Genomic DNA, 144179 nt, shown 5'->3' on the forward strand with positions numbered 1-144179 from the left:
TTTGTCAGATATAAGTATTGCTACCCCAGCTTTTTTATTATTTCCATTTGCCTGAAAGATATTTTTCTGTCCCTCACTTTCAGTCTGTGAGAATCCCTTGTTCTGAGGGGGGTCTCCTGTAGACAGTATATATATGTTTCCTTATCCATGTTTCCTTATCCATTCAGTCACTCAATGTCTTTTGATTGGAGCATTTAATCCATTTATGTTTAATGTTATTATTGATAGGTACTTGTTTGTAGTCATTTATATTCTTTATGCTCGTGTTCCTACTTTCCTTTCTATTTCTCCTTTTACAGCATTCCCTTTAGCATTTCTAGCTTGGTAGTGATAAACTCCCCTAGCATTTTTTTTTGTCTGTGAAGCTCTGGATTTCCCCTTCAATTTTGAGTGGTAGTATTGCTGGGTAGAGTATTATTGTATTCAGTCCTTTGCATCACTTTGTATACTTCATTACATTCCCTTCTGCTTGATATGTTTCTGTTGAGAAATCATTTGATAATCTGATGGGGAATCCTTTGTAGGTAACTCTCTGTCTCTCTCTTGTAGCCTTTAAGATTCTCTCTTTGTTGTTAACATTTGCCATTGTAATTATGATGTGTCCTGGTGTGGTTCTTTTTGGAATCATGTTGCTTGGAACTCTCTGTACCTGTGTGACTTTTTTCTCCTCCCTATCAGGGAAGTTTTCTGTCATTATTTCTTCAAATAGATTTTCTAATCCTTGCTGCTTTTCTTGTCCTTCTGACACCCCCATTATATGTATGTTACTTCATTTCATGTTGTCTCAAAGCTCCCTTAGGCTCTCCTGCTTTTTAATTTTTTTCTCCAGTTGGTGTTCAGATTGGGCTTGTTTCTCTGCCTTATCTTCTAATCACTAATTCGGTCCTCTGCTTCTTCTAGTCTACTTTTGAAACCTTCCATAGCGTTTTCAATAGTTGCTAATCACTTTTGATTTCTCCCTGATTTTTGCATAGGTTGTTGATTTTCTTGTCCATCCAGTTTATAAACTGTATGACCATTCCTCAGAATTCTTCTTCTGTCATATTGCATGCCTCTGTTTCACTTATTTCCTTTCTTGGCGATTCCTCTTTTTCTTTCCTCTGGGAATTGTTTCATTGTGTCCCAGAAGGTTCAAACACCGAGTTGCGGGGGCCTGAGCCATGTGCAGTGGGAGCGTTGGGCCACCCGAGTATCACTGAAGAGCTCCGACACTGAGACGTGTGGCTGCCATGGGTTGGAGGGAGCCACGTGCGCCTGAGAATAAGAGACACTGGTGTTCAGTGCGGCCTTGTGTGCATACCTAGAATCAGGCTCCCCGCATGTGCCATGCTGAGAAAGAGTCCCTGCAGGTGTGCGCTGAAAATCAGAGTCTCCTAGCACTTGCTAGGAGTGAGAGTTCCCATGTGCACTTGCTGAGAATTGAATATTGGAGTCTCTGTCACTCAGTGCAGTCTCGTGCCAAGAATCAGGGTTCTGATGTGCACAAGTGCCTAGAATTGGAGTCACTGGTGCTCAGTGTGTGCACAATGAGAATCAGGGTTCCTGTGCACATTTGATGAGAAACAGAGTCTCCTCATGTGTGTGCTGAGAGTCAAGTCACTGGTGCTCAGTGCGGCCTCTCACATGGAGAATCACGGTCCTCGGTCAGCTTGGGTGGCCTGGTTGCACAGCTGCCTTGTGTCTGTGGGAGGCCCCTCCTGTTCCACAGGAAACAGACTCTCGTGCGTGCATGCCCAGAGTCAAAGTGAGGTAGCACAGCCATCCTGTGTTTGGGGGAGGCCCGCTCCTATGCACGCACCCAGAATCAAAGTGAGGTAGCACAGCCACCCCGTGTCAGTGGGAGGCCTGGTCATGCTTTGTGGGAAACAGACTCCCAGTGTGTGCGCACCTAGAATCAAAGTCAGGTAGTACAGCTGTCCTGTGTCAGTGGGAGGCCTGGTTGCATGTGAGCTGCAGGGAACAGACTCCCCGTGTGTGCACACCCAGAGTCAAAGTCAGGTAGCACAGCTGCCCTGTGTCGGCAGGAGACCTGCTCATACGGAGTGGGTCTAGCAGGTCCTATGCTGCTGCAGCAGTCTGGTGGGGAGGGGGATGGGCTCTGTGACTCACAGAAATCTGTGACTGGGATGTCTGGAGTGTTTGTGTCTGTGGGTCTGCAGCTGTGGTAGCAGGTCTTTATCCTGAGTGGCTGTAGGGTCCCAGTTTGTGTCTGAGACCAGATTGAGTGTTGATGAGGCTAGGTTCCTAGTCGTAAGCAGTTCTGCTCTTTAAGATGGTCTGATTCATAAATCGACACTCAACCACTGGGCAACACCAGCTGTGCAACTGCTGACAGTCTTATGGGAGATTTTTTTGTTGGTAACTAACATTTTTTTCTCTTGCTGCTTTTAAGATTCTCTGTTTGTTTTTAATCTTGGCATTCTACTTATGATTTGTGTTGGTATGGGCCTGTTTGAGTTCATCTTGTTTGATACTCTCTGCACTTCCTGGACTTGTATGTCAATTTTCTTCACTGGGTTAAAGAAGTTTTCTGTCATTAGTTTTTCAAATAGGATTTCAATTTCTTGCTCTCTTTCTTCTCCTTCTGGCACCCCATGAGGTGAATGTTGGTATGCTTGAAGTTGTTCTTTAAACAATCCTCATGTTTTGCATTATTTTTTCTTTTTGCTCTTCTGATTGGGTGTTTTCTGCTTTCTTATATTCCAAATTGCTGATCTGATTCTTTGCTTCAACTACTCTACTGTTGATTCCCTGTAATTCTTCATTTCAGTTAGTGTATCCTTCATTTCTGACTGGTTCTTTTTTATGGTTTCCATGTCCTTTTTTATGCTGTGTATGTTCTCACCAAGTTCCCTGAGCATCCTTATAACCATTATTTTGAACTGTGTATTTCTTAGTTTGCTTGCCTCCATTTCATTGAGTTCTTTTTCTGGATATTTTTTTCTGTACTTTTATTTGGGACCTGTTTCTTTATCTCCTTATTTTGGTTGCTTCCCTGTGTTTGTTTTTATGTATTAGGTCAAGCTGATACGTTTTTTGGACTTGGTAGAGTAGCCTTATGTAGTAGGTTTCCAGTCCAGTATGCATCTCTGCCTCTCCTACCACTCTCCTGTGGTTTCTTCTTTATATCCTTAGGTACAGGACTTCTGTTAGCTAAATTTCAGGTATTGTGAATGATGGTTGTTCTGTAGTTTAGTTGTAATTTTAATGTGGTTGTGGGAGGTTCTGAATACTGCATTTACATACAGTACCATCTTGACTCTCAAACATATTTTTAAAAGAAATATTAATTAAATATTGACAATGTGTCCTGCACTGTGCACCACTGATTGCTAGACTATATTGATTAGGTTATGACAAAATATGGTGGTGGTATTGGAGCCAATTGATTGTGATTCTTTTTAAGAGTTAATATGATGCAATAATACCTAAGGAATGATGATAATAATAGAAACAGAGAAAAAATAGGATTATGAGAGAGAATTATAAGAACCCCTTTTATTAAATGTGGTCAAGGGAGGCTTTTCTGGAAAATGTTAATTTGTTTTCAAACTTTCTGACAACATTTCCTCTTATACCACACTAATTTACACTTTGTTACTTGACAACACTCCAATGAAATATTTCTGAAGTCTAAGGTCACGAGTTTTGAATCTTGTGGACTGAAAAGCATCTTGAAAGCCAAAATTGTTAAAGTAAGAGATAGTTTTATGTTCTGTGGTTTCTTACTTGCTGTTACCTCCTTGTTCTCATTAAAGAGAATGCTTTTGCCATGAAATCTTGCTAGTACTAGAGTAGAGCAATACTCTTTCCCCTACTTTTTAAGCAGTCTAAAGTGTTGGATTTTCAGTCAGTTACTGCTATTGACTCATTTTAAAGCAAAAATCTTTATGTACATCTATCTAAGGCACCATTAAATCTGGTACCCAGAAGACACTTTTCTTTCTTCTGTTCTTTTTGTCCTTTTTTTCCCTGGGTAAAAATCAACATTGACTCTGAGGTATAATTCCCAGGAAAATCCAATCAAGAAAAGGTGACTATTCCCAAGGCTCAGACCAATCATTTGGTCACCAATATTCAAATTGCTAATGAGTTTCTTTTTTACTTGAGAAAAACAATATTAAGCACTTTGTTTTGGACATGGTTACAATCTCAGAAGGTGAAGCTATCTTTCCTGGAACCTAGAAAAATGTTCCTACTTCAATTGCTATCATGGAAAACATATGTAAAACAAATGTTTTACTATTTAGACTGAGCATTAATTCAACTTATTCAATAGTATCTCTCTAATGATTGCTCAGTTATTATTTACTTTCTTAACTTAATCTACAATTTAATTGTTATTCAACATATTTTTACATATGTATCCTGACAAAGCACCAAGGGGAGTATGAAGATGAGTAAGTTATAGCTCTTTTTAAGCGTATTAGGAATATGTTTTTGGAAAGGATGACACTAGCTGGGTTGTGAATGAAGGGTGGGTTTTGGCTTAAAACATTGTCTTCCAGGAGGGGGAAATAGCATAATAATTTCATTGTTTCTATTTAATATTCCCTTCTATTCCCCTATTCTGTATTTCTTTTTAGTTTTTAATGCTAAATAAATTCCGAAGTAATGTTTTAAGTTTCTATGTTTTAAAACTCCAAGTTTCTGTCATTTGGTTCTCAGCATTCATCAAACTAATCCTTATTTTTCTCTTTTAGAAATTATAACTCTTATATAATGGCACCTTTGTATCATCTCACAAAATTTGGAGAAAATTGATCACCGTTTGAGAAGAGTAGATTCTTTTTGGTCGAACTCAGGTAAGACAAGAGTTCTCATTCCCACTGCCTTCATTTGCAAATAGGATTAGTAACATTTCCATTCTGGAGTGTGAGTCATTTCTAGGGCTCAGAGAAGACTCATCTATGCTGTTTTTGATCCAATTCAGGTGAAGTTGTCAGTGGAATGCAGTGAACTACAATTGTCATGTAAAAACTTCACCCCAGGGTGCTAAGATCAGGGATATAGGCAAAATTTCAGAGGTTGAGAGTCAGTTTATTGATGTCTCTTTCTGGTGTGCAAGGAGGGCTGGTTGAGAGTAGGAGAGTTGTGGTAGCCTGGAATAGTTCGGAAGCATGGCATAGTTATGGACATATATAGCTAAAATAAAAAATATTATTAGAGTTTAATATTCTTAAACCCAGGCAGCTGCATTAATTTTTCCCTAACACCTCATGTACAAGTGGCTCAACATGTAAATGGTTTTAACTAAAAACGCTCTGGAAAAAATAATTCTGGAGACTAGAAACTTAGAACAGACTATATCTGGGTAAGAATGACATAGTGGAGGACTTTGGCTAGTCAGCAGTCAGTGTGAGGGCAGTAGACAACTAAGCAGTAGTAGAAGTCAGCATGACAAAAGACTGTATAGAAGCTAGAGATGAGGTTGTCCATACCAAAGACCCACTTTGTCTTCTATGAAATTCTATTAAGTACCTTGGTAGTAAAAGCTACTTCCTCATACCCTTGAAGTTATTTTTGACAGAGTAGTGTAGTGAAGAAAGGCTGCACTCTTGACATCAACTTGTTTTTTATTTATTTTATTTTTAAAAATATGTTTTTATTGACTTTGGAGAGAGAGGAAGAGATAGGGAGAGAGAGATGGAAACACCAATGAAAGAGAAACATCTATCTGATAGGCTGCCTCCTGCATGCCCCTACTGGGGATTAAGCTGGTAACCTGGACATGTGCCCTGACTAGGAATGGAACCAGTGACCTCTTGTGCATGGGTCAATGCTCAATTGGTTTTTAAATTAATAGTTTTGTTAAAGAGAAAGACATGTGCAAAATAAAAAATGTATAGAAGTATAGAGAAGAGAAAGAAATCACCCATAGACTTTATAGAAAGATAGCAACTGTTAAATGTTTTTTATTTTTCAATTATAGTTGACATACAATATTATATTAGTTTCAGATGTAGAACATAGTAAGTAGACACTGACATACCTTATGAAATCATCACCCTGATAAGTCTAGTACCTATCTGACACCATATATACTTACTACAATATTATTGGCTATACTTTGCTTCTTTGTGACTATTTTTTATAACTGGAAATTTGTACATCTTAATTGGATTTTTATTTTAGATTCTAGTTCTTTGTGATATTGTAGAGAAAATTTTATTTGTCTTCAAGATCAGTCTTCATTGTACCAGAAGGTACTTGGGAAGAGATTAATTCTAAGTTTGGAGCCTTAAAGAAATCGAACTCTCAAGTCAGCTTTTCTTTAATCATTTTTTTCACAAAGCAATAAATAAGAATATTGTTTTTGAGAATTACAATTTACTTTAAACCTCAATGTCATGGTTAAGAAGGATCCTAACAGTGTGTATTATGTGGCATTTGCATCCCTGGAGAAATTAGAGAGTAAAAAATGTACTAGACTAGACTGGATATATTACATGAATCTTGGAATCAGATGGTTAATATAGATTATTTCTGAAGGTTCATCTCAAATAATTTATATCCATAAAGAACATTATACATGATATTAGACTGATATTGGATATAGGTCTGCTGGAAGAAGCAGATGCTATTTTCAATACAAAACAATAATAGCATGTAAAGGGATTCATGAGCAATATAAACAAGATCCTTTGGAAGTGAACTGAATTTAAGTAGAGGATGATTATTCTTGAAATCCAAATTTCAAACTGGAAGATGGAAATCATGAAGGAAAAGAAAATAGGGAGGGTAAATTTCAGGAGGCATAATATGATAAATAGAAGTTCCAGAAAGAAAATGAACTAATTTAATTAAAATGGAAAGAGGAGGTGAAATGAAGAGGGAGAAAAATATTTTGAAGGTCTAATCTTACCTGGTGTAAGGGAAAGCAGGAAAGAAATAAAACTTATTGGTAGGGAAAATAGTTGGCATCTTATTTTAAAATAGGAGTAGAGACATTTGCCACTGGAAAAGGGACAATTAACAACAAAAAGAAAAGAAAAGTATAACAGGACTTCTGTGTTAATAATTGGGCTGATTAAATGAATACCATCTTAACCAAACCAACAAAAATTAAACATGAAAAAGTTATTTTTTTCTTGTTGACATTATTGCAAGCCCAGAAAACCCAGCACATTTTCATGAAAAACTATTTTACACAATAGCAGAATGTAGTAACAGACAAAAAAACAACCCCACCCTCTTTTTAGCAAGAATAATCTGGAAATGGAGATGAGGAAAGGAATTCCATTCATAATGTCAAAGAAACTATATAAAATACATAAGAATAATTTAAACAAAGAGGCATAGAACATGTATGAACAAAGGGGAAAATCTTACCGAAGGACATGAAATGAGGTTTGAACAAATGGATGAATGTACTATTCTTGAATGGGAAGACATCGTCATAATAATGCTACTTCATTCAAAGCTAATATATACATTTAATGCAATTCAAATCAGAACCCAATGGAATTTTTTTGGAGGATTGGATAAACTGATCTTAAAATATATATGTAATAATATATGCTCAAGACCAGCCAAAAGGTATGAAACAAGGTATAAGAACAGTGAAAAAGGGAATTGCTTTATCAGATATAGTGATAAAGCCACTATTGTGAAACACCCAAGTATTTATACAGAAATAGATAAATATATCATTGGAAGTAGAATAAAGAATCCAGAAACAGATCCCAAAATATCTAAGAATTTAGCATATGAAAAAATGGTAGTTAAATTCAGTGGGGAAAGAACAGGCCATTTAACACACAGTACCATTACAATTCTATTCACCCCAAAGAAATGAAAAGTGGACTTATATTCTAAAACATTCAAGAAATAATATTTAAAGAAAAGAAAAAAAGAAATAATAGAGCACAGTTCTAAATAAAAAGCAAAAAATAATAAAATATTGAAAGAAAATCTAAGGGTATACATGTATGGTCCAGGAGCAAGGGTAATCTTAACTAAGACTAAACTCAGTAGCTATAAAACAAGTAATAGCTGGATTTAATCACATAACAATGAAAAACTTGAGTATAGCAAAGAAACCATAAACAAAATTAATAGATAATTGATTTAGAGAAAACATATAACAAATGACAAAAGCTTAAAATCTATAATATAAAAAGAACTCCTACAATTTGATAAGAAAAAACAGAATAGGAGGTAAGAAAAGATATGAATAGGAAATTCACAGAGCAAACCCAAACTGCAAAAACAAAAACAAAAAAACCAACTTGTTCAAATGTATTGGTTGTCAGGGAAATGAAAATTAGAGCAACAATGAACTATCACTTTACACCCAATATACTGGCAACAATTTAAAAAAGTGTTAGCATTTATTCTTGTGGAAATATGTGTGGTTACAGACTTTTTTGAAGTCAATCAGGCAGAACTACTAAAATTAAAAATATATGTACTTTTGCCTGGCTGGTGTGGCTCAGCAGTTGAGCATCGACCCAGGAACCAAGAAGTCACCAGTTTGATTCCCAGTTAGGGCACATGCCCGGGTTGCAGGCTTGATCCCCAGTAGGGGGCAGGCAGGAGGCAACCAATTGATGATGTTCCTCTCTCATAGATGTTTCTATCACTACTAGAGGCCCGAATTCGTGCACAGGCGGGGTCCAGCCCTGGGGAGGGGACGCAGGAGGTTGACCAACCAGCCCTGCCCTCTGGTTGAACTCCTGGTCAAGGGGACAATTGGCATATTACCCTTTTATTATATAGGATATCCCTCTCCCTTTCTCTCTCTCTAAAAGATCAATGAAAACATATACAAATATGTATGTACTTTAATCCAGCGATACTACTCCTGGGAATCCATGACACAGAAACAAAAGCATTAATTGTTTGCAGCATTGTCTGTAGGGGCCAAAAAATACCAAAAACAAAAAAAACAAAACAAAACAAAGAAACAAACAAACAAAAAAACAGCCAAAAACCAAAAAAAAAAAAAAAAAAAAAGCCAAACATACCACCAACAAAAAACCAAACAAACAAAAACAAAACCAGAAACAAGGTGAACATTTACACTGCGAATATTAGGCAGTCATTAAAGAATAAAATAGAGCACCTCCTCTGATAGTTCTCTGTGCCTTTTTGTACATATTTCCATTCTGTGGTATATCTGAGTGTAGAAATAAGTATAAGTCTCTGTATTTCCTGATGTACCTCTCCTTAAATTCTTAGGTGCCTTTGTCTACATTTTCCTGTCTTCTTTATCCACTAAAGCCCAAGCTAAATTTGAGGCACATGATTAAATGATACCAAAGATCTAGACATGGAAAAATGTCTGGTGCTGGCTCTCTACATAAACTCGAAGTAGCTGTGTACAATGACAAGGTGATCTTTAGTTTTTTGACATTTGTGTAACTCCATAACCAGGACTTCCTTTCCAACTTAAAAAAATTATGTTACCTCTTTCTTATGCTTTCCAGGTAACTTCAGGATCAGCCTAGCACACCAAGTTGATGGATGGAGGAAATTACTCAGTGGTGTCTGAATTTTGGTTGCTGGGACTCACCAGTTCCTGGGAGATTCAGATTCTTCTTTTTCTGTTTTTCACAATATTTTATATAGCAAGTATGCTAGGAAACCTTCTCATTGTGCTGACAATTATCTCAGACCATCACTTACATTCCCCCATGTACTTTTTGCTGGCAAATCTCTCCCTTATTGACACAGGTGTTTCTAGCATTGCAACCCCAAAAATGGTTTATGACATTTTCAGAAAACGTAAAGTCATCTCTTTGAAAGGGTGCATTACTCAGATGTTCTTTATTCACACTGTTGGGGGTGCAGAGATGGTGCTGCTTATAGTCATGGCCTATGACCGATACATTGCTATCTGTAAACCCCTCCACTACCTGACCATCATGAGCCTAAGAATGTGCATTTCTCTTTTGGCTGTTGCTTGGACCATTGGACTCATCCACTCTGTGGCTCAACTGGCTTTTGTTGTAAACTTACCCTTTTGTGGTCCCAACAAAATGGATAGCTTTTATTGTGATTTTCCTCGGTTCATCAAACTTGCGTGTATAGATACTTATAGATTGGAGTTTCTGGTCACTGCTAACAGTGGTTTCATTTCCATGGGCACCTTCTTTATCTTGGTTATATCTTACATCTTCATCCTGGTCACGGTTCGCAAACACACCTCAGGTGGCTCATCCAAAGCCCTCTCCACTCTCTCAGCTCACATCACTGTGGTGGTCTTTTTCTTTGGCCCTTGTATTATTGTCTACGTGTGGCCATTCCCTACCTTACCCATAGATAAATTTTTAGCCATTTTTGATGCCCTTATCACTCCTTTTATGAATCCTATTATCTATACATTTAGAAATAAGGAGATGAAGGTGGCAATGTGGAGACTGTTTGGTAAGGTTTTAAGTTTCAGGAAGTGTTCCTTCATGCATAATCCAAGAAATTCAGATTCATCTTGACTACAGTACTTGGAAATGAATCTCTTTAATTAAACTTTTCATATATCTTTTTAATTTAGCAACTGATTTCAATATCCATTGTGAAATATCTCCTCAAGGACTCTGTTCTGATCTGGTCAGTTTTTCACAGGGACCCTTTTCGAAGGATCCTGAAAATGTTGAGGAGGAGTGACTTCAGCTTTGGAATGTAGTGTCCTTTATTATTGAAGACTTTGGTGAAAGCTGCAATCTCACATTTTGGGCACATTTTCTGGGAACGTAAATTGTCGTATCTTTGGTAGTGATTCTCAGAGACATATCTCTTCTAATTTACACATGTACCAATATTCATGCTCTTTGAGTTACTCAGTGTCTATATACCAGGAGTAATAAACAACATGAAGACAATTACCCAGGTAGCTTTGAAACTTTGAGGCTTCAAGCTTCTGGATATGCCCATCCATGCTCAGACTTAGTTAGTACTAAGGTTTTTAGAATTAAAATTGAAAGGTGAAATTTGGGGTAAATCAAAGAGTGACAACTCAGGAAACTTTACTATTATTAATCAAATGTTCTGAGATCAGAAGGTGTGTATGGTAATTATGTTTTACTCCAATTGTTTCCTAAACAAGTCATTATTTTTATATGGCAAAGAAAATTATGCGACTCTTAAAATATTATAAATAATTGAATATTTTGAAGCTAAAAAGGGGTGGTACTGGTTTATGAATAAAAATGTAAAATATTTCTATATTATGTGGACCAGGTTTATAACTAAATAAAAAGCAAAAAAAAAAGTGTAGATATTACAAAAGAAAATTTATTACAAAACTATCTATAGCCCATCCGGTGTAGTGTCAACCCATGAACCAAGAGGTCACTGGTTCGATTCCCGGTCATGGCACATGCCTGGGTTGAGGGCTCAATCCCCAGTAGGGGGGTGTGTGGGAGGCAGCCAATCAATGATTCTTTCTCATCATTGATGTTTCTATCTCTCTCTTCCTCTCTGAAATCAATAAAAATATATTAAAACAAAACAAAACAAAAAACTGTCTATAAATGAAGAGATATAAAGCTGTAGTGAAGAAATGTATTAAACTTTCCATGTGCTAAGATATACAATTATTTTAAAAATATACTGTTCAAAAAAGTATGAACAACTATTCAGAACTTTAAAGAGTATCTCACTGTTCTTTCTGGGTTACCAAACAAATAGGGACAAGTGTTAAGTGAAGGTATTATTATTCACGTGTAGGTTAGTTATCTTGTTATGAAACTGGTTAACCATCCATAAAAGTCCAAGTGATCATTTGCAACAATAGATTGTTAGTAAAGGATGGGAAGAACAATGCTAAAGGCTGAAATTAATATTTCTGACAAGTCTTTAACCTCTGCCCTGCACAGATTTGCTAGTGAACCTCAAGTAAAAGATCAAATTGTCTAAAGCTTGAGGAAAGATGTGTTGTCACTCCTTTTTTGCAGTTTTTTCTTCATGTATTAAAATTTTTAATCCAATTTTTAAAATTGAGATATAATTGACATATATTATTATATTAGTTTCAGGTGTACAACATAATGATTCAATATTTGTATATTTTGCAAAATGGTCACAATAATCTAGTTGATATCCAACACCACAATACTTACATTTAAAATATTTTTATTTTTAAGTTACAGTTTATATTCAATAGTATATTCAACTACAGTTTATTTTTATTTTATTTTATTTTTTAAAATACTTTTATTGATTTCAGAGAGGAAGGAAAAGGGAAAGAGAGATAGTAACATTCATGATGAGAGAGAATCATGGATTGGCTGCCTCCTGCAAGTACCCCACTGGGGATCGAGCCCACAACCTGGGCATGTGCCCTTGACCGGAATTGAACCTGGGACTTTTCAGTTCTCAGGCCGACGCTCTATCCACTGAGCCAAACCAGCTAGGGCTCAACTACAGTTTATATTCAACATTATTCTGTATTAGTTTCAGATGTACAGCATAGTGGTTAGACAATTATGTACTTTACAGAGTGATCCCCCTGATATTTCAAGTACCCACCTGGACCCATACCAAGTTCTTATGATATTATTGACTATATTCCATGTGCATGATGAGAACTTAAAGATCTATTCTCTTAGCAACTTTCAAATATATAATACAGTATTAAGTATAGTAGCCATGCTGTACATTACATCCCCAGGACTTATTTTATAACTGGAAGTTTGTACCATATTTTTTTAAGCAGCTTTCCTTTAGTGTATATATAGTTAGTTATAAAATTTTACTGACAGAAAGATGCATTGTGCACTTTTCTGATTATTTTCTTTCGATAAAACCTTAGATATGTAATTGCTGGGTGAAGAGTAACTGTATCTTTAAGGCTTTTGTTTCATACTACTAATTGTCTTGAATGAGGAGGATTTTGTTTATATAGACAACAATATAGACAACAATCTGAATGTTTTCATTTTCATTCAAATCAATATATATTCAAATTTTACTTGATTTATTTATAAGTTTCAAACTTAGTAGCTTTTTACCCCTACATTTTAGGTCATCTGGTTTGCTAAGAATTTTCATCAAGAAAAATGTGTTGGCCCGGCTGGCATGGCTCAGTGGTTGAGCATCCACCTATGAATCAGGAAGTCATGGTTTGATCCTGGCCGGGGCATATGCCCAGGTTGGGGGCTCAGTCCCTAGTGTGGAGTGTGCAGTAAGCAGCCGACCAATGATTCTCTCTCATCATTGATGATTCTATCTTTCTCTCCCTCTCCCTTCCTCTCTGAAATCAATAAAAATATATTAAAAAAAAGAAAATGGGTTGTGTTTTGTCAAATGTTATATTTTATGTACAACATTCAGTGTCAGAGGTTTTTGTTTGTTTTTTGGATAGGATGCTCTTTCAATCTGAAAGTTCTTTTATTTCTGGAAAGTTTTCTTATGTGTTAGCCTTAAAGATGTGTTCTGTTCCATTGCATTTTCCTCTTTGGGATCCATATTATGTGTGTATTGAACCTTTCATATCTATATCTTCTCCCTACACCTTTTAATATTTTAATTAATTTCCATTTCATTTGGTTCTTATCCCTTTCTTTAGCTCTCTCCTATTTGTGTCAGCATTGTCTGCTTTCCCCTGGACTCTTTCCAATTTTACCTTAAAATCTGTGGTGAATACTTTTTTCTTTTACTTCTTTCTTGAGATGTGTCTGTTCATATTTAATCTTTTTTTCCTAGCTTATCATTTTGAGCTTTTCAATCTATATATCTCTTCTAAAGTTGATCGATCCAGTAAATTAAACAAAATTCATGGTTAAATATTTGGTCCTGATTTTCGGTTCATTTGCTCTATGGCAATATTTTTTGGAGCCTTTTCCCGGCCATTTGTTTTCATGTCCCTGCCCCCCGCCCCCAATTGTGTAGATCTTGTGTTGGCTTTTTAAATAGTTAATTTTTAAAATGTAAAATATTTTTTCTTTTAAAAGTTACTTCACATTTATTTAGCATTTTATAGTTTTGAAAGCACAGCTATTTGTTTGTAGTAATTTTATACTCTTTCCTACTACAACATTTTAATTTGCTTTAATATCTATTCTCTGTATCCTTTTACCCTCATTCCATCTCTTTTTTTTTCCTCTCAACCACTCCTCTCTCTTTTTTATTTCTTAGGCTCTTCTATTTTTTGTTGAAAATTTAGCTTAAGAGTTTCAAATGAGTAGTTTTTAAATATGCCTTGCTTGGGACTAACTACTGTCATTGCTTGTGGTGGAAAGTTCTGTCTGAGCCTGGAGTGAAGGAGGGTAATAAGGCAGAATGACTGGCTTATTTCACTTCGCATAATGTTCTCCAAGTCAACCCATGCTGTTGCAAAGGGTAAAATTTTCTTCCTTTTTACGGCAGAGTAGTATTCCATTATGTAAATGTACCACAGCTTTTTAAGCCATTCATCTACTTCTTCCAAATATTGACTATTGTAAATAATGCTGCAGTGAACATAGGGTTACATATATTTGTTTCTTTAGATAAATTCCAAGAAGTGGAATCACTGGGTCATAAGACAGTTCCATTTTTAATTTTTTGAGGAAACTCAATCTTGTTTTCCATTATGGTTGCACCAGTCTGCATTCCCAGCAACAGTGCACGAGGGTTCCCTTTTTGCACATCCTCTTGAACACTTGTTGTTTGTTGATTTATTGATGATAGCCATTCTGACAGGTGTGAGGTGATATTTCATTGCATTGTGGTTTTAATGTACATTCTTGATGATTAGTGACATTGAGCATCTATTCATATGTCTATTGGCCAGCTCTATGTCCTCTTTGGAGAAGTATCTATTCAGATCCTTTGCCTGTGTTTTAATTGGATTTTTCTTTTGGTGTTGAGTTTTATAAGTTCTTTATACATTTTGGAAATTAATACTTTATCAGATGTATCATTGGTGAATATGTTCTCTCATTCAGTGGGTGGTCTTTTAATTTTGTTGATGGTTTCCTTTGCTGTGCAAAACTCTTCAGTTTGATGTAGTCCCATTTGTTTATTTTCTCTTTTGTTTCTCTTGCCTGAGGAAATATAGCAGAAAAAATATTGCAGAAATGTCCAAGATTTTACAGCCTGTTTTCATCTAGGATTTTTTATGATTTTGGGTCTAACATTTAATCCATTTTGAATTTATTCTTGTGTGCAGGGTAAAAAGGTGGTCAAGCTAGTCAGAGATAGGCACGTACCATAAAATTTCTCTCATATGTGGAATTTAATGAACAAATTGAACTACCAAGCAAAACAGAGACAGACTCAGATAGAGAGCAAGCAGATAGCTCTGGGCAAGGAGGGCAGGGGGTGGGCGGTGCGGGGGGAAGTTAGGGGGAAGGATTTAGCAAAAGAAAGAAAAAGGACTCATGGAGATGGACAACAGTGTGGTGATTGTGGGGGAAGAGGAGAAGGGATGGATGGAGGTGGAAGAGGGCATAGAGAGGATAAATGGTGATTGGGGGGAAAAATAGAAAAGGAAATATGGGACAGAGGGAAGGACAGAAAAGTCTAAGGATAGCGTGAACCAGCAAGACTTGGTCTTCACTCATATTTCTGCTGCTCATGCTTAAATCTCATGATTTTGATTATTCATGGGAAATTGTTACACCACAAATTAAATCCTCATTTTGAAAAAAAGAAAAGTCTAAGGATATAGATCTTAAAAAGAAAAGGCAGAATGATGTTCTATATGGAGGCATATTGCCCAAGTTGCTACAGACCGACACTCTGCCCATGCTCTTTCTCTCATGGTCCTTTCTCTTTTTTTTATAATGAGTACTTTTATTTATTTATTTATTTATTTATTTATTTATTTATTTATTTAGGGTTAATCCTCATTGGTTTTTAGAGAGAGTGGAAGGCAAAGGGAGAGACAGAGAGATAGAAACATCAATGTGAAAGAGACACATTGACTGGTTGTCTGCCACACCTGCCTGGACCAGCTGGGGATCGAGCCTGCAACTGAGGTATGTGCCCTTCACTGAAATTGAACCCAGGACCCTTCAGTCCATTGGTTGGTGCTCTATCCACTGAGCCAAACCAGCTAGGGCTCTAACAAAGAGTTAGAGCAGGAAAAAATATACCACAGTTTTTAAAGAGGCAGCAGCTACGAAAGTAGATTTTTAAATTACTTTCTTAGCTGCTGGCTCTTTAAAAAATGTGGTATATTTTTTCCTGCTCTCTTTGTAGCCATTTCATGTCAGTGAGTAAATGGAACTGTTTTAGGTTAGCAGGATTTATTTTTTCTCATCAGCTAATTTTTTCCCCTTTGTATGGGTAAGCTTTTAAAATAATATAATTGTATTTATTTAATTTACTTTATTATTATTTTTTAAATCTTCATTGTTGAAAGTATTACATATCTCCCCCCTTCCCCCCATTAACCTCTTCCAACTTGTCCCCACCCCTCACCCAGGTCTTTACCACCCTATTGTCTGTGTTCTTGGACTTCAGAGAGGAAGGGAGAAGGAAAGATAGAAACATTAATGATGAGAGAGAGTCATTGATTGGCTGCCTCCTACAGGCCCCCTACTAGGGATGGAGCCTGCAACCCAGGCATGTGCTCTGACTGGGGATAAAACTGTGACCTCTTGGTTTGTTGGTTGACACTCAACCACTGAGCCACACTGGCAGGGCTGTATGTGTAAGCTTTTTTTCTTCTTTATGACTATGAGCCATCAAGGTTAGTCTGGCAGTTATAGAAATGTACATCATGCAAAAAGTGTTTTGTTCTTTCCTCCCCTTCACGTCATATATATTATTTCTTACAATTTATATTTATTACTTCCATAATTATTAAAAATGCCAAGATTGCATTGTATTATTTTCTAAATTTTTTTTTTGTTGTCATATGTGCAAAAATTGACCTTATGTCTTTTTCTTTGATGTTTATCTCCCCTTTTGGTACTCTCTTCATCTCTCCCACAAATCAATGAGGATACTACAGCTATAAACAACATAGAGAGCTTTGGAATTGGAAAGGACTGTGGAAATCATTTTTCTATAGCCTGCTGATCTTATGGATGAGGAAACAACACTATCCAGGTATAAAATGAGTTATTTAAAGTTACAGAGTGAGTTACTGACCAAATTTCAATAGAATTTAAGTCTTCTGATTTCTGATCCATAACCAAGTCCAGTACACCATAGTTGTTTCTGAATTAAAGGTATTGTTTTTAGTTGAAGCTGTGGATCATGCAACAGATTCTATAGCTAAACAGTTCCATGGGCATTATGAATGTACTAGCTTTTTATTGAAGAACAGAATAGTCTTACAAATAATTCACACACATATGCACACACAGGATATCTATGAATGTCCTGTTTACCTGCCAAAGTGCTTGGTGGAGTTGAGTTTGATACAAATATAAGAAAGTGCACATTTGAATGTTCTTTGGAGATCCTTCTTTAACCTTATTCATGAAATAAATATTTCAAAAAAAGTGGTGCTTTATAAAAAAATATTTAGATCTTTTTCCTCCTTTTTTGTTTTGTTTGTTAATCCGCACCCAAGGATATTTTCCTATTGATTTTAGATAGAGTGGAAGAGAGGAAAAGAGAAAGAGAGAGAGAGAGAAACATCTATGTGAGAGACACACATTGATTGGTTGCCTCCTTAACTTGTCCCGACTGGTATGTGCCCTTGACCGGGAAATGAACCAGAGACCCTTAGGTGCTTGGGCCCATGCTCTAACCACTGAATAATACCAGCCAGGGTTTTCCTCCTTTAAAATTTTTTTGAAATTATTTTTCTTAAAAATACTTTAATATGTTTTTTATTGATTTCATAGAGAGGAAAGGAGAGGGAGAGAGAGATAAATATTGATGAGAGAGAAACATCAATCGGCTGCCTCCTGCACACCACTGCTGGGGATCAAACCTGAAACCCAGGCATGTGTCCTGATCTGAACGGAACAGGCAACCTCCTGGTGCATGGGATGACGCTCAACCAGTGAGCCACACCAGCCAGTCCCTCCATTAAAAAAAATCCTCGCCTGGGGACATGTTTTTATTAATTTTTAGAGAAGAAAAAAAGGGACAGAGAAAGAGAAAGAGAGAGAGAAACATCCATGTGAAAGAGAAACTTTCCTCCCTTTTGTGACTCATTAATAATTTCCTCTTTTGGTCTGCCAAGATTTTGGGTGACAATTCCCAAGGATTAATGAACTCATATGGGCGATATCAAGATTGCACTATAATTTGGTCAATAATCTTCTGCGTGTCAATTAGTCATATCACCCACAATAATACCATTTTTATAGTTTTTTTTGTGTGTATGAAGTAATACTAGTTTAAACCAGGGAAAGGTTGAATGTGGTTAACTCTTTGGAAAAAGTCACATGTTATGTCTTCAAATGAGTGGGTTGGTGGCATTTATCAAAATAGCTTAGGAATATTGGTGTACCATGTTGAATCCCCCAAAGTCCAGTACTAAATAGATGTTTCTGGTGACAAGATTGTTTTGTATAAAAATAAATTAAATGCTACCTTGTACGATAGAAGCATCTTCCAGTGGGCTTAATGAGCAAGAATCAATACAAATGAGAAGAAAAACAACATGCAGTCAGAAACTGAAATTATGTTTAATTTTTACCCATTGATATCTAAGACTGAGATACAAAAAGGGGAATTATAATGGTTAGGAGGCAGTCTTGAAAGTGGGAATAGAATTTGAATTGGTTTAGTTCTGCACTTTATTTCATTTTTTTTTTTTTGTCATGGAGACAAAAAAAAAAAAAATCCATGTATCCTCTCTGTACTTTGGTTTCTCTATTAATTAGAAAGTAGTGGTAAGAGCTGAGTCTCTTCTATGGTAAGCTAAAGGAGTTCATGTGGATCAATACAATGGTGAACTCAACAGGATGCTCTGAAATGCTGATATACAGATTTGCCTTCTCTAACGATGTTTATTTAAACAGCCAGGATGGAGAGAAACCAAGATGGCGGCATAGGTAAGCACCTAAACTGCTGCCTCACACAACAATTTCAAAACTACAACTAAAAGACAGAACGGACACCATCCAGAACCACAGGAAAGCTGGCTGAGTGAAAATTCTACAACTAGAAGGAAAGAGAAAAGCTCACAGAGAATTGGAGGTACGGCAAAGGGTCTTTGTGTGCGCAGAGAGGAAGGGTGGCTGAGAGCCTGGCTGACTTTCTCTGGCGGAAGGGGGAAGGAAGCCCCCAACCGCACTGAACCCCAGTTCTGACTGCACTGAACCCCAGTCCCTGGCGAAACCCCATGGACCCAGGCTCATACAGGGGGAGTCTGGACTGTCAGGTAGAGAGAAAGGCACCCGGAGACTTGGAGACCCGGGGGAGCCCCGGCAGGCAGGGTTCTGGAGGCGCTTGCGTCAGTGTGCACAAAGGCTGTGGAGGTTGCCACAGGCTTTCCCTAGCAGAAGGGAGTCCGAAGCTCCTGACTGCACTGAACCCCAATACTGACTGCACTGAACCCCAGTTCCAGGCGAGGCCCTGGGGACCTGCGCTCTTACGGGGGGAAATCTGGACTTTCGGGCAGAGACTCGGGAGCCGGGGAAGGCAGAGGTCTGCAGGTGCGCACGCGCACAAGGACAAGGCTGACTGGAAGCCAAGACTGTCTGCTCCGCCCTGAGACTCCACCCCATCCAAGCTGAGCACAGAGGCTATTGCAATTTGGCAAGTCTAATCCTATAAGGCTGTCTCCAGCACCGAACTTCTCCCAGCATAGACACAGCTGATCCTCACAGCCAACTGGCCTGGAGGTCAATTCCTCCCAGTGATACCAACAACAATCAAGACTTAACTACAACAAGGCTGTACACACAGTCCACAAAGGGGTGCACCAAGAGTGTCCACCTCAGGTTAACTGGGGAGGCTGACCCACTAGGCCATATAGGAAACCTAGCACACAAATCTACCCTACCAACTCAGAGAAGCAGTGAAAATGTGGCGTCAAAGAAACAGATCACAAACGAAAGAAATGGAGGAAAACAAACGACTGGATATAGAATTCAAAACCACGGTTATAAGGCTTTTCAAGAATATCCTAGAAAAGGCCAATAAATATAACGAGACCCTCGAAGATATGAAAAAGGACCAACTAGAAATTAAACATACACTGACTGAAATAAAAAATATTATACAGAGACCCAACAACAGACTAGAGGAACACAAGAATCAAGTCAAATAATTGAAATATAAAGAAGCAGAAAACACTCAACCGAAAAAGCAAAAAGAAAAAAAAATCCAAAAAGTTGAAGATAGTGTAAGAAGACTCTGGGACAACTTCAAGCGTACCAACATCAGAATTATGGGGGTGCCAGAAGAAGAGAGAGAGCAAGATACTGAAAACCTATTGGAAGAAATAATGACAGAAAACTTCCCCCACCTGGTGAAAGAAATAGACTTACAAGTCCAGGAAGCGCACAGAACCCCAAACAAAAGGAATCCAAAGAGGACCACACCAAGACACATCATAATTAAAATGCCAAGAGCAAAAGACAAAGAGAGAATATTAAAAGCAGCAAGAAAAAAACAGTTAATTACCTACAAGAGAGCACCCATACGATTGTCAGCTGATTTCTCAACAGAAACTATGCAGGCCAGACGGGAGTGGCAAGAAATTTTCAAAGTGATGAATAGCAAGAACCTACAACCAAGATTACTCTACCCAGCAAAGCTATCATTCAGAATTGAAGGGCAGATAAAGAGCTTCACAGATAAGAAAAAGCTAAAGGAGTTCATCACCACCAAACCAGTATTATATGAAATGCTGAAAGGTATTCTTAAAGAAGAGGAAGAAGAAAAAAGTAAAGAGGAAAATTATGAACAACAAATACATATCTATCAACAAGTGAACCTAAAAAGGAAGTGAATTAAACACCTGAGGAACAGAATAATCTGGTGAATATAATAGAATCAGGGGCATAGAAAGGGAGTGGATTGATAATTATCAGGGGGAAAGGGGTATGGGGGGGTTCAGGAAGAGACTGGACAAAAATCATACACCCATGGATGAGGACAGTGCGGGGGAGGTAAGGGCAGAAGGTGGGGTGGGAACCGGGTGGAGGGGAGCTATGGGGGGAAAAAGGAGAAACAATTGTAATAATCTGAATAAAGATTTATTTAAAAAAAAATAAACAGCCAGGATGAATTATGAATGTGTTTGAAGTAGCTTAAGAAACCCAGATGCTTTAAAACACTTGAGGATAAAGCTTTCTTCTCTCTTACTTAGATCTGCCTATGATGCTGAGAGAACATGAAACATCCAGAAGGGGACTAAGGTGTGTCATGCAATCCTCCTCCATGAAAGTCAGGAGGAAAAAGCAGTCTTGTTTACATACTGGTTAAGAGGCAGATCAGAGAATCAGGTCCCTATATTATAGTTTCTAACTGAGACTTAGTCAATCAACAACTCAGAATGGGTAGTTATGCAGTCTCTAGTTGCTTGAAAAACATAGCTACAATATTTTGTGCCTTCTCCTGCTAAGAGGTAGAGTCTATTTCCCCAACCTTAAATTGGCTTGATCTTACTCCTTGCTTTAATCAATGTAATGTGGAAAAGATGATGTTACATTAATTCCAGCATTTGGGCATAGGTTGCTTTGCAGCTTCTGCCTTTGCCTTGTAGTGTTCCCCAAGACCCTGTAAGGAAGCTTCAGCAAGACTACTGAATGATGGTGATGGAAAAAGAGGCTGCTGATTGATAAAAGCCCCCTGGGGAGAGCGGTGTAGCCAATAGGCAGCATGAAGGCCCCAGACTTGAATGAGGCCATCTTATGCTCCCACCCCAGTCAAGCTGCCAGATAACTGATGCCACAAAGGAAAGCCAAGCTGAGCTTAGCCCTAATTGCCGTCATGAGCAAGTAAAATGTTATTGATTTAAGCTACTTTGTGGGACAGCAATAGATAATTAATATAGAGTAGTCTGTATAATTATAATTCACCAATGTCCCTTTCACTGACTCTCTGCATACTTTAAAAAATAATTTTATTGATTCTAGAGAGGAAGAGAGAGGGAGAGAGAGAGAGAAACATCAATGATGAGAGAGAATGGAGCCCAGGGATGAAGTCCAATCAGGGCACACTGAGGATGGAGCCACAACCCAGGCATATGATCTGACTGGGAATCAAACCATGACCTCCTGATTCATAGGTCGACACTCAACCACTGAACCATGCCTGCTGGGCTCTGCATACTTTTTGATGTAAAGATAAAATATGAACAAAGGGGGTTTTCCATTCTGTTGTTTCTTTTTAAGAAGCTGATCTATGAGAGATTAAACCATTAGTGATTTGTCTCATTCCAGCTTCATTAGCATTTTGAATTCAGCCCCTTGTGCTGCTATCATAACACCCTCTTCATCTCTTCACATCACACACATAAAAAAGAACTAACTAACTGTTGTTGGACCATCTGCATATATTATTATCTTAAATATATTTATCCTTTCTAATGGGACTTGGAGAACATTCTAGATGCCACATTAAAGCCCTCTTTTTTTAAATTATAAAAGAAAAATTTAAATATAATCAACAATACTGAAAATAATGTAACAGGCCTTTACAGCCTCAGTCAGAGTTTTTTATGAAACAGGCATTTTTTGCTATTTTATGAATGGCTAACTATTGAGTCATCCTTTTCTCCCTCTTGCTCTCCCTCCCTTCTTTCCTATGAAGATGACAAACATCATTTTCACTTTTGAAAAAGGTATATATTTTCATTCTTACAGAGTTTCTTCCTTCACAACTAAGAAAAACAATCAGGTAAAAAGATAAAAGAATTGGTAATATCACACACACACAAAAAAAATACTCAGTCTCCTGTCCTCTTCCTCAAGTGACCCATTATCAGCTTTTCCCTTTGGTTGCTGTGGCCAAATTTCTGTGGTCCCAGGAAACAATTCCCTTAGCTAAATGCACTCAGGATGGCAATCCTAAGTCTGTACAGCAGCAGTTACATAACTTTCAAGTGTTGCTAATTGGCTGATTTTCTTGCCAAGAAGGTAGTACACATGGCTTTTTATGCCAGGTGACAATAACATTTCAAAAGCAAGATCCCTGTATTCTCTGTTCTAGCTCCATTGGCCCAGGTAGGTTAAATGGATGGAAACTGCTTTTGATGGAGATCAGAACTTTAAGTAGAAACACACAGAGCAGTGAAAGGGGGTATCTAATCAACCAGAAGAAATGAATCAACTCTGTTATTCAACATGGAGATTGCAGCAGATAAACTCACAACCAAAATATAGAAGACAGCAGGATAAATAGAGTCATGACTTCATGTTCTGTATTGGAAAAGTCATTCTAGTAACGTGTTCACAGATGTCTTGAGTGTTGGTCTCCAGGTAGAGAATAAAGTAGGAGCAGAAGATTTGAACCCAGTGGGAATAAAATGTGAAGAATTTTGGACAATGCTGAAGAATCTAACTTTGATATATTTTGATTTCCTGGGTCACAGACTGTATGAAAAGGTTAGACCATCACAACAAAAGAAGCAGAGTAGAGGAAATTGCCTGAATTGACTAGAGAAGTCAAGGGTCAAACATATTAATTCTGGGTTTGACATCATCAACTTGTTCCTTAGTGTCAGCAAATCCATGTATCCTCTCTGTACTTTGGTTTTATTAACTCTAAAATAAAAGGATTTTACAGTTACTAGCAAAGTTTTATTCAGATCCTAGCAACAACAGGCTCCTACTAGACTTGCTGCATTGATAGCAGCTGGGAAGCATGAAACTCCAGTGACCATTCCTGTACATCTTTCTACTATTCTTTTTTTTTTTTGCATTTTAATTTCTTTATTGATTAAGGTATTACATATTTGTCCTCATCCCCCCATTACCTTCCCAACCCCCACCCCCACTCATGCCCTTACCCCCCTGTTGTCTGTGTCCATTGGTTGATCTCTCCCCCTTTCCCCAACCCTCCCCTACCTTCCCTCTGAGGTTTGACAGTCTGAGCGATGCTTCCCTATCTCTGGATCTGTTTTTGTTCATCAGTTTATGTTGTTCATTATTTCCCATAGATTAGTGAGATCATGTGATATTTATCTTTCTCTGACTGATTTATTTCACTTAGCATAATGCTCTCCAGTTCCATCCATGTTGTTGCAAAAAAGAATTCCTTCTTTTTTACCTCAGCATAGTATTCCATTGTGTAGATGTACCATCTTTCTACTATTCTGAAGTGTCCAGATCTCTTTGTACCATATGGAGAAGAACAAACTGGTGGAGAAAATTTAGGGTAATCAGATTGAAGATTTCTTTAAAAATTCATTACTTTTCATCAATTCCAATTTAAACTCAACCTTGTTAATAATTTGAGACTAAGGTTAGGAAGTAGATAATTACAAATCTTTATCTGAGTGACAACGAACATTGAGCTACTTTAAAAAGTACTTGAGAATTGTCAGCCTTGTTTGAATTGGTGATAAGTCCATATTATTTATAATTTGATTACTATTTGTGTTGGTTAGCACAAGGATAAGCAGACATGAAAAGAGGAGTCAACTGTACACTAGATGACCTCTAAGTTATCTCTCGTCCTTTACATCTTATGCTTCGTGGTGGGAGTGTGGGCAGAAGTCAGTGCTCCGTGTTAACAGGATAGTGGGATTCAGGACCCAGCAAAGGCATACTGGAACTAAGTTGCTGATTCCCACTGGTAACCTGTTTTCCTTTTTTCAGTAGTGAGTTAAGTGGAGAGTTTCACTCTGTTCTTTACTGAAAAGATCAGATTTAAACTATTATTCTGACTTGGTTTAAAAGGGAAGATGTTTATGGAGACTGGCACAGAGTATGGCTCCTCAAGTTTTCAAGATAGACAGAACATGAAAGACTAGCTAGGGAGCAATATCACAACGACGAGTGTATAATCCTGTTTTCCAACTTTTTACCAACACTAGGAATTATCTAACTTTACAATCTGCAGATCTGATACATAAAAAATAATTAATTTTGGGGAAAGATAAAATAAGATTTTGTGTAAACATTAAAAAGTTTTTTGGCATTGAGTGGAAATCAGAAGCATGAGGGAATAACTTTCAGCTTCCAGGAAGGTAATTTATTATTTTTTAAAATTTAAAAAAATTTTATTGTTTAAGGTATTACAAATAGTAGTACATGTCTCTTTCCCCCCCCCCCCCCCAACTAACCTCTCCCCAGCCTCTCCTACCCCCCAGCACTTGCCCTCGCCCCGCCACCCCCAGTGTCTTGAGTCTGTTGGTTGTGCTTGTACACATGCATACAAGTCCTTCGGTTGTTCTCTTACCCCCACAACCCTCCCCTACCTTCCTGCTGTAGTTTGACAGTCTGTTCAATGCTTCTTTGCCTCTATTTTTGTTCAACAGTTTGTAATGTTGTTTATTATTCATAAATGTGTGAGATCATGTAGTATTTATCTTTCTCTGATTGGCTTAGTTCACTTAGCATAATGCTCTCCAGCTCCATCCATGCTGTTGCAAATGGTGAGAATTCCTTCTTTTTTACAGCAGCATAGTATTCCATTGTGTAGATGTAGTATAGATTTATAATTCATTCATCTGCCGATGGGCATTTAAGCCGTTTCCAAATCTTAGCTATTGTAAATTGCTCTGCTATGAACATAGGGGTGCATATATCCTTTCTGATTGTTGTTTCTGGTTTCTTGGGATATATTCCTAGAAGTGGTATTACTGGGTCAAATGGGAGTTCCATTTTTAATTTTTTGAGGAAACTCCATACTGTTCTCCACAGTGGCTGCACCAGTCTACATTCCCACCAGCAGTGCACGAGGGTTCCTTTTTCTCCGCATCCTCTCTAGCACTTGTCGTTTGTTGATTTGTTGATGATAGCCATTCTGACAGGTGTGAGATGGTACCTCATTGTTGTTTTGATTTGCATGTCTTGGATGATTAGTGACTTTGAACATGTTTTCATATGTCTCTTGGCTTTCTGAATGTCCTCTTTCAAAAAGTGTCTATTTAGGTCCTTTTCCCATTTTTTGATTGGATTGCTTATCTTCCTTTTGTTAAGTTGTATGAGTTCCTTGTAAATGTTGGAGATTAAATCCTTATCGGAGATAACATTGGCAGATATGTTCTCCCATGCAGTGGGCTTTCTTGTTGTTTTGTTGATGGTTTCTTTTGCTGTGCAGAAGCTTTTTATTTTGATGTAGTCCCATTTGTTTATTTTCTCTTTAGTTTCCATTGTCCTAGGAGCTGTATCGGTAAAGATATTGCTACAACAAATGTCTGCTATTTTGTTGCCTATGGCTTCTTCTAAGATTTTTAAGGTTTCCCATCTTACATTTAAGTCCTTTATCCATTTTGAGTTTATTTTTGTGTATGGTGTAAGTTGGTGGTCTAGTTTAATTTTTTTGCAAGTATCTGTCCGGTTTCCAGGAAGGTAATTTAGAATGCAATCATAAATTGCATCAGTGGGGAGGTTGCTGATAAAAATCCCTGTGAAAGAAACCCTATTGATTCCAAGCTGCGTTGCTTTTCATTAATGTGAATATTGTTTATACCATTATCAAGATAAAGTCTAAAAATGCCATTGTAAAGATATATTTAAAAGATTTTACAGCAACAGGGAGTTAAATAGTGGCCTTTGCTAGACCATTAATGAATTATTATTATTATTATTATTATTATTATTATTATTACTTTGATTTTGGCTTGGTTGCCACAATATATAAAAATTTATCTTCATTTAGTATATGTAAAAGTAAAGGTATCAAAGAAGACTTCACAGAGGAAGGAGTTCTGCACAGTGGGCTGTTGAAGAATAGGAGGAATGAGAGACGTAATGAAGTCAAGGGCATTGCCGGCCAAGCGAAGGATGTGGAGGGAAGCCATGAGCCACACTATTTGAAAGTGTATATGAAGGAAGAGTAAATACCATATGGGTGCATGTCCAGGGAAGAGGAAGTAGTTTAGCTTAGAGTGTGAGATACAGGGAGGAGTGCAGTAACAAAATTATTAGTGAATATCTCAGAGGAGTAGCTTTGATCTGTGTTATAATTTGGGAGATACCTTCTGATTATAGTTTTGGGAGTTTTGAATCTCTAAAGATACAAATTATGTAATTTTTTAGATCCACACACATTGATCTATGTTCTAAGTAAAATTGATATATTATATCTGCAAAAATGTAAGATAGTAGGTTAGAGCATAAAGTGAAAAGTAAAAGATTACTTTTCCTGCACAATTTTCTCATCCCCAGTCTTTAGAGATAATTATAGTTAATGTGTGTGTTTCTTTTGCTGTGTCAACCTAGGCATTTTCTATCTATTTATTGTTTTATTTATGTAATATTATATTTGTAATTTATTTATGTAATTTAAAAAGCCAGAAGGGATGAGTATGATACTCCCTCCTTTCCTCCTCTCTATCCTGTATATGTACAATTAGGTCTACCTCAGCACTATAAATGGCTGCACAGTATTCCACGGAAGGTGTCTAAGAGAAATTATTGAACTAGTCCTCTATTTCTACACTTTTAAGTTATTTTCAGGTTTTTGCTCTTATAAGCAACAATGCTTCAGCAAACATCTCTATATCTTTTATTTGTCCACATTGCTCATGTGCCCACATACTGTATCTATGCAGAAATTTCCCCCTAAAAGTAGAATAGCTGAGTCAAAACGTAAGAGTATATACAATTTTGGAAAGGTATTGCCAAATTGGTAAATGTTTTATTTTATTTTTTAAATATAAAAATAATCAAGTAAATTTTATAGCATATAAGAAAGTGGTAAGTACTGTAGAAAAGAGTAAATGAAGTAGAGCAAGATAAGGTGGATTAGGAGTTGGGCAGGGGGGTGGGAGCCAAGACTCCTTGTGAATGTAAGACCGAAGAGAAGGCTCAAAGGATGGGAGAGTGTTAGTCATGTGGATATAGGGATTTGAAGCATTTCAGACAGAGGAAACAACCAAAACAGAGGTTTTAAGGCAGTAGCATGCATGCATGGTGTATTTGAAGAAAAGCATGAAAATCTATGTGGCTGGGAGAAAAGAATGAGAAAAAAGTAGAAATAGAGGAGAATTCAGAGAAGAATTAGAAGGCCCGATCAAATAGAGGCTCTACTTAGGCTATGGGAAAAGAGAATTCAGTGATGGCTCCATACAAAGGTTTGGTACCACTTGTAAGTAGATTCTGTGACATGAAAGAGGAAAGGTCACCAAGAAGTGACCTCAAAGGACAGTGGGGAAGAAAAACTTTACCCAATGCTTTTGAGTGGCTGAACCTGGTGTGATTCATCTTGCTGTCACTTTTCTTGGAAGAGGAGACTAAGGTAAAAATCCAAATTTATGAATAGGCTGTGGATAATTGTTATTGACTCAATATTTCCAGAGGAAATATTGAGGGGATCAAGGAATTCTATGGAATACTTTTTTCTTCTTTTTAAAAAAAGTCTTTATTGTTGGAAGTATTACATATGTCCCCTCCTTTTCCCCCATTGACCCCTTCTATCCTGCCCCCAATTGGATGATAAGATTAATTGTTTGGGAAACAGGTTGAAGGCTGATCAAGTAACTTTGTATGAGAGTCCTGCTAAACAACAGTGCTCTATTCTACAAAACACTGAGCAGCATCACAAAATTGTGATGGCATGTACTAAAGCTGTCTTTTGAAGTTAAGCAAACCTGGTGTACTGCCATGTACTGGTTGTGGAACCTTGGACAAGTTACTTAGTTCACCTATGCTGCAGTTTCTCTTTTCATAAATCAGGGATAATTAAAGTACCTTCTTGAGAAAGTTGATGGGAGTATTTTTTTCCTTTTTATTGAATTTATTGGGGTGACGCTGGTTAGCAAAATTCTACAGATTTCAGTTCTACAACACATCATCTGCACACTTTATTGTGTGTTCACCACCCCAAGTCAAGTTGCTACCCATCACCATTTATCCCTCCTAAACCCTTCTCCACCTCCCCTCTCCCATCCTCCCCTCTGCCAATCATCATACTGTTGTCCATATCCATGAGTGGTAACTGTTTTATCAGTTTACTTTCCCATCACTGGTTATGAAGAGTATCTGTTTCCACATTTCCCCTCAAACCCTGAATTTTTTCGAAGGTTTAAATCTCCACCAAAATGATAAGAAAAAAATAGTGTCTTGCTATATGGGTATGCATTTATTTAATTCAGAACAAGGTTAAGTATTTTATAAATAGGTAAAAAGAACCATGTGTAAAACCACTGATATTTTCACTCTTACTCTTTTCTTCTACTTGGGATTATGACTCATCATTGTCATTCTTGTCCCACATCTTTTCCTCTCTCTATCTAGTCAGAATCTCCTCCACAGAACCCATAATTGTGTCACTTTCTCTTGCACTTATCCTCCCTCTCTAAAATGGTGAGTGCCATGCTCTGGCATCCTTTACTTCCATCTTTCCTTCTTCCTCTAAATTACTCACCTTGTCTTCCTAATTTTCAGATATCAGAAAATTACAATTTAGGTTTTAAAAATTGTTTATGTGTATTTTGAAAGAACTTGACAATGTGATCATAGATATGGTATCAATATACTGAGAGATGTCCAAATTATGAAACTCACTGTCACTTAATTATTTCATATAGTTATATAATTTACAAAAAGCCTTTTAATTTATGGTCATATGTGATATATAAATATGAAATAATGACATTTAGAAATACAACAGAACTACCCATTCAAATAAGTAAAAGGATTCTTACTCTGTGCAATCTATTTTGGCAATGAAATATACAACAAAGAAATATGGGTTGTGTTGTGACTGAAACGGTCTCCAAAGGCATAAATCAGCCTTTGTCTAGTTTTCTGTTAACTACTAATTGCCCAAGATTAAGTAAGGTCAGTACCATTTTCCCTAAACAAACAAGTGTCTCCTTACTCTCTTCTTTCAGGTTTCATGAGAGTTATCACTGCTGACAGAGAGAGGCAATGGACAAAGCCAACGACTCTGTGGTGTCTGAGTTTGTGTTCCTAGGACTCTCCAGTTCATGGGAGATCCAGCTTTTCCTCTTCCTCTTTTCTATTGTGTTCTATGTGGCAAGCCTGATGGGAAACCTCCTCATTGTGCTAACTGTGATCTCTGACCCTCATTTACGGTCCCCCATGTACTTCCTGCTGGCCAACCTTTCCATCATTGACTTGATGTTTTGCTCGTCCACAGCTCCTAAAATGATTTATGATCTTTTAAGAAAGCACAAAACCATCACTTTTGTGGGCTGTGTAGCTCAGATCTTCTTTATCCATGCAGTTGGGGGTACAGAGATGGTGCTGCTCATTGCCATGGCCTTTGATAGATACGTTGCCATATGTAAGCCCCTCCACTACCTGACCATCATGAGCCCACAAAGGTGCATTTTGCTTCTAGTCACTTCCTGGATTATTGGCCTTATTCATTCAGTGACTCAATTGGCTTTCGTTGTAAACCTGCCTTTCTGTGGCCCTAATGAATTAGACAGCTTTTTTTGTGATCTTCCTCGATTTATCAAACTTGCTTGCATAGAGACTTACACATTGGAATTCATGGTTACTGCCAACAGTGGCTTTATTTCTGTGGTTTCCTTTTTAATTTTGATCATCTCTTACATCTTTATTTTGGTGACTGTTCAGAAAAAATCTTCAGGTAGCAGTATATCCAAGGCCCTCTCCACTCTGTCAGCTCATGTCACTGTGGTTGTTTTGTTCTTTGGGCCATTAATCTTCTTCTACATGTGGCCATTTCCCACATCACACCTGGATAAATTCCTGGCCATCTTTGATGCAGTTATCACTCCTTTTCTAAATCCAGTCATCTATACTTTTAGGAATAAAGAGATGAAGGTGGCAATGAGGAGACTATGCACTCAGTTATGAATTAAAGTTTCTTAAATATACTGAGGATGATAAAAAGGCAAAGTATACTAGAATTTCAGATGGATATGAACTAAATAAGGTATGTTACATTTAAACAGAATGTCACTATCTACTAGTATGTGTTGTGTCCTGTATTTTTTTTCTTCTATAAATGGAATTGTGGTGTTAATCTTTGGGCTCTGCTTATGTAAGAGACCTAAGACTACAGGTTGTGGCTCTCTTACCAATGGTCTGACCTCTCTTTAGTGGCAATAGAATAAATATAAATGTAAAACAATCCTTTTTGAAAGTCAACATATGGCTTATTGTCCATGTTCTATTTTTCCCATTTAAGTGGTCTATCTTACTTTCAAAATAAATGTTAATTTTTTATGTCATTGGATTTATCTTACTATACAGATTATTTATGTTCTATATTTCCAGTTCATTATTCTTTGGTGTTCCTCGGTTTTATTGCTAAGCTGGCTTTTTCAGGGTCTAGTGAGGAGACAGAAACCATACTAGTTTTTTGAACATGGAAAGTTTGATACAAAGAATTGTTAATTAAGTATAAAGTTGTTAACTTTAAAGGTATTTAAAAAGAATGAAATATAAAATATCACAGACATAGCATTTGTAGGAAGCAGCTTTTACTCTAGAGCAGAGTTTAGAATTATTAAAACTTACAAACAAAAACCTATCAAAAGCTTGGGGGAAGCACCCCAGGAGCTGAAGCTCAAATACCCGAGGAGTGGATGCTGCTTGGCTGGTGCTAGTGCATCTGAGCTTAGAGGAGGGCTTATAGGGCAGGGCCACAACCCTTGAGGAAGGGGTGCCACTGGCTAACACAGGTGTTCCTGAGGAGGGTGTGATAAGCCAAGTTTCTCTAATGTTGGAAAACAGCTGCTGCCTTGGAAAGAAACCAAGTTTGCTGAGGCGACAAGTGTGGATGATGGATGATGCCCACAGGCACAGTGAGCAGAGGAGGAGGCCAGAGGCAGCGAATAGAAAGGAGCAATGAGTGCTTCTTCCTCTTCTAACCTTGCTATTTTCCTCTTGTGTCCTTTAATGGCAGAGTGGCAAAAAAGGAATTACTTTGCAGAGCCTCAGCTCCTGCATCAAAGCTGAAAGATAATAGCTTCTATAGTGCATGCACTTACTTAGAAAACTATTAAAATTCTATTGGGATCATACAATTTTTGAACTTTAAAATAAATTATAAGTAATCTTATAGAGTTTTCCTATTTTATGAAATCTTAGGTACCAGAAAAATTAACCAGTTAGCTGAAGGTAATAAAAGGAATATATAGAAGATCCATATCTAGAATCTACGTTGACAGACTCCTGTTTTTTTGCTGTGTTCTTTCATTTTATTTTATTTATTAATTTAAATTATTTGTTGGTTAAAGTATTACATGAGTCTCCTTTTTACCCCATTGACCTCTCCCCAGCCACCCCTGCCCCTCAGCACATGCCTTCATCCTCCTGCTGTCTGCGTCCATTGGTTATGCTCATATGCATGAATACAAGTCCTTTGGTTGATCTCTGATCCCCTCACCCCCCGCCTTCCCTCATAGGTTGGGCAGTCTGTCCGATGCTTCTATGACTCTGGTTCTATTTTTGTTCATCAGTTTAAGTTGTTCATTATATTCCACAAATGAGTGAGATCATGTGATATTTATCTTTCTCTGACTGGCTTATTTTGCTTAGCATAAAGCTCTCCAGTTCCATCCATGCTGTTGCAAATGGTAAGAATTCCTTCTTTTTTACAGCATCATAGTATTCCATTGTGTAGATGTTGTATGGCCTCTTTAGAAAAGTGTCTATTTAGGTCCTTTGCCCATTTTTTGATTGGATTGTTTATCTTCCTTTTGTTGAGTTCCCTATAGATTTTGGAAATTAAACCCTTATCATATCATTGGCAAATATGTTCTTCCATGCAGCGGGCTTTCTTGTTGTTTTGTTGATGGTTTCTTTTGCTGTTCAGAAGCTTTCTGTTTTGATGTAGTCCCATTTGTTTACTTTCTCTTTAGTTTCCATTGCCATAGGAGCTGTATTGATAAAGATATTGCTATGACATATGTCTGCTATTTTGCTGCCTATGGGTTCTTTGAAGATTTTCATGGTTTCCTGTCTTATGTTTAAGTCCTTTATCCATTTTGAGTTTATTTTTGTGTATGGTGGTCTAGTTTCATTTTTTTGCATATATCTGTCCAATTTTTCCAATACCATTTATTGAAGAGACTGTCTTGACTCCATTGTATGCTATTGCTTCCTATGTCAAATATTAATTGATCATAATGGCTTGAGTCAATCTCTGGGTTCTCTATTCTTTTCCATTGGTCAATATGTCTGTTCTTGTGCCAGTACCAGGCAGTTTTGAGAACAGTGGCTTAGTAATATCTCTTGATATCTGGTATTGTGATCCCTCCTACTTAGTTCTTCTTTCTCAAGATTGATGCAGCTATTCAGGGTCTTTTTTTTTTTTATTACAGATGAATTTTTGGAGCGTTTGTTCTAGGTCTTTGAAATATGCCATTAGTATTTTAATGGGGATTGCATTGAATCTATAGATTGCTTCGGGTAGTATGGACATTTTAATGATGTTGATTCTACCAATCCATGAACACAGTATATTCTTCCATTTATTTATGTCTTTCTCTGTCTCTTTTTTCAGTGTCCTGTAATTTTCTGAGTACAAGTTCTTTACTTCCTATGTTAAGTTTATTCCTAGGTATCTTAATTTTTTTTGTTGCAATGGTAAATGGGATTTTTTTTTTTTAGTTTCTCTTTCTTTGAGTTCATTATTGGTGTATAAAAAAGCCATAGATTTCTGGGTGTTAATTTTGTATCCTGCTTCATTGCTGAATTCATTTTTTAAGTCTAGTAGTTTTTTTATGGAGTTTTAGGGTTTTCTATGTACAATGTCATGTCATCTGTGAATAATGACTATTTTACTTCTTCTTTCCAATTTAAATGCCTTTTATTTCTTCTTCTTGTCTGATCATTATGGCTAGCACTTCCAGTACTATGTTGAACAGGAGTGGTGAAAGTGGGCATCCCTGTCTCGTTCCTGTTCTTAGGTGAAATGGTTTTAGTTTTTGCCTATTGAGTATGATGTTGGCTGTGGGTTTGTCATATTAGGCTTTTATTATGTTGAGGTATGATACCTCTATTCCCACTTTGTTGAGAGTTTTTTCAGGAAGCAGTGTTGGATTCTGTCAAATGCATTTTCTGCATCAATTGATAGGATTATGTGATTTTTGTCTCTCAATTTGTTTATGTGATATATCATGTTTATTGATTTGCGGATATTGTACCAGCCTTGCATCCCTGGAATAAATCCCACTTGATCATGGTGTATGATTTTTCTGATGTACTGCTGGATCTGATTTGCTAGAATTTTGTTGAGGATTTTAGCATCTATGTTCATGAGGGATATTGGCCTGTAATTCTCTTCCATTGTGTTGTCTTTACCTGGTTTTGGGATTAGGGTAATGCTGGCTTCATAGAAGGAGCTTGGAAGTGTTCCTTCCTCTTGAATTTTTTGGTATAGTCTGAGGAGGATAGGTTTTATTTCTTCTTTGAATGTTTGATAAAACTCTCTGGTGAAGCAGTCAGGTCCAGGGATTTTGTTTGTTGAAAGTTTTTTTCATTACTCCTTCAATTTCCTCCATAGTTATTGGCCTATTCAGATTTTTTGATTCCTCCTGGATGAATTTTCAAAGGTTGTATTTTTCTAGAAATATGTCCATTTCGTCAAGGTTGTCCAGTTTGTTGGAGTAGAGTAGTTTATAGTATTTTTTTTTACGATTCTTTGTATTTCTGTGGGGTTGGTTGTTACTTCACCTCTTTCATTTCTGATTTTATTTGGGTCCTTTCTCTTTGTTTCTTGGTGAGCCTGGCTAGAGGTTCATCAATGTGAAAATTATTAGACTTAATAAATGAATTCGGCAATGTAGCAGGATATAAAATTAATGCAAAGAAATCTATGGCATTTTTATACACCAATAGTGAACTTACAGAAAGAGAGATTAAAAAAAAACCAATCCCATTTACCATTGCACCAAAAAATTTAAGATGCATAGGAATAAACTTAACTAAGGAAGTAAGAGACCTGTACTCAGAAAATTACAGAATACTGAATAAAGAGATAGAAGAAGACATAAACAGATGGAAGAATATACTGTGTTCATGGATTGGTAGAATCAACATCATTAAAATGTCCATACTACCCGAAGCAATCTATAGATTTAATGCACTCCCCATTAAAATGTCAACGGCATATTTCACAGACCTAGAACGAACTCTCCAAGAATTCATCTGGAATAAAAAAAGACCCCGAATAGTTGCAGCAATCTAGAGAAAGAAGAACAAAGTAGGAGGGATCTCAATACCAGAAATCAAGCTGTATTACAAAGCCACTGTTCTCAAAACTGCCTGGTACTGGCACAAGAACAGACATATAGACCAATGGAATAGAATAGAGAACCCAGAAATCGACCCAAATCACTATGCCCAATTAATATTTGACAAAGGAAGCAATAGCATACAATGGAGTCAAGACAGTCTATTCAATAAATGGTATTGGAAAAATTGGACAGATACATGCAAAAAAATGGAACTAGACCATCAACTTACACCATACACAAAAATAAACTCAAAATGGATAGAGGACTTAAAAATAAGACAGGAAACCATAAAAATATTAGAGGATTCTACAGGCAGCAAACTCAGACATATGCCGAAGCAATTTCTTCACCGATATCACTCCTAGGGCAATGGAAACTAAAGAGAAAATAAACAAATGGGACTAAATCAAAATAAAAGCTTCTGTACAGCAAAATAAACCATCAACAAAACAACAAGAAAGCCCACTGCATGGGAGAACGTATTTACCAATGTTATCTCCGATAAGGGTTTAATCTCCAACATTTACAGGGAGCTCATACAACTTAACAAAAGAAAGATAAACAACCCAATCAAAAAATGGGCAATGGACCTAAATAGATACTTTTTGAAATAGGACATAAGGAAGGCCAAGAGACATATGAAAAGATACTCAAAGTCACTAATCATCTGAGAGATGCAAATCAAAATGACAACGTGGTACCATCTCAGACCTGTCAGAATGGCTGTCATTTACAAATTAATAAATGACATGGGCTGGCGAGGATGCGGAGAAAAAGTAATCCTCTTGCACTGCTGGTGAGAATGCAGACTGGTGCAGCCACTGTGGAAAACAGTGTGGTGTTTCCAAAAAAAAATTAAAAATGGAACTTCCATTTTACCTTGTAATCCCACTTCTAGGAATATATTCCAAGAAAACAGAAACACCAATCAGAAAGGATGTAAGTACCCAAAATGCTCATAGCAGCATAATTTGCAATAGATAAGATTTGGAAACAGCCTAAGTGCCCATCAGCAGATGAGTGGGTTAGAAAACTGTGGTACATCTATACAAAGGAATACCACGCTGCGGTAAAAACGAAGAAATTATTACCATTTGCAACAACATGGATGGAACTGGAGAACATTATGCTAAGCTAAATAAGCCATTCAGAGAAAGATAAATATCACATGATCTCACTCATTTGTGGAATATAATGAACAACATAAACTGATGAATAAAAACAGATCCAGAGACAGAGAAGCATTGATCAGACTGTCAAACCTCAGAGGTAAGGTAGGAAGGGTGAGGGTAAGGAGGAGAGATCAACTAAAGGACTTGTATGCATGCACATAAGCCTAACCCAGTGGTTTGCAAAGAGCTGCTCGCGAGCCACATGCGGCTCTTTGACCCCTTGAGTGTGGCTCTTCCACAAAATATCACGTGCAGGCGCGCACAGTGCAATTGAAACTTCGTGGCCCATGTGCAGAAGTTGGCGAGTCTATTTTGAAGAAGTGGTTCTAATGCAGTGCCACACCCAAGGGGTCAAAGAGCCGCATGTGGTTCGCGAGCCGCGGTTTGCTGCCCACTGGCCTAACCAATGGGCACAGACACCAGGGGGTGAGGGCATGAGTGTGGAGGGTTTGGGGGCAAAGGAGGGAATGGGGGGGATAAGGACACATATGCAATACCTTAATCAATAATAATAAAAAAAGAACCAGTTCTTGGTTTCATTGATCTTTTTTTTTGGTCTCTATGTCGTTTATTTCTCTCTGATCTTTATTATTTCCTTACTTGTGCTTACTCTGGGTTTTCTTGTTTCTAATTCTTTAAGTTACAGGGTTAGATAATTTATTACCATTTTGTTTTGAGGTAGGCCTTTAAAGCTATGAACTTCCCTCTCAGGACTGCTTTCTCTGTGTCCCATAGATTTTGGATTGTTGTGTTTTCATTGTCATTGGCTTCCAGAATGCTTTTTTATTTCTTCTTTGATCTCTTTGGTAACCTAATCATTGTTTAATAGCATGCTATTTAGCCTCCAAGTATTTGATTTTTTTCATTGTTTTTATTGTAGTTGATTTCTCATTTTATGCCATTGTGACTGAGAAGATGCTTGATATGATTTCTATGTTCTTGAATTTGAAGAGACTTTGCCTGTGTCCTAATATGTGGTCTATCTTTGAAAATGTCCTGTGTGCACTTGAGAAGAATGTATATTCTGTAGCTTTGGGGTGAAATGTTCTGAAGATATCAATTAAGTCCATCTGATCTAGTGAATCATTTAGAATTGATGTTTCTTTGCTGATTTTTGTTTAGAGGATTTATCCAGTGGTGTCAATGGGGTATTAAAGTCCCCTACTATGATTGTATTGCTGTCGATCTCTCCCTTGTTATCTTCCAGAAGTTTTTTTTTTTTTTTTTAATGTATCTGGATGCTCCTGTATTGGGTGCATATATGTTTACCAGAGTTATATTCTCTTGTTGAATTGCTTCCTTTAGTATTATGTAGTGGCCTTTCTTATCTCTTGTTATGGCCTTCACTTTGAGGTCTATTTTGTCAGATATAAGTATTGCTACCCCAGTTTGTTTTCTCATTTCCATTCGCCTGAAAAAATTTTTTCCATCTCTTCACTATCAGTCTGTGTGAGTCCTTTGTTGTGAGGTGGGTCTCCTGTAGACAGAAAATATATTGTTCATGTTTTCTTATCCATTCAGCTACCCTATGTCTTTTGATTGGAGCATTTAATTAATTTACATTTAAGGTTATTATTTACTAGAGGCCTGGTGCATGAAATTCATGCATGGGGCGAGGGGTGTGTGTCCCTCAGCCCAGCCTGCACCCTCTCCAATCTGGGACCCCTTGAGGGATGTCTGACTGCCCGTTTAGGCCTGGTGGGATCAGGCCTAAATGGGCAGTAGGACATCCCTCTCACAATCCAGGACTGCTGGCTCCCAACTGCTCACCTGCCTGCCTGCCTGATTGCCCCTAACTGCTTCTGCCTGCCAGCCTGATCACTCCCTAACCTCTCCCATGCCAGCCTAATCGATGCCTAACTGGTCCTCTGCCGGCCTGATTGCCCCTAACTGTCCTCCCCTGCTGGCCTGGTAACCTCAAACTGCCCTCCCCTGCCGGCCTGGCCGCCCCCAACTGCCCTCCCCTGCAGGCCTGGTCACCCCTAACTGTCCTCCCCTACAGGCATGGTCCTCCCCTACTGCCCTCCCCTGAAGGCTTGGGCCCCCCCCAATTGCCCTCCCCTAAAGGCCTGGTTGCCCCCAACTGCCCTCCCCTGCCAGCACCAGTCAGCCCTAACTGCTCTCCCCTGCAGGCCTGGTCCCCCCCAACTGCCCTCCCCTGCAGGCCTGGTCCCCCCCAACTGCCCTCCCCTGCCGGCCATCTTGTGGTGGCCATCTTGTGTCTACATGGGTATGGCTCTCTTTGACCACATCTTGTGTGTTGGAGTGAGGGTCAATTTGCATATTATTTTTTTATTAGAAGATCAGATAGGTACTTGTTAATTCCATTTTTAATCTTTATGCCCATATTCCTTCTCCCTTTCTATTTCTTCTTTTTACAGTAGTCCCTTTAGCATTTCTTGCATTGATGGCTTGATGGTAATAAACTACCTTAGTCCTTTTTTGTCTGTGAAGCTTCTGATTTCACCTTCAATTTTGATGGATAGCCTTGTTGGGTATAGTATTCTTGGATTCAGTCCCTCACTTTGCATCACTTTGTATATTTAATTCCATTCATTTCTGGCCCAATGTGTTTCTCTTGAGAAATCAGTTGATATTCTAATGGGACGTCCCTTGAAGGTAACTTTCTGTCTCTCTCTGGCAGCCTATTGGATTCTTACTTTGTTGTTGATGTTGCCAATTTAATTATGATGTGTGTTGGAGTTGGTTTTTTTGGGTTCATCTTGTTTAGGACTCTATGTGCTTCTTGGACTTGTGTGGCTTTTTTTCTTCCCAACATCTGGGAAGTTTTCTGTCATTATTTGTTCAAATAGGTTTTCTATTCCTTGTTCCACTTCCTCTCCTTCTGGTACCCTTTTTATGCGAATGTTGTTTTGTTTCTTATTGTCCCAATGCTCCCTTAGGCTCTCTTCCTGCTTTTTTAAGTTTTCTTTCCAGTTGCTGTGTGTTTGTGTGTGTGTGTTTTTTTCTACCTTGTCTTCTAACTCGCTGATGCGGTCCTCAGCTTCTTCTAGTCTACTGTTAAAGCCTTCTATTGTGTTCTTTATTGCAGCTACATCATTCTTCATTTCCTCTTGATTTCTTTTCATGTTGGTGACATTCTCATTCAGTTCCTTATAATTCTCATTGAGTTGTGTGTGTTTGTCATCCAGATGTTTGAGTATCCTTACAACCATTACTCTGAAATCTTTCTCTGACAAGTTACTTGCCTCCATTTCATTTAATTCCTTTTCTGGTGATTCCTCTTTTTCTTTCCTTTGGGGATTGTTATTCTGTCTCCTCACTTTTTTTGCTGTAACATTTTAATTGTTTCTATGTCTTAGATCCAACTGCTTTGCTACCCAGGATCTTTTGGGGATGGTTCTATGTAGTTGGTGATTTTTGGGACCCAGTGGAGCAGTCTCTTAGATCCCTTGGGCTTGGTGATCTAATAGAGCCCCCTATTTGAGCTATTTGGATTCTCCTGGTGTAGTTGGGTCTTGAATGTTAGTTTCTTATTTGTGAATGAAGTCTCACCATGGATTGGCAATGTGACTCACCCCCTGCTTCATTGTGCAAGCTGTTGTAGATGTGATTGTGGTTCTGGCTCTTGTGGAAAGGGTTGCCTGAGGTCACACTGGTATGTGCTCACTGTGAGTTCTCAGAGTCCATGGCCTGGGAGGAAGGGGTCTTGGGGCCTGAGGCTCAGGTACTGTGACTTTGGCTGGTATTGTGTGACTCTTGCTGGGGTAGCGTCACTCTGCAACTCACTATGAGGGTCCTGGAACCTGTGATGGTGGGGGGCAGTTGTTCCATAGTCTGCGGTTGAGAAGGTGGGACTCTGGCCAAAGTGATTTCCCTCTGTGAATAACAAGGGGGTCCAGGAGCCAGCATCTGGGGATGGGGGAGTCTTGGAGTTTGTGGTTGAAACAGTGTAACCTTGTCCGGGGAGGTAAGTTCTCAGTAACTCACCAAGGTGTCCAGAAGCAGGCTGCTGGGAGGGGAAAGTCATGGATCCTGCTGAGGGAGCCATGAGCCCTCGGTTGGATATGCTCAAAGAGGTGCCTGAGGGCCACCTGCTGCGGTGGCAGGCTCTTGGGGGCCGTGTGCTGGAGCAGTGTGACTGTAGTGTCTGTGGGCAGGCAGCAAGGGAGGGGGAAGCCCGAGTTTCTGCTGCAGGGGCCGTGTGCCCTTGGTTAGATACACATGCTCAGCAGCGACTCACAGAGGCACCTGGGAGCCACCTGCCTGGGCGGCAGACTCAGGGGGCCACAAGCTGGATTGGTGTGACTATGGTTTCCAGAGGTTGGCAGCCGGGGAGGGGGATGTCCCATTTGCTGCTGCAGGAGCTGTGCGCTCTTGGAAGTGGACATCCTAGGGTCTTCAGGTCTGCGGTGAGACAGGAGGACTTTGGCTGGTGTGACTGCAGGGTCTTGGGCAATGTCCAAGGCCAATCTGGGTGATGGTGATGTTGAGTTCCTAGAGGAGGCTGCTCTCCCCTTCAAGATGGTGTGGGCTCTGTGCCTGAGCCTTGTAGCCTGGTGAGTGCCTGCAGCGGTGGCAGGGGCTCCTGTCCAGCAGAGCCTGGTCTTTGAGCCCCTGATACTCCTCACTCACTCACACCCTCTCCCTCACCTCTGTCCTGCCAGCTGCCATCTTCTTCTTCTCCTCCCTGTCATTTTATTTTTATCATTTTAAAAAAATTATTGATTGGTTTTAGAAAGAGAAAGATGGATATATATATATAATTTCTGTTCCATTTATTTATGCATGCATTGGTTGATTCTTATATGTGCCCTGACCGCGATCAAACCCACAACCTTGGCATATGTGGATGGTGCTCTAACCAACTGAGCTACCCATCCAGGGCCCTTCTGATATTTTAGATTTTGTTTCCTCAGTTTCCAACTTTCATGTCTCCATTGGACTGTTAAGTTTTTACTGACATGCACCATTATAATATTCATCTTGCATCTTGAATGTCTGTTTGCCAAATAGCAGAATTTCAACAAATGTTCATGAATGATTTTCACTTAATAAATCCATTCAATCATATTTTACATTTCTTTTTCAGTCCATTTAAAAATAAAGTTTTTTATTATTTTGGAATAATTTTAGATTTACAGTGAAGTTGCAAAGATAGTTCCTATGTAGACCTCACTCAATTTCAGTTTCCTTTAATGTTATCATCTTACATTTCTATGGTACATTTGTCAGAACAGAAATCAACACTGGTACATTAATATTAACTAAATACTAGACTTATTCAGATTTCACCAGTTTTCCCATTAATGTCCTTTTTCTATCCCAAAGTACAATCCAGGCTACCACATTACATTTCCTTTCTCTTAAATAAATAAAAAACATATTAAAAAAGAATCACAATAATATATATATAACATATATATATTACTATGTATGTGCATCTATAATAATAAAAGTATAATATGCTAATTAGACCGGATGTCCTCTTGGACGACCTTCTGGACCAAGCTGGGGCTGTGAGGGAAGCCCAGGTTCTGGGTGCCTGCTGGCGCTGGAGGGAAGTCTGGGTCCTGGGTGGCTGCTGGTGGCTGGAAGGAAGCCCGCATTCCGGGTGCCAGAGGGAAGCCGGTGCCGGCAGCCGGAGGAATGAAGGTCTACTCTTGCACGAATTTCTTGCATCGGGCCTTTAGTATAAAATAATATGCATGTTTTATGATAAAACATACAACATCAGGACACATTTTATAAACACTAGAATGATTGCCTCTGAGGGAAAGAGATTAAAAATGGAGAATGGAGAGGAAAGAGAATAAATAAGTAAAACAAGAGAGGGGCCCTTTGTAAACCAATGCTAATAATATCCTATGGAGTAATATGATTACCTCAACTTATGTATCTGAGGCTAAAAAAGACAGAGATTCAAATCTTGTTACTTCCTCTTAATATTTTGAAGTGAACCTCCTTATTCATTTTATTACTGCCTTCAAATGACAAGCACAGTAAGGGACAATGGAATTATGTCAGTGACTAAATTATTTTGTTAAGTTCAACAAATGTATATTAGGTCTCCTTCATTTCAGGAAACTGTACAAGTTGCTTTGGAAGACACAAATATGAATTAGACAAAAGCTCATATTTTCAAAGTGCTTACTACAATATGGTAATTTATTATTTATAAAAGTCACACTATAAACTATTTTAAATTACTTTTTATAGTTTATTCTTTCACTTGCCTAGATTCTTTATGTATAGAGAAAATTAATATTTATAAGGCTGCTTCATGTAATTTGTATCTCTTGGAAAGTAAATATTATCAAATGACATAGGGATGCTTTCTTTCATTGTAATAGGATTTAACGTGGCAAAAAAAAAAAAAAAAGGACAGAAATTGAGTTTTGTAAATTCCAGTGTCATTCATTTCTCCTGTGATTCATTATCAGCTTTCCCCATTGTTTCTTTAATCACAACAAATACAGTTTTAGGAGACAATTTCCTTGACTAATTGATGTTAGTTTTGCAAGCCCAGGTCACCATAGCCTTATTTGGTCACTATCCTCCAGTGCAGTTAATTAGCTATTTTTTCCATTTATGGAAACATTTTTGAGTACCTCTTGAGATAATGGTCTGTGAATAGCTACAAGGGAAGGATGGGGTGAAGTTGACAACAAGAAGAAGATATTAAATTAAACTTCAACATGAGAAACACTCAGGTAACATTTTGCTTTTTGTTTGTATCAATTAAGCTTTGACCTGAAGGCAAGAAGAACAGATGGTGGTGGTAGTGACATGATGAGCACAACAGGAGAATAAATAGGAGTGGTTGTGGATATGGAGAGCAAGAATTAACCTAATTTTTATCTAGGACTTGGAAATGACCTGGAGATCCAAAGGTTTGACTGAAGATACATTGCAGAGTCTGGAGTCCACACTGTGGCCAGGACTAGGATGTAGGTTGATTTGTTAACTGGACCCAGGAATCTTTAGAGACATACTAGTACTGAAAGTGAAGACAAATGTGTGTGTTGTCTCATAACAAGTTTGTTTTCTGCTTCACTTCTGTCTTTAGATAACTAAGAAATGAAGAGGAGAAATTCATTAGGTAGTAGTAATAAGTAAAGTTAAAAAAATAAAACCCCAACTTCATAGAATCAATGTGGAGAAAGAGTGCTTGAAAACTTGGTTAGAAGAAAAATATCTAAATATCTCACTCTAAAATAATATAGTGTCAGTTAAAACTAGGTGATGGAGGAACAGAGGAAAAAAACTCAATGTATAATGTTTGACAGTCAGCAATCAATCCTTCTGTTTTTTATTTGTGTTTTAAAACATAAGAAAATTTTGTAGGTCACTATCATGAAATGTTTGGTGGTGAAGTGGGAGTGGTTGGACAGAGTGACAAAGATAAAGGGATAGAAGGTAAATCCTATGAGGACAGGCTAAAGGAATTGAGGTGAATAGATCTAGAGGGTACAGACGAGTGATCCTTATTTGATTTCACCAAGTTCAAGGATATTAAACATGTTTCTGAGAGGTTTTCTGACACCTTTATATTCACAGAGAAAGAATTAAATGGGTATTGGCTTAATTGAAAGAAGAAAAATTTCCTTTTGTAATGAAGAACTTTTATGCTATCCTATATAATAAAAGCCTAATATGCTAAGTGTCTGGTGACCAGTCAACTGTTCAACCAATCAAAGCATAATATGCTAATGATATGCTAAGGCTGCTCAACCACTTGCTATGACATGCACTGACCACCAGGGGGCAGACAGTCGACTGGTCAGCCAGTCGCTATGATGTGCACTGACCACCAGGGGGCAGATGCTCCAACTAGTAGGTTAGCTTGCTGCTGGGGGCCGGCCTATGGGGACTGGACGATATGGGCCAGACACAACCTGGAGCCCTCCCATTGTGCACCGGTAGGGTCCCTCGGCCTGGCCTGTGCCCTCTCGCAATCCAAGACCCCTCAGGGGATATTGGAGAGCTGGTTTTGGTCTGATCCTGGAGGCCATTCCCCTTGGGAGGGTGCCAGATGCAGGGCTCACGGCTGGTGAGTGCTGCTGTGGCGGTGCAAGCCTCTCCCAATGGGGACTGATTGGGTGCAAGCCTGTGGCAGGCGCAGTGGGACTAAGATGAGCAGGAGCAGCAGGTAGAAGCTATAGGTGGCATTGGACTGTGGGTTTCAGCCCGATTCCCACAGACCATCCAGAGGGACCCCACTCGTGTACGGATTCATGCACCGGGCCTCTAGTTATGTTAATAAAAAGCAGGAAACCAAGGAAGAAAATGAATTCTCAAACCTAGTGAACTGATTAAAAAAAAACCACAAAACTTACATATCCTGGATGGAGAAACAAGACAAAGGAATTGGGTCAGAATATATTTTTAGATCTCTTCCAGCCAAAATTATTTTATTAATTGGGGATAATGAACTTCTCTCTCTCTGTCACTCCCACCCCAGCTCCAAATTTTAAAATGTGACATCACTATGACTCTATTTTAAGAGGCTGACCAATTCTAAATCCATATAGCTGAAGATATTTAAATCATCATTTCATTAAGAATCTGCATTTGTTATATATGATCATTTAAGTAGTCTAAATAAGTGATGGCTATAATTCATGTCATTATAATTCTTGAGAGTAATAGGTAGATCAGACTAGGGAACTCAAAGTGAAAAATCTAATAATGGCAATGGTCTTAGGAGACATGGAGGGTCTGGGATGCTTCAAAGTGATCAAGCACCCAGAACCTAGCGTCTCTCACTAGAAGCCATTCAGAGATTATATAACTCTGAACTAATAGATAGCTAAGAAATTTTAAGACTTGAAGACAGGAACTGGGTAAGTTTTCAGCTCTGCTGATATTTTCTATTTGGTATTATTTTGTCTCCTTTGCTCTTTAAGGGATTGTAAAGTAGGTACATTTTGTCTTTGACCCAATTTCTCCTGTTCTCAGCTTTAGCTCTTATTCCTGGGGTCTGCTCCTCTCCTGCTGAGCTCATCTGCTCTTTACCTGTCTTCTGCAGCAACCTAGCCAAGCTAATCATTTTTTGGGTAATGAATCAGGTTTAAAATGGGTCACTAATATCTTTGTTGTCAAAACGTTCATTTCTTGCCTGCATAAGATATGAGCTAAGGAACACCATCCGGTAAATTGTTTGCAATAGCTTAAAGGAGTACTCTTCCCTTAGCAATGTAAGTAAAACTAAGGAATTCAGTATATTAGTATAAAAGAAAGAAATTCTAATGCCAGGTGCAATTGCAAAATAATTTTGGGTCTTGGGGCTTTTAAAATTACAAATCCGAACAAGCTCCTGTTCTCCCATTTCTTCCTCTTTGTCATAAATTTTCATTTAACGGATCTTGCTCATCTGCTGCTTCCTACATCCAATTTTGCTTTGCTTTCCTTTTTTCTCATTTTTCTATGAATTTTATTTTTGATTTTAAAAATGTACATAACTTTTTTTAAAAAAATGTCCTTTTTGCCTTCTGGTTAGATTCGGTCATACAAAATCTCATATTGTTTTTCTAAATGACTTCATAAATCTTCTAATTTTGCTAACTCTATTTCTTATAAATTCATTAACAGTCAAATTTACCACTATTTCTTTTGCTGTTCTTGTTAGTTTTTGCTATTCAATGTAGAAGAAACACCACTTATATTTTACTTCATAATATATTCTCATTGTTATTCCCACTTAATGGGAGCCTTAAAAAACTTGGTTAGAAGCATTTCTTCCCTTAGTAATCTTTTTGCTTTATTTTTCTGCCTATTTCTAAAGACAATTTGATTAGTTAGTTCATAGTTCATGACAGAGATTTGGTTATAAGTCATAAACCAGTTTACACAACTCTTAAAATTGTCCTGATAAACTTATGGTCTCATTTTATATATGTTCAATTTTTTTCATTCCTTTCTTCCACATCTTTATATTATCTCTAAGGCTTAGCACTTTATAAATGCTACGTATGTATTTGTTGTCTGAGTGAAAAAGCCATGAAATCTTTCTTCCACCATCTTTTTTGAGCTGCTTGCCAATTAGTCCAAATAATTATGATAGTGAAATTAGTAAAAGATAAATATAATATTGTTCCACTTATATATGGAATCTAAAAAACATGCACAAATTAGTGAACAAACAAAACAAAAGAAAACAGACTAATAGAAACATAGGCTGAAGGGATGATTTCCAGAGGATTGGGGGTGTGGGGGGGCTTGGTGGGTGAGAAAGGTGAAAGGGAATATAGTCAATAATATTGTGGTAAGTTTGCATAGTGATAGATGATTACTAACATTAGTGGGGTGATCACATCTAAGGTATAAAAATGTTGAATCACTATATTGTATACCTGAAACTAATGTAACTAATATATAACTACTATCTATAATAATAAAAGCTTAATATGCTAATTAGACCAGACAACCTTCTGGACAAAGCCAGGGCTGCGAGGGAAGCCTGGGTCCTAGGTGCCAGAGGGAAGCCAGTGATGGCAGTGGGGGGAAGGAAGGCCTACTCTTGCATGAATTTCATGCATCAGGCCTCTAGTACTTAAAAAACTTGGTATTTAAAAGCATGTAAAGATGACTATCTATACCAGCCGTGGGCAAACTACGGCCCGCGGGCCGGATCTGGCCCGTTCGGCTGTTCTATCGGGCCCGTGGAGCCGAAAGAGCGGAGGGTTCTCTTGCTCTCCCCTCCGCTCCTTTACTTTGAATTTATATTAGTTCACACAAACACTCCATCCATGCTTTTGTTCCAGCCCTCTGGTCCAGTTTAAGAACCCATTGTGGCCCTCAAGTCAAAAAGTTTGCCCACCCCTGCTCTATACTAATAAAAGGGTAATATGCTAATTAGACCGGGCATCTTCTGGACTACTGTCCAGATGTCCTTCAGACAAAGCCATGGTGGCAGAGCCAAGGCAGAGGTGGTTAGGGGCAATCAGGCCAGCAGGGGATAGCAGTTAGGGGGATCAGGACAGCAGGGGAGAGCAGTTAGGGGGATCAGATCAGCAGGCAGGTGAGCGGTTAGAAGCCAGTGGTCCCGGATTGTGAGAGGGATGTCCAACTGCTGAGTTAGGCCCCATCCCGCAGGGATCTGGCCTAAACTGGCAGTCGGACATCCCCCAAGGGGTCCCAGATTGGAGAGGATGCAGGCTAGGCTGAGGGATCCCCCCTCCCATGCATGAATTTCATGCACTGGGCCTTTAGTATATTATTAAAAAGCTAAAAACTGTAGGAAACAGCTACTATTCTTAGGGTTGGAGAAACAAAAGTAAGAAGTTAGAATTATTAAAATTTAGTGAGTTAGAAAAGGGGTCCTATGAAGCTGATTCCCCCTCTTTGGCGGAAGTGTATCTTGGCTACTGCTTGTTTCTCTGAACTCAGGTACTGAAAAATTAACTAATGAATTACATCATATCTTCAAGTGTTATTATATCCTTTCTAGCGAAGAAGAACTGCATCTAACAGGCCAAAATTGCATTTTCTGACATGAATATAGACTCCTCAAAGACAAGAATTCTTGTCAATGCCATGTCTCCAATGCCTGAAATGATGCCTGGCATTTTGCGCACTCAAAATATTTATCAAATTAATGAACAAAAATCATCTAGAGAACCATTCAGGAGTCAGCTATACACGTGGCTACTTGTCCAAGACCATATTGATTGGATGATTCTCATAGGCTTTCATTAGCAGACACTAGTTGTTCAGGCTTGGTCTTGATGTAGTTGGAGTCAGAAGTCACTTAAATGTAGTTTCAGGGAAAAAGTCAGGACACAGCATATCTGTCCTTACTCTGATATCTCTTTCAACTTCCTGAATAGCTATTTGAAATTCCCTATGTCAGAGTCATCGATTAGTTTTAATATTTTCCTTTTTCTCCTAAAATACTTGGTTACACGTAAGAAAGTTGTGGTGTGCAGAATAATGGCCCCCAAAGATGTCCGTGTCTTAATTCCTGAGCCTGTGAATATATTACCTTACATGGCAAAAGGGACATTGCAGACGTGATTAAAATTTTTGAGATGAGAAAATTATCCTGGATTATCTGGTTTAGCCCAGTGTAATAGCAAGGGTCCTTATAAGAGAAGGGTAGGAGTCAAAGCCAGAGAGGCTGTTGCAGTGATGTACTCCAATGGAGGCAGAAATTAGAGTGATGTACTTTGAAGAGAGAGGAAGGGCTCATGAGCCAAAGAATACAGGCAAGCTTGGAAGACCCATTTTGGCTTTTTCATCTCCAGAACTGTGAGGTAATACATTTGTATTTTTAAAGCCATCATTGCTTGTAATTTGTTACAGCAGAAATCAGAAACTAAAACAAAAGCTATTTAATAAAAATAACTTTTAATGGGAGTTAGGGTTCTTGATTCTGGTATAAACTCTCACCAATTACCTTAGTGATAATGAGCAGGTCACTTCCTATATTTTTTTCTATATTGCTTATTTCACTAAATGTTGTACTAAATCAGGAACATTCTATTGAAAGTGGACTTCTGATGGCTTTTCTCTGGTAGTTCTTTATCCCTAAAAATTGTAATTTTGTCTTTATTTCCCCATACTGGGCTCTGTCTAATGTCCTTTAGTTGTTTTTTTTTCTTCTTCTGGGTTTTATATCAATCATCATCATCCTCTCTCAATTACAGACACAGACACTGCCCAGCTCTTTTACCCAGTTTATTTTTTAAATTACTGTCACTCTTTTACCCATCCAAAATGTATTTTGAGAAAGAAAAGAGACAACTTTTATGTGGCAGAGTTCTTATCTTTTGTGATCCAATGTGTGTGTGTGTGTGTGTGTGTGTGTGTGTGTGTGTGCGTGTGTACACACTAGAGGAGGAGATTGTCTCAGCTCATCACATATTTTATGTGAGAAATTGAGATTTTTTGAAAAAATGAGTATTACTTATAAAATAAATGAGTTCCCCCCATTTTGAAATGTATTGAAGGTCCTTTATTCACAATTTTTAAATTAATATTTGAGACCCCATATTTCTTTCGATGACAGAATTTTCTTGTGCTAATATTACTTTGTGTAAACAGTTACAGAAATGAGGTTTGGGATCCTGTGATAATTCCTGATTGGTAACACAAAACATCCCAATATATAAAAACCTTGGGTCCGTCACATCCACAACGAACAGGAGGCTCCACTGTTCGCCAGGCTGCCCATGCAGCAGGTGAGAGGGCTGAACTGCTGACCTCTCAGAGAGAGAGAGAGGCGCGGCTGATCAGCAGTGGCAGTGGCTGCTGGTGAGGCTGGGAGAGAGAAGCAGGGTGATCAGACCCTGCTTTTCTCTCCCTCGCCAGCAGCCAAGCCTCTCTATTTCTCTCACAGAGGTCAGCAGTTCAGCCGCTGCCAGTAGTCTGGAGCAGCTGCTGATCAGCCCTGCCTCTATGATCAGGCCCAGAGATAGGCCTGGAGATGCTGACTGGCATAAAAACTAACCAATCAGAACCAAATCTGGGTGAATTGCAAGAAGCCAATGGCTGCCTAGGAGGTGGAGCTTTTGATGCTGACTGACATAGAAACCAACCAATCAGAACCAAATCTGGGTCAACTGTGAGGAGCCAATGGCTGCCTAGGAGGCAGAGCTTTTGATGCTGACTGGCATAGAAACCGACCAATCAGAACCAAATTGGCCAGCAGAGGAGGGCAGTTAGGGGTGATCAGGCAGGCAGAGGCAGTTAGGGGCGATCAGGTCAGCAGAGGAGGGCAGTTGGGGGTGATTGAGCTAACAGGGGAGCAGTTAGGTGTTAATCAGGTTGGCAGGGGAGCGGTTAGGGGGTGATCAGGCTGGCAGGCAGAAGCGGTTGTTGCAATCAGGCAGGCAGGCAGGTGAGCAGTTAGGAGCCAGCAGTCCCGGATTGTGAGAGGGATGTGCTACTGGCAGTCAGACATCCCCCTAGGGGTCCCAGATTGGAGAGGGTGCAGGCTGGGCTGAGGGACAACCCCTCCCCCCAGTGCATGAATTTCATGCACCGGGCCTCTAGTACTGTTAATATGAACCTTACTGAATTATAATTCACTTTATTGTCTTCAGAGTCATTCTTCAGTCCATTAATTTCTTTCTTCATTCAACAAGTGCTAAGTACTCATTAAATGACTATATTAGTCACTACTGGTGATTTTGATGAAGGTGGGACTGCTTATGTGAACTAGACATGGTTCCTGTACTCAAGAAGCTATACTTTAATTTTAGAGATGGAAATATATATAATTATGAGAGGCAGAGCAAAATAAATGCTAACAGTGCAGAGGGAGTATAGAAATGCACAGATTTGGAAATTTTCACAAATGAGAAAATATTAGAGTTGGGACATTGAGAATTTGATTCTGTGCTTTGGAGAATAGAATGAGAGAAATTTTGAAAGCTGAAAGATAGAAAAATTTTAAAGTCTAATAGAACAATATAAGTAACAAAAGAGAGACTTTGGAAGCTATATGCTGTGCATAAAATATTGTTAGGTGGTGATATGAATGGCTGAAATACTATTAATTCATAAGAAATCAGAGTCAAAAGTATTTGAAGATAACTTATATGTTATTGTAGTAAACACATTGGATAGGAGGATATAAAATATGCATGTAATCCTAAAGAAAGAAAAAGTAAAAGAGATCCAGAAATATAATTAAACTTGTAATAGTAGTTTTGAAAACCATAATGTCATGTGGGAACCAGCTGACTCCTCTAAGTAGAAGTCCAGTGTACATGTAATGAAGATTATTTGGTTGTGTGAGATGTTAATATTGTTTTCACGGACTGAAGACTTTCTTTCTTGAATACTAACACTTGGCTATGCATTTTTTCCCCCATTTTCTTCCTTTTAGATAACATGTAAACTGACCTTGGTGTTTGAGACAATGGATGGAATGAATCACTCCACAGTATCAGCGTTTGTGTTCCTGGGACTCACTAATTCATGGGAGATTCAGCTTCCCCTTTTTGTCTTCTCCTTTTTGTTCTACTTGGCTGGCATGATGGGAAACCTTGTCATTGTGTTCACTATAACCTTGGATGCTCACCTGCACTCCCCTATGTATTTCCTCCTGGCTAACCTCTGTCGTTGATATGTTTTTTTGCTCAATCACAGCCCCTAAAATGATTTGTGATATTTTCAAGAAGCACAAAGCCATCTCCTTTTGTGGATGTATTACTCAGATCTTCTTCACTCATGCTGTTGGGGCTGCTGAGATGGTACTGCTCATCACTATGGCCTTTGATAGATGTGGCTATATGTAAGCCTCTCCACTACCTGACTATCATGAGTCCAAGAACGTGTCTATACTTTTTAGTCAATTCATGGATTGTTGGCTTTATCCATTCATTGATTCAAATAGTTTTTGTGGTAGATTTGCCTTTTTGTGGCCCTAATGTATTGGACAGTTTTTAGTGTGATCTTCCTCGGCTCCTTAGACTTGCCTGCACAAATACTAGAACTGGAGATCATGATTACTGTCAATAGTGGGCCTATTTCTGTGGGATCTTTTGTCTTGCTGGTCATTTCCTATATATTTATTCTGTTCACTGTTTGGAAGCACTCTTCAGGTGGTTCATACAAGGCCCTCTCCACTTTGTCAGCTCATATCACTGTGGTGGTTTTGTTCTTTGGGCCACTGATATTTTTCTACACATGGCCTTCTCCCACATCACACCTGGACAAATATCTTGCCATTTTTGATGCATTTATCACTCCTTTTCTGAATCCAGTCATCTATACATTCAGGAAGAAAGAAATGAAAATGGCAATAAAGAGATTGTGCTGTCATCTTGTGCATTACAGGAAGATTTCGTAAATGAATTGGCTTTGATGATATGGAACCATAGATTCTCCCTCATGCTGGATGCAGAGGAAACATTATGCAATTTCAGAGAAATGCTCGAGACTTAGGCCATGTTATATGCCTAGAGATCTAGTATCTATTAAATTATGGTATCTATTTCATTATTAAATTAGAAATGATGCTATTTTTTGACACTGTACATCAAAGTGTTAAATACCAAATTATATGTCTTTTGAAACTTATATGGTCTAAGAAAGTGCCATGTAATCGAGCAAATAATGGTTTATCTTTTTTCTATTTTGGACAGATTATTCTATTGATAGATGGAATATGCATTCATATTATTTTCATCTATTTACTACATAACTGTTTTGATTTTAATTTTCTTTTCTCCTAATCTGCCTACTTCTTACTTCCCCAGTATCAAGATATTTTGCCGCTTTATCAGGCTCCTATATCTGTCAGTATGGGAAATTGTTAATTCTGTATTAGCATTTTGAATTTAAAGCTAGAATGAGTAACCAATATCATTTGTTCTAATCCCCTTAGTTGTACATGCTAACACTGAGCAATTGAAGGGTGACTGAAATTTTTCCAGAGACACACAGCCAGATATTACCAGAGATAGTCAGGCATCAGAAACTATCTCTGGATCCTAGGTCAGTGGCCTTGCCCTTCAAGTCAATATTATATTTAAATTTCTGCTCATATTTCACTTTTAACTTTTTCTTATAGGTTTATTTGAAAAGTGATCTTTACACCTCTCATTTGTATTCCTTCTTCCTAGTAAATTCCCATTAGCATTGAGCACTTCTTTATCAATTATAAATCCTTTCCTAATTTCTACTGCTAACTTACATTTCCTGTTCAGAGCATACTAAAAATGAATTTTAAACCATTGCATTAATTATTAAAAATGTTTAAGATTCATTATTAACAGTATTTTTTGTCTACAGTGGTATTCAGAGAGATCTTTGATTAAATTCTATTTTGTAGGCCTGAAGTTCCTCCCAAATATTTACAATTAATGATGTTCCTTTTTTTAGATGGGAAACAATGTGATGGATGAATTGTGTATTCTGCTTTAGTAAGTCACACTGAGATCACTGTGTTTCTCCCAGAAAAATAAATGTAAAATATTTCAACAAATAGGAAAGAAATATTTATAAAATATGTGTGCAGGTTTTCTTTACCCAGAAGTTGTGCAGTCTAAGTCTAGGTATTCCTCTAAGTGTTTTACCTTGAATTTTATGAAGCAGATATCCTCTTTATCCCCATTTTACAGAGGAGGAATCTGAGGCACAAAGATGTTAAATGTTCTCACGGTCACAATATTCCAAAACTGAATCAGAAAGAATCAGAAAATATGGATAGACAGATTACAACTAATGAATTTGAAGCAGTAATAAAAAAACTTCCAACAAGCAAATATCCTGGACTGGATCGCTTCACAGACAGGTGAATTTTACTGAACATTAAAAGAAGAACTAACACCTATCCTTCTCAAACTAGTCCAAAAAAATTTAAGAAGAGGGAAGATTCCCAAGCTCGTTTTGTACACTCAATACTTATATAATTGTATTAACCAATAAATTAAATAAAAAAGGTCTTCAAGGTCTATTGAGTAATAAGCCTGGCTCAAAATGTTAGAGTTTTGTTTCAGGATCTGTTATCCTAACTCCCACACTATGCATCTCTGATAATAAGTAATAGAATAACACATTTAATTGAGAACAATTTCTATTTGTTAGCTTTCCACACAAATGGGGACCCCATCACTCCCAAATGGAGGAGAAAAAACAGCCTGGTTTGTATATAGCTATGGTGTTATGCTGTATGTAAATGGCCATTGCATTAAACTTTTCTCAGAGATTTCCTTGAGGAATAATAGTGAAAAAAAACCCTTCTAGTGGAAAGAACCTCAGGGAATACCTTTCATTGTACACTTTCTTTGGAAGGAAAAATGGCTTGTGGCACAAATCTTACCAATTTGTAAGAAGGACTAATGGTTTGTTTAGTTGTTCAGAGCCTAAGTAAGAATCTACACTAATAAAAGAGTAAGATGCAAATTGACCATACCTTCGCGACACCCAACAGCCAATCAGGAGTGAGTATGCAAATGAACCCAACAAAGATGGAAGGTTAATTTGCATATGCAGGCACCAAGCGGCCGGGGGCGGGGCGGGTCGCTTGCGTCGTCGCCATGGCGATGATGCAGGCATTCCTCCCCACCCCAGCCGCTCTGGGCCTCTGGGCAGCGTGGGAAGGCAGAAAGGCAGCTCTGGGCCAGAGCAGAAAGGTGGCTCCGGGCCGGAGTGGAAAGGTGGCTCTAGTCGGAGCGAAGGTGGTGCCAGCAGCCAGGGGAAGAAAGGCCCATTCTTGCATGAATCTTCGTGCATCGGGCCTCTAGTAAACTCATAAAACTTTGGTGTTCTGGGGAGAGGTATATAGGTGGACTTCTCAGAAAAGCACAGAAAACGACAGTATTCATGACCATGTAAAATCCTATGAGAGGTTATTCACTCACTGTATAGGAACAAAAATACCTATCCCTGTGGATGTCAATCAGCTTCTTTCCCTAGCTGCTCTAGAATTGCTTAACTGGCACTAAAAGTGGCCATGGTAGCATAGTTGGCATCTCTGCATAAAATCAACAACATGAATTTCCCCTCACTAAGCCTGATATGCTTATCATCACTTTCGAGTGCTCAAGCTTTACAACATCAAAGCAAATGGACAGCACCCTGTGTAGTACCATATCTCACCCTACTCTGAGAGGACTAGCTGTCTACCTTGTGGCAGATTAAATGGAGTTAAACCCTTCTTTCATGAAATGGGGAAATGCTTCTCTTCACAGGAATTTTATCTCTAATCTCACTCCATAGGGCTAAATATTCTATATATAAATGCACCTTACAAAAAGTTATTTATACATAAGTATATATGAATACTTATTATAAATATGTATTATATACAAATTGTATGTAAATATATAAAATATATAGCTATACATATATGAAAATACTATAGGTACATATAATATTACATATTATAATGTATGTCATAATATGTAATATGTTTATATAATATAAAATTCTATTTATTTATTTATTTATTTATTTATTTATTTATTTATTTTAGGTACTGCTTTGTCTTTCCCACCCACAGTGCTGCTGTCAGCACTATCATTTATTAATAGAATACCTTTACTGCTTTATCTATGATGTCACATACAATACTGCATCTGTACATATTTATAGAAAGTGAAGTGTGACTATGGGCTTACACAATGGAATTCATTGGACTTGTGCTCCAATACCAAGAAACAACTGGTTGATAGAATAGTAGAATGGCCTAGAGAATGCTTAGGTTTGTACCAAGTGAGAGGTTAACATCCTGCAAGCTTAAGACGAAGTCTATTTGATGCACTACATATCTTAAACCAGTGGCATATGCATATATATATATATATATATATATATATATATATATATATATATATATAATTTTAGTGGCCTGGTGCACGAAATTCATGCACATTAAAAGGGAATTAATTAGAGGAAATATTTTAATATTGATATTTGCACTTTTTCTATAATAGAAGTGTCAGAGATGAAAGAAAATTAGTAAAATGTATATGAAAATCTCCCTCCTGTCAGAGTCTGGGGTGTGCTGTGGGACCCAGAGTCAAGTCCTCGCCCACTCGTGTGTGCCTCAGGTCCCCCGACCCTGGTGCCAGGTTGCAGGACGCAGCCTCAGGTCTTCTGGCCCAGCCTCATGTCCCCTGGCCCCGGTGCTGGGGCTGGGGGTGCAAGGGCATGTGGGTGCGAGGGCATGATGATCATTTGCATATTAGCTTTTTATTACATAGGATGTCTTAAAGCTGGAATAGATGAAGCCAAGTAGAAAAAGTCACTCTAACAATAAGACCAAATAATTTATGGGTGAAATTCATGCTTCCTATTCTTCTTGTGAACTTTGGTTTAGTAGGTTTGGAGATCCTAGTACCCCAGGGAAGAATGTTTTAAAAGAAAACACAGCTGAGTCTAGTCTTTGACCACGTTGGGGCCCTTGTATCACTGAACCAGAGAGAAAAGTACCTGACTCTGACATTTGTGGAAACTGAGACAAAAATGGAAGTCCACGCCCTAGCCAGTGTGGCTCAGTTGGTTGGAGTTATTGTCTGTGCACCAGAAGATTGTGGGTTCAATTCCTCAGGGCATATACCTAGGTTGCAGGTTCCATCCCCTGTTGGAGCATGTACAGGAGGCAACCAATCGGTGTATCTCTCTCACATGCATCTCTCTCTCTCTCTCTTCTTTAAAATCAATAAAGAAAAAGAAAATTTAAAAAGGAAGTCTACTAGTTATATGTTAAAATATTTGAAAGTTATAAATTAAAATAACAAAACTTTAATACAGTATGTTCTATCCTGTCTATGTTGATAAATATATATATATAACTAGAGGCCCATTGCATGACATTTGTGCACTGGGGAGGGGGCCCTCAGCCTGGCCTGTGCCCTCTCACAGTCTGGGACCCCTCAGGGGATGTCCGACTGCCGGCTTAGGCCTGCTCCCCTAAGCCAGCAGTTGGACATCCCCCGAGGGGTCCTTAGCGCTGCTATGGAGGTGGGAGGGGCTCCCGTCACCACTGCTGCACTTGCCAGCCATGAGCCTGGCTTCTGGCTGAGCTGTGCTCCCCCTGTGGGAGTGCATTGACCACCAGGGGGCAGCTCCTGCTTTGAGCATCTGCCCCCTGGTGGTCAGTGCATGTCATAGTGACCGGTCATTCCGCTGTTCAATCAATTTGCATATTAGCCTTTTATTATATAGGACTAGAGGCCTGATGCATGAAATTCATGCAAGGGGCTCGGCCCTTGCAGCCCCAGCTGCTGCCACCCTCTGCTGGGCAATCGATAGTGGAGGCTTCCCCCTCCCCATTGATTGCCCCGCAAAGAGTGGCAACTGCCTTGTGGCACCACGGCCCTGCCCCCCGCCCACTGGTCATTCTGGAAGGTTGTTCCACCGCCCGGTCTAATTACCATATTAGCTCTTTATTATATAGGATAATTATATGATAACTATGTATGCATATATATATAGAAAATCCTGGAAAGCCAGGTTTGTGGAATTGGGGAAGTTCCCAAAGAAATTTGAAAAAACTTCCTAAGTTTTAGGAACCAGAACCAGATCTAGAAGGATGGGTATAAGCTCCAGGTAGACATGTCTCTTTAGTTCCTTGAAATCTTCACACCATGGTGAAAGGTATGTCTGGGAAGGTGCCGGGGCTGACCAGCAGACCCTGAGTGACAGATGAACACATTGTTCTGACACACGTCTCTGTGAAAGAAAGGGCTAAGGGACTGTTTTACTTTAGTACTAAAAGCAGTCCTGTTTGCCTGCCTCATTGGCTTTTTATTGTAACAAGAGGTTAAACTCAAAATAACCTCTAGGTACAATCAGCAGGGTAGGTATCCTTGAGAAAGTATATGTTTCTAAAAGGTCGGGTCTTTAAAGACTAAACATAGAGATTCTAGCAAAACACCCCGGGGGATCGGATTTGTTTATAAAAGTCAAGGCAGGGGCTGCTGCCTTCTGCAAGGTCCCCTCAGAGTCCCCTGACCTTTTGGAGAATCCTCCTTACAGACATGCCAACGAAGTCTCATGCTTCCCCTCAGAAGGGCCAATTTAGGGTCTTTTGTAGGATAAACACCAAGACAGGGAATTCTCTTATTTGGACCTAAGAACAGTATTCATTGTTGGGTTGACAGATCTCAATTATCAGGGGAAATTTGAATTCTATTCCACAATGGGGACAAGTCCAGAATTCAGGGGCTTTATTGGAGTGCTTCTCAATACTTCTTTGCCCAGTGGAAAAAAATGGCATTCCATTAAGCAAAGGATCATCTCAAGGCTGATAATCTACAGGAATAACGTTTTGTTCATCCTACCAGGTACAGTACCCTGTCCAACCTAAGTCCTGATAGAAGATAAGATGAAATGAGGGAAATTGTTATTAAAATAGGTCTCATGACCAGCTATACAAAAGGAAATTTTGATATTTATGTTTTATATTAATTATAATTTCTTCCGCCTTTTCCCTTACATAATTCATATGACGTACACTGGGGGATGCTAACATTTTGGGTTTAGATTGCTCTGCAATAATTTAATAACTAATTATTCTATGATGCTCAATTTCTTCTGTTTTGATATTATCTTACTTACCTTATTTGTCCCTGGGATGAAAGACAAGGGTGGATGCAGAGAGAAAAGAATAGCTTCCATTTGCCTCTTCAGTTCCACTTATCCCCTTTCCAACTGACTTTGTGCCTTTTTAAAACTCTTTCCCAGTTACTTAACTTTTTAAAAATAAATCTTTATTCAGATTATTACAATTGTTTCTCCTTTTTCCCCCCATAGCTCCCCTCCACCCAGTTCCCACCCCACCTTCTGCCCTTACCTCCCCCGCACTGTCCTCATCCATAGGTGTATGATTTTTGTCCAGTCTCTTCCTGAACCCCCCCATACCCTTTTCCCCCTGAGAATTATCAGTCCACTCCCTTTCTATGCCCCTGATTCTATTATATTCACCAGATTATTCTGTTCCTCAGGTGTTTAATTCACTTGATTTTTAGGTTCACTTGTTGATAGATATGTATTTGTTGTTCATAATTTTTCTCTTTACTTTTTTCTTCTTCCTCTTCTTAAAGAATACCTTTCAGCATTTCATATAATACTGGTTTGGTGGTGATGAACTCCTTTAGCTTTTTCTTATCTGTGAAGCTCTTTATCTGCCCTTCAATTCTGAATGATAGCTTTGCTGGGTAGAGTAATCTTGGTTGTAGGTTCTTGCTATTCATCACTTTGAAAATTTCTTGCCACTCCCGTCTGGCCTGCATAGTTTCTGTTGAGAAATCAGCTGACAATCGTATGGGTGCTCTCTTGTAGGTAATTAACTGTTTTTTTTCTTGCTGCTTTTAATATTCTCTCTTTGTCTTTTGCTCTTGGCATTTTAATTATGATGTGTCTTGGTGTGGTCCTCTTTGGATTCCTTTTGTTTGGGGTTCTGTGCACTTCCTGGACTTGTAAGTCTATTTCTTTCACCAGGTGGGGGAAGTTTTCTGTCATTATTTCTTCAAATAGGTTTTCAGTATCTTGCTCTTTCTCTTCTTCTGGCACCCCCATAATTCTGATGTTGGTACGCTTGAAGTTGTCCCAGAGTCTTCTTACACTATCTTCAACTTTTTGGATTTTTTTTTTTTCTTTTTGCTTTTTCGGTTGAGTGTTTTTTGCTTCTTTGTATTTCAATTCTTTGACTTGATTCTTGTGTTCCTCTAGTCTGTTGTTGGGTCTCTGTATAATATTTTTTATTTCAGTCAGTGTATGTTTAATTTCTAGTTGGTCCTTTTTCATACCTTCGAGGGCCTCATTGTATTTATCGGCCTTTTCTAGGATATTCTTGAAAAGCCTTATAACCGTGGTTTTGAATTCTATATCCAGTCGTTTGTTTTCCTCCATTTCTTTCGTTTGTGATCTGTTTATTTGTTGCCACATTTTTGCTGCTTCCCTGAGTTGGTAGGGTAGCTTTGTGTGCTAGGTTTCCTATATGGCCCAGTGGGTCGGCCTCCCCAGTTAACCTGAGGTGGATACTCTTGGTGCACTCTATGTGGACTGTGTGTGCAGCCTTGTTGTAGTTAAGTCTTGATTGTTGTTGGTATCACTGGGAAGAATTAACCTCCAGGCCAGTTGGCTGTGAGGATCAGCTGTGTCTACTCTGGGAGAAGTTCGGTGCTGAGACAGCCTTATAGGATTAGACTTGCCAAATTGCAAAAGCCTCTGTGCTCAGCTTGGATGGGGTGAAGTCTCAGGGCGGAACAGACAGTCTTGGCTTCCTGTCAGCCTTGCCCTTGTGTACGTGCACCTCCAGACCTCTGCCTTCCCTGGCTCCCAAGTCTCCTCCCGAGAGTCCAGATTCCCCCCGCAAGAGTGTGGGTCCCAGTGGCTCACCTGGAACTGGGGTTCAGTGCAGTCAGAACCTGGGTTTAGTGCAGTCAGGAGCTTCCGACTCCCTTCTGCTAGGGAAAGCCTGTGGCAACCTCCGCAGTCTTTGTGCACACTGGTGCCCGTGCCTCCAGACCCCTGCCTGCCGGGGCTCCCGCGGGTCTACCCCGGGTCTCTGAGTCTCTGGGTGCCTCTCTCTCTACCTGACAGTCCAGACTCCCCCTGTATGAGCCTGGGTCCATAGGGTTTCACCCGGAACTGGGGTTCAGTGCAGTCGGAACTGGGGTTCAGTGCAGTTGGGGGCTTCCTTCCCCCTCCCGCCAGAGAAAGTCAGCCAGGCTCTCAGCCGCCTTTCCTCTCTGCGCGCACAAAGACCCCTTTGCCGTATCTCCAATTCTCTGTGAGCTTTTCTCTTTCCTTCTAGTTGTAGAATTTCCACTCAGCCAGCTTTTCTGTGGTTTTGGATAGTGTCCATTCTGTCTTTTAGTTGTAGTTTTGAAATTGTTGTGCGAGGCAGCAGTTTAGGTGCTTTCCTATGCCACCATCTTGGTTTCACCTCTACTTAATTTTTTAAAATACTGTCTAAAGTTTTACATATTCCCAGTTACTTAAAGTGTGCCCATCTTTTTTGTCCTAACAGGAACTGGACTGACACAAGTATACAAAATTGAAAGTCAAAATGCATGTTTTCCCAACTAACAATTCCACTGTCCTGAAGTACTTATCAAAAAGGTTTATTCTCTATTTGTTCAGAAATGGATATTTATTCATATAGACAATAACATAATAAATATGCTATTTGCTACCCAGAATTTCATTCAACAGTGTGTTTTGTACTATATAGAGTTTGAACTTGATTTTCAGTGGCTTCAGAGAATTTGACTGTATTGATGTATTATAACTAATTTATCATCAATTGATATATGTTTCTGTAGTTTCATTCAATTCTAAACACTATTCACTGGAATAAATTTCTATATAGCTAAATCTGCATGCACATCCATAATTACTCAAAATATGATTGTATAAAAATGAAGTCTTATGTACATTCTTCTACTATTTAAACTATACTAAATATTAAGCACATTGGCTTTTTGGAGATGATCAAGATGATTATAGTTATTTTTTTTGAGTTAATATTTACCAATTTTCAGAGATTAATTCTAATGGGTAACTACCAATATTTATAAAATTTCCAACAAAATAGCATTAAGATTTCAAGCAAAAACATTCCACTCTTGTTTCTTCTTCCTCTCTGGTGTCTTATTATTAATTTTTAGATCTTTTGGTTGCTCTGGTCAAATGAAATAGTTCTCCAGGGGCAAAGTCTCTTGATCCATAAGCTCTTTCTAGACTCACTCTTTTGCAGTATCACTTGGTCACTGTCCTCTTGAGCTCTAATAAGCTTCACTTGTTGTTATGGCAGGATTTTATATGGCACTTTGTGTTAGAGAACACAGGGAAATCTCAGACTCCTGGAAGATGCTGTTCTCTTCAGACAGGTAAAATGGAAGGATGAAAATAAATTTAACAATAGCTTTAGTTTGGACATAATTTTGTCTTTGGAATTGCTATGAATACTAGTATGAGCCATATACTCAAGTGCTTGAGTGTTATCCTAAAGCAAAGTAGTTAGTGTCTACGATATGAGACTGAATAGTATAAAAGAATAATTTTGAAAAGTTTATTGACATATTGGAAAAGGTTAACTGACCTTGACATTTAATTAGAATTAAATTGTTCCTTAAGTAATGTGAAAGACATTAGAAAAAGTCAAATGGTTTTTTAATAGTTTGGATTCAGCATAGGTTGCAACTAATCGCTCTGATCTCGATGCTGATTAAGGAAATGATTCTCACTCTCTGACACTTGATAAACAGGCAAGAAAAATTGATGATACATGAAAATATTAAAAAAGGGTAACTGTATTTTTCCATTAAATTTTTAAAAGAGATGGGTATTTATTGATCATCTTCTGTGAAAAGGGAAGCAAATTTATTAGGAACTTGTCAAGTTTATAAGATGGAAAAGGATTTTAAAGAAATTTCAATAGAAATAAAAGACATGGAGATAAAAAAAATACAAAACTGAATAAATAATTTCCAATGTAATGTAATTTTAAAATATGGTGTGGAAAATTAAAAAATAAACTACCAGGAGATTGAACTAGTTTCCTTGGTATTTTATGGATTTAGAGTGTTTTATATTAATTTTATATTAATTTTTTTTGGATAGAAGGGAAAAAGTGAGAGAGATCTTCATAGATAATATAAAAGGTGTTGAGTCTTGCAAACAGAAAGCTAAAGAAGTGATTAATTTGTTGTATTTATGTACATAAAAGTTTTTTGAAAAGACACATATTTATTTATTATTTTTTAAAAATATATTTTTATTGATTTTATAGAGGAAGGAAGAGGGAGAGAGAGATAGAAACATCCATGATGAGAGAGAATCATGGATTGGCTGCCTCCTGCAAGTACCCCACTGGGGACAGAGCCCACAACCCGGGCATGTACCCTTGACTGGAATCAAACCTGGGGCCTTTCAGTTTGCAGGCTGACGCTCTATCCACTGAGCCAAACTGGCTAGGGCAAGAATTATTTATATTTCCCACAGTTATAAACAGTAAAGTAGAGGTGGTCTTAAATTAGAGGAGGCAGGATTTTACTTGGATATAAGGATGGTGTTTTGTGACAGTTTATTTTATTTATTTTTAATTTTATTATTATTTTTTATTGTCTAAAGTTTTACATATGTCTTCTTTTCCCCAATTGACCCCCTCCAGCCATTCCTAACCCGGGCAAGCCCCCACCACCCCAGTGTCTGTGTCCATTGGTTATGCTAATATGCATGCATACAAGTCCTTTGGTTGCTCTCTAATCCCCCCCTCTCCTACCATTTGTCTCTAGATCGATCTAATCTTGTTCATCAAATTATGTTGATCATTATATCCCACATATGAGTGAGATCATGTGATATTTATCTTTCTCTGATTGGATTATTTTGCTTAGCATAATGTTCTCCAGTTCCTATCCATGTTGTTCCAAGTTTATTTTAAAGACGAAAATCCAGAAAGTTTGAGCTGAGGGAGATGTTAAACCCACAATATTTTTAAATTGAGGAGAATATTTATATGGACGATGATTTATATTAGTACCTTATTTAAACCTAACAGCTGTCTGTGTTCAACTTGAATTATTTGGAACCTTAGTTACCAATATTTGTTTCATCTATAAATGATTAAATATCTGGAAATCTGTTTGGAGAATTAATCAATTCCCTATGGATTAAAAAAAGATTAATCATAACAAAAGGCAAAGAGTTAGGCCTTGTCTTTTGCATCATGGATATTTAATTAGTTAAAAATTATGAATATAATTAAATGTTTAAAGAAAAGTTAGTTCAAAGCATAGCCAATCTATAAGATAAGATAGTTTCAGAACACCATTACTCAGGAGTTTTTCCCTATGGTTATTTGACAAATTTTAGGTGAATAAACATATCCTTATACCTCCACCTAGAAATCTCTCTGACTTTTGCTCTGGACTTTTGAGATTTGGATCCTGACTATCTCAAGTGACTTTAAACCTGTGATGACTCAAACTTTTCAAATTTCTATATTTTCTGATATTTGAATGAATATATTTTCATGTTTTTAATATTTATGTCTTATTCTGCTTTAAATTCATTTTTCCTAAAATTTCCTCTTCTTACCTATTTGATAGAGCCAAAAAACAAATACATTCCTGCCCCATGTGCATAGTTGATAAAAACTTATAGAGAAACTCTCATAAGAGAGGTTGGCACAATTTCATCTTTTTAATATTTTCCTTTTAATCTCACTTATTTTTTCTTTTTTCTTAAAACTTCTTCACTTAAAAAAATTACTTTTCAATGATTTATATTTAATATTATTTTGTATTAGTTTCAGGTGTACAGCATAGTGGTTAGACAATCATATACTTGACAAAATGTTCCCACAAGATATTTCAGTATCCTCCTGGCATCATGCATAGCTATTACAATATTATTGATGATATTTCCTATGCTATATTTTACATTCCTGTGACTATTCTCTAACTACCAATTTGTACTTCTTTTTTTTTTAAATATATTTTATTGATTTTTTACAGAGAGGAAGGAAGAGTGATAGATAGTCAGAAACATCGATGAGAGAGAAACATCCATCAGCTGCCTCTTGCACACCTCCTACTGGGGATGTGCCTGCAACCAAGTTACATGCCCTTGACCGGAATCGAACCTGGGACCTTTCAGTCCGCAGGCTGACGCTCTTCCACTGAGCCAAACCGGTTTTGGCCCAATTTGTACTTCTTTATCCCTTCACCTTTTTCACCCAGTTCCTTAATGTCCCTACCCTCTGGCAACCATCAGTTCTCTGTATCTATGAATCTGTTTGCTTGTTCATTTATTTTGTACTTTAGATCTGCAAATAAGTGAAATCATAGGGTATTAGTTTTTCTCTGACTGACAATTTTTTTTCACTTTTATAATTCTTCATTTTTTATTTAACTCTATTGTTTAGGAACTATGCAGTCATGTAACCCATACTCATTAATTATACAATTAGTCATATTTCCATGTATTTTAAATCACCCAAATACATCCTCTTTTATCTTTCAGATATCTATTTCCTGATATATTTACATATGCTTATTATGTACTTGGTATGACTCTAAGTTTTGGGACACATTTAATAATAAGACAGATGTAGTCCTTAATTTTATGAGAGTTGCAGTCTCATCAGAAGATAGAACAAATAAAGTCAAGAACCACATGATTTTACTCATATGTGGGATATAAAGTAGAAAGCAACAAATGAACAAACAAGACAAACAAACAAAAACTCAGAGACACAGACAACAGTATGGTGGTTACCAGAGGGAAAAGGGTGTGGGAATAGTAAAGGGTAAAGGAGGTTAAATATATAGTGATGGAAGAAGATTTGACTTTGGGTGGTGAACACACAATGCAATATCCAGATGATGTGTCATAGAATTGTACACTTGAAACCTATATAATTTTATTAAACAATGTCATTCCAATATATTTTATTTTAAAAAAGAAAAAATGGGAGAACAAACAAAAAAACCCCAATGAATTACATTTGTAGTAAGTACTACAAATAAATACAGTGTTTTTTGAGAGAAATATATTTAATCAATATAGGATGGTTTTTATTTTGATCACTAAAAGAGTATGAATGTTATACTCTATTATTATGTATAGGAGATAATCATAATATATTATTGAAATATCTTTTCAATATGAAATTTTTCTGGCCAACACCATTTTATTTTTGTATTCATTTATTTATCTCATGTGTTAAGCACTATAATGGACAAATGAAAGAAAGATAAGTAAAATAAAAATTTGCTGAATATTTACATATTAATATCTATGCATTAGACACACAATTAAAAAACTTTATTTTATTCCTACAACTTGCTCTGAGAAGTTAATATTAATTGCAATTCCATAGATAAACTGAGTTTCAAGAATTCAAATTAGCTTGTTAGTGGCTGAATCATAGTATAAATCTTGGTTTTCTGAATCCAAAGTCCATATTATTTTTTTCACTATGCTATGTTGCTTCTCCAAATAAAACTAAAATTACAAAATAATATGACAAGTCCTTCCACAGAGCCTTGAACAAACTGCTTTTCACTACATAGTTTTGCCTTTCATAGTTTTAAGCTTGTCAGACCATGTGGTAAGTACCCTAGAGCAATGCTTCTCAAATTATCTTCGGTGAAAAATTAGTTTTTAGCCCCCAATCCTTCATGGGTTGAACTTTAGTAAATACAAAATCATACACTTGAATTTTGTTCTGATGTAAAATTGTCCTAATATGATGCAAACTGGTAACAGACAATTCATGGACTTATACCTCTGTGTGGACCACTTTTTCATTGCTTCAGTGAATCCAAATATGAGTAAGTTGCAATCTCCACCTTCAAGAAGCTTACAGTGTGGTTGGGGCATTAGAATTGTATCCAATTTACTAAACTACAAGAGATAGTAAAATAAATGCTAGTAATATAACACAATACCTCACAGATATGATTAAAATTTAATGAACCTTCATGATAAATATGTCCCAGAGGTAGGGAGTCAGGAGGAAGGATTCGTTTGCCAGAATAAGGCTGGTGGTCTTAGAAATGGATGAAATAGTTGAAAAGTGATAAAGAGTTTTGTGTGACTGAAGCCACAATATATTAGTCTTGAACTAAAATCAAAAGGATTTGGGGTTGAATTCATTCCTATTACCCATGTTGGTCAATCTTGTGTCTTATGAAGAACATCATAGTATCTACCCTGGGAGGAAGCAGAGGGGTATTAAATGCAGAGAAAACCTGGTGGTTATACTAGTAATAATAAATATTAGTAATGATAATGCAAGACATCATAGGTGTGGTAAACAATTAAGTAATATTTAAGATGAATATGTTTTCAGAGGTGGCGACTTGGGAGGAAAAGGAGAAGGGTCTGTCAGATAAAGGTTAATAGGCTTGGAAGGGATTGCAAGAGTAGTTAGTTATGTGACTGGGGCCAGATATTAGTTTTGAAGCAAAAAATAAAAAGATTTGAGATTGAATTCCTGTTATTAATGTTGACCATCTTATGTCATGACTAATATTATGGCATCAATACTGGGAATAAACAGAGGGTATTAAATGCAGAAACAACTTTGTAGTAGAGAACAACTACACATGAAAGCCACCAATTTCTCCGTGGTCACATTTTAGAGGCCCTGGGCATATTTGGTCAGTTTTAATGCTAGTGTAGATAAAGGCTTTTATAACTTTGATCTCCCTCCTAATTTATTACATAATTATTACAATTTACATTTTCAGGTAGCAATGATGACAGAGCCAACAGATGGAGCGAATCACTCTGCAGTGTCAGAGTTTGTGTTCCTGGGACTCACGGATTCCTGGGAGATCCAACTTTTCCTCTTTGTGTTCTCCTTCACATTTTATGTGGCAAGCATCATAGGAAACACCCTCATTATGCTCACTGTGATTTATGACCCTCGCTTACACTCTCCCATGTACTTTCTGTTGGCCAACCTCTCCTTCATAGACCTAGGAGTTTCTTCCGTCACTTCTCCCAAGATGATTTATGATCTTCTCAGAAAGCATAAAGTCATTTCCTTTAGTGGCTGCATCACTCAAATCTTCTTCATCCATGTCATTGGTGGTGTGGAGATGGTGCTGCTCATAGCCATGGCCTTTGACAGATACATTGCCATATGTAAACCTCTCCATTACCTAACCATCATGAGCCCAAGAATGTGCATTTTCTTTTTAATGGCTGCCTGGATGACTGGCCTTATCCACTCCACGGTTCAATTGGCATTTGTGGTAAAATTACCCTTCTGTGGTCCTAATATTCTGGATAGCTTTTACTGTGACCTTCCTCGTTTCATCAAACTTGCCTGCACAGACACCTACCAACTAGAGATCATGGTCACAGCTAACAGTGGATTCATCTCTGTTGGCTCCTTCTCCATGCTGATCATTTCCTATATCATCATCATTTTCACAGTTAAGAAACACTCTTCAGCTGGTTCATCCAAGGCTCTGTCCACACTGTCAGCTCACATCACTGTGGTTGTTCTGTTCTTTGGTCCTTTGATATTTTTCTATATGTGGCCATCTCCCTCCACACATCTGGATAAGTTTTTGGCAATCTTTGATGCAGTTCTCACTCCTTTCCTGAATCCTATCATTTACACATTCAGGAATCAAGAAATGAAAGTAGCAATTGGGAGAGTATGCAGACAACTGGTGAATTACAGGAAGATCTCTTAAGTTATGCCTGTATTCTGAAGAGCCCTCATTGATTGTTGATGTTTATTATTGATGATCAAACTCAGAGAGAAGCTCTTGTTTGCTCTACTTTAATTTTATTATACACACCGATATTGAATCCATTTTGTTTCTCAGAAGGGAGGGACATTCATTTTTGAAAAGGGAGAGTTACATAAAGTATTTGTAAACCATCATTTTTAATAATCTTGACCCCACATTCTAAAGAATAATATTTATATGAAATAATTTCTGGAAACACACAAAAGGGCATACTCCTTTAAGGTACTCAGAATATAAAGAAATACATTCCAATCCATCCTAATCCAGTATGACTTCATCTTAAATTGATTACATCTGCAAATACTGTAAGACTATATTTCCAAGTATGGTCACATTAACAGGTATTGGGGGTAAGAATTTTAACATATTTATTTGGTGGACACAAATCAACCTATAACAGTAGTGTAGAGAAAAAGGATGGTTGTAGCATAGCTACCTATTGATCAGAATGCAAATATATTTAAAATAACAGTAGAGGAACTTTAGCTCTTTTCTAGACAATTAACTATAATTTTAAAATAATGGAGAATATAGTCAGCATAAGACACAACAAATTATTTTGGTAAACTAAAGAATTTCTGCTAACTTGGAAGATTACACAGAAGGTAAAGAATAACATTTACTACCTAAGATTACACCAAGATAAATTTGTCATGTCATTATAACAGAGAGAAAACCCAGTTTCAGTCTTTCTTCAATATAGTGTTTTGTGGTAAAGCATTTCTGAGTTTTTAAGAAGAAACCCATCAAAGCTGAGCTTTTCAAATATTGCCAAAATATTAACATATATCATTATTTGTTTTCAGATACTAAGGCAAACAGAATTTACTTTCTGAACCTTCTACAGCTTTCTGTCTTCATTGGGTTTTGTTTTTTACTATCCTCTTTCAGATGCTGGAATAACCAGACATTTTATGTTAAGATGAAGCTATCCTTCTTTTCCTCTTGATAAACAAAATCATATCTTATTACTTTGCATAGTCAATCTTAATTTTTGGTTATAATTACTTATAGAACATCTCAATAATCCACTTTATGACTTTAACTAAAGTAACTAACTTTTATTTCACAGACAGTACTCTGACAGTTTAAGTGGTAAAAATGGATTTTAATTAGGAACTATTGTAACAGGAGAAAAGAGACCTCAGTATAGAACTGGCTCAATTCCCAATACAATTAGGACAAGTGGGGATTTAGAGCCAAAGAGCAGATTGAAAGGGTGTGTTGGTGGATGGAAAATTACTAAGAGGAGATATTAAGAATAGGGAAAATGCTTGTTGAATTGACCTAACAGGATTCTTGCTGAGGGCAGGCCAAGTGATCAGATAGCAAGGGTAGGGGTTTAGAAATTTTATTGGATATTATAAGTGAGGTTTTTTCTCTAAACTGATTTAGCAATATTCTTGCTAAAAGTGAGCTATCCAGTCCAGCAAGTATGGGCCCCAGGTTGAGGCCTAGTGGACAAGAGGGCTCAGAGGAACCTGACTAAAGTTTGGTCAACGTAAAGGTGAGTAATTGAGAATTGTCTATCATAATGATTTCAGTAGACTAACAAAGCTCAGGAACACTCAGAAATATAATCCCATACTACCACCAACATCCCATTTATGCATTCTTAAAGGTAGTAAACATTATGCTTAAAGTAGCAAAAAGGAACATTTTTACTAACATGATCCAATGATATAGACATTCTATAAGGATATAAGTAGACACACACACACACACACACACACACACACACACACACACATCATGACCAATGTTTTCATACTCAGTCTTATTTAAAAACTAGAGGCCTGATGCATGAAATTTGTGCAAGAGTAGGCCTTCCCTTTCCCAGCTGCTGGCACTGGCTTCCCTCCAGCACCTGGTACCCGGGCTTCCCTCACAGCCCTGACTTCATCCAGAAGGTCATCCAGAAGGACGTCTGGTGTAATTAGCATAGTATGCTTTTATTATTATAGATTATCCAACAAATTTTCACAAAATACTTTATTAACACTAAACCAAAATCTTAAAATAGCTAAGGATCTTAGAAGTTATATTTCAGTGGACTCACTATAAAACTGTCAGAATTATAATTACAGTTGATTGACCACATAATTTTACATATTTTTGGTAATTTTAAATGCTTGCTTTATATGCCATTCTGATGAGATTAGGGAGAAGACCTATGGCTATTTTATAAAAAATGTTACCAAACCATTCAGTTCAAAAATTAATTTTGATTATTTGAATTTGAATTCTCATATAAAAATTCTGTGAGCCAAAATTTATATGAGAATTTTTTCTCTGAAAAAGATGGCCTTTTATATAAAACAGTGGAAATTCAGTTTACTTTATGTTTTGGAAATTTGGGGAATATTAGATTCAAGTCATTACTTACTAATCTCCATAAAGCGATGCTAACAGAACTCCTTTAAAAGGCTTTATATTTAATTTATTAATATGTCTTTGAATTAGGAAAGTATTTCACACTCATACACATAAATCCTAGGGTCAGTTATAGAACTTCAGCTATAGATCAAGACTCACATTTACAAAATTTAAAAAGTATAGATAGATACACAAAATTTCACACTGGGTCTCTACTTCCAATGGAAACAAGACAAAGACTGAAAAATGGAAACAGACAAAAAGACTGAAAAAAACAAAAGCCAACTAACAACCAAAATGTCTATAATCTGTCATCTGATAGAGAATAGGTCCCCACCATAGAGAGATTTATAATGATTAGATCACAAGACCAAATTCACAATCTCTGTTGTGACTAATGAGGAATAACCTAGACCTGTGCAAACCAGGATTGGAAACAAACTTGGCCAAGAACAGAAACAAGCACATAAACAGAAAACCAATCAAGCAGAAAAACAAAACGTAGATCAGGGTGTCGATGAAGGTAAAGTCTTAGTGCTGCTTCATTATGGGAACCAAGAAGAGTCATGCCTGGGCTTAAACATCCCATGAGTTGCATTCCTTGGGAAATAGTTTACTACTGGCTCCAGAAAGTGAGTCTACTTGGATATCTTGTTGGGACCTTCAGAATAGTCAAAGTATAATTTTTAAAAATTAAAAACAAAGCTAATATAAAATGGTCATATGTCATTTATTTGACTCACGAATGAGGGAACCAACAAGGTGGATCCAATCAAGTTTTGATGGAATCAGTTTTTAAGACACACTGGATGCCCCTGTAAATGTCTCTCAAGACCTCTTGATTTTATCAGTTCCATGATTCTGACTTGTGCCAGTGTTTAATAAATGTGCTGAGGCACAGTGACCACTTCAGATCTTGTAAGAGACAAATGGGATGGAAAAAATAGATTATCTATAGATTACCTTTTGTTTACAAAAATGCTTTACTCAATTGTAAATTATATTTTCTTCATTCACTCCATTTATTTTTTATTTTTTAATGTACAGTTTGATGAATTTTTATTTTTATTTTTAAAAATATATTTTATTGATTTTTTACAGAGAGGAAGGGATAGGGATAGAGAGTTAGAAACATCGATGAGAGAGAAACATCAATCAGCTGCCTCTTGCATACCCCCTACTGGGGATGTGCCCGCAACCAAGGTACATGCCCTTGACTGGAATCAAACCTGGGACCCTTCAGTCCACAGGCCAATGCTCTATCCACTGAGCCAAACCTGTTAGGGCTTGATGAATTTTTAAAAAATTCTTTATTGTTGAAAGTATTACATATGTACCTCTTTACCCCCATTGTCATCTCCCAGGCTGCCCCCACCACCCAGCCCCAGCCTTCACCCGCCACCTCCATTGTCTGTGTCCATTGGTTATGCTTACATGCATAAAAGTTCTTTGGTTGATTTCTTAACAACTCTCCCCTATGCTCAGCCCACCCTCCCCTGCCTTCCTCTGAGGTTGGACAATCTGTTTAATGATTCTGTGTCTCTGGATCTATTTTTGTTCATCAGTTAATGTTGTTCATTATATTCCACAAATGAATGAGATCATGTGATGCTTATCTTTATCTGGCTTATTTCGCTTAGCATAATGCTCTCTAGTTCCATCCATGCTGTTGCAAATGGTAAGAATTCTTTCTTTTTTACAGCAGTGCAGTATTCCACTGTGTAGATGTACCACTGTTTTTTTAATCCATTCATCTGCTGATGGGCACTTAGGTTATTTCCAAATCTCAGCTATTATAAATTGTGCTGCTATGAACATAGGCGTGCATATGTTCTTTCTGATTGGTGTTTCTGATTTTTTTGAGATATACACCTAGAAGTGGGATTACTGGGTCAATTGGGAGTTCCATTTTTAATTTTTTTGAGGAAACTCCATACTGTTTTCCAAAGTGGCTGCACCAGTCTGAATTCCCACCAGCAGTTTATGAGGGTTCCCTTTTCTCCACATTCTTGCCAACACTTGTCATTTGTTGATGATAGCCATTCTGACAGGTGTGAGATGGTATCTCATTGTCATTTTGGTTTTCATCTCTTAAATGATTAGTGACTTTGAACATTTAAAATTTCATTTTATCTTAAAAATTTGTTTTTATTGATTTTAGAGAGGAAGGGAGAGAGAAAGAGAGATGAAAACATCAATGATGAGAGAGAATCAGTGATTGGCTACCTCCCACATGCCTCCCACTGAGGGTTGAGCCTGCAACCTGGGCATGTGCCCTGACTGGGAATCAAACCATGACCTCCTTGTTCATAAGTCGACACTAAACTACTGAGCCATGCTGGCCAGGCTTGAGCATTTTTTATATGTGTCTTGGCCTTTTGTATGTACACTTCGAGAAGTGTCTATTTAGGTCCTTTGCCCATTTTTTAATTGGATTGTTTGTCTTTCTTTTGTTAAGATGTATGAGTCTTATATATTTTGGAAATTAACCCCTTATGGAATGTATCATTGGAAAATATGTTTTACCATGCATTGGGCTCTCTTTTCATTTTGTTGATGGTTTATTTTGCTGTGCAAAAGCTTTTTATTTTGATGTAGTCCCATTTGTTTATTTTCTCAGTTTCTTTGTGCTAGGTCTAGGAGATGTATCAGTAAACAAATTGCTATGAGAGATGTCTGAGATTTTGCTGCCTATGTTTTCTTCTAAGAATTTTATGGTTTCATGACTTACATTTAAATCTTTTATCCATTTTGAGTTTATTCTTGTGTATGGTGTACAATAAGTTGGTGGTCTAGTTTCATTTTTTTACATGTACCTGTCCAATTATCCCAACACCATTTATTGAAGACACTGTCTTGATTCCATTGTATGTTCTTGCCTCCAATGTCAAATATTAATTGGGCATAATGGCTTGTGTCGATTTCTGGGTTCTCTGTTCTGTTCCATTGATCTATATACCTGCTCTTGGGCCTGTACCAGGCTGTTTTGATTATAGTGGCTTTGTAGTATACTTGATATCTGGTATTATGATTTCTCCAACTTTGCTCTTCTTTCTCAAGATTGCTGCACCTAATCGGGTATTTTTTGGTTCCATATACATTTTTGGAGTGTTTATCCTAGATCTGTAATATATGCCGTTGGTATTTTAATAGAGATTGCATTGAATCTAAATATTGGTTTGGGTAATATGAACATTTTAATCCATGACCATGGTATATCTACTAATCCATGAACATGGTATATTCTTCTACTTGTTTATATCTTCCTCTATCTCTTTTTCCAATGTCTTGTAGTTTTCTGAGTACAGATCTTTTACCTTCTTGGTTAAGTTTATTCCTAAGTATCTTAATTTTTTAAAATCTTTATTGTTGAGATTATTACAGATGTCCCTATATTTTCCCCCCATAGGTCCCCTCCACCCAGTTCCCACCTCACCCCAGGCCCTCTCCACCCTATTGTCTGTGTCCATAGTTAATGCATACATGCATATAAGACCTTTGTCCAATCTCTTCCTGCACCCCCCACACCTTTCTCCCTCAGAGAATCATCAGTCTGTTCCAATTCTATGCCCCTGATTCTATTCCATTCACCAGTTTATTCTGTTAATCAGATTTTTTATTCATTTGATTTTTAGATTCAATTGTTGATAGATATGTATTTATTGCCACTTTGAAGTTCATCTTTTTTATCTTTACCATTTTCTTCTTCTTTTTTATCTTTACCATTTTCTTTTTCTTCCTCTTCTTAAAGAATACCCTTCAGCATTTCATATAATACTGGTTTGGTGGTGATGAACTCCTTTAGCTTTTTCTTGTCTGTAAAGCTCTTTATCTGACTTTCAATTCTAAATGATAGCTTTGTGGGTAGAGTAATCTTGGTTGTAGGTTCTTGCTATTCATCACTTTGAATATTTCTTGCCACTCCCTTCTGGCCTGCATAGTTTCTGTTGAGAAATCAGCTGACAGTTGTATGGGTACTCCCTTGTAGGTAACTAACTGTTTTTCTCTTGCTGCTTTTAAGATTCTCTCTTTGTCTTTTGCTCTTGGCATTTTAATTATGATGTATCTTGGTGTGGTCCTCTTTGGGTTCCTCTTGTTTGGGATTCTCTTCCTGGACTTGTAAGTCTATTTCTTTCACCAGGTGGGGGAAGTTTTCTGTCATTATTTCTTCAAATATGTTTTCAGTATCTTGCTCTCTCTCTCTTCTTTTGACACCCCCATAATTCACATGTTAGTATGTTTGAAGTTGTCCCAGAGGCTCCTTACACTATCTTCATATTTTTGGATTCTTTTTCTTTTTGCTCTTCTGGTTGGGTATTTTTTGCTTCCTCATATTTCAAATCATTGATTTGATTCTCAGGATCCTCTAGTCTACTGTTGAATCCCTGTATATTATTCTTTATTTTAGTCAGTGTATGCTTGATTTCTGACTGATCCTTTTCAATTTTTTTGGCATTCTCACTAAGATCCTTGAAAATCTCACTAAGTTCCTTGAAGCTTTCTACAAGATTCTTGAGTAACCTTATAACCATGGTTTTGAACTCTATATCCAGTAGTTTGCTTTCTTCCATTTGTGACATGTTTTTTTGTCTCCACACTTTGGCTGCTTCCCTGTGTTTGTTTCTATGTATTGGGTAGCTGCTAAGTCTCCTTGAGCTGATAGAGTGGCCTTGTGTAGTAGGTATCCATTAGGGCCCAGTGGCTCAGCCTCCCCAATCACCTGAGGTGGACACTCTTGGTGCACCCCTTTGTGGGCTGTGTGCACAGTCTTGTTGTAGTTGAGTCCTGGTTGCTGTTGGTGTCACTAGGAGGAATTGACCTCCAGGCCAATTGGCTGTGATGTCCAGCTGTGACTACAGTGGGCGAGCTGCTGTGCAGGAGACACCCTTATGGAGCAGGACTTGCTTCAGTGGGGCTCTGGTGTTCACTGGGTCTGCCCCTTGAGTGTGTCGCTTATGGATGTGAAGAGTTGTAATCTGGTATGTTCTCACACTGACCACTGGGTATACTGGCTCTTGGGTCTCTAGGGAGGTGCAAAGTCAGCCACTGCCTGGCGCAATCCAGCAGGAGCTACAGAGAGATCTGCAGATTCCTTCTCTTTGTATCAGGTTTGGAAGTGCCCAGATGAGGCCCAGTTGTGAAGCAAGTGCTGGTGCTGGGTCTTGGGCCTTTTATTGATAGGTTTGGTGCTTCCTGACCCAGCTGCAGCTTGTTTGACAGGTTTTTAGCCCGAGAAAGGACAGGTCATTCATATGCAAAAGCTGCTGTGCCCAGTTTGGGTAGGTGGGGCAGAGTCTCAGGGAATCACCAGGGTGGCACTGGAGCCTGGTTGGGCAGGTGCTGCAGAGAGGTTGCTGTCTGCCTGCTGCACACATCCCTGGAGTTGGGCCTGGGTTGGGGCTGGGCTCAGTGGCATCCCTATGGCCCTGGGCCTGCTGGCGGGAGGGCTCCGGCCAGGAGAAGTACCACTGATGGTGGTTGGCTGGGGTGGCTTGAGCAAGTTGGCACTCACCATCCAGTTCATCCAGTCCTATTTTGTGAAATATTATGATGCAACCATCGAGGATTCCTACACAAACCATTGGGTGATAGATGACAGAGCGGCCTGGCTAGATAGATACAGCAGGACAAGAAGAGTATGGAGCTATGAGAGAACAGTATAATGAGAACTGGTGAGGATTTCCTGTTGGTTTTTTCAGTCACAGATAGAGGCAGTTTTGAAGAAATCTATAAGTTTCAAAGACCGATTCTCAGAGTAAAGGATCGTGATGAGTTTCCAATGATTTTATTTGGTAACAAAGCAGATCTGGATCATCAGAGACAGGTAACACAGGAAGAAGGACAGCAGTTAGCACAACAACTGAAGGTGACTTATATGGAGGCATCTGCAGATATTAGGATGATTGTAGATCAAGCTTTCCATGAACTTATTCAGGTTAGAAGGAAATTTCAAGAGCAGGAATGTCTTTCTCCACCAGAACCAATGTGGAAAGAAAAAGACAAGAAAGGCTGCCATTGTGTCATTTTCTAAGAATCCCTTGAGTTACTGCTACCAATTGCCAGGCAAGCCTTCACCTTCTCTCCTTACAGTTGACGTCACGGGTACCTTTCTAGCCTTAGACAAGTGATCACGGGGGTGGCCTCTGACCAAGAAGCTGGCTGACCCTTTCCATGAGGCCGACCCCATGCTCATTTCAAGACAGATGGAAAGTAAACACTAAGGCTGCTTCAAAGGTTTTCTGATTATTTCAAAAGATATATCTGTGTAAACAGACACATTCTTTTTTAAGGGCTTACATTTTAATAGGGATGAGTCAGATTTGAAACCTAAGCTGTTTGCCAAGCTGAAGTTATAGGTTTTAAAATAACTTTTATCTTCTGGAATCATATTGCCTACTGTTAATCTAAATAGAAACATAGGGAGTTTTGTTTTTTTTTTAAATGTGAATTTTTGCTTATCTCTAAAACTTTTGATGTCACCTTTAGTTACCTTAAATACACTGAATCGAATACTCAGAAGTGAGACATCTTAGACCTTTACTGATGCCACAGCCTTTGTTTTCCAGTGGGCAAAATACCAAAATGCCTATAGTATTTATAAATTAAAAACTGCTTTAAAAGCCTTTATTATTTCTCCTGCTCTTAAAGATGATAATATCTGTGTGGCCAAATATTTGGACTCATTCTGCACTTAGGCATTTCAATAGGCTTGGTTTTCTAATTTCGTTCTTTTCACAACCATTTTCAGAGTAAAAATAAAGAATTTATGTCTGTCTTACTTTGTAATTATTTCTAGATAAGGGGGTTAAAAAAACTAAAACTGGTTTTGTTTGTAATATAAAATATGAAATAGATCTTTCCAGAGTGAGAGATGATTAATGTTTTTGCTATATACTTTTACACATTATTTTCTTATAAAACTAGTTAACCAGTATTTTTATATGCTTGCAAGCAACTATGCTTTCACAGCATACCTTGTGTATATGTAAAGATGAGTATTTAATTCTCACTGTTCACTTTTAACTGACAAAGAAAAAAAAAAGTGAAAACTACAGGAACTGTGGTAGAACTTGACTTGCTCTTCTGGTCCTGATTGTGCCAATCTTTGGCCAGTCACGTAGCTACCTGAGAAACCTTCCCAGGAGAGTGCAACAGGATGAGGACCTGAAATCACCCTCAACATCCCTGCTAGATATTGACTGTGTATCTGGTAGCATGTGTAAAACTTTAAGTTGACAATTAGTATAACTGTGGATGGCTTCTGATTTCGTTTTTAATTCTGTGGATTGTGTTTAAACAATTCAAAAGTCTGTTCCTGATTTTGAGGATACTAAGTGATACTGCACAGTTGTCACTTTATTGAATGTGTACAACAGTCCCAGGAGGTTTATAAAGCGTACCCTTGTATAGCTTCAGGTGTTGGAATTAAAATTGATTTTTTTTGTTATCACAGAAAAAAAGTGTGTTGGATTTTGTCAAATGCTTTTTCTGCATCAATTGATATGATCCTGTGATTTTTGTCTTGCAATCTGTTTATATGATGCATCACATTTATTGATTTGCAAATATTGTGTCAGCCTTGCATCCTTGGAATAAATCTCACTTGGTCATGGTGTATGGTCTTTTTAATGTATTGATGGATCTGATTTGCTAATATTTTGTTGAGGATTTCAGCATCTATGCTTATCAGAGATATTGGCCTGTAATTCTCTTTCTCTGTAGTGTCTTTATCTGGTTTTAGAATTAGAATAATACTGGCTTCATAAAATGAGCTATGAAGTATTTCTTCATCTTGGATTTTTTTGGAATAGTTTGAGGAAAATAGGTGTTAGTTCTTTGAATATTTGGTAAAATTCTCATGTGAAGTCATCGGACCAGGGCTTTTGTTTGTTGGGAGTTTTTTTGACTACTGCTTCTATTACATCAGTTGTTATTGCCTATTCAGGTTTTCTGATTCTTCTTGATTCAGTTTTGGAAGATTATATTTTTCTAGGAATTTGTCCATTTCATCCACATTGTCCAGCTAGTTGGCATATAGTTGTTCATAGCATTTTCTTACAATGCTTTGGATTTTTGTGGTGTCAGTTGGTACTTCACCACTTTCATTTCTGATTTTATTTATTTGGGTTCTCTTTTTTTTCTTGCTAAGTCTAGTTAGAGGTTTATCAATCTTGTTTATAATTTTTAAAAAACCAGCTGTTGGTTTATTTTTCTTTTGTATTATTTTTTAGTTTCTATGTCATTTATTTTCACTCTGACCATTACTATTTCCCTTCTTGTACTTACCCTGGGCTTTTCTTGTTCCCTTTCTAATATTTTAAATTGTAGGGTTAGATAACTTATTAAAAGTGTTTCTTCTTTTTTGAGGTAGGCCTTTAATGCTATGAACTTCTCTCTCAGTACTGCTTTCACTGTGTCTCATAGATTTTTGCTTGTTGTGTTCATTTCCATTTGTTTCCAGGAGGGTTTTTTTTTTTATTTCTTCTTTGGTATCTTTGGTAACCCATTTATTGTTTAATAGCATGGCTATTTAGTCTCCATGTGTTTGAATGTTTTTGAGTATTTTTATTATAGTTGATTTCTAATATCATGCCATTGTGATCTGAGAAGATGTTTGATATAATTTCAATCTTCTTGAACTTGCAGAGACTTAGTTTATGTCCTAACATGTCATCTATCTTTAAAAATGTACCATGTGCACTTGAGAAGAATGTATATTCTGTAGCTTTGGGATGAAATGTTCTGAAAATGTCAGGAGGAGAGGTCTAAGGAAGAACTGGAAAACATAAAATGTAACGACTTTCACATTATAGGGGTACCAGAAGGAGCAGAATCTGAGAAAGGATTAGAGAATCTGTTTGAGGAAATAAGGGCAGAAAATTTCCATAACCTGGCGAAGGAAAAAGTCACTCAAATTCAGGAAACACAGAGAGACCCAGTCAAGATGAACCTCAAAAGACCCACAACTAGGCACATAATAATTAAAATGCAAACATTAAAGACTGTAAGAGAGAGACAGAAAGTTACCTACAAGAGAGCTCCCATTAGGCAGTCAAGCTTCTGCTTGGGCATAGCATATCACTGGGTTTTGGAGGAGAGTGAAATCAGGGTATTTATTTCTTTAGCTTCCTGTATTCTGAAATTTGTGTTGGCAATTACTACGTTCCTCCACCACAGCTCTCAACTTTTATTATTTTTTTCTCTGGTTTTTGGTAAGGTTCTTTCCCATTGCTCCTTAGCTGTAGGGTTAGTAATGGCTCCCTGTTATTGCTAGTCCTGGATACTTTACCAATGCCTGTTGGTTTCCTTTTATACTGCCTACACACTTATACATTAGATTTTCCTCAGTTACTCCATTTGAATGTGACTTTTTTTCTTGGTAAGACCCTAACAAGTATTTGTACAATGAGAAATCCCAGGAAATAGCCCCTCAAATTGAGATTTTAGGAATGGTTGGCTCACATATTTGAGTACCTGTATCTCTTCCTTGTCTGGGGGATATTGGACTCTGATCATATATAGTACAGAGTTACACTGTGATTACTCAAATTATCACTTGTGCTTGTATAGAATGAAGTTCAAGTGAAAGGCAAGGCACTGTAATCCACATACAAGTAAATGTCACTTGCTCTTCCAACACCTTACTTAATTTTTGCTGGTGGAGCAGCATCTTTATCCAAGTCTGAATGAACCTGCCTTTCCTCGTATAAAAACATATTTTTGGCTTTACCTCGAGCAGTTGTGTTGAGCACACAATGAGAGTTAGGTCACAACATCATCTGGACAGAGAAGTACAAGGACTGTTCTGATAGTATACAGTTCTACATTAAAATAATTGTAGAATCTTGCCAATATTGGCTAAAGTCTGGGAAATATTTATGTGAGTGAATTTTAAGATTATTAACTGAAAAAGGAAAAAACACCCGATTAAGTCAGGCACAGTTGACTGACATGTATGTACTTATCTGAGATTCAGATATTAATGTATTGACATGAATACCTTGAGTGAGGTTAATAACCTGTGAGATTGGTTAATTAAATGCAATACTAATTGAAGATATTTTCATGTAAGTGCCCATCAGAGGGCATCAATTTTATTTTATTTATTTATTTATTTATTTATTTATTTATTTATTTATTTATTTTAGTTAGAGTATCTTTATTTTATTTTATTTTATTTATTTATTTATTTTTATTTTTTTTATTAAGGTATTATATGTGTACATATCTTACCATTGCCCCCCCACCCCACTCCCATACATGCCTCACCCCCCAATGTTTTGCATCCGTTGGTTACTCTTATATACATGCATATAAGTCCTTCAGTTGATCTCTTATTTCCCCCACCTCTCCCTAACCTTACTGCTGTAATTTGACAGTCTGTTTGATGCTTTACTGCCTCTGTATCTATCTTTTTGTTCATCAGTTTATAAATGTTTTTCATTATCCCCAAATGAGTGAGATCATGTGGTATTTTTCTTTCATTGACTGGCTTATTTCACTTAGCATAATGTTCTCTAATTCCATCCAGGTGCCTACAAATGGTAGTAATTCCTTCTTTTTTATGGCAGCATAGTATTCCATTGTGTAGATGTACCATAGTTTTCTGATCCAGTCATCTGCTTACGGGCACTTAGGCTGTTTCCAAATCTTAGCTATGGTAAATTGTGCTGCTATGAACATAGGGGTGCATATATCCTTTCTGATTGGTGTTTCTAGTTTCTTAGGATATATTCCTAGGAGTGGGATTACTGGGTCAAATGGGAGTTCCATTTTCAGTTTTTTGAGGAAACTCCATACTGTTCTCCACAGTGGCTGCACCAGTCTGCATTCCCACCAGCAGTGCACGAGGGTTCCTTTTTCTCCGCATCCTCTCTAGCACTTGTCGTTTGTTGATTTGTTGATGATAGCCATTCTGACAGGTGTGAGATGGTATCGCATTGTCGTTTTGATTTGCATCTCTCGGATAATTAGTGACTTTGAGCATGTTTTCATGTGTCTCTTGGCCTTCCTTCTGTCTTCTTTCGAAAAGATTCTATTTAGGTCTGTTGCCCATTTTTTTATTGGATCATTTATCTTCCTTTTATTAAGTTGTATAAGCTGCCTGTAGATGTTGGAGATTAAACCTTTATCAGTGATAACATTTGCAAATATGTTCTCCCATACAGTGGGGTTTCTTGTTGTTTTGTTGATGGTTTCTTTTGCTGTGCAAAAGCTTTTTATTTTGATGTAGTGCCATTTGTTTATTTTCTCTTTGGCTTCCATTGCCCTAGGGGCAGTATCAGTGAAAAAGTTCTTTTGGCATATGTCTGAGATTTTGCTGCCTGTGGATTCCTCCAGTATTTTTATGGTTTCCCATCTTATATTTAAGTCCTGTACCCATTTTGAGTTTATTTTTGTGTATGGTGTAATTTGGTGATCTAGTTTCATTTTTTTGCATGTATCTGTCCAATTTTCCCAACACCATTTATTAAAGAGACTGTCTTGACTCCATTGTATGCTCATGCCTCCTTTGTCAAATATTAAATGCGCATATTGGTTTGGGTCGATATCTGGATTCTCTATTCTGTTCCATTGATCTATATGTCTGTTCTTGTGCCAGTACCAGGCTGTTTTGAGGACAGTGGCTTTGTAATACAGCTTGAAATCTGGTATTGAGATCCCTCCTACTTTATTCTTCTTTCTCAGGATTGCTGTGGCTATTCGGGGTCTTTTTTTATTCCAGATGAATTTTTGGAGAGTTCTTTCTAGATCTGTGAAATACGCCGTTGGTATTTTAATGGGGAGTGCATTGAATCTATAGATTGCTTTGGGTAGTATGGACATTTTGATGATGTTGATTCTACCAATCCATGAACATGGTATGTTCTTCCATCTGTTTACATCTTCCTCTATCTCTTTTTTCAGTGTCCTGTAGTTTTCCGCATATCGGTCTTTTACCTCCTTGGTTAGGTTTATTCCTAAGTATCTTAATTTTTTTGGTGCGATGAAAAAATGGGATTGCTTTTTTAGTCTCTCTTTCTGTAAGTTCACTGTTGGTGTATAGAAATGCCATAGATTTCTTGGTGTTAATTTTGTATCCTGCTACATTGCCGAATTCATTTATTAAGTCTGTTAGTTTTTTGATGGAGTCTTTCGGGTTTTTTATGTACAATATCATGTCATCTGCAAATAAGGACAGCTTTACTTCTTCTTTTCCAATTTGGATGCCTTTTATTTCTTCTTCTTGTCTAATTGCAATGGGTAATATTTCCAGTACTATGTCAAACAGGAGTGGTGAGAGTGGGCATCCCTGTCTTGTTCCTGTTCTCAGGGGAAATGGTTTTAGTTTTTGCCCATTGAGTATGATGTTAGCTGTGGGTTTATCATATATAGCTTTTATTATGTTGAGGTATGATCCTTCTATTCCCACCTTGTTGAGAGTTTTTATCAAGAAAGGGTGTTGGATTTTGTCAAATGCTTTTTCTGCATCAATTGATATGACTATGTGATTTTTATCTCTCAATTTGCTTATGTGATGTATCACATTTATTGATTTGCGGATATTGAACCATCCTTGCATTCCTGGGATAAACCCTACTTGGTCATGGTGTATGATCTTTCTGATGTACTGCTGGATCCTATTTGCTAGAATTTTGTTGAGGATTTTGGCATCTACATTCATGAAGGATATTGGCCTGTAATTCTCCTTCATTGTGTTGTCTTTATCTGGTTTTGGTATTAGGGTGATGCTGGCTTCATAGAAGGAGCTTGGAAGTGTTCCTTCCTCTTGAATTTTTTGGAATAGTCTGAGGAGGATAGGTTTTAGTTCTTCCTTGAATGTTTGGTAAAAATCCCCTGTGAAGCCGTCTGGCCCCAGGCTTTTGTTTGCCGGAAGCTCTTTGATGACTGCTTCAATTTCTTTCATAGTTACTGGAATGTTGAGCTGTTTAGATTCTTCCTGATTGAGTTTTGGAAGGTTATATTTTTCTAGGAATATGTCCATTTCCTCCAGGTTGTCCAGTTTGTTGGAATAGAGTTGTTCGTAGTATTTTTTAACAATCCTTTGTATTTCGGCGGGATCTGTTGTTATTTCACCTCTTTCATTTCTGATCTTGTTTATTTGGGTCCTCTCTCTTTGCTTCTTGGTGAGCCTGGCTAGAGGTTCATCAATCTTGTTTATCCTTTCAAGAACCAGCTCTTGGTTTTGTTGATCTTTTGTATTGTTTCTTTGGTCTCTATGTCGTTTATCTGTGCTCTGATCTTTATTATTTCCTTCCTTCTGCTTACACTGGGCTTTTCTTGTTGCTCTTTTTCTAACTCTTTGAGTTGTTAGGTTAGGTAATTTATTACCCCTGTTTCTTGTTTTTTGCAGTAGGCTTGTAGAGCTATGAACTTCCCTCTCAAGACTGCTTTCGCTGTGTCCCATAGATTTTGGATTGTAGTGTTTTCATTGTCATTTGTTGTCATGATGTTTTTTATTTCTTCTTTGATCTCTCTGGTAACCCAGTCATGGTTTAATAGCATGCTGTTTAGTCTCCATGTGTTTGATTTCTTTGGGTTGTTTTTATTGTAGTTGATTTCCAGTTTTATGCCACTGTGGTCTGAGAAGATGCTTGATATGATTTCTATCTTCTTGAATTTGAAGAGACTTTGCCTATGTCCCAACATATGGTCTATCTTTGAAAATGACCCATGTGCACTTGAGAAGAATGTATATTCTGTGGCTTTGGGGTGAAATGTTCTGAAGATGTCAATTAATTCCATCTGGTCTAGTGAGTCATTTAGGATTGCTGTTTCTTTGCTGATTTTTGTTTAGAGGATTTGTCCAATGGTGATATTGGGGTATTAAAGTCTCCTACTATGATTGTATTGCTATCAATCTCTCCCTTGATATCCTCCAGGAGTTTTTGTATGTTTTTGGGTGCTCCTGTATTGGGTGCATATATGTTAACCAGAGTTATTTCTTCTTGTTGGATTGCTCCCTTTAGTATTATGAAATGGCCTTCCTTATCTCTTGTTATGTCCTTCAGTTTGAGATCTAATTTGTCAGAAATAAGTATTGCTACCCCAGCTTTTTTTTCAGTTCCATTTGCCTGGAAAACCTTTTTCCATCCCTTCACCCTCAGTCTGTGTGCGTCTTTTTTTCTGAGGTGGGTTTCTTGTAGACAGCAGATATATGGGTCGTGTTTTCTTATCCAATCCGTTACCCTATGTCTTTTGATTGGGGCATTTAATCCGTTTACATTTAAAGTTATTATTGATAGGTACTTATTTGTCGCCATTCCTATTCTTTACCCCTGTGTTACTTCTTCACTTCCTGTTTCTTTCTTTCTTTCTTTTTTTTTTTTTTTTTTTTTTTTTTACAGCAGACCCTTTAGCATTTCTTGCATTGCTGGTTTGGTGGTAATAAAATCCCTTAGTCCTTTTTTGTCTGTGAAGCTCCTGATTTCACCTTCAATTTTGATTGACAGCTTTGCTGGGTACAGTATTCTTGGATTCAGACCCTTCCTTTGCATGACTTTGTATATTTCATTCCATTCCTTTCTGGCCTGATGAGTTTCTGTTGAGAAATCAGTTGCTAGTCTGATGGGGGTTCCTTTGTATGTAACTTTCTATCTCTCTCTTGCTGCTTTTAAGATTCTTACTTTGTCGTTGGTGTTTGCCAATTTAATTATAATGTGCCTTGGCGTCGGTCTTTTGGGGTTCATTTTGCTTGGGACTCTGTGAGCTTCTTGGATTTGTGTGGGTTTTTTCTTCCTTATATCAGGGAAATTTTCTGTCATTATTTCTTCAAAGAGGTTTTCTATTCCTTGCTCAGCTTCCTTTCCTTCTGGAACCCCTATTATGCGGATGTTGTTTTGTTTCATGTTGTCCCAAAGTTCCCTTAGACTCTCCTCCTGCCTTTTAATTTTTTTTTCTAGAAGTTGCTCTACTTGGGTATTTTTTTCCATCTTGTCTTCTAGCTCACTGATGTGGTCCTCTGCTTCTTCTAGTCTACTCTTGATGCTTTCTATTGAGTTCTTTACAGCAGCGATGTCATTTTTCATTTCTTCTTGGTTCTTCTTCATTTCCTCTTGGTTCTTGCTCATATTGTCGAATTTGTCTTCCATTCTTTTCAGCCACCTTATGACCATTTCTCTGAATTCTTTTTCTGGAAGGTTGCTTGCCTCCATTTCGTTTACTTCCTTTTCTGGTGATGCCTGCTTTTCTTTCATATATGGGCTGCTTCTTTGTCTCCCCATGGTCTCTCTTCTCTGGGTGTCTGGTTATGTAGTTCTCTCTCTCCTGGGTTGATTTAAAGGCACAAAATACAGCACTACCAGGTACAACTCACAAGGCACTGAACAGGAATGTATTCACGATATTAATAACCTCCAATAAAGGTGACCACCAGAGAAAGGCAAATTAGGTGATAGGAGAGAAAGAAGAAGAGGAAAAAAGAAAGAAAGAAAAAAGAAAGAAAAAAGGAGTGTGAAAATGAAATTGGGAAAAGGGAAAGTAAAGAAAAAGAAAAAAAAAGTAAGAAAGACAAGAAAGTGACTAAGAGAGAAAGGGGAACAGACTATATATATTGGGGATAAAACTCCAATAGAACAATCACTAATCCCAGCAAATGCCAGCAACAAGTGCCTGGGGATTAGTACAAACTACAACACCAACTAATATGGAGTGAGGCAAGGGAAAGCTGAAGCACAAAACAAACAAAAAAATAAACAAAAGAAGAATAAGCAAAACAATCTCACAAAAAAGCATAAAAATTTGATATAATCTACATTCAAGCAAACAACAACAAAAGTACAGAGAGAAGGACAAGTTTATGGATAGCTCAGACAGCGAAGGGAAAGGTGTATGTGGACTTGGAGCAGGGGATTAGAGATTAGATATGTAAGTAGGGTGAAATTTTAACAAGGGGTAAACAGAAAGAATAGGGAAAATCTAAAGCAGTAAAAGGGTAAGATAAACAGGACACTGAAAAGGGGGAGGTTAGGAAGAGAGTGATGGCTTAAAGGTAGAGTTGAGATAGAGTAAAACGATGCTACAGGAAAGATAAAAATAGAATGTAGAACCCTAATCCCAAAATAAAATGAAGAGAAAATAAAATGACACTTTAAAAAAAAAAAAGAAAAAAAGAAAAAAGGAAAAGATAAAATAGCAGTAGTAATAATACGGATTGAAAATAAAAATGTAATAATTAAAAAGGTAAAATCAAGAGATGAAAAAAGAAAAAAAAGTTTCTTGATTAAAAGATGCAAAAAATGAAAATAGAAAAAAATAAAAAAAATAAAAGGTAAAAATAAAATGTGAAGTAGTGAAGGTCATTCACTTCCTCTGTTTTTCTGTTTGGCACGCCTGTTTCTCAGTCCAGACAGTATTGTAGTTCCCTGCCTTCCTCTGCTCTTCAGTGTTGTAAGCCAGTCCTGATTTTAAGCAGGCGGTGTGTCTTAATTTCTTGTATTCCTTTATTTTTGATTGACAAGAGTCAATTTGTGATTCAGCCCCTGGGTGGCAGTGTTTCTGGATTGACTTCCGGGTCTATCTATGGCCTCTCTAGGCAGTGTTAGAGCCTTCTTTCCCTGTGGCACTCACTACCGTTTTGTGGGAGTGGGCTGCCTCAGAGCTGACTCTCTGATGGTCACTCCCCGCTCCGATCCCCAGGTTCCAGAAAAACAACTTTCCTCTGCAGTCTCCCAGGGTGTCCCCAACTGGGTGATCCTATGTATTGGGCTTAGTAATCAGAAGCAAGAATTTCAAGAGGAAAAAGCCCAGTTGTGTGAACTCCGGGACTGCGCGTAAGCCCAGGCACCCAGGGAACGCAGGGGCTGCGTGTAAGTCTGGACTGCCTGAAATTCTTAGGGTGTCCCTGCCCTTCAGATCAGAATGGGTTGCTTTTTAGAGTGCCCTTCTCTTAGCAGCTCTGAGGACCCCTTTCCACAATCACAGATCACGCCAGCCCCTACAGCCACGGATTTTTCTAGGCACAGACTTCCCTGGTCCTCCAGCTCCCGCAAAACGCGCGTTCCTCTCTCCCGCCGGGACCAGAGACCTCACCTTATCCCAGGTGAAATCTGACCTTTCTGTGGTGGAGTGTAGAGCTCCTCTGAACCCGTGTGTTTGCGCCAATTGGGGAGCGTTGTTCTGGGGCTCGCAGTCGTTCCTTGGGTGCCGCAGTTGTGGATTCTCAGGCTTCCGATAAGCTCCACTTTCCGGATCAAGATGGCGCAGACTCCACATCCAAGCCCGCAGCTCCGGGAGGGGACCCAGCCGCAGTTGGTGCTGCCAGGTCAGGGGAACCCCGTTTAGCAGTCCCCCACCTCCTTCTGGAATTCAGCTGTCTCCCAACCAGCCAACAAACACTCCTTGTGCGACCCTCAGCTGTTCTTTCTTTCTGCTCCGGGACAAGGCTCGGAACACGTCTGTCTATTCCGCCGCCATTATCTATCGAATCAGAGGCCATCAATTTTAAAGAAGGGTCTTAATCATCAGGTAGATTAGATACCCACCCAGTGGATTTCAGTCAACCTCTGCCCCTAATCATTCCATGACCCCAGATGCAAAGTGGCCATGGTAACAGGGATGGAAGCTATGCATGGGCTCAATACCATGGAGTTCCCTCAACAAAGCTCATCTGTCTACTACCATTGCTGAGTCCCAACCTGCCATTGGCTGACACCAGTTTGGCATCATTCATTGGGGGGATTTATCTAGTGATTTTAATGGAGTATTAAAGTCTCCTACTATGATTGTATTACTGTCAATCTCTCCCCTATATCTTCCAGAAGTTTTTTTATGTATTTGGGTGCTCCTGCATTGGGTGCATATATGTTTACCAGAGTTATATCCTCTTGTTGTATTGATCCCTTTAGAATTATGAAGTAGCCTTCCTTGCCTCTTGTTATGACCTTCACTTTGAGGTCTATTTTGGCAGATATAAGTATTGCTACCCCAGTTTTTTTATTTTTTAATTTCCATTTCCTGAAATATATTTTTCCATCCCTTCATTTTCAGTCTATGTGAGTCCCTTGTTATGAGGTGGGTCTCTTATAGACAGCATATAGATGGGTCATGTTTTCTTATTCATTCAGTCATTCGATGTCTTTTGACTGGAGCATTTAGTCCATTTTCATTTAATGTTATTATTGATAGGTACTTGTTTGTAGCCATTTATATTCTTTATGTCTGTGTTCCTTTATCCCTTTCTATTTCTTTTTTTTACAGCATTCCCTTTAGCATTTCTTGCATTGCTGGCTTTGGTAGTGATAAACTCCCCTAGCCTTTTTTTTTGTCTGCAAAGCTCCTGATTTCCCCTTTAATTTTGATTGATAGCCTTGCTGGATAGAGTATTCTTGCATTCAGTCCCTTGATTTTCATCACTTTGTATACTTCATTCCATTCCCTTCTGGCCTGATGTGTTTCTGTTGAGAAATCATTTGATAATCTGATGGAAGATCATTTGTAGGTAACTCTCTGTCTCTCTCTTGCAGCCTATAAGATTCTCTCTTTGTGGTTAGCATTTGCCATTGTAATTACAATGTGTCTTGGGTGGATCTCTTTGGGTTCATCTTGTTTTGGACTCTTTGTGCATGTGTGACCTTTTTATTCCCCTTATCAGGCAAGTTTTCGGTCATTATTTCTTCAAATAGGTTCTCTAATTTTTGCTGCTCTTCTTGTCCTTCTGGCACTCCTATTATGTGGATGTTGTTTTATTTCATGTTGTCCCAAAGTTCCCTTAGGCTCTCCTCCTGCTTTTTAATTTTTTTCTCCAATTGCTATTCAGATTGGGCTTGTTTCTCTACCTTATCTTCTATCTCACTAATTCAGTCCTCCTCTTCTCCTAGTCTACTGTTGAAACCTTCCATCGTGTTTTTGATTGTTGCTATATCACTTTTGATTTCCTCCTGATTTTTGCATAGGTTGTTGATTTTCTCATCCATCTGGTTTATTAACTGTATGACCATTACTATCAATTCTTTTTCTGACATATTGCATGCCTCTATTTCATTTAGTTCCTTTCTTGGCAATTCCTACTTTTCTGCCTTTGGGGATTGTTTCATTTTCTCCCCATTTTTGCTTGCACCAAAAGGTCCAAGCGCTGAGTTGTTGGGGCCTGAGCCAGGTATGGTGGGAGCATCATGCAACCCAAGGGTCACTGAAGAGCTCAGGCGCTGACATGCGTGGCTACCTTGGGTCTGCTGGAGCTGTGCGTGCTGAGAGTAAGCTCGCTTGCAGGTGGGTGGCGCAGCTGCTGGGGGTCAGCAGCAGCCCCCACTGGGTGCACATGCACAAAGTGTCAGAGAGTCATGGGCGCTTGGTGCAGCCGCCTTGGGTCAGCAGGGCCACACATGCATGCCAAGAATCAGAGTCCCAGCATGTGTGCACTGAAATTCCCCGTGCGCATGCACGGAGAATCAGAGTCACAGATGCTCAGTTCTGCTGCCTTGTGTCAGTGGAGGGGGGGGGGGGCGCGTGTGCAAGCACCAAGAATAATAGTCCTTGCACGTGCCAAGAATCAGAGTCCTTGCATGCACTGAGAATCATAGTCCCCATGTGCATGCGTCGAGAATCAGAGTCACGGGCCTGATAGGTAGGCCTGCATGGTCACCCTGCCCATTTTTAATTGGATTGTTTGTTCTTTTGGCGTTAAATAGTATGTTGTTGTTTTTTTAAATAAAGAGCTTTATTTAAATGTTTTTATTTAGTTTCTTACAGCTGTTGCTAACACATTTATACTGTGTCTCCACAACCTTCAATTCCTGCTTGTTCCACATAGCAATGCTCACAAATATATCACCTTAGGAGGAAACAAATAGCTCTGTTCTAAAGCCCATAGGGCACACCAGAAAGGTGGCCAGCTCCCAGGTCACCCCCATCCCCACCACCACCCCCTCTCCTGGTGTCTCCATCCCAGGAGAAAGGACCCAGGCAAGAGGCTGAATCTGAGCATGAACCTTGTGCTACTCCATCCTTATCCCTCGATCCCTCCAGGGGATGAAGAAAGGCAATTCTGTGTTTCTGATTATCAAATGGAAGGCCTTAAAACTAACCAACGTTTCAAAACCAAAAACAACCCAAACAGCAATGTTGGGGCACAGCTATTTTCACAGACTTATATTTTCATTAACCCACTGTCGTTCTGGGAGGCTTTTCTCTTAAATGTCAACATAACTTTTCTTATCTTTCACAATGGCAGAATTAGATAGGAAGAATTAACCAACACTTGAAAAAAATGATCTAACCCTGTGAAAACTCTGCCTTAGACATAAGTTCAGTGAGATGAATATCAACAGGACTGGTATCTTCTTGACCCAGCCTCCCCTCTAATTCCTGGCTCTAGTCCCAATCCTTGCCCACATCCCATTTCTCTACACTCAGGCATCACGGTCCCTGTAAGGCAAGGTTTTGTGAAGAAGGGGCCCACGTGCCTTAGGAAAGCTGGACTTGGTCTGGCTCATCAGGTGGCAGCCTGTGCTGGCACTGTGGGCACCACCAGGTGAGCCTCTGGAAGCCACCTGGAGGGCAAAAGGCCTCCTTCCTGACCTGGTGCCCAGAAGGGCACTGCTCTTTCTATTAGATCTGTGTGTGATTCTGTCTGCCCTGGAACTTACCTGGAAGCCATCCTGTACTGACTCCACCACGTGATCCTCGAAGATCTCAAGTTGCTGAGGTCTGAGGAATGAACCAAGAGAAATGGGATGGATCCCAGGTCTGTACACGGCTTCATTCTTAATGATGTTCCCTAAGCCTGAGAAGTATCTTTGGCCCAACAGTGTATAGTAGACAGGTTGCTCCTGGCCCAGAGTTTCCAAGGCTTGTCCTTGATGGGACTTTTCAGGCAAGATGTCAGAGGTGAGCTGGACCACTGGGGAAGAGCTCCAAGATATCTGAAAATTATAAAATGCCAGGAATCCGCCACCGCCAAAGTGCAGGACCAACCTGCAGTTTGTGCTGGCACTGTGGGCACCACCAGGTGAGCCTCTGGAAGCCACCTGGAGCCTCTCAGCACCTCTTGCAGGGCTGTCTCCCCCCAAACACTCCAAAACATTGTCTCCACTGTGGGACTGGGAGGACTAGTCTGAGATTTATTTGCTGCCAGGGCCCAAGGTCTGCTTTTGGTTCCTAGCCTCTTCCTCTTTCCTTTACATAGAGGTTATGGCAGTGGGTTGTTGCCAGACCTGGTTTCTTCATCTGAATCAAATCTAAGGAATAATTTTTTTCCATGGACCTGGGTGTCCTGGATCCACAGGGACTGGAAGCTGGCAGGGTTTAGCTTCTTACTGCTGCCCCCCTGTCTTGACCATCTGCTGCCCCACAAAGGGGGAGACCAAATGGCGAAACTTCTTCACAGATGGCCCTTCTCATATCCTGGCTCTGAGCCTGCAGCCCCAGGCGAGGCCCGCATGCAACTTCTGGCTCATGGTGAGGCGAATAGTATGAGTTCTTAATAAAATTTAGATATTAGCTCCTTATCAGGTGTATAATTGATGATTATGTTCTCCCATTCAGTGGATTGTCTTTTCATTTTGTTTATGGCTTCTTTGCAAAAACCTTTTAGTTTGATGTGGTCCCATTTATTTATTTTTTCTTTTGTTTTCCTTGCTTGAGGAGATGTGCCAGAAAAAATATTGCTATGAGAAATGTCTGAGATTTTACTGCCTATGTTTTCTTCTAAAATTTTTATGGTTTTGAGTCATATATTTAAGTCTTTCATCCATTTTGAGTTTATTTTTGTAAATGTTATAAGAAGGTGGTCTAGTTTCATTTTTTTGTAAGCATCTATTCAATGTAAAGGTATCATTTATTTATTTATTTATTTATTTATTTATTTATTTTAATATATTTTATTGGTTTTTTACAGAGAGGAAGGGAGAGGGATAGAGAGTTAGAAACATCGATGAGAGAGAAACATCGATCAGCTGCCTCCTGCACACCCCCTACTGGGGATGTGCCCGCAACCAAGGTATATGCCCTTGACCGGAATCGAACCCGGGACCCTTGAGTCCGCAGGCTGATGCTCTATCCACTGAGCCAAACCAGTCAGGGCGTAAAGGTATCATTTAAAAAATAAAGTAATATTTCATTGGTTTTATTTTTATGCACATTTTATTGCTGGGTTTGCTTGGATGAAGGTCCTGAAAATGCCAAGAAGACATGGAAGAATTGATATGCACTGGGGTCAATACTAGGAGGTTTCTGGAAAAGGAGAGCTTTGAGCAGGTTTTGAAGGGTAAAAAATGCACAACTCCTATCTGCCTCCAGACCTGATCTGCTGTTCCTTTTCCTAGAAGCATTCTCAATGCCTTGTTGTCTTCCATACTGGCTCATCCTCACCCCTGAGATCTCAGTTACCTTGACACTAAACATGAGTAACAGTTCACCCTATTATTTTCACCCATGCCATTGTTTATGTGAAAGATGCTTAAGCAATTTCTCCTGCTTCTTCAGCTTATGTATGCTTAAACTGATTGAAATTTATAGTAAAATCCACATGACTTTGTTTAAATGTTTTCACACTCCCCAGGTATTCTGCCTCATTTTAAACCACTGGTAAGTGAGTCTAGAATTGACAGGTAAAACTGTCAAAGGTGATGCTCTTAAAACATCCACTCTCCGTTTTGTTTCATCTCCAGTGACTCATTACAAGATTTTCCTTTCAGTTGTTCTTACCAAAATGACTGGGTTCCAGGGACAATTCCCTTGACCACCTGAGCTAAGTTAGCAAATCCAGTCTCTGCAGCAGCACTGGATCACTATTCTCTAGTGCTGTCAATTAATTGCCTTTTAAAAAATTTTCAGCTTTTTATATAATAGTATTGGTATAAGCAGAAGCTCAGTTGTCAATGTATTCTAGTTCTCTGAAGATGCTGTGGTCTAAGAACAGGTAGGTGGAAAGATGAAAAGTCAAGATAACAACAGGAAAAAATTTTGAATTGTTATATTCAATTCAGTTTCAGAAAAATAGTGTTAATGATAGAATCTTCATTTGCAGATATCAATTAAATTTTGGTGTGGTTAGGTAGGTTATAATGTAGGGAAAAGGAACAGATCACATTAGGGAGTGTATAAGGAGCTATATAGATTGCTGAGAAAAGCAAGTACCTGACTTGGTGCTAGAAGTGTGTCTCAGGTTTCTAGGGTAAAACTAAAGCTGTGAAAGAGAGTCAGGATCAGCACAATGCAAAGCCTTTAGCATAGGCAAGGGATTTGGTGTTTCAAATGATGACTTAGAAAAAGATTTATTTATTTTTTTATCTCATTAACCTTTTTTATTGGAGTGAAGGGAAATTAATAATTCACAGAAGTTAGAAGTCAAGACCACTTACTCTGTTTTATTTCTGTATTTACAGAGAAGTTAAGAAAGGATGATATTCACTTCAGGTATTTCTTGAGACCAGAACCAAATGATGCACACAGAGTTTGGAGAAGGATTGACTGGTAAAGTGTCTTTCTGAGAATGTACTTGACCTTACCTGCATGTCTATTGACATATCTACCATCATTTTTGACTGTTATATAGAAAAAAAATCTTGATTTGTTGGGTATTTAGTTGTTTTTTCCTTCATATCTACTTTTGGCCACCACAATGTCAAATAAAGTTAGGAGAAAATAACAAATTTAGAAATTTAGGAATATGGAAATTGATCATAAGAAGAAAGGGACAACTTAATGTGGTTACTTAATTCAATCAAATACTGTAAGGATTCATTTAAAAGGGTTCTTGATAATATCTTTATTTTACTTTCACAGAGCAACAGACAAGTGGATATAGAATTAAAATAAAGATCTAGAGAGTTCAGTTGGAAGCAGGAAAAACATCTTGGACTCTAGAGTGATAAAGCATAGAAATGGCTAAACAGAGGTACTGAATTCTCAAATACTATGTCTTATTCATGATTTACATATGCCAACTGATGTATTATATATGCCAGGCCAGAAATTCATTTACATACTTACTGGTTTATTTCTGTAGGTTGATTAGTAGCACACTAATTATCTCTATTTTCTTCAACTATAAACTTGAAAATAAATGAGAATCTCTCCTGGGAGACTGACCAAATCCATGTAAGTATGAAAAAGCAATCACGATGTTTAGAGTGAATGTTAGAATCATTATAACTTTCATGGCTTTTAATTAAGAAAAGTTTGGTGGTAAATGAAAGTCCTGGAGAATGAAAGATTCAGTGTTCTTGCAGAACATACTCAATCTACTTGGAGCAAAAATTGGCTCATATCACTCTTTCAGGGGGCTGGTAGATGCCTTCATCTAGTTTTGGGTATTCAATCCGGAGTCACTTGTGTTTTTGAAACCCTGAAGATACAAACCATATACATATTAATGTGTTCTGGTATCCAGTTCTTTGCTTTGCTTTCTTTCCCTTTTTATATTACCGGACCCATTTTTAGAGTTCATATTTTTCTTGTTTCTTTATCCAAATCTTTGATGCATCTCTTTTAGGCTTATTATACTGTTCCAAATTTATTTGGCTTTTTATACTGTCTAAAATCCCAGTGGCTTAAATACATATATTTGTGTTAGCTACTACTCCCAAAAAGTGCTAAGAAAAAGTAATTTACATAAGGATGTGAAAGAGTTGTAATTTCTTATTGCTTAAGACTGGGGACATTAGTATATTGTTTCCAAGCTGTATCACTTGGGTGCCTAGAAAATGTCTAATTCTAACTACCAAATTAGGGAGTACATTTGGTATATGGTCATTTGTGTGTGTGTGTGTGTGTGTGTGTGTGTGTGTATGTATGTGTGTGTAGAGATAATGAATTCTTCCATAAAGTTTACATTTTTATGAAGTGTGGTCATTATTAGCTCATGCTTATAAAAATGACTTGTTAGCAATTGTTTAGAAATATTTCTTCCTTTGCTTTATTCTTATCTATCTTTTATCTGTCCATTTATTCATCATTCTTCCCTCTTTCAACCCAGTTATCCATCCATCCATCCATCCATCCATCCATCCATCCATCCATCCATCCACCCACTTATTCATTCACCCCTCCAACACTCATTAGAGGCACACTGTATGATGGGAATGGTGCTGGGGAACCTGGAGGAATAGAATAATATAAAAGACTTTGACTTTTCCCTGGAAAAACATATAGTTTAATGCAGGGCTTCTCAGCTTTGGCATTATTGACATTTGGGGTTGGATACTTCTTTGTTGTTGGGGGCTACTTTTATCCTGGGCAATGTAAAATGTTTAGTAGCATCCTTGACCTCTACACATTAGATTCCAGTAACAATCCTGATCCTCCCAGTGTGATAACCAAAAATGTTTCCAGACATTGCCAAATGTTCCCAGCTATGCCAAAAACATCCTCAATAAGAACACTGGCTTAATGAGAGAGACTGAAAAGGGCCTATTTCCATGTATTTTGATAAGTCCTATAAGAAAGGTGCACATATTGGGGATATATTTTGGATATATTCTGTCTTTGCTCCAACCTCTGGTCATTGCTAATATATTTCTGCAAAGCAGTTCTTGGTTCAATCCCAAAAGGACATAATACATATCAGAAAACTATTCATCATAATTCATGATTGATTTATTTTGGTATTTCATGTGACAGATACTCATCCAGGTAAATTATTCAGCCAAAATAGTTAATTAGACTTTATTGTTGTTTTTTCTACCATGTAGTTCCTGTTCAAATGACTTGTAGAGATATTTAACATAAATTCTCTTTTAAAGAAAGTAGTTATTAAATATAAACTATTAAAAATGAGCTGGTATGCAGATCAGGATGCGGAGAATTGGAATATGCAATCACCTCAACAAAATTTTTTTTGGGGGGGCCTATGTGTGCTTTTTTAATGAAAATTTTTGATTACTTTTAAATGAGGTTATTATTACTCATATATTATGTCACAAACAAAAGTTGGCAACAGTTAAACAATGTTCCATTAAATCTTACTGGATGTGAGATGTTTGTACTGCTTTGCTCAGACAGCAGATAATATAGGTCCCTTACTGTTATATTTCCTTTGCTTACATCATTTCATTTATTGACGCTCCAATGCTGTTTTCTGTTAAGTTCTAGAGAGAAGCATATCTTGCTTCAGGTTTTGGAGAGTGTTGATGGAATGCCATGGTTTTTTATGTTCTAGTATTCAAGGAATCATCTGACTATTGCTTCAAATGCTTTCCTGCTCCTCCCTTGGTCCTGTAAAACTTTGATTATAGGAAATCTTTATCTATTGGCAATGAGTAGGAGTGGGAGGAATTTGCAATTGTCTTTTTGCTGAAGTTTTTATAATTAATAGGTGTCAATGACAGCAGAGTTTTACTATAGTATTGAAAATTCTTAGCTCTTTATTTTCAGAGATAAATATTTCTCACCTCTAATTTACCCTGGTTTTAAACCTATAAAGAGAGGCTATGGAGGATTAAGTTTTTTTCTGCCTAACGTTTTAGATATGCAGAGGAAACTTCTTAAGTAGTGGTACAACTGACACTTGCCTATAATACTTCAATGTTCATCTTTGTGGGTGTTCAGTAGAGTACACATAATTTTCTATCACAGTTCTAGATGTCTTGGCAGAATAAATGCATATGACACAGAAAGAGAACACCTTCTTTGCAGCATCCGCCATTCATTATAGTAGAAGTGGCTGAAGTATGCTTTAGGAGCTAAATCTGCATCTTTGCCCAAGTGCAATCTGGCCTGCCCTTGGTAAGTTGGCCAGTGTAGCCAACCATAGCAGAGAGACATTTTGTCTTTTGGTACATGCAGGTCTGACAGTAACTGAGTTGATATTTTTTTTCTGGCTAAATATAGAAACTAATATTTATGTAGCTCTAGTATTTTGCTCTTTATTTGCAATTTTGGATGTGTTTTGGTGAGGTTGTATAGATAGGTCAATGACTTAGCTTCAAAAAATTAAATAGAGAATATTTTGTTATCTTCACATAATAATTCCTACTGGGTTATAACAACATTTTAGCCTGTACTTCTATCTGCACTATTGAGTCCCATAGCTTTCTACTTTCTTCTTTTTTTTTAATAAATCTTTATTGTTCAGATTATTACAGGTGCTCCTCTTTTTTTCCCCCCATAGCTCCCCTCCACCTGATTCCCCACCCCACCCCACCCCGTGCCCTTACCTCCCACCACTGTCTTCATCCATAGGTGTAAGATTTTTGTCCAACCTCTTCCCGCACCCCTCACACCCTTTTCCCCCTGAGAATTGTCAGTCCACTCCCTTTCTATGTCCCTGATTCTATTATATTCACCAGTCCATTCTGTTCTTCAGATTTTCTATTCACTTGATTTTTAGATTCACTTGTTGGTAGGTATGCATTTGATGTCATTTTGTTGTTCATAATTTTTATCTTTACCGCTTTCTACTTTCTGTGTTGGAGATTATTTCTTTTTATTTCCCACAGACTCCCATATTAAAGCTTCAAATGGCTCCTTATTCTAGAGTTCTTACTAAATTTGGTGACCAAATGTACATTTTCTGTATTAGTACCTTTCATAATTCTTTTATTTTCCTATAAAAGCTCTGCATGATGTGCACTATTTTACAATCTCTAAAATGTGAGGGTTATTTATAGCCCTGAAAATTTCATCATGCATCATCTCAATACATCCAGAATACAATGTCTCACTACCTCTACCTTTATCACCCTCCTCTACATCACCATCATTTCTTGCTTGGATTATTGCAAAAATAATCCTAGTTATATCCTTGAGAGTTTTAAGTGTATTAACAATGCAGCAGCCAGAGTGATCTCTTAACAATGTAAACCAGATTTTGTTGTTCTTCTGTTCAAACTCCAATTGCTTATCTCATTCAGAATAATAACCAAAGTCCTATGGCTCATAAGGCCCTACTACACATACCACTCCTCTTGCTCCACCTCCCAAAAACTCAGGTTCAAGACCAAGTGAATTCACACCTCAGAGCTTTTATCTTGCTGTTATCTCTACCTGGAATATCCCCACCCCCAAACCTTCATGGTTTGCTCATTCACCTTCTTTAGCTTTCTGATCAGTCAACTTATCAGCAAAAATTTCTCATCAATTCTATTATAAAAGCACTCCCCATACCACCTTATTCCCCTCCTTTGCCTATTTTTATCCATAGTGAAATCATCAACTGACATCTATATATCTATCTATGTATTTAATTTTTAATTGTCTTTTTTTCCTGCCAAAATGTAAATCCAAGAGGATAGGTATTTTTGTTCTTGGCTATATTCCTAGGGCTTAGACTATTTCCTAGCACATAGTAGGTGCTTGATAAATGTTTATTGAAAGAAGTGAATTAATAGGACCTGACAGTAACTGAGTTGAATCAGTCCAATTATTATTTATTTATTTACTTATTTATTATTAAATTTATTGTGGTGACATTGTTAATAGGATCAAATAGGTTTCAGGTGTAAATTTCTATGTTACAAGATCTATATATTGCCCATCACCCAAGTCAACTCATTTTTAGTCACCATATATTAGGCCCCCTTTATCCCCAACTCCTTTCCCTCTGGCAACTGCAGCACTGCTGTTTGTGTTAATGAGTTTCAGTTTTATATCCCACATATGAGTGAAACTGCATGGGTCTTAGTTTTTTCTGCCTGACTTATTTCATTTACATAATATTCTCAAGGAATGTCCATGTTGTTGTAAATGGCAGTATTTCAACCTTTCTCATAGTTGAGTAGTATTCTTTATCTAATCATCTATCGAAGGACACTTCTGTTGTCTCCATGTCTTGGCCACTGTGAATAATGCTGCAGTGAACATAAGGGTGCATATATCTTTGAGATTACATGTTTACAAGTTTTTTTGGGGGTACCTACCCAGGAGAGAAATTGCTAGGTCACATGGTAGCTCTATTCTTAATTTTTGGTGGAATTGCCAGACTGTTTTCCATAGTGGTTGCACCAGTCTACATTCCCACCAGCAGTGAATGAGGGTTCCCTTTTCTCCACAACCCCTTTAACACTTGTTATTACTTGCCTTGTTGTTAATAGCCACTCTAACAGGCATGAGGTAGTTGCAGTTTTTGATTTGCATTTTTGATTTGCATTTCGGATTTGCAGTTTTGATTTGCATTTCTCTAATTGCTAGTGAGGTTGAACATCTTTTCATATATCTGTTGGCTATTTGTGGGTATTTATATGTCTTCATGGGAGAGGTGTCTGTTCAGGTCCTCTGCCCATTTTTTAATTGAGTTGTTTGTTTTGTGTTGAGTTTTATGAGTTCTTTATGTATTTTGGATAGTAAGCCTTTGTCAGAGCTATTGTTCACAAATATCTCATTCAGTGGCTGCCTCTTTGTTTTGTTGTCAGTTTCTTTTGCTGTGCAGAAGCTTTTTAGTTTGATATAGTCCCATTCATTTATTTTTGCCTTTACTTCTCTTGCTTTTGGACTCAACTTCATAAAATGCTCTACAATCAAGGTCCATAAGTTTAGTACCTATGCTGTCTTCTATGTAACTTATTGTTTCTGATCTTATATTTAGGTCTTTGATCCATTTTGAGTTCATTTCTGTACAAGGGGAAAAGCTATAATCCAATTTCCTTTGTTTGCATGTGTCTTTCCAATTTTACCAACACTATCTATTGAAGAGGCTTTTTTTTTTTTTTAAAAAAAATATGTTTTTATTGATTTCAGAGAGAGGCAAGGAGAGGTAAAGATAGAAACATCAATGATGAGATAAAATCATCAATTGGCTGTATCTTACATGCCCCCTACTGATCAAGTCTACAACCTGGTTATGTGCCTGACCGGGAATCCAATTGTGACCTCCTGGTTCATAGGTTGACATTCAACCACTGAGTCACACCAGCCAGGCTGAAGATGGTCTCTTTATTCCATGGTGTTTTTCTGGCTCCTTTGTTAAAAATTATCAGCCCATAGACATGTGGTTTTATATCTGGGCTCTCAATTATGCTTCATTGATATCTGTGTCTTTTTGCCATTACCTTGTTGTTTTGATTATCATAGCTCTGTAATAGAATTTGAAGTGTGATACCTCCAGCTATGCTCTTTTTTTCCTCAGGATTGCTGTGATTATTAGGAATCTTTTGTGGTTCCATACAAATCTTATTTTTTTGTTCTGTTTCTTTAAAGAATGGCATTAGGATTTTAATGGGAATTGCATTGTCTGTATATTACTTTGGGTAATATAGTCATTTTAACTATGTTGATTCTTCTAGTCCATGAATACAAGATATTTTTCCATTTTGTTATGTATATTTTCAATCTCTTTTAATAATGCTTTGTAGTTTTCAGTATATAGGTCAGTAGTTCATTCCTAATTTCCTTAATTGCATGCTTCATTTCCAGGATTTCTGATTGGTTCTTTTTTAAAGCTTCAATTTCTTTGGCAAATTACTCATTTTGTTCATTAATTTGTTTTCTGAGTGCCTTGAATTGCCTATCTATTTTCTCACATCTCATTGAGTATTTTCAGAACTGCAACCTTGAGTTCTCTGTCATTTACATTACATTTTTCCATGTGTTCCAACTTGCTTTCTGGAGAGTTTTCATTTCCTTTCTGAGCTTCCTCATTACCATGGCTATTCATGGTATTTGCTGGTCTCCTCTGTCTAGGTATCTATTGTACTGCTGACCTTTCTCAACCAGTTTTATCTGAAGAGGTCTTTCTACTAATTTCTAGTAGGTGGCACAGAATCACAAGATTTTTACCTCTGTGACTTCCTAGAGCTGACCTCTGACTTTCTTCAGATAGTACAGTTGTGCTGCTTGGGGGTGGGGTTTGTTTTGCCCTCACTGTAATGATGACCCTGAACCTCTATGGGGTCCTCCCAGTGTGCCCCACCTGGGAATCAGTCATAGAGGGAAATCACAATCCTATTGCAATAGCTTTTGGTTTGCAGATAATGTGCTCCTCGACCTGATACCAAGGGCAACTGGATACAAGTTTGGGGAGTTCAAGGTGCGGCAGGGCTCGGTGGCTCCATTTCTTTGTCTGAAACATCACTGCCCAACAGCAGACAGCTGTGGCACAATCCCTCTGTTGTGTCCTTGCCCTCGTGTCTCTGCTGACTCAGCCACTGTTTGCACTGCTTGCCTGCTGGAGAGCCCAGCTTGACTCTATGTTCCTCCAGACCCAGGGAAGAGCCTGCTACCACCAGCTTCCTCCGCTCTCCGGGCCAGGCTGTTGGGCTGCATCTGTGGTTGTTTGGGCTCTTCTCCCTTCTTGCCTCCTCATTTATTCCCAGTTGCTCACCATTAAATGCTTCAATGCCCTGGTCTCTCAGGTGTACTTCTATATTGAGCAGGGAATTCTTTGCTGATATTCTTTGAGTTATAGTTGATTAACTTGTTGAAGTTTCCAGGCAACAGGCCAAGGGAATCTCTCACACTGCCATTCCTCTGATGTAATTCATTTATTTATTTAAAATATTTCTTTCACTACCTAATATTTGCAAGATACTGTATGGGATTAAAAATTTAAAGGCACAATGATTTATAACCTTGAGTAGTTTATAATCATTTGAGGAAATAGACATGTGACCAACTCTAAATACAGTAAATAAATGTGGATGCATAGGTGGGTCATGGGTAAACTTAGACATGAGGTACCACTTGATTTGGATATTAATGAATGAATTAATTATATTTTTGGAAATAAAAATAGGATAATTTCTTGCTTGAGGAGCAAAATCAGACTCACAGGATCTTACAAGTCTTTTTGTCATGGAATAGTCCTCTTTTGCCTATCCAGTATGTGAGGGAGAGGATAGTTAACAATGGTCAAACTGATAAAGCAATTTAATATCCAATGCCCTTTGTTTACGGTTTCATCAGGTACATCCATGGGTACCAGTCCACCAGATCGCTCACCATTCCTTGTGCTAGCAAGACCACCTGACAACTCAGTTACTGTCATAGGTAATGACAGCAACAGTGGCCAACAGAATGTTATTTGATATTTGTGAAATGCTCAGGTAATACTTGATTTCCAAAATTTATATACTTTTCCACAGAGGGTACTAATATAATAGTATTAATTTGAGTTGTGTCATTTTCTTCCTTTAGGTAACAGGAGAGTGCACCTACCAAATGAATCAATGTATAAAGCCAATCATTCTGTGGTGTCTGAATTTGTGTTCCTGGGACTCTCCAACTCCTGGGAGATCCAGCTTCTTCTTTTTTGCTTTTCTTGTCTTTTCTATATGTCCAGTATGATGGGAAACCTCCTCATAGTGGTAACTGTGACGTTCGATCCTTATTTACACTCCCTCATGTATTTTCTGTTAGCTAACCTCTCCATAATTGACATGATATTTTGCTCCATTGCAGCACCCAAGATGATTTGTGATCTTTTCAGGAAGCAGAAAGTCATCTCCTTTGGGGGTTGTTTAGCTCAGATTTTTTTTAGCCATGCTGTCGGAGGTACTGAGATGGTGCTGCTCATCTCCATGGCCTTTGACAGATATGTGGCCATATGTAGGCCTCTCCATTACCTGACCATCATGAGCCCACGAGTGTGCATTTTGATTTTAGTGGTTGCCTGGACTATCGGTCTCATTCACTCTTCGGCCCAGTTGGCATTTGTGGTAAACTTGCCCTTCTGTGGGCCTAATGTAGTAGACAGCTTTTACTGTGACATACCTCGGCTTATCAAACTTGCTTGCACAGACACCTATAAATTGGAGTTCATGGTCACTGCTAATAGTGGGTTCATTTCCTTGGGTGCTTTCTTCTTGCTCATTCTCTCTTATATCTTCCTCCTGGTCACTCTTCAGAAACACTCCTCAGGTTGTTCATCCAAGGCTCTTTGTACACTGTCAGCTCATGTTATTGTGGTGTTTTTATTCTTTGGTCCATTGATTTTTTTCTATATGTGGCCCTTGCCTTCAACACATCTGGATAAATTTCTAGCCATATTTGATGCAGTTTTAACTCCATTTCTAAATCCAGTCATTTACACATTCAGAAACAGAGAGCTGACGATGGCAATAAGGAGAGTGTTCAGTCAGGTTATGGGTTTTAGAAAAAATCACTAAGTGGCTTTATTAAAACACAAAATTTCCAAGTGACTATTCATAAATTTTCTGTCCCTAATAGCCAACCTTCATGGAGAATGAACCATCTTTCTTAGATCTTGTTCTTTTGTTTGAAACATATTCCTTTGAGTCTTCATTTTGCTGACTGCCTGTGGTAGTTTCCATGCATTAGATAAAGCAGCCATTGCTCCCAGTCTTGAAAAAGTGGCTTCATATAGGAGATAAACCTTATTGTTCAACCCTGCCTTAACTCTTGGTTATCTCTCACACTTTCTAATTTTATTTCATTTATTTATTTTGTTAACCCCCACATAGCATATTTTTTTAATTGCTTTTCAAAGAGAGTGGAAGGGAGGGAAGAAAGGAGGGGTAAAGAGAGAGAGAAACATTGATGTGAGAGAGCCACATCAATTGGTTGCCTCCCACACACCCCAACCAGGGCTGGGGAATAAACCCACAACTGAGGTACATGCACTTGACTGGTAATTGAACCCATGACCCTTCAGTGTGTGGGCCAACACTCTAACTACTGAGACACACTGGCCAGGTCAGCCCATTTTATTTTTAATGGCTCCCAGTAGTTGAGGGTGTGCCAAGACCTGTCAGCTTCTCAAGGAAAGGATCTTGGTCAGCACCAAGATTCAGGATGATTAAAAGCCAGATCTTCAGGTAGCAATTTTTAAAGTTTGTAAATATATATAGTCTGTGGGACCACAAGCATAAGCCCCACTGACCACCAGTGCCAGGCAATCCCCTGGACAGCAGTTACAAAAATTGGGGTTTCAGATGAATAGATAAGCTCCTATTTGGGAGATAATGATGAGTTCTGTGAAGCAGAGGGAGAATTCAAAGATGGTGGGCACTTGCCTCTATTCTCTGAGAGCAGGTCTGTCCCTGGGCCCCTATATGTGGGCCAACCTGAAGCTTTCGCCGCAGGCCAAAGCTCCAGTACAGGCAAATAGGCCTCTTTCACAGAAAAACTGGGCTGTGTTTCAGTCTGCTCTCTGTGCTGTGCACTGGGGGTGGTAGTCCTGTCAAAAGCTGTCTCTCCAATTTTTATAGTCTGTGGGGACCCAGGAACCCAGCCCCTCTGGCCACCAGGGTCAGGTGTTCAAGGGACATCCTCTGGATGGCAGTCACAAAGACCAGGGCACCAGACACCCATGTAAAAGCTCCCCTTGGGGAGATACTAATGCTCTAGAGCAGTGATTTTTAACCTTTTTCATCTCTTGGCACACATAAACTACTAAAATTCTGCAGCACTCCAAAATATATTTTATATTTTAGGTTGAACTGATTAAAAAAACTAGGTAAATTTTGATTCATTCACACCAGACAGCTATTGTGTTGGCTGTTGTCATTTCTTTAATTTGACAATCTAAGGGAAAAGAGGTCAGTGCCCCTGACTAAATAGTTAGGTATTGTATGTTTTAAAAATTCTTGGGGCATATGGGTTGAAAAGCACTGCTCTAGAGCTCTGCATAGGGAGAGTGAGAAGATGGCGCTGTTCAGTCTCTTTCTGGAGAGTGCTCCAGGAGGTCCTCAAATGTGTGTCAAGTCACATGCCTGACCCTCAGGCTCCTGCTCTAAGGTAGGCAAAAAATCAAAGGAGCTTCTCCCACACAAGGTCCAGATAGCCCTTGACAACCATTTTCACACTGGGCCCTGGGGCAAGTGAGTTCTGCGCCTGAAAAGCAGTTTCTCAGATTATTATAGCCTTGATGGTCTTGTGGATGACAACCCATTGATGTGAGAGAGCCACAATTCATGAGAGAGAGAGAAAGAAAGAGAGAGAAACAATTCATGTGGCTCTCTCACATCAATGTTTCTCTCTCTTTCTTTCTCTCTCTCTCTTTACCCCTCCTTTCTTCCCTCCCTTCCACTCTCTTTGAAAAGCAATTAAAAAAATATGCTATGTGGGGGTTAACAAAATAAATAAATGAAATAAAATAAGAAAGTGTGAGAGACTTGGGGGATTGTCACTGGTGAAGGTCTTAAAAGTTGGGGTTCCTGTTGTAGGGTTCAAACCCTTTCCTCCTCAGGGAGCAGCTCCAGGTTTTGGGTTCTTCCCAACTATGGGTCACTGTGCCTGGTGTGGGGTTCATGATGAGATTGTGTTCTAGCCTCTCCTACCTGCTCTCCTTGGCTCAATGTGTAGGAGTCGCTTAGTCAGTTGTTTGTTTGTTTTTCAGAGAAATTTGTTCCAAATGTACTGTAGATTTGGTATGTTTGAGGGAGAAGGTGAGTTTAGGGCCCTCTTAGGTGCCATCTTGAACCGGAACCAGGACCATTTTCTGCCATACATCACTGAGGGTTTATGGACCTTCAGCACCATATTCTCCTGTATTTTGTTTTTACTGAAGAATGGGTGTGTGGACAAAAGGGGCCACATGCTGACCTGACAAGCTCAGGGGAGGCCTGCATGACAGTCTTGCAAACTCAGAGACCTAAAGTAACCACAAAGGATGGTCTGAAATTAAACTTTAACTAAACACAGTTATGGTGGGCAGTTATGTCCTAGGCCGGTATCTTCACTGACAAGGTCAACCTTTACCTTAACTGAGCCTATCTGTCTTTTTGCATCTATGATAACATACCCTTGAAATGTCTGGGTAACTTGTAACTTCCCTTTTTCTGGAGCCCCTGGGGCACAACCAAATGTGCTGGGTGCCAGGACAGAGATCACAAATTCCTTCATTATCATGTTAATTGTTCCTGCACCCACCAAAGTATGTGTCCATCATTTTATTTTTTATCCAGTCCCAGGGGTTTCCCACCGCTTTGCTTTATCCCACCTCCTTAATCCATCACCAATGAATTTCATGTAACCCACCTATGTCCCTCCTTTGATTGCCTTGTTTAAATACAAATGTAACCCGCCATTCTCCGGAGCATTATCTCAATTCGTTGAGGTTCTGCTTCATGGCATATGTCAACAGTTTGGCTCAAATAAACTCATAAAAATTCTTTACAGGTTTCAATGGTTTTTTACGTTAACAGGTGATATTCTTTCCTCATAAGACAGAGAGACTTTTACTAGTATATGACAGGTATAGAAATCAAAGATTATATTAACCCTTCCATTTCAGTTCCCAAATTACTGTGCCAATAATACCTTTCACATATGTTAAATTATGATGTAAATAAGTATTTTTCAGAAGAGCCATACTATTGTTTTCAAGATACTCTGCCCTATATTTGATACATTTGTTAAAACCATGCTTCATTATCTGTTTGTATTCCATATCTCCCTTTTCACTTGTTCTGCTTTGTTATTTCAGCCTTTTGGTTATGCGCAAAAAGTAGCAATCATCTTTAGATCTGTAGTTACTTACACATTCGAATTCACAAATCTTGCTTTCATACTTCGTTCTCTATGTTGAAGAATGTTCTTGCCCTTATTTTTAATCAAGTAAATCAGGTGTTAACAAACTTTTTGTGTAAATGGCCAGATTGTTTTGGTATTGTAGGCTGTATGATCTCCTTTGCAACCACTCAATTCCACTGTTGTAGCATTGAAATAGCCATAGACAACACATATGTGAGTCAATAGACACTGCTGAGTTCCAATAAAATTTTATTTACAAAAACAGGAAGCATGCCAGATTTGGGATGCCCAACGTATAGATTTCCCTATTCCCCCAAATATCATAGTCTTTGTCTTAAAATAAAAGGCAGTATAGCATCACTCAAAATTTGCAGTTAAAATTCAGAGATTCTGGTCCAAACAGCACCAACTTACTTGCTGTGCTATCTTACATAAATTACTTAACCTCTCTGAATTTCAGTTTCTTCAAAGGCTGCAATACAACACACAGATTATGGTTATGACTAAGTCAGATGATATTTGAAAGGGCTTTATCCACTTAAAAATTAGCTTGGGTTCCTTTCCTGGGCTATTACTATTTGCTTAGAGTCTGTCAGTTTAAAAATAAAATTTGTTTTATGTTCTAATACATATTAACCTTGTCTTCTCCTTTGTACCCCCCTCATCCCCTGGAAATATCTTGTGATATATCTCAATTATCTTGTCTTTTTATAGTATTGTGGTATGTACTTTCATTGCTTTATGTCACCTGTCATATTGAAGATTTAATTCTTTACTTCCTTTTTCAGTTCATTGGTAAAACAATAATGGCAAATATTTACAGAGTACATACCATGTGTCAAGCACTGCTCTTAGCTTTACCTGTTTAATTGATCTAATCCTCATAGCTATCCTTGAGATAGATACTATTATCATCCCATTTTACAGATTGGGAAATGGAGCATACAGATGTTAAATAACTTGTCTAATGGTATATTTGAGTTTAATTCTGGTACCAGAGGCTGGATTTTTAAAAAATATATTTTTATTGATTTCAGAGAGGAAGGGAGAGGGAGATAGAAACATCAGTTATTAGAAAGACTAATTGATAGGCTTTCTCCTGCACACCCCACACTGGGGTTCGAGCCTGTAACCACTGAGCAACCCTGGCTGGGCCAAAGGCTGGATTTTTTTTTTTTATCATTATGTTATTTTTCTTCTAAGAATATCACATTTGATCTTTTTAAAAATGTCACCTTCACTTTTTAAGATAAAAATATACACTTTTAAAAATTATAATTTATGAATATATACTTTTCAATCTTGATTTTTTTTGCTAGATGTTATAATATGAACATTTTTTCAAGGAACCCTGCCTCCTACCAGCCATGATCAGTGAGGGAACAAGGTTTTGTCATATCATATTACTGTTTTATCCTTGACCCTGATCTCTACCAGGCTGATGCTGGAGCTTTAGTATCATGTAGCTTCACAGCTTTGTAGCTCAGGTGTCAGGTTCCCTCTCCCTGAGCTTCAGGTCCAGCACTTCTAGTTTCCTATTATTGTCACACTGGATGCCCGGTGCACCAAATTCATGCACGGAGGGGTGTGTCCCTCAGCCCAGCCTGCACCCTCTCCAATATGGGACCCCTCAAGGGATGTCCGACTGCCCGTTTAGGCCAGATCCAGGTAGGATTGGGCCTAAACGGGCAGTCGGACATCCCTCTCACAATCCAGGACTGCTGGCTCCCAACTGCTCACCTGCCTGCCTTCCTGATTGCCCCTAACCACTTCTGCCTGCCAGCCTGATTACCCCCTAACCACTCCCCTGCCAACCTGATTGCCCCTAACTGCCCTCCCCTGCAGGCCTGGTCACCCCTAACTGCCCTCCCCTGCAGGCCTAGACCCCCCCGCCCCCAACTGCTCTCCCCTGCAGGCCTGGGTCTCTCCCAACTGCCCTTCCCTGCAGGCCTGGTTGCCCACAACTTTCCTCCTCTGCAGGCCTGGTCCCCCCCAACTGCCCTCCCTTGCAGGCCTGGTCCTCCTAACTGCCCTCCCCTGCTGGCCATCTTGTGGTGGCCATCTTGTGTCCACATGGGGACAGGATCTTTGACCACATGGGGGCAGCCATCCTGTGTATTGGAGTGATGGTCAATTTGCATATTACTCTTTTATTAGATAGGATTCCTGTGCAGGGACCCACACACCTCCAAGTCACCCGTCTCCTTCCAGTAAACAGCAGGACTCTGTCCACAATACCAGGTACACCTACTTAGCTCACACTCTCCCTCTTTTAAGGTCTGTGCTCAAGTGTTGCTTTATCAAAGTGCTCCTCCTGCTGGCCCACCTGAAGTAAAATATCTGATGTAAAATGTTGAAAAACAACTTTCTCCAATCCCTGCACTGGCAATCCTTATTAGTGCTACTCCAGTTAAAATGTTACATACACATATCAAAACCTAACATAGAATTTACATATGCATCTAAGTTTCTATATATTTAACTGTATCTATGCACCAATCTATCTACCTATCTATTCATCCACCTAATGTATGCATGTATATAATATCATCTGATCTTGGACTCCACCCTGTTGCAAGCAGATATGGCCAAATGCTACAAGGAACTCATGTGATACACTTAGTCTTATCATCAACAGGTATGAGCATCTTTTCCTCATTCTCCCAAGAAAACCTAGTATGACCCAAAACCTGAAGAATTTCCTAGAGGGATCACTGATTCACTTTCTGGGGCACCATCCAAGAGGAGATTCCTAGAGTAGAATTATTAATTGGAATATGTGTTCAGAAATTTGTATTAACCTTAACCAAAGCTATAATGAGTCTGACAACTCTTGGGATTCAACAAATAAGTCTATATATTTTAGCCCATGTGATAATAGCTTTAGATTTTCTATTAGCTAGCCAAGTATGTCATGCCTGTGTTATTGCCAACATTTTTTGTTACACTTGGATAAATATAGGAGCGAGATGGAACAATTCTTCTCTAAACTGAAGAAGAAGGTTTACCTGGCGCGCCAGGCGGGGTTAACAGATCCAGGGACACATTATTTTAGCCTCAGTTTGGTAATTTTAAATTATGTCTCTGACACACTCTGCAATGTTTAATCATTACTATGGGCTTGCATTGAAAGAGCAAGCAACTTCCAAACCTTTAAGTGCTGCTGTACAGTTGCTGTCATACCATATGACTCACCAGCTCATCATTTGATGAAAGGAGATCAGTCTCTAAATGAATGCAAAACTACTGTTTCTGTGACAACAATGACATCTAGAGAACCTGACAGTGATGTAGATCAGGAGTGAGGCTACTTTTTTTGATCCTCTGGTTGGGTCAGAGCACAGTCATCAATTGTGCAAGACTGAGAACTGGAACAATCATTTCCATCAGTTGCGTAACAACAACCAGGGAATATCTTATGATTTACATAACTTTTCCTTCTTTACCCCAAACCCACTTTATCCTAATTAAGTGCTAGTTTGGAATTCTTGTGTTCTTTCTTTCTGCAGTAAGTAAAAAATATGGTTTACTAATATACCAAATTTCTTTATTTGAGGAGGAAATTTCTGTATAAAAACTCTTAAATTTACTAGTGAATGCTTTAGAACATTTTATTTAGGAAATTCCTAAAATGAAAGTGTAAAAAATTATGCCATTTTTTTCTGGTTTTATAAACAAAAATACTTAATATAAAAAGTTCTAAAATGTGAAAATCATTAATGTGAATACTTGTAATGTGAATTTTAAAATTCATCTTTACTTCAGAAATAGTAGGAGGGTAGGTGGCTATATTTCTTTTATTTTCTCAGATTGGAAACCATAGTGGCAGTAGCTTCAAATCAAGATTCAAAGGAGGCTAGACATTTTTTTCTAGTTGGTGATTGCACTTTAGTTTTTTGTCTCTTCTTTTATTTGATTTCTTAATATTAAAAATTTGAGTCTGTTTTTGAGGTAAAGGAGTCCTATCTTTTACTGACAGTAGTAATCAATCAATATATTTTTACTTTTTTTAACACAACAAATCTGAAACCCTCAAGTTAATTATTTTAATGTTTGTGATAATACAATTCAATTAGTTTTAAGACCTTTAATATCTAGTACTGTATACTCAAAACCTATCAAGTATCCTAAATGACAAAGGTCATTTAGCCTCTTTAAAAAACAAACCTTGCAAGTTCATTAAACATTCAGTCTAGCTATGTTGCATTCATACAATTATCTTTCAAGGAGATAATTGATAATTAATTTTTTGAGTCCAGGTCTTTTACATACTTGGTTAAGTTTATTCCTAGGTATTTTTTTATGCAATTGCAAATGGGATTGTTTCCTTAATTTCTCTTTCTGATAGTTCATTATTGGTGTATAAAAATGCAACTGATTTCTGAATATTAATATTTTTCTGCTACTTTACTGAATTCATTGATCAGTTCTAGTAGGTTTTTGGTGGAATCTTTATGGTTCTTTCTATACAGTATCATGTCATATCCAAATAATGACAGTTTTACTTCTTCCTTTCCAATTCGAATGCCCTTTATTTCTTTTTCTTGTATAATTGCTGTGGTTCAGACTTCTAATACTATGTTGAATAAAAATGGTGAAAGTGGACAACCTTGTCTTATATCTGATCTTAAGGAAAATACTTTTAGCTTTTCCCTGTTGAAAATGATGTTGGCTGAGGGTTTGTAATATATTACCTCTATTATGTTGAGGTATGTTCCCTCTATTCCCACTTGGCTGAGAGTTTTTGTTTAATCATAAATGGATGCTGAATTTTGTCAAATGCTTTTTCTGCATGTATTGATATGATAACATGATTTTTATTCTTCAATTTGTTTATGTGATGTATAATGTTAATTTATTTATGGGTATTGAATTAATCTTGCATCCCTGAAATAAATGATGTATGAACTTTTTAATGTATTGCTGAATTTGGTTTAATATTTTGTTGATAATTTTTACATCTATGTTCATCAGGAATATTAATTTCTCTTTTTTGTTATGTCTTTGTTTGGTTTTGAAATTAGGGTAATGATGGCTTCATAATGAGCATCTTTCAAATATTTTGAGAAAGATAGATATTAATTCCAGGACGTTTGTTTGTTCTGAGTTTTTTTTTAAAAATTTCTTTTTATTTCTTCTTGTTTTAATCTGGAAGGTTGAATGTTTCTAGAAATTTCTCCATTTCTTTCAGATTATCTAATTTGCTGGCATATAATTGTTTGTAGTAATTTCTTGCAATTCTTTGTTTTTCTGTGGTAACAGTTGTTACTTCCCCTGTTTTTTTTCTGTTGTTATTTATTTGGTTCCTCTCTATTTTTTTTCTTGATGAGTCTATTTAGAGCTTTATAAATCTTATTTATCATTTCAAAGAACCAGCTCTTGGTTTCATTAATCTTTTGTATTGTTTTTTAAGAGTATTCTTTTTTCTTCTGCTTTGATTTTACTATTTTCTTTCTACTCTCTTTGGGCTTTGTGTGTTGTTGTTTTTCCAGTTCCATTAGGGGTAAGGTTAGATTATTTATTTAAGGTTAGATTATTTATTTGAGATTATTAATTCGTGCAAGAGCAGGCCTTCCTTTCCCTGGCTGCCGGCACCAGCTTCCCTCTGGCACCCAGGACCGAGGCTTCCCTCCAACCACCAGCAGGCACCTGGGACCCGGGCTTCCCTCACAGCCCCGGCTTTGTTTGGAAGGTTGTCCGGAAGGACGTCCGGTCTAATTAGCATATTACACTTTTATTATTATAGATTTTTCTTGTTTCTTGAGGTAGGACTGTATTGCTATGAATTTACCTCTTAGGACTGCTTTTGCTGTGTGCCATAGATTTCAGGCTTTTGTGATTTTAATTAATTTGTCTCAAGGTATCTGTTGACTTCTTCCTTGATCTCATTGTTAACCCACTCATTATTTATTGATATGTTACTTAGCCTCCATGTCTTTATGTTTTTCAGTTTTTTTTCTTGTGATTGATATTTAGTTTCATACTATTATGGTCAGAGAAGATGCTTGATATAATTTCAATCTTCTTAAAGTTACTAAGATTTGTTTTATGTCCTAACATATGACCTACTCTATTTTTTTTTAAATATATTTTATTGATTTTTTACAGAGAGGAAGGAAGAGGAACAGATAGTCAGAAACATCGATGAGAGAGAAACATCGATCAGCTGCCTCTTGCACACCTCCTACTGGGGATGTGCCCGCAACCAAGTTACATGCCCTTGACCGGAATCGAACCTGGGACCTTTCAGTCTGCAGGCTGACGCTCTATCCACTGAGCCAAACCGGTTTTGGCAATATATATGACCTACTCTAGAAAATGTTCCATGTACACTGAAAAGAATGTATATTCAGTTGCTTAGGGGTGAAATGCTCTGAAGATATCAATTAAATCAATCTAATCTAGTGTGCCATTTAAGGTTACTATTTTCTTGTTGATTTTCTGCGTGGAAAATCATTGATGTTGGTGGGGTGTTAAAATCTCCTACTATGACTGTATTACTGTCAGTCTCTCCCTTTATGTCCATCAAGATTTGCTTTATATATTTAGGTGTTTCTATGTTCTGTGCATGAATGTTTATAAGGGCTATATCCTTTTGTTTGTACTAATTCCTTTATCACTATGTAATGTCTTTCTTTGGCTCTTATCGCCTTTGTTTGAAAGTCTATATTGTCTGATATATGTATTGCTATTTCAGCTTTTTTTCATTTCTATTTGCATGAATATCTTTTAAGACACCTTTACTTTTAGTCTCTGTGTGTCTTTCCTTCTGAAGGGGATCTTTTGTAGATAGCATTTGTATGGGTCTTGCTTTGTTATTCCTTCAGCTACACTATATCTTTTGATTGGAGCATTTAATCAATTTACATTTGAAGTGCTTATTGATAGGTATGTAGTTATTTCAATTTTATTATTATTTTTTCTTTTCTTTTAAAAAAATATTTTTATTGATTTCAGAGAGGAAGGAAGAGAGAGATATAAACATCAATGATGAGAGAGAATCATTGATCAGCTGCCTCCTGCATGCCCCACACTGGGGATCAAGCACGCAGCCCAGGCATGTGCCCTGAAAGGGAATTGAACCATGATTTCCTGGTTCATAGGTCAACATTCAACCACTGAGTCATGATGGCCGGGCTTTTCTTTTCATTACTTTACTTTTCTTGCCTTCTCCTTCTCCTTCTCCTTCTCCTTCTCCTTCTCCTTCTCCTTCTCCTTCTCCTTCTCCTTCTCCTTCTCCTTCTCCTTCTCCTTCTCCTTCTCCTTCTCCTTCTCCTTCTCCTTCTCCTTCTCCTTCTCCTTCTCCTTCTCCTCCTTCTCTTCTCCTTCTCCTTTTCTTCTTCTTGTCCCTTTAACATTTCTTGTAAAACTAGTTTGGTGATGATGAGTTACTTTGCTTTTTCTTGTTTGGAAAGTTCTTTATCTCTCCTTCAATTTTAAATGATAGCCTTACTGGGTAATTTGGTTTCTAGGTACTTGGTTTTCATCAGTTTGAATATTTTGTGGGAATCCCCTTTTGCCTGTGAAGTTTCCTTTGAGAAATCAGCTGATAGTGTAATGGGAGCTCACTTGTAAGTAACCTACAGCTATTCTCTTGCTGCTTTTAAGATTTTCTCTTTGTATTTAACCTTTGTAATTTTAATTATGATGTGCCTTGATTTGGGCCTCTTTTGGTTCATCTTGTTTGGGACTCTCTGCGCTTCCTGGATTTGTATGTCTATTTCCTTTATCAGGTTAGGGAAGTTTTCTGTCATTATTTTTTTACATGGGTTTTTGATTCCTTGCTCTATTTCTTCTTTTTCTGGTATACACATGATTTGAATGTTGGTACACTCAAAGTTGTCCTAGAAGTCCCTTGAACTATCCTCAGTTTTAAAAATTCTTGTTTTTTTGTTTGTTTTTTATGGTTCCTATTGGGCATTTTCTGCTACCTTGTCTTCCAAATTGCTCATTTGTATCTTTGCTTTAGCTAAGCTGCTGATTTATTCCAGAGTATTCTTCATTTCAGTTATTGTACTCTTTATTTCCAACTTGGTTTTATTTATGGTTTCTGTGTTATATTTTATGCTTATTATTTTTGTTGTTGAAGTTCTCACAGTTTTTTTAATATCCTTATAACTGGTATTTTTGAGGTCTATATTTGGTAGCTTGCTTGCCTCCATTTCACTTAGTTCTTTTTCTGAAGATTTCTCCTGTTTGTTTTCTTTCATTTGGAATATATATATATATATATATATATATATATATATATATATATATATATATATTTAATCTCTTAATTTTGGCTACCTCTCTGTTTGTTTTTATAATTATCTAGATTTACCACATCTCTTAGTTTTGCCAAAGTGGCCTTATGTAGTAGGTGTGCTGTGAGGCCCAGTGGTGCAGGTCTCCCTGATTACCTGGTCTGGGTGTTCCAAGAGTGTCCCTTGTATGAATCTTGTGTGCACTTCTGTTGTAATGAGTTTTCATTGCTTTTGGCATATCAGTGGGTGGTATTGACTCTCAGAGAAACTGGCTGTTGAGGACTGGCCATAACTACAACATATAAGTTGCTGTGCAGGTATTGATCCCATGGAATAGAATTTACCCCAATGGGGTTTGATGCCTGCTGAGACCACCCTTTGGGTGTGCTGCTTGTGGAGCTAATCACATGGTCCTCTATTGTGGTCTGAAGCCTGCCACCAGGTGTGTTTGCTATGGGGACTCTTGGAATGGGTTCTGTCAGGTGTTGCCTGTTTTGGGCCCAGGACTACCTGTTAGGGGCTACAAAGTAATCTGTGGTTGGTAGCTGCCTGCGGTGGACTTGAATGTGCCTGGTAGTGTCCACACTGTGAACCAACTTTTGCTGCCACCAGTACAGGACCTAGAGTAGGTCAGCAAAAGGCACAAGGCAGCCCAAGACCTATCACTGCCTCACTGCCTATTACTGCTAAAAGAGCCTTGGGCAGTAAATGGGTTAGGTGAGGCATGGTCACAGGGAGTCACCAGGGTTGGGTGAGTAGTGTTTACCAGGTTAGTGCAGATTCAGATTTGGCACCAATGCTGAGCCTGAGGCCACTCAGAAAAATTCAGAAGGTACACTGAGGCCAACCGTCACCTGCCTAGGCCAGTGGATATTTGAGGTGGGGTAGGGTCTCAGGAAATCCTCACAGTGGAGCTAGTTAGATTTACCAAGCTAATGTAGATTCAGATTTGACTGTGTGTGGGGAGGGCTCAATATAGGAAAGATGGTGGCTGTCCCTCCAGCACTTACTTGTTCTGGAGCCACACAACTGTTTCTCCATGAATGTCTCTGGCATCCCTGCACGTTTGATCAGAAATCCTCACAAGTTTTTTAAGTAAGACTATAGTACAGGCCAAGGCTGGCTGCCTGTCACCAAAAGAGCCTTGGTTGGTAGACGAGTTAGATGGGCGGGGGGTCTCAGGGAATTGTCAAGGTAGAACAAATGAAGTTCACTAGGTTAATGCAGATTTAGATTTGGTTGTGTTGGAGGAGGGCTGAACATAGGAAAGACAGCAACCACCTGCTGACTACATTGAAGTAGGGCTCAACACAGAGATATTGGCAAGTTGTACCTTCAGTCCTTGCCCTGAAGCCACGTAACTCAGTTTCTTCTTGTATGTCTCTGGAGCCTTCCGAGCCACTGTGCCTCCACCAGAGCCCAGGTGAGTGCCTGCAAGTGGGAGTCTGTGTGTGATCCATTTAAGAGTATGTCTTGGTTGTCAGCAGCTTTTTGCCTCATCCAGAAAGACAGAATTCCTGTTGGTTTTCACAGCCAGATGTTTTGTGGGCTCCTCTTCACAGCACTGATGTTCTGGACTGGGAAGCCTGGCATGGGGCTGGGATGGGACCTCTTGCTCCTTAGGGGGACCTCTGTAGTTGAGATGTCCCTCTTAAATTCTTAACTGCCACATCTGAGTGTGAGGCCAGTCCATTTAGTGTCTCTGTCTCTCCTACCACTCCTGACCTGGTTTCTTTATATCTTTAATTGTAGGACTTCTGTTCAGCTACTCTTCAAGAAGGTTCTTCAGGTTGATTATTATATATTGAGTTATAATTTTGATGTAGTCATTGGAGGAGGCATATACAGCATCCACCTTCACAATAGTACCAAAAAGAATAAAATAATTAGGAATAAATTTAATCAATGAGGCGAAAGATCTGAATAGTGGAATCTATAGGACAATGATGAAATTGAAGAAGACACAAATAAATGGAAAGATAATATGTGTTCATGAATCAAAAAAATGTTTAAAATACCCATACTACCCAAAGTCATCTACAGATTCGATGCAATCAGTATCAAATACTAATGGCATATTTCATTATCTGGAACAAATATTTCAAAAATTTATATGGAACCAAATAACAAGGTTTAATTTCAACAAAATGAAAAAGGAACCTACTTAATGGGAGAAGATATTTTCCAATGATACATCTGATAAGGGGTCAATTTTTAAAATATATAAAGGACTTACGCAACTCAACACCAGAAAGACAAACAATCCAATTAAAAAATGGACAAAGAACCTGTATAGATACTTCTCCAAAGAGGACATACAGATGCCAATAGACATATGAAAAAAATGCTCAATGTCATTAATCATCAGATAAATGGAAATTAATATCACAATGAGATATCACCTCATGTCTGCCAGAATGGCTGCTATCAATAAATAAAAAATAACGAGTACTGGTGGGGATGTGGAGAAAAGGGAACCATGGTGCACTGTTGGTGGAATGCAGATTGGTGCAGCCACTGTGAAAAACAGTATGTAGTTTCCTAAAAAAATTAAATGTAGAACTGCCTTTTGACCCAGTGAATCCACTTCTGGGAATTTATCCTAAGAATCCTGAGCACCAATCGCAAAGAATATATGCACCCCTATGTTCATAGCAATGTTATTTACAATAGCCAAGACCTGGAAATAGCTCAAGTGCCCACCAGTAGATGAGTGGATAAAAAAGCTGTGGTACATTTATACAGTGGATACTACTCAGCCATAAAAAAGATACGTTACCTTTTTTGATAACATGATTGGATCTGGAGAGTATTAAGTGAAATAAGCCAGTCAGAGAAAGGCAAGTACTATATGATTTCACTTATATGTGAAATCTAATGAACAAAATAAAGTAACAAACATTGTGGAGACAAACTCATAGAGACAGAACTGACTGAAAGCTGTCAGAGGGGAGAGGGTTGGGAGCTGGGTGAAAGGGTTAGGAATTAGGTAAAAAAACCCCCAAAAAACTCATGGACACAGAGAACAGTATGGTGATTGCCAGAGGGAAGGGGGTGGGAGAGGTAGGATAGAGTAAAGGGAGGGTAAATGGTGAGACTTAACTTGGGGTTGCAAACAGACAATATAATATACAGATGATGTATTGTAGAATTGTATACCTGAATCCTATGTAATTTTATTAACCAATGTCACCCCAATAAATTCAATTAAAAAACAAAGAAAGTAGCTGTAGGTGCAAGAAGAAAAATTTGAGAAATTCCTAAATTCATATGTAGTCTAACCTTTCAATATCTGCATAATTTTGGATAAAAAATAATTCTTCTGAGATTATGTGGGAACAACAATGCTTGCTTCACAGTGTGGAGGTGAGGATTCAGTAGAATATGTATAAAAATGTTATTTTTGAAGTCAATTTAGACCTCATTTCCATATATATTCTCTGTACTTTTTTCATGGAATATTGTATGGTTTTATTCTTTACACTTTTTAATATACTCTATGGTTAAGTTGAATATTACTGTGATAATCATCATAGAAATAATTAAATGATTAAAAAATTTAAGAGAGAATTACTAATTGGTACTCTGGAATTCACTTTTAGTCATCATAAAGCAAAGATTTAAAATAGCTCCATATATTGCATTGTGTGCCTACCACTTATATAATAGAATTATACACTTTATTAACCAATGTCACCCCAATAAATTAAAAAAATAGTTATAAAAATGCCAAAAGAATTCTTTGTCATAAGAAAACCAAATTCTTATGAATTGAAGTTTATGGCATTGGACTGTGGGGATAGCAGTGGTGGAAGGGCCACAGCCTCATCAGAGCACAAAGCCTCTTCCTCTATCCCTCAGGCAGCCTTTCAGTAGTATCTCCACTAGGAGCAAAATTTTCAGTTGAGAAATATACTCAAGTGATTAGATGCAGTTGTAGATATGAAAGCTTTACCTAAATTTAGGTCTAGTTTCAATACTTGAGAATAATGGAAGAATCTGAATTTGAGGAATAATTTGTTGTACTTTGTGTTTTTTTTTTCAAATTTTTATTTATTTTATTTTATTTTTTTAAAAAAATCTTTATTCAGATTATTACAATTATTTCTCCTTTTTCCCCCCATAGCTCCCCTCCACCCATTTCCCACCCCACCTTCTGCCCTTACCTCCCCCCCACTGTCCTCATCCATAGGTGTATGATTTTTGTCCATTCTCTTCATGAACCCCCCATACCCCTTTCCCCCTGAGAATTATCAGTCCACTCCCTTTCTATGCCCCTGATTCTATTATATTCACCAGATTATTCTGTTCCTCAGGTTTTTAATTCATTTGATTTTTAGGTTCGCTTGTTGATAGATATGTATTTGTTGTTCATAATTTTTCTCTTTACTTTTTTCTTCTTCCTCTTCTTTAAGAATACCTTTCAGCATTTCATATAATACTGGTTTGGTGGTGATGAACTCCTTCAGCTTTTTCTTATCTGTGAAGCTCTTTATCTGCCCTTCAATTCTGAATGATAGCTTTGCTGGGTAGAGTAATCTTGGTTGTAGGTTCTTGCTATTCATCACATTGAAAATTTCTTGCCACTCCCGTCTGGCCTGCATAGTTTCTGATGAGAAGTCAGCTGACAGTCATATGGGTGCTCCCTTGTAGGTAATTAACTGTTTTTCTCTTGCTGCTTTTAATATTCTCTCTTTGTCTTTTGCTCTTGGCATTTTAATGATGATGTGTCTTGGTGTGGTCTTCTTTGGATTCCTTTTGTTTGGGGTTCTGTGGGCTTCCTGGACTTGTAAGTCTATTTCACCAGGTGGGGGAAGTTTTCGGTCATTATTTCTTCAAATAGGTTTTCAGTATCTTGCTCTCTCTCTTCTTCTGGCACCCCCATAATTCTGATGTTGGTATGCTTGAAGTTGTCCCAGAGTCTTCTTACATTATCTTCAACTTTTTGGATTTTTTTTTTTGCTTTTTGCTTTTTCGGTTGAGTGTTTTTTGCTTCTTTGTATTTCAATTCTTTGACTTGATTCTTGTGTTCCTCTATTCTGTTTCTGGGTCTCTGTATAATATTTTTTATTTCAGTCAGTTTATGTTTAATTTCTAGTTGGTCCTTTTTCATATCTTCGAGGGTCTCGTTATATTTATCGGCCTTTTCTAGGATATTCTTAAAAAGTCTTATAACCGTGGTTTTGAATTCTATATCCAGTCGTTTGTTTTCCTCCATTTCTTTCGTTTGTGATCTGATTCTTTGACCCCACATTTTCATTGATTCCCTGAGTTGGTAAGGTAGATATTTGTGCTAGGTTTCCAATATGGCCCAGTGGGTCTGCTTCCCCAGTTAACCTGAGGTGGACACTCTTGGTGCACCCCTTTGTGGACTGTGTGTACAGCCTTGTTGTAATTAAGTCTTTATTGTTGTTGGTATCACTGGGAAGAATTGACCTCCGGGCCAGTTGGCTGTAAGGATCAGCTGTGTCTATGCTGGGAGAAGTTCAGTGCTGGAGACAGCCTTATAGGATTAGACTTGCCAAATTGCAATAACCTCTGTGCTCAGCTTGGATGGGGTGGAGTCTCAGTCTTGGCTTCCTGTCAGCCTTGCCCTTGCGCGCATGTGGTCTTTCAGTCCTCCGCCTTCCCCTGCTCCCGAGTCTCCGCCCGAGAGTCCAGACTCCCCCCACAAGAGCGTGGGTCCCCAGGGGCTCGCCTGGAACTGGGGTTCACTGCAGTCAGAACTGGGGCTCAGTGTAGTCAGGATCCTCTGACTCACTTCCACTAGGGAAAGCCTGTGGCAACCTCCGCAGCCTTTGTGTGCACTGGCCCGCGTGCGCCTTCAGACTTCTGCCTTTCCCAGCTCGAGTCTCCGTCCGAGAGTCCAGACTCCCCCCATAAGAGCGTGGGTCCCCAGGGGTTCGCCCGGAACTGGGGTTCAGTGCAGTCAGAACTGGGGTTCAGTGCGGTCGGAGGCTTCCTTCCCCCTTCCGCCAGAGAAAGTCAGCCAGGCTCTCAGCCGCCCTTCCTCTCTGTGCGCACAAAACCCCTTTGCCGTACCTCCAATTCTCTGTGAGTTTTTCTCTTTCCTTCTAGTTGTAGAATTTTCATTCAGCCAGCTTTCCTGTGGTTCTGGATGGTGTCCGTTCTGTCTTTTAGTTGTAGTTTTGAAATTGTTGTGCGAGGCAGCAGTTTAGGTGTTTACCTATGCCGCCATCTTGGTTTCTCCCCTAATTTGTTGTACTTTAAAGTCACTCAGACAGATAGCTTTCAATACATAATAGATACCATTTATGGTGCCAGCCTATGTGCTAGGTATGGTTAGGAATGTTTACATTTATTATATCTTTTATTTCTCAAACACCCTGCAAGTGAGGTATTATTATCTCCATGTTAGTAATGAGAAATCTGAAGCTCAGAGAGGTCAAGTAATTTGGTCGTAATCACATAGCAAGTGAATAATGGAGCCTGGATTAAAAAACAAGCCTGGACCAATGTCAAAGTCGAAGCTTTAACCATTCTAGTATAATGTTTGAAAGGCAATCTGTGAATTTTTTTGTCTTTTTAGGGTTAAAGAAGACAGGAATGAAAATTTGGAAATGATTTCTGGACTTTTGAATGTGATCATATAGCCGTGTGATAACTCCACCATGTAGAAGAACCACATACCTTTGGAAATAACTGTACTGTGACCCTCAGTAACAGAAGCTGATTGGACAGAGAACTTTTCTGGAATGGTAGAACACACAGAAAACACACACCAAGGAGAATTTCATTTGCCTGTTGTCTGTTGTCCTGTATACCTCCTTCTCCTGCTTGGTATATACTAGACTCCTCAAATCATACTAACAATTAAAATCTTTACAGTAAATTACACATGTATATCATTGTGCAATATAACAAGCAATCATTCTGTTCATTGTCATGTGGTTTTCACAGAAATTCTGTGAGCCTTAGAGGGCATGTAATGGAAGCATCTGCTTTTTGTCTCCTTCCTTAGATGAACCTAGTGTCAAAGACAGGAGCAACACCGAATTAAAGGTGAGAGATTGATGTTCTCTTTAACTTACCTGGGTTCTCAGAAACAGAGGCTACCATATTTCATATTACCTGAACCTTATTCAGCTCTTTTCTCTGGATGCGCATTTCCTTTATATTGTGCATGTCTTCCCTAATTATCCCTTTCCCCATCTTTCCCATATTTTCAATCTTCATTCTTTATCTTTTCTCTATTTTATTTTCCCCCCTGCATATAAGATTATTCCTTAGACTTTAGAAAAATAAGTTGAGTGCTGGCTCTAGGTTTAGAGATTAAATGCTTTCTAATCCCTGGCAAGAAATATGTTGTGAAGCCTTAGGTGCCTTATCACTGGGAGACTATTAATCATGGCTTCTATAACGTTTTCAATGAGGAATTTCCCTTATGCCTGTTTAAAACTATTGGAAAATGTGACTGAGAAAGAATAGAATCAAGAATAATAAAGATCACTGACCTGAAGGCATGGCCTTACTACAGGCTGGGGTTATGTACTTATTTATTTATTTATCCTCATCCAAGGAGGATTAAAAAAAAATAATTAAAAAAATAAAGTACACTGGCCACTCAGTGTACTTATGTATAAGGGAAGGCTTGCAAATCTTGATATGTCAGGGGACCAGGAGATAGTGGCCCCCAGCCTCTGGCTAGTAAGTCCTCTACTTCTAACTACCCACAATGCAGTTCTCATACATGGAAAAACCTTATTTTAAAATCCCAACTCTGTGGTCAGTCTACACTGAGTAGCCAGATTATTATGCGTTCAGAGATCATAATAATCTGGCCACTCAGTGTATAATTCAAGGTATTTTCCTCACATTGTATATTTCTTCCTTTTTTCCTATTCAGTTCTCTCTAATCCTTAAAGGGCCAAATCAATGTCTGTGCTCCTGGCCTTCCCCAACTGCTCTTACTGACACGAGGTATCTTCTCTCACTGCCCCTCCCCAGCAAAAAACCCCTCACTAATATTCATCTTACTATTCACTTTAAGTATATTGTATACCACATTAGATTGTATTTGTTCTGTGTGCAATTCATGTATTTTCAACTATTTTCTTGGTTCTTTGGCTTACAGGAGTTAACAAAAAACCAAATCAGTATGAAAGAAATTTTTCAATAGAACCTACAAGAAGTATTTGGAATTTTAATTGACCTTTGGGCACAATAAAATTCAGAAAGACCAAAAGAATGGGCTCCTTAGAAACATCAACTAAAGTTTTTTAAAATATTGATTTTAGAGAGAGAGGAAGGGAGAGGGAGAGAGATAGAAACATTGATTGGCTGCCTCCTGCATCTCCTTACGGTGGATCGAGCCCACAACCGGCATGTGCTCTGACGGGGAATTGAACTGGCATCCTCTTGGTGCATGGGGCAACGCTCAGCCAACTAAGCCACATGGGCCAGGGCTTACCTTGAGTTTTTTAACAGTTGTAGTGACCAGTTACAGAAGCAGCAAAATAAGAATCAGTACAAAAATTACAATATCAATGAATAATTGCTTTCCTAAATACAATGAACTATTTATTGTATTGGTCAAATAATCCTTAATTGGGCACACATTTTACATTTACTTGTTGTTAGCCTGCTATATAGTTTAGTATTAATAATGGACACTTTGTGTAAAAGTCACTGGTTAGTTTGTGTTTTAACCAGGAAAAATCACTGTTTCCCATTTTTCTCTTTTTTTACTTATTTTCTCTAGCATGTGTCTTTCTGGAATAGGAATCAAGAGACCTAACTGTTGTGCCCAATTCTGACAGTTGTGTGAATCTGAGGAGTTCAGTTTACTTTGTTGGGTCTCATGTTTTCCACCTGAATGATGACCAATTGGACAGGATGGTCTTTATATAATTCCATGAGAATTTCTTCTCATCACAATGTGGACATGTGCTTTTTCTCACTAAGGCCTTGGGTCTTTTTTTTTTTTTTTTTTTTTTTAACAATTACTGAGTTTCCTAGGTCTCTCTCCCAGTGTCTCCATCACGTTTCCATGCATGTTCATCCCGTCAATCTTCTCCCATGCAGACTCTTCCTGACCTGATGAGCAGCACATGTGGCTGTTCCCTGCCTTTCCCCTACTCCAGGTCCCAGATTTCTGATGATAGAAAGTATGTACTTGAGACTGTGGACTATTGGCAACAGAGGTGACAGTGTAATTACCATGTGTAGGTGAGAATATAGAGATTCATGCCAGTGATGGTGACCCAGAATTGGGGTCAGGACTCTATGAGTTTTATGGTCTGGGATGAATGAGAGCATCAGTCATAGGGCCCTTTGTGGAGTTGTAACTGCAAAAATGAAGGATGTCGATATGCCTGTTCTAGTGTATTTCATCGACTCCTAAAATGATTAACCTGCATTAAGTGTTTCAGGAACTACTCTCTACTATAGGGAATGATTGAGGTGGGCACTGAATACAGAGAAGCATAACTGTTTTCTGCTCACCCTTCACATCACATATAAATACAATACATATTAAAGGACTAAATCTCCAGTGTTACATTTTGTATTTTATGGTTCAGATCAAGAAGAAAGCGAATCTGCCCTCCTAAAATGTGTCTCATTAGTGTTTGATATTTCTCTTATTTTTGTAATCATAAATCAAAAGTATAAAATACAAAGTCTCTTGAAGACAAAATACCAGAATGTATTTCAGTCAAAGTAAGCAGGGTAATATAAAATATCAGAACAGGTTACCATGCAGGCAGTACTCAGTATTTTAAAGGGTTAGGGGATGCCAGTGGACATAAGGGTGTCACCAAAGGGTATCACTGATGAATGAAAATTCCATAGCTCAACTATTTCAAGCGCTGGTCCTTAATACTCAGGTTTGTATGGACAGAAAAAAGCTGCAGTGCTACTTCGTATTTTTAGTGGTTAAGTTAGGCATGTGCCTTGGCTAAACTCTGATGAAATATCCCAAATACACATTTATTAGGCCTAGAGAAAGCCTTGCATCATTAGGAGGCATAGGCTCCTTATGAAAGCCTTGCAGTGTTGAGGCCAGCTTAGGGCTTTGTAGTTATGAAAAATTGTGTGGAAATTAGAGACACCCAGGATAGTAGTGGACATGATAAAGTATGATGGAAAATAGTGCTGGTTCTATACTTTATCAAGATCCACATACTTGTCCTGTTCTACTATACTTAGAGGTTCTCCACTTTCACAAACCCTAGCCTCTTCATTCAGTTTCAATCTACAGTCTATCCTAACTCATTCTCAACTCATGTCTCAGGAACCTTTCACTCCAGATGACAGCCCTTCAGTTAATCATGCTTTCCTCTTATCCCTGCTTTCTGTCAGTGGATTGTGAGAACAAACTGGAAAAAGAAGAGGATAATGAGAATATACATAAAAGCAAGATGGAATATGTTGGAAATGAGGAATAGTCAATATCAGAAGTGATTTAAACAGGTGATGAATGTCACAAACCCTCATGAATCTTTTGTTCTTGCTTAATCTGTTAATTTGAGAGCTGAACATTACAGTGAGAGTATTGGAGATAGGTTTAAAGTATGTTGCAGCTCACATGTTGTGATATGATGTTGACTTTTATTTTTCATTTTGTATATTTGAGGAACTGGATAACTGTATACTTCTCATGTATAATGAGAACATTGAAATTCTTTGACATGTTGTCATCTCCATAATCACAATTTCCTCCTCATTTTCTTAGTTCTCATAATTTCAGCCACATCCCAGTTGGGTGGATCTATGGATGAAGGGAATCACTCGGTTGTGTCTGAGTTTGTGTTTCTGGGACTCACCCACTCATGGGAGATCCAGCTTCTACTCCTGGTGTCTTCCTCTGTGCTCTATGTGGCAAGCATGACTGGAAACATTCTCATTGTATTTTCTATGACCACTGATCCTCATTTACACTCCCCCATGTACTTCCTATTGGCCAGTCTTTCCTTCATTGACTTTTGGAGCTTGCTCTGTCACCTCACCAAAGATGATTTATGACCTTTTCAGAAAGCATAAAGTCATTTCTTTTGGAGGCTGCATTGCTCAGATCTTCTTCATCCATGTCATTGGTGGTGTGGAGATGGTGCTGCTCATTGCCATGGCCTTTGACAGATATGTGGCCATATACAAGCCTCTCTACTACCTGCCCATCATGAGCCCACGAGTGTGCATTTTGTTTACAGCTGCTGCCTGGGCCCTTGGTGTCAGTCACTCGTTGTTCCAACTAGCATTTATTGTTAATCTGCCCTTCTGTGGTCCTAATGTATTGGACAGCTTTTACTGTGACCTTCCTCGGCTCCTCAGACTGGCCTGCACAGATACCTACAGATTGCAGTTCATGGTCACTGTCAACAGTGGGTTTATCTGTGTTGGCTCCTTCTTTATACTCCTTATTTCCTATATCTTCATCATGTTTACTGTTTGGAAACATTTTTCTGGGGGATCATAAAAGGCCTTCTCCACTTTGTCAGCTCACATCACTGTGGTCCTTTTGTTCTTTGGTCCAACCATGTTTGTTTATCCATGGCCACACCCCAATTCACAGATGGACAAGTTTCTTGCTATTTTTGATGCAGTTCTCACGCCTTTTCTGAATCCAGTCATCTACACATTCAGGAATAAAGATATGAAGGAGGCAATGAAGAGAGCATGCAAAAATTTAGTGATTTACAGAAAGATCTCTTAAGTGATATGATATGTCCTTTTTACTAACCGAATGAAGACTTTTGTTTCTATGTTTGATATTTTAGATTCAGGAAGTTTGAGACACCACATATTGATTTGAATGTTATCAAACTTTAACATAATTTTTAACTGATGAATGTATTTATTCCCAGGGAAGAGTGAGTCATAAAAACAGTATATCTACCTATGTAAATCCCATTAAATTTTTTTCAGATACGTTATATAGTTTTCAGTGAATTGGTCTTACACATCTTTTTTGAGATTTTTCCTTAAGTATTTAAATTTTTGATACTGTTTTAAAAAGTATATTTTTGTTTAATTTATAATTGTTTATTACTAATATACATAAATACAATATATTGTTTTTGCTTATTAATTGACATTGAATCCTGAAGACATTACTTCTACTAGTTTTATTATAGATTAAGATTTTCTTTATAGACGATCATGTTGTCAGTGAATAAAAACATTTTACTCCTTTTATTCTAATGTGTTGATTTTATTCATTTTTGTTGCCTTATTGTACTTGCTAGATCAAAAGGTACAATGCTGAATAGAAGTGTTTAGAGTGAACATGCTTGACTTATTCCTATTCTTATGAGAAAAACATTGTTTTTTCTATCTTTAAACTAGAGGCCCAGTGCATGAAATTTGTGCACTGGAGGTGTGTCCCTCAACCTAGGCTGCACTCTCTCTAATCTGGGACCCCACAGCGGGTGTCTGACTGCTGGTTTAGGTCCGATCCCACAGGCAGTCGGACATCCCTCCTACAATCCTGGACTGCTGGCTCCTAACCACTTGCCTGCCTGCCTGCCTGATTGCCCCTAACCACTTCTGCCTGCTAGCCTGATCACCCCCTAACTGCTCCCCTGTCGGCCTGATTGATGCCTAACTGCTCCCCTGCTGGCCCGATCGCCCCCAACTTCCTCCCTGCCAGCCTGGTTGTCCCCAACTGCCCTCACCTGCCAGCCTGATCACCCCCAACTGCTCTCCCCTGCTGGCCCGATCGCCCCCAACTGCCCTTCCCTGCTGGCCATCTTGTGGCAGCCATCTTGTGATGATGTGGGGTGGCCATCTTGTGACAACATGGGGGCAGCCATCTTGTGATGACGCGAGGGCAAGACGCCACCTAGGCTTTTATTAGTATAGATATAATGCTAGCTATAGGTTTTTCATAGATGTCCTTTATCAAGTTGAGAAAGTTCCATTCTATTCAGTTTGTTGAATGGTTTTAAAACCAAGAATAAATGTTGGATTTTGTAAAATGCCTTTTTTGGTTTAGTATCAGGGTAATGCTGGTCTTTTTAAAAATTAGGTTTATCAAGGTGACATTGGTTAATAAGATTAAATACATTTCAAGTGTACATTTCTATAATACATGATCAGTATATTGCATTGTGTGCCCCATAATCCAAAGTCAAATCATCTTCTCTCACCATGTTTGATCTTCTTTACTACCCTCCCACCCTTTTTCCCTCTGGTAACCACTATACTGTTGTCTGTGTCTATAAGTGTTTTTGTTTTTTGTTTTTCTTGTATTTATTTATTACTTTTAGTTTAAAAATGCATTTTCTTATTTTAAATTTACTGCAAGAGTTTTGTAGAATTGATATGATTTCTTTCTTAAATGTTTGGTAAAATTTACCAGTGAAGTCATCTAGGCCTGGAATTTTCTCTGTGGGAAGGTTTTCAAGTATAAATTCAATTTTTATATACTTTGAGTATCTCAATAAATTAGTACATTTATCTATATTGTTAAATTTATTGGAATAGTTTGTTCCCAATATTCCCTTATTATCTTTCTAAATATCTGTAAGATGTGTAATATTTTCCTTTCTCACTCATTCTGAATATCAGTAGTTTGTGTCTTTTTTTTTTTTATCTTATCATCTTGGCTAGAGTTTTTCAACGTTTTATTTTCTCAGAGAACCAGGTTTTTGTTTCATTTATTTTCTCTATTTCTGTATTTTTTCCTGTTTTCTGTTTCATTAATTTCTGCTTGTAATCTTTATATTTATATTATTTTTTTTAATTTTTAATTTGCCTTTTACTTAGTTTCTTTAGGTAGAAACTATGTTGTTCATTTGAGACCTTTTTTTTTTAATACAGGCATTTAGTTGTTTTAATTCCCCCTTAAGCACTGATTTTACTGCACCACAAATTTTTATATCTTGTTTTCTTCTCATTCAGTTCAATATACTTTCTAATTTAAAAAAATTTTTTTTTAAACACATGGGTTAAAATTTCTATGGAAAATTTCCAGCTATTCTGTCATTGATTCTAGTTCATTTTTACTGTAGTCTATGACCTATTTTGTATGACTTGAATAGTTTTAAATTTATGAAGACTTGCCCTGGCTAGTGTGACTCAGTTGGAGTGTCTTCCCATACACTGAAAGGTTGTGGATTCAATCCCCAGTCAGGTTCCTTACAAGAAGGCAACTGATTGATGTTTCTTTCTCACATTGATGTTTCTCTCTCTAAAATCAAAGTAGGTCCTTGGGTGAGGATGATAAAAGTTTATGAAGACTTGTCTTATGGCCTATAAGAGAGCAGGTTTTTAATCTCACCTTATATTTAGCACTGACAGTTTGCAGAGCCTGGTTCCTTGACACAGTTAAGAACATAGGAAAGGGAAGGGCAACTGTTTACAGCTGGTGCTGTTCTGTGAGACTGGAAATAAACACAGAACTGAGGTTTATTTCCAGGAAGGAGGGAAGGAAGCAGAAGGGCCTAATCCACAGAAATTCAGAGTGCCCTCTGTGAAGCCAAGTTCTTGCTCATACTGAGTGCTAAAAAACTGGAAAAGCTGTCTTATGGTCAGCTAGCAACAAAGTAAAGAAGTGTGTATCCTCTTATAATTGGCACTGTTCTGCAAGATTGACAAAAAGCACAGAACCAAGGCTTTTTCTCCAGGAAGGCAAGAAAGAAGTTAAGAGGGTCTTGTTCCAGCCTTAAAGCACACACTGTGAGGGATCTTGCTTCATATTGAGCACTGTTGACTGGTGAAGGTCTCTCCTGGTCAAAACCAGTTCATAAAGACTTGAAGAGGAAGTTGATTATTTAAATACACAGACAAAAAAAGCAAATCTACAAGGAACATAAAGAATGAAACATGACACAACCCAAGGAGAAAAACAAATCTTCAGGAACCAATCTAAAAGAAACGGAGATCTGTGAATTGTCTGAAATATAATTAAAAATAATCATCTTTAATAAGCACATTGAGTTATAAGAGAACATAAGCACCTAAATAAAATCAGGAAAACAACATTTGAAAAAAAACATGAGAATATCAACAAAAGAGATTGATATGATAGGAAAAAGAACCAAACAAAAATACTGGAGGTGAAAAATATAATAATTGTACTGTGAAGTTCACTAGAGGGGGTTCAAAGCAGAATTTGTCAAAAATAAGAAAGAATTAATGAACCTGAAGACAAGCCATTTGAATTTATACCTGTTAGAGGAGCAAAAGGATAAAAGAATGAAATAGAATGAAAAAAACCCTAAGGGAATATGACACACCAACAAGAAAATGAATATATGTATCAGAGTAGATCCAGAAAGAGAAGAGGAGAGAGAGAGAGAGAGAGAGAGAGAGAGAGAGAGAGAGAGAGAGAGAAAGAGAGAAGTATAAACCTTATTTAAAGAAATCATGGCTGAAAACTTCCCATATCTAGGGAAGAAAATCAATATCCAGGGGATTTCAAGATGGTGGCAGAATAGATGGAAGTTACACTCATCTTCTTCCAGGACCAAACTGGAATAACAACAATCATCCTGAATAACCAACTGAACACTAGCTGAAGAGGAGTCTTATAACCAAGGATTTACAGAAGAAGGCACATTGAGATTGGTAGGAAAGATGGAGATGCATAAAAGACTGGCTCTACTCCCACTGGCTATTACTGAGGTTCTGGATGGATATCTCAGTGGAGGGAGTTTCACCTTAGAAGTGTAGAGCCTAAACCCCAAGCTGGGCTCCCCAGCCAGAGCACCAGAGCCAGGAAGAGGTGCCCAATAATATCTGGCTATGAAAAGCAGTGGGGTTTCTGTGTATCAGAAAGAGACCAGAATCTGCTAGAGACATGGGTACCCTTTTAAAGGGCAAGTGCACAAAATTTCATTTGCAGACACTCACCCTGGGTTCTGGTGGAGGAAAGGAAGAGCAGACTAGAGACCTGGGAGGACAGTCACCAGGATCCCTGTGCTGAATCATTCTTCCATACCACAGATGCCCTCTTTTATGGATGGAACACTCCCTTTTATGTGACATCAGCCTGGGGCAAAGCAATTGCCCCACCCTCTGGACTCTGTCACCCCACCCTGCAAAGCTTACACCCTGCTGGGAGTCAGCTTTCTTGGCTAGTGTGTAGAGGTCTGGGAAAACTCAGGGGATGTCAGTGACTAAGTTGTCTGGCTTTGGGGTAGGGGCCATTCTCCCCAATTTCCCATGAATTTGAATGGTGCTTCACCCTCACTGGAGATTGATAGAACTACCCTTCTGGCTTTTCATAGATCCACCCTTTGGTCTCTGAAGGCCCCAAATGCCTGACCCCTAGGGGATCTGCCTTGCTGAGGTTGGGGTAAAGTCCAGGACAGATTGACTTATGTGGCTCTGTGGTGGGGGCCACATCCACCACCTTCCCTGAAGCCTGGCTGGCACCTCCGCATCATGGGAAATTCACTAGCTCCATTCTCTCAACTCCACCAGAGGATCTGATAGTAACTGAACCTAACAGGCAGCTGGCAGGCAGAGGCAGGTGCAGGCAGATCTCAGGGTGCCTTGGGACTTTTGCTGACCTGCCTTCCTGGGGCTGGTGCTGATAAAAGCCAAACTTAGTGCATAGCTTAAGTTTTTCCCTTGCACCCAAGCCCTGCAGAAGTAGCCACAAACTATGGATCACTGGTAGCTCCAAACAGGTTGCCAGGGCCAGGCACAGACAGTGTCTGACATTGGCCTGCACCAGAGTTCCTCTGAAAAGGTCCAGAACCAACACACAGTGACCAGCTTCAGACAATATCAGAGCAGGATGCAATAAGTTTCACAAGCAGAATATCCAAAGGGAGATCTCAGCAGACACCAAACCTGCTGAGGTGAATTCTGCTTTGTGTAGTCAGCACCTGCTCAGCAGTTCACTTACTATTGTTGGGTTTGTAGCTCACAGTTAGACATTCTGAGGGTCAGTCCTACACACGAATGCACCAATAGCAATCAAGACTCAATTACAGCCCTAGCCCGTTTGGCTCAGTGGATAGAGCATTTCAGTTGCAGCCTCCTCCCCAGCCAGGGCCCTGGTCAGGGCCTGTGCAGGAGGCAACCAATCGATGTGTTTCTCTTCCATCAGTATTTCTCTCTGTCTTTCCCTCTCTCTTCCACTCTCTGTAAAAATCAATGGGAAAAAAATATCCTTGGATGAGGATTAAAAAGAACAACAGCAGCAGCAACAACAACAACAACAAAACCAAAACAACAAACCAAAACAAAAAAAAGATTAAATTATAAGAGGGCCCACATAACCCACACAAGGAACATTCCTGGAGCACCAAGCTCAGGTGATCAAGGAGTCTGTGCCAATAGAATCCACAGGACACCTACTATATAAGGCCACCCCATGAAGACTAGGAGTCATAGTAGGTCTATCTAAAACATAGAGACAAACACAAAGAGGCAGCCAAGATGGGGGGGGGGAAGAGAGAGAGAAGAGAGAGAGAGAGAGAGAGAGAGAGAGAGAGAGAGAAGAGAATCTCTAGAAAAGGAACTAAATGAAATGTAGGCAAGCAATTTATCAGATATAGAGTTCAAAGTAATGATTGCAGGGTTAATTAAGAAACTTAGTGAGAACTACAACAGCATGAAAAAGAACATAGAAGCCATAAAAAAGGACCAGTCAAAATAAAGAATACAATATCTGACATCAAGATTACACTGGAAGGAATAAACAGTAGTTTGGATGAAGTGGAGGACTGAGTCAGTAATTTGGAAGACACACAATCAGAGCAGGAAAAGAAAAAAGAATTAAAAAGAATGAGGATTGATTAAGGAATCTTTGGGATAACATGAAGCATAACAATATCTACATCATAGTGTACCAGAAGGAGAAGAGAGCAAGGGATTGAGAATCTATTTGAAGAAATAATGACCGAAAACTTCCTTAACTTGGTGAAGAAAAAAGACACACAATGCCAGGAATCACAAAGTCCCAAACAAAATGAACCCAAAGAGGCCTACATCAAGGCACAGAATAATTAAAATGCCAAAGATTAAAGACAGAGAATCTTAAAAGCATTAAGAGGAAAGCAATTAGTACCTATAAGGGAGTTTCCATAAGACTGTCAGCTGATGTCTAAACAAAAACATTGCAGGTCATGAAGTACTGGAAAGAAATATTGAAGGTGATTAAAGCAAGGCCCTACAACCAAGATTACTCTACCCATCAAAGCTATAATTTAGAATGGAAGGACATATAAAGAGATTCCCAGACAAGAAAAATTAAAGGAGTTTATCACGCCAAACCAGTATTACAATGAATGTTAAAGGGTCTTCTTTAAGAAGAAGAGAAATAGTTAAAATATGAATAATAATATGGCAATGAATACATATCTGTCAACAATTGAATGTAAAAAAACAAAATAAACACACAAGCAGAACAGAAACAGACAAGTAGTGACAGAGAACAAGCTGAGGGTTGGCAGATGAGAGGGTGGGTGGGGGATGGTTGAAAAATGTGAAGGGATTAGAAGTACAAATTGGTAGTTACAGAATAGTTACAGGGATGTAAAATACAGCATAAAGAATATGGTCAATAATATTGTAATAACAATGTATGATGTCAGATGGGATGATCACTTAGTTATATAATGTCTAAAAACTGGGTTATACACTTGAAACTAATATAATATTGTATGACAACTATAATTAAAAGATAAAAAACTTTAAAGTAAAAAAAATAAGAAAATTATATGCTAACAAATTGGATAACCTAGAACAAATGGGCAAATTCTTAGAAACATAGATCTACCAATGCTGAATTGTGAATAAATGTGACATCTGAATGGAACAATGAATGAGGAGGTTAGTAATCAAATACTTTCCAACAAAGAAAAGTCCAGGTCTAAATGGATTTCATGGTCAATTCTACCAGATATTTAAAAAAGAATTAATGTAAATCCTTTTTAAACACCTTTTTAAAAAGTAAAGAGAAGTCAACAGTCCCAAACTAATTTTACCAGGACAGCATTACCCTGATACCAAATGTAGACCATGTCAGTGCAAATGCCCATCTTGAGATCAAACAGGGGCCAGAAAGCCTCTATGACCCCTAAAAGAAACTTTTGTCATCTGTAACTGCTGCATAATGTCTTCTACAGGAAAAATTTTAATATGTGTATTGCTAAATTACAAGGCAACTTGAGTTCATAACCTCACACCATCTCTTAAATTAAAGGTATGGAATTGGTTCTCGGACTCTCTCCCGCTGCCAGCGGCCACCCTTCCCCGCGCCCAGCGCGGACCCATCGGGCTCCCCGCACCGCACCCAGCACCTCGGCTCTCCGAGGCCGCAAGCAGCGCCGCGGGGTGTGAGGCGGACCCAGGAGATGAAATGACAACGTCAACCCTCCAGAAAGCCATTGATCTGGTGACAAAAGCCACAGAAGAGGATAAAGCCAAGAATTACGAGGAGGCGCTCCGGCTCTACCAGCATGCGGTGGAGTATTTCCTACACGCGATCAAATATGAGGCACACAGCGACAAGGCCAAGGAGAGCATTCGAGCCAAGTGCATGCAGTACCTAGACCGGGCAGAGAAGCTGAAGGATTATCTCCTCTTCTGGATGCTCCCTCCTTGTCCTGCCACTCCATGTTTGTTTTTAAAGCCTTTTTTGTTCCTCTAAATTAATGCTGCTTGGATTTTCGTCTTGTTTATAAATAAAGTCAAAATCACCTGGAAGCATCACGGAGTGGGAGCAGCCGAGCAGTAGGGTTGGTGCAGCAGACCTGTGAGCCCCGTGGCCCGTTCCTCTTAGACCCAAGTGTCGCTCCTTGTAAACTGAATGGCTGATGTCCTGGATCCCCAGTCCAAGCTCTGCCTGTAAAGGCCAAGAGTAAAGCCAAGCCATTCGCACCCTCCCGCATCAGCATCCCGAGCCCTGTTCCTCCTGGCAGGAGGAAAGGGTCTGTGAACACCAAGCTGTGCATGTCGGAAGGAGGGAAGGCAGTCAGGCGGGTTTCACTGCTGCCTCTTCCCTCTGAATGTGAGAACATGAACCCAGCCACCGCCGGGTCCCTGTCCTGGAAGCGGGCTAATAAATCCTTTTCCCTTCTTGAAAAAAAAATAAAATAAAAATAAAGGTATGGAATTGATTGAGAAGTAAAATAAAAATGGAGGCATATGGGCAGTTTCCAATAAAAATAAGTAACTTGAATCTCTAAATTCTTCCAATCCTTTCTACTGGTGGAGGCATCTTTTCTTTCTGTACCTGAAGAGATTTGTTTCTGCTTACCTGAAGAAACTGTAATGACCTTCCCTGAACTGGTTGCCATACATGGGACTACTGCTAATCCTCAGTCTCTGCCCTCACCTATTCACATTGCTCCTAGTCCTATAATCAGTTTCAAGTCCCAGAAATCTACAATGAGTCAGGGACAAAGTAGGACTCATGAGAAGATGGAGTACACATCAAAAGAATTGCAAGATTTTACATATTTATATAAACAGAAATCTAGAACATGTATGGGAATGAATTCTAAGGGTGTTGAACTGGATGGAAGGAATGCAGTATTGGATTGGGCCACGTTTAATGATATTATGGCACTAAGCAATGATTTTGTGTTCAATATGTTAGTTCAGATGGCCGGTAGTGACTGTAATAGTTTGCTTTGTTTGGTTGACTGCAAACTTAGATGCAAATCTGGCATATATAGAATGAGCTTGATCTGCCGGAACCTCCTTAATTTATTATAGAAGATAGCATTATTCAAAGGCTCAAGGATATTGTAATATTGCAATTGATATAAGATTTTCCTCCCCATTATTCTTATTCAGTTATTATTTACTTTCCTTGTTACACAAGGGCTGTCTATGGCCAAAAAAAGTGTAATGGGGAAGGAAATGGTAATTTACAGAAAGAGATGTCACTCCCCCAAGTGACCCATTAACCACTTTTCCCCTTAGTTACCCTGGGAAAGCCAAAATGATTCTAAGAGACAATTCCCATAATGGACTGATTTCTGGCTGGCGATACCAAGTCTCTGCAATTCCACTTGGTCACTACCCAAGCATAATTAGTGCTGTTAATTAACTGCCTTTACTTTGGCAGCATTTTGTGTAACTCTTTGCACAGGGGAGAATTACGCAATAGAAAGAAACTTTCTAAGTTGTTCTGGCTTCCTGAAGATGCAGTTACCTTATTCCCTGAGGCAGAGGAGCCAAATTTCCCAGGTTCATTGTGTTTCAGTATTAAAAATATATCTATACTGATAGGGTTAGTCTCTACTAATAGTAGTTGAATGTAGGTTTCCAGACAAGAATGACAAGGTTGGAGGTTTTGTACTGTACCTTGTTCACCATACTTTGGCTTTAATCTTATTTATTATTTTAAATTGCAAAATAAAACATGATACACAAAATTTTATAGTAAAAGCAATTTTATAAAGTGATCACCACTCAAGTCATTGTATAGAACTATGTAAACGATGCCATCCCAGAAATCTTCTCTGTGACTTATCCAAATCACAACCACCTTTCTCCTCAAAATCATGATTCTGTTATTGTAAAAACTCCCTTGCATATATTTACAGCTTCATATTCCAAATGTGCATCCCAAGACACTATAGTTTGTGTTGGCCATTTTTTTTTCATTTGACTTGGCAGACACCAAGAGGCCAAATACATATGCAGTATTTGTATGTATTAAACCTATATCTCCAATATTTGCACACTTATGTAGTGTCTAATATTTTGCAATCACAATAATACTGTGTGTGTGTGTGTATATATATATATGTGTGTGTGTATGTGTGTGTGTGTGTGTGTGTATATATATATATATATGTGTATGTGTGTGTGTGTGTGTGTGTGTGTGTGTGTGTGTGTATATATATATATATATATATATATATATATATATATATATATATATATTTGTATCTTTGGTGGTGTGTCTCCAGGTTCCAATAGTGGGGATTGTTGAGTTAAAGATTGATGCATATAGTTTTGTTAGATATTGCCAAATTCCCCTCTGTAGGAGTTGAATTATTTTGTTGTTGTTGTTAATCCCCACCCAAGGATATTTTTCCATTGACTTTTAGAGAGAGTGGAAAGGAGGGGGAATAGACACAGAGAGAAACATCAATGTGAGAGAAACACATCGATTGGTTGCCTCTCACACATGTCCCAACCAGGCCCAGGGATTGAGCCTTCAATTAAGGTATATGCCCTTGACTGGAATTGAATCTTGGATGCTTCAGTACATAGGACTATGCTCTATCCACTGAGCAAAATCAGTTAGGGCACGAGTTGAACTATTTTGCATTCCCACTTGAACACCAGGTTTCTCCATAATCTTTTTTTTTTTTTAAATATATTTTATTGATTTTTTTACAGAGAGGAAGAGAGAGGGATAGAAAGTTAGAAACATCGATGAGAGAGAGACATCGATCAGCTGCCTCCTGCACGCCCCCTACTGGGGATGTGCCCGCAACCCAGGTACATGCCCTTGACCGGAATCGAACCTGGGACCCTTGAGTCTGCAGGCCGACGCTCTATCCACTGAGCCAAACCGGTTAGGGCTCTCCATAATCTTGACAAGATTTTAGTGTTTTTGCCAACCTGATGTGTGAGAAATGGTATTTCATTGTGGTTTTAGCTTGTCATTTTATTATTGATGAAATTTAACATTTTTATATGGTTAAGAGATTTTTTATCTGGTTCAGAGTGTTTATATCTTTTGTCCTTTAAAAAATGAGGTTAAATGTACATAATGTAAAATTTATAATTTTAAAGTGAATAATTCAGTGGCATTTAGTACATTCACAATGTTGCACAACCACCCTCTCTCTAGTTCCAAAACATTTTCATCATCCCAAAAGTAAACCACATACTATTAAGCAGTTACTCCCCATTCTGCTTTCCTGTCAGGCCCTGAAAACTACCAATTTGCCTTTTGTGTTTATAAATTTACCTAATCTGGATATTTCATATAAGTGGAATCATACAATGGGTACCCTTTTGTATCTGGCTTCTTTCAGCATATTTCTGAAGTTCATCCACATTATAGCATGTATAGCATGTTATTTCTTTTTATGGTTGAGTAATAGTCCATTGTATAAATATACCACATGTTGTTTACCCATTCATTTGTTGACAGATGTTTGGATATCTTGGCTATTTTGAATAGTGTTGCTATGAACATGTCTATATAATTTTTGTCTACTTGTCTTCAATCCTTGTAGGTATATATCTAGGAATGAAATTGCTGGGTCATATGCTAACTCTATTTTTAACATTTTGAAAAACTGTAAAAATGCTTTCCAAAGTGGTTGCACCACTTCACATACCCACAAGCAGTGTATGAGGATTCTGATTTCTCCACATCCTAACCAACACCAACAAATTTTCTTTTTCTAAAAAAGATAGTGGCCTTATGTTGATTGTGAAGTGGTATTTTGTGGTTTTGATGTGTTTTGCCTAATAGCTAATAATGTTAAGCATCTTTTCATGTGCTTCTTGGACATTTGTTTATCTTCTTTGAAAAAAAGTTTATTCATTTTTCCCCATGTTTAATTGTTGTAATTCATTTTTTGTTGTTGTTTTTGGTCTTTTTGTTGCTCCATTGTAAGTTTTTAAATATATATTCTAGATGCTAAAGCCTTTTCTTTTATATGATTAATAAATATTTTTCTGATGTCTAGGTTGTCTTTTCACTTACTTGATAATGTCCCTGGTTATAAAAAAGATTAGTTTTCATAAAGTCCAATTTATTTTTTCTTTTGTTGTTTGTGCTTTTAGTGTCATATCTAGGAACTCATTACCAATACAAAGCCATGATTTATTACTATATTTTCATCTCAGAGTTTTATGGTTTTAGCTCTTAAGTTGAAGTCATTGAACTTGAATTAAATGTTGTTTATGGTGTGAGGTGGGGGCTCAACTTCATTCTTTTGAATATGAATGTCCAGTTCTTCTAGGACCTTTTGCTTCAGTAATGGTGCTTTTTAAACTTAAGTTGGGCTCATTTTTATAATTTCAACTTTACTGCTATTCTCAATTTGTTCCCTATTGTTCTATTGCTTTTCTTTAGCTCTCTGAGTTAGTTTAAAACAGTTTTTGTTCAGTAAATCCAATGTCTGTGCTTTCTCAGGGATAGTTTCTGTTTACTTCTTCTGTGCATAGGCTATATTTCCTTTTTTTATTTGCATGCTGCTTAATTTTTTAAAATGGAAATTTTGAACATTATAAAGTTGCAATTCTGGAAATAAGACTCTTCTCCTCAAGGTTTTTTGTTTTTGTTTTTTAAAATATATTTTATTGATTTTATTGAGGAAGGGAGAGGGATAGAGAGTTAGGAACATCAATGAGAGAGAAACATCCATCAGCTGCCTCCTGCACACCCCCTACTGGGGATGTGCCTGCAACCAAGGTACATGCCCTTGACCGGACTCGAACCTGGGACTCTTCAGCCTGCAGGCCGACGCTATATCCACTGAGCCAAACCAGTTAAGGCTGTTTTTTTTTTCAAATTTCTTTTAAAATATTTTTGTAGTTTCTGTATTCTTTGTTACGTTGAGTATCTGAAGTCTCTATTCCTTTACCATGTGTTCAGCTAGTGATTTTTGAAATAGATTTTTCTTGAACACCAAGAACCAAAAAAGAAAAATAATAATAAGAAAGACAGAGGAAAAAAATACAAAAAAACCCTCTTCCAGTCTTTGCTGGATGGTAACGTGCTTGGGCACTCCTTCACTACCTAGGCCTTATATAATTTGGCATTAGCCTTTACTTCCTGGGGGAATGAGCCTATAAATCAGCCCGAGGTGAAAGCTTATGATCTTCTCAGGCATTTTCTGAGTGTATGCCCTGCCTGGGCATGCATATGGCTTTCTCAATTCCCCACTATACATCAGCAGAATTTTAAAAGAACAAAATGTTTATTAATAAGATAAACTTTGTATAAAAGCATTACAGATCAAAAGTTCTATTTACATTTATTGATTCAATGTCCAATTATGCATCAGACATTGAATGGGCACAGCAGCAGGCTGCACATGCAAAGTGAAATGGACAACCACTTAGATTCCACCTCAACCAAATGATTTGATTTATGTAAAAAAATGGGGGAAAGGGAGAAAACACAGGAAATCTGCCCAGAAACTAACCTGGCAGAGATGCCAAGTTCATGAGCTAGAAAGTCACTCATTTCCAAAAAATCACTTTTCATTGTACTAAAAGTGCTTAAAAACTGAACATGAACCTTGGGCCTAGTTTATAATTTCCCCAAGAAAGTAAAATTGCAAAGAATTGTAGACAAGTATTACTATCAAATTTCCATGCAAAATGATTAAGAATTTATTTGAAATACTTTACATTATGAGCTGAAATAAACTTGGAAAACTACCATTATACTAAAGTTTTATACCATGAATTCAAATCAGCCTATTTCCAAAGCCTTGCCCATCCTAAGTGCCTCGGATGTCTTTTCTACAATGACTTCAGGTATAGCGTCGCCCACAATCCTTTGGGCCGGCACTGTGTGAGCCCACTGCACTTACTCAATCTCTTGGTGGAAAAAATCAGCAACAAGTGTAAATGAGCAGTTTTGAATAACTTCATTTCCCAAAAGAACCCTGCCCACTTTTTCCTCACAGGCATTCAGGTATGCATAGTTTGCTTCAACTGTAATCTTTTGTCCCAGGTGGCAGTGTTATTCATTCGCCTTACAGTGTTTTTGAAGGATGCCTGCCCCTTTTCCACCTTCAGTGAGTTTTGATTTAAGCGAAACAAAGTTCTTCAGGTGGCCCTCAGACAGGTTAGAACAAACAAACACAGTTCTCTGAGAGCCACTATCTTAGAGATTAATGCTGACATAGGGAGGGATCTAGGGAAATGGCAAGAAAAAAAAGCTATGAAGTTATCCTACCATTTTAAGTTGCATTTTTTTTTAATTCATCATTCACTTGGTTGCTATAAGCCTTTGACTATTTTCCCTAGTTTTGACCAAGTTGATTCTGATAGCTTTTCCCTGACTTGTCAGTGTTTCTATAGAGCAATGAATCCTTGGATCTCCTTATTCTGCAATTGGCCCCAACACCAACCCTTGTTCATTTTATATTTACCAGATGTTTGGTCTTCCTCTTTCAATTGTAAGAGTTATTTATGTATTAATAACATTAGTCTAATCTGTGACATATGTTGTAAATATTTGCTCCCAATCTGTCTTGAATTTGCATCTATTTTTTTAAAAGAACATTTTGGGTTGCAAAAGTTTGTTATTGCTTGTTGTTGTTTTAATTCACCACTTAAAAAAAGTCACATCTTGGTTTAGTGTCACAGAAAGTTTTCCCTTGCACTCAAGGATTTTGGACATCAACCCTTATTTCTACTGTGTATCTTCATGCTTCACATTTGGATTTCAGACCTAATGCAATTTATTCTTATGCATGATATGAGAAATGGAGTCTAATTCACTAATCTTTTATTTAGAATTTTTGCCTCCATTTTCATGGATGATATTCGTCTATAATTTTTTGTACTATTTTTATTTAATCTGGGTACAATGTTTGCACTTGCTTTAAGAAAATAATTTGGAAGTTATTTTAATTTCTTTGAAACAATTTATTTTTATTGAAACTATTTGATTTCTAAAGCTTTGCTAGGTTACTTTGTGAACCAGTTAAACTTGGGATGTGTGTTATAATTCCCTGATAAATTTCTGTATATTTTCTATGGAAATTTGTCTTTTTAAGTGTTTCATTTCTACTGGAGTGAGCAGTGGTAAAATGCATTTTCCTAGAAAATATTTATTTCATATAGCTTTCAAATTTATTTGTACAGTGTATACAACATTGTTTTAAATGACTTTTTATTCGCTGATTGTTAATAATTATATCCTCTTATAATTTACTAGAGGCCCGATGCACAAAATTCATGCAAGAGTAGGCCTTCCTTCCCCTGGGTGCTGGCACCGGTTTCCCTCTGGCACCTGGGACCTGGGCTTCCCTCTGGCACCTGGGACCCAAGCTTCCCTCGCAGCCCTGGCTTTGTCCAGAAGATCATCCAGAAAGACATCCGGAAGTATGTCTTGTCTAATTAGCATATTATTATTAGCTTTTATTATTATAGATTATTTGTTTTTGTTCTTTATCTTTTCCTTATCATTGATGAAACTATAATTGCCCATTTTGTAAATTTAAACAAAATAAAACTTTTGGTATTGATGTACTTTTTCTTTATTTTATTAATGTCTATTGCTCTCTTGTTTTTTTCCTTGTAGTTTTTTTTTATTTACTTTTTTTTTGTTTCCTTTTAAAATTTTGAGGCAATTTAATTCATTTCTTTAATTCTTTCTTTTTAATTAATAAATATGCTTAAGGCTACAGGTTTTCCTCTGATTACTACTTTAACTATATCTCAGATATCTTGATATGTACTGCTCTGTTATCACTATTCAGAAAATTTCTATGTATTTTTCTGTATATTCACTTTCATCCTAGTTTGGAAAGCAGGCTTCTAAATTTCAAGATTGATGGGTCCTTTGTTTCTCAAATTTATTTTCAACTTATAGTTTTATTACACTCTTATCAGAAAATACTTCTTGTAATATTTCTACTTTGTGACACTGATGTTTTCTTTGAGAATCGATCAAATTGTGTAAATGTTCCATGTGCACTTAGGAAGAAGGAATATATTGTTTAATAGATACACAAAAGATAAAGGGAAAGAAATAGAAGCAAAACATGACAAAAAATCATCAAGTCACAAAGGAAGACAGCAAGAGAGGAAGAAATGGAACAAAACTACATACCAGTCAGAAAACATTGACTAAAATGGCAATAATTAGTCTTCACCTACCCAACGTAAAATAATTAAATTATCCAATCAAAAGAACCAGTGTTGCTCTAATAAATTTTATAATAAAAAACCACAACAAAAGCAAAGTTAAAGGAAATATGGTCAATTAAAAATATATTTAGACTGTATGTAATAATGTTTAGAATTTTGGATGGGAGTAGAAAATAGTAAAATATTTGAAGAACAAATGTTAATATTTATTGAAATAGAAAATGATTCAACAAAAAGAATACATACTTAAAAAATACACACACACATGCACAATCTCTAGCACTGGTGCATGAGAATGTTTATTGCAAGAATACTCTAAAGATAGAAAAAATAAGGCCTAAGAGCTGAATCAAATATAATTAAATATAATGTTGTTAAGTATATTATAGTAGCATATATATATAAGGTAATAGGAAAATTATCTTAATGATTATATAGAGCTAGTTATTAATACATATTCTGAATATATGAGGTAATAGGAAAATTATCTTAATGATTATATAGAGCTAGTTATTAATAGATATTCTGAATGCAACACAACATGTCCATAGTGATCACATTTATAAATGTAAAACTAACATACACAATCAAAATGCAAATTTGTTAAAGCAATGCTATGCAGCATTCTTGGAAATAATTGTGTGCTGTGTGTGTGTTTGTAACCATAAAAATGGATTGGATTCCAGATAGAGGCTGCTTCTGACCAGGGCTGAGATCTGATATATGGGAAAGGAGTGGGGCAGTACAATGACACAGGGTATGTCACTAAATTGAAATTTACTTTATCTGTAAAAATTAAAAAATTTCATTTTAGTAACACGAAGCAAATATGAAAGAATTTCAAATGTTAAAAAAAGACACGGAGTGACTGAATAGGTTAAAAAACCATTAGACTGCTATATTTTTGCCTTAAGCACTTTTTACTCTTCTTCAAATTCACTGTGTAAACTTGAACATGCCATTCAAATCTCTGGGCCTGTTTTAAAAACGAGTTCACTGTATAAAAAGCTCTCCAAAAATTCCCACAACTCTTGAGTATGATTTTCATCTTTATGTGAAAGAAATGTCCCAAATTAGGTGTCATGTCTTACCACCTCGTCATTTGGTGATTTATAAAAGTCACCAAAGGTAAGTGAAACGATCTGGAAATAGCTAGCCTGAAATTTGAGTACTGAAGTCTCAATTCTTATAATTTAAAAAGAGGATTCTCAAAATAATCTTCTTGAGTTAAGGGCTATTGTCACAATTTCTTGGCTCATTTAGATATTTTTGCTGCTTCACTGAGTCTAAAGTGAATTTTTAAAAGAACCATAGTAAAACAATTAACTAAGATAAACATAAAATTAACATATAGATGGCTTAACAAGACAAAGAATAATAATGCTTTAGATGTTATAAAGAGGGGATAGTTTATAATCTATAAGCTATATTGATGATCAATTTTGGAGAAAATGTAGGAGAAATTCCTTGATCAATAATAAAAAGACTCAGTTCGTATCATTAATCATTTTATTGGACATCTTTAATTACCATGCACAAGTTAAAACTG

At 38.0% G+C, this 144179-nt stretch overlaps 5 protein-coding genes and 2 pseudogenes across 7 annotated transcripts; 6 read left to right on the forward strand and 1 right to left on the reverse strand.

Moving 5' to 3' along the window:
- Positions 1–9458: 9458 nt before the first annotated feature.
- Positions 9459–10436, forward strand: LOC308254712 (olfactory receptor 4F3/4F16/4F29-like; the record flags this gene model as incomplete). The annotated part of the gene is made up of 1 exon (XM_080681094.1): positions 9459–10436. The coding sequence occupies exon 1, from the start codon at positions 9465–9467 to the stop codon at positions 10434–10436; it is 972 nt and encodes a 323-aa protein (XP_080537220.1). The 5' UTR covers positions 9459–9464.
- A 19395-nt stretch (positions 10437–29831) lies between these two features.
- On the forward strand, positions 29832–53678 carry LOC308254613 (olfactory receptor 4F6-like; the record flags this gene model as incomplete). The annotated part of the gene is made up of 2 exons (XM_080680857.1): positions 29832–30522; positions 51831–53678. 2 exons carry the CDS (start codon positions 29832–29834, stop codon positions 52076–52078), a joined length of 939 nt encoding a protein of 312 aa, XP_080536983.1. The 3' UTR covers positions 52079–53678.
- A 13275-nt stretch (positions 53679–66953) lies between these two features.
- LOC308254537 (olfactory receptor 4F3/4F16/4F29-like) lies at positions 66954–67907 on the forward strand (the record flags this gene model as incomplete). The annotated part of the gene is made up of 1 exon (XM_080680672.1): positions 66954–67907. One exon carries the CDS (start codon positions 66954–66956, stop codon positions 67905–67907), a length of 954 nt encoding a protein of 317 aa, XP_080536798.1.
- Positions 67908–75989: 8082 nt separating this feature from the next.
- On the forward strand, positions 75990–76374 carry LOC308254706 (ras-related protein R-Ras2-like; annotated as a pseudogene). Its single transcript has one exon. The product of its transcript is annotated as a ras-related protein R-Ras2-like (transcript).
- A 14317-nt stretch (positions 76375–90691) lies between these two features.
- LOC308236469 (endonuclease 8-like 2) lies at positions 90692–92645 on the reverse strand (annotated as a pseudogene). Its single transcript has 3 exons — positions 92582–92645; positions 91546–91674; positions 90692–91261 (listed from the first exon to the last, which is right to left on the reverse strand). The product of its transcript is annotated as an endonuclease 8-like 2 (transcript).
- Positions 92646–102382: 9737 nt separating this feature from the next.
- On the forward strand, positions 102383–103321 carry LOC308254570 (olfactory receptor 4F15-like; the record flags this gene model as incomplete). The annotated part of the gene is made up of 1 exon (XM_080680787.1): positions 102383–103321. The coding sequence occupies one exon, from the start codon at positions 102383–102385 to the stop codon at positions 103319–103321; it is 939 nt and encodes a 312-aa protein (XP_080536913.1).
- Positions 103322–125560: 22239 nt separating this feature from the next.
- LOC308254691 (olfactory receptor 4F3/4F16/4F29-like) lies at positions 125561–126569 on the forward strand (the record flags this gene model as incomplete). Its single annotated transcript, XM_080681048.1, is given in 3 exon segments — positions 125561–125839; positions 125841–126329; positions 126333–126569. Coding segments are annotated over 3 exon segments (936 nt in total). The 5' UTR covers positions 125561–125629.
- Positions 126570–144179: the final 17610 nt, after the last annotated feature.

This window comes from Plecotus auritus (assembly GCF_963455305.1).
Source record: "Plecotus auritus genome assembly, chromosome: 1".
NCBI classification, from domain to species: domain Eukaryota; kingdom Metazoa; phylum Chordata; class Mammalia; order Chiroptera; family Vespertilionidae; genus Plecotus; species Plecotus auritus.